This window comes from Balaenoptera ricei, chromosome 7 (assembly GCF_028023285.1).
Source record: "Balaenoptera ricei isolate mBalRic1 chromosome 7, mBalRic1.hap2, whole genome shotgun sequence".
In the NCBI taxonomy this organism is placed as follows: Eukaryota; Metazoa; Chordata; class Mammalia; order Artiodactyla; family Balaenopteridae; genus Balaenoptera; species Balaenoptera ricei.
This window is the reverse complement of record NC_082645.1, coordinates 14,276,484-14,417,978: the sequence shown is the minus strand read 5'-3', so window position 1 is coordinate 14,417,978 and position 141,495 is coordinate 14,276,484. Positions and strand designations below refer to the sequence as shown.

Here is a 141,495-nt window from a genome sequence, read left to right as displayed (position 1 = left end):
TATTTAACTCAATTTACCCAAACTATTACCATTTTGACGTGTAACCAATGTGAAAATTATTAATGAGATATTTCACATTTTTTCAAAATGTTCAAAATCTAGTGACTATTTTATGCTTATAGCATGTGTCAACGAGGACCAGCCCCAATTCAAGAGCTCAGTAACCTCCTGTAGCCTGTGGCTGCGTATTGGACAACACAGCTACAAGTTTACTATATGTATAGTTTATATATATTAAAATTATATATATTACATATTTATTTCTTTTCTTATACTCAGTATTTTGTAATAACTATAAGGGAAAAGAATCTGAGAAAGAATATATATATATATATAAACACATATATATAACTGAATCATTTTGCTGTGCACCTGAAATTAACAGAACATTGTAAATCAACTATACTCAATAAAAAATAAAATTATATAGATTACATATTTATCTCTTTGGTATTATATGTATGTATAAATATGATATATTTTCTTCTCTGGAGGAAAGATGCTGGGGAAAACCATCTTCAGGAGGCCTGGTGCCTACATCCTGGCTCCACTGTTTGCTGGCAAGTTATCAGCCCTCCTGAGCCACTGTTTCCTCATCTGTGGAATGGAGCTAATAACACCGGCACAGAATTGTTGGGAGGGTTAAACGAGATACTCTGTGGAATATGGTACAGAACAGGAGATTGGTTAATATATAGCTTGTTCTCTATTCTCAAAGACTTCAAGCCATGACACAGATCCAGATATTAAGTTGGCTTCTGACCCACCTTGACCAGAATTCTAATGAAGAAATCACAAGTTATGTTATGTATCCAGCCAACAAAGATCAGGTTTGTTGTGTAGCAGGTAGAATGCTAGTTCTGTGGGCTGTCAGTGAGGCCCTATTAATGTATCAAAGTTATCCATGGTCAAGCACATCAGGACTTCGCAGAGCCTTAATGTATTGACAGGATGTATTGTGAATCTCTGAAAGTGGGATGTGTCCAGATTCCTTTGACCATGTAGCTTTTTCTATAGAACCTCTCAAGGAGAGACAGGGAACACCTTGGTGGGCTCCCTGCTATTTATATCAATTATAAGAATCAACCACATGGAGCATGCCTTAAACTCACTTTATTCCCTTGACAGCACTGGTTTGGGTTTAACACGTTCAGAGCAATTTATGCTGGAATGGAAGGGCTGCCTAAGAGCATGGGCTTTTCAGACAGGTTAGATGGAGCATCCAAGAGTCGCAGAGTGATGCAGTGTTACAGCTGGAAGACTCAAGGCTGCCTGCTCCCACCGCTGCCCCTCCCAGCCCCCTCCAAGCACATGGCTTGACCGCCTCTGTCCCATAGTGCTTCTGTGAACATTGGGGTGCATGTATCTTTTTGAATTAGAGTTTTAATCTTTTCTGGATATATGCCCAGGAGTGGGATTGCTGGATCATATGGCAACTCTAGTTTTAGTTTCTTAAGGAACCTCCATACTGTTCTCCCTAGTGGCTGCACCAATTTACATTCCCACCAATGGTGTAGGAGGGTTCCCTTTTCTCCACACCCTCTCCAGCATTTATTATTTGTGGACATTTTTTTTGGACCGTACCACGTGGCTGGAGGGATCTTAGTTCCCTGACCGGGGATCGAACTCGTGCCCCCTGCAGTGGAAGCATGGAGTCTTAACCACTGGACCGCCAGGGCAGTGCCTGTATGTGGGCTTTTTAGTGATTGCTATCGCCAATGTTGAGTGGCTCTGCTGGCATTGTGTGCTTCACAACTTTGGCAACCACAGACCTTAGGTGTGTGCGATGCACTGGCAAAAACATACGTGGACAGCTGCAGGCTCCGCGCCCCGGTGGGAACAGGTCCTGCCACGTGGGGTCCCCCCTGCACTGCTCAGAGCCCCTGACTGGGCTTCGGCCCCTCCTCCCAGGCTCCCAGGTGGCCTCACTTGTGCCTGTAGACGGTTCTCAGGGTTGCTGCTTTCCTGAACCCTGTCTGGGTCGCTGGCTGCTCACAAGGCGGGGCTGTTGCTGCTGCATCCCTGCCCTGGACGCCGCCTCTTTGGAGGCTGCTGAACTTGGGGGCCCCCTCGCCAACTGCTCCGCCGCGTGGAGATCGCCCAGGTTTGGTTTAGAAATGGGGAGAAGGCCCCTCTCCCACTTTGAGCCCAATCTGTCCGCTCACCTTGAGCCTCTGCAAATAGGAGCCTCCCACCTTCCTGTCTCTTCTGCCTCGGCCCCCAGCGACCCTGCCGGCTGTCTCCTTAAATGCCTGCGGCGTCTCTGGCTGCATCTCCTTGAGGACAAGCACTTGGGATTTCCCAGGACCTTCGCAGTCCTTGGCTGTCTCAGTCCTCACCACAGCCCCCGGATGCTCGTTACCCCACTCTTCATATGAGAAAACCGAGGCTCAGAGATACGGCAGTGCTCGTTCAAAAATCATAATGATGGCGAGTCCCAGGTCTGGGTTTGAATCCACCTGGTCCATGCAGTCCACAGGGATTTATTGAGCACCTACTGTGTGCTGTCTGCATCCAAAGCCCACGCTCTTCCTACACTGCCTGCTGCCTCTCAAAGCGCTGCCCGGAAGCGGGTCAGAGCAGGAGACTTGGGGTGGGGATGGCGGGAGGTGGGTGTCAGGCCCGAGGGGAGGTGCTTGTGCCCTGTCTCACCACTAGATGGCGCTGCTGGCCCGGCCGTCCAGCCTGTGCTGGGGGAGCAGCGTCCAGCCCGACAAGCCCCTATATGGGCCCAGTTGTTCATGAAAGCAGGACAGCCCTGGCCATGCTGGGAGAGCACTTTAAAGAGGCCAGCAAGCCACCCCCGAGAAGTTCTCGTTCCTGGAAAGCTGGAGCCTGAGGGGACTCTGAGACTCCCCCGCTCCTTCCTGCATTTTGGTTTCTCAGAAGTTCCAGCTGTGGAAGGTTCAGAAGGCCCAAGAAGGTGCTGGAGGATAGACCCTAAGCCCAGCTTCTGGCAGGAGGTCGATGGGGATAATCCTGGAAGCATGGGGTTAATTTGGGGGGCTTTTTATTCCCCCCCTGTAAACTTAATTTAAAAACGTTTCAAGCCTACAGAAGAGTTGAAAAAAATAGTACAATGGGGACTTCCCTGGTGGTCCAGTGGTTAGGACTCCGTGCTTCCACTGCAGGGGGCACGGGTTCAATCCCTGGTGGGGGAACTAAGATCCCGCATGCTGCATCGCAGGGCCAAAAAAAAAAAAAAAAAAAGGTACAATGAACACCCATTTCTACCTCACCTAGATCACTGCTTAACATGTGGACACACCAGCTTGGTCTCTTTCTCACTTGTGCGTGTGTGTGAACCACGTGAAAGTCAGTTGTAGACAGGACACTCCTCCCCCTCCCCCCATCAGTTCACTTCAGCTTGCCTCTCCTACAAGCAAGGCCATTCCCTCACTTAACCATGATGCTGCTCTTTGTGGTTTTACTTTTTAAGAAAAGAAAGGAAGGGAAAATGTATCTGGCTTAAGAACTTGAAAAATCTCCAGTGAGATATTGTTGCCAAGAGTGAAAACATTAAGACGCCTAATGTTTAAAAGATTCATCCCTGGGAGTTCCCTGGTGCTCTAGTGGTTAGGATTCTGTGCGTTCACTCTGTGGCCCGGGTTAAATCACTTTGCTGTACAGCAGAAATTAAAAAAATTCTTTTAAATTGAAGTATAGTTGATTTACAATGTAGTGTTAATTTCTGCTGTACAGCAAAGTGACTCAGTTATACATATATATACATTCTTTTTAATATTTTTTTCATTATGGTTTATCCCAGGGTATTGAATATAGTTCCCTGTGTTATACAGTAGGACCTTGTTGTTTATCCATCTTATATATACTCGTTTGCATCTGCTAACCCCAAACTCCCAATCCATCCTTCCCCGCCCCCCCTTCCCCTTGGTAACCACAAGTCTGTTCTCTATGTCTGTGAGTCTGTTTCTGTCTCATAGATACGTTCATTTGTGCCATATTTTAGATTCCACATGTAAGTGATATCATATGGTATTTGTCTTTCTCTGTCTGACTTACTTCACTTAGTATGATCATCTCTAGGTCCATCCATGTTGCTGCCAATGGCATTATTTCATCCTTTTTTATGGCTGAGTAGTATCCCATTGTGTATATGCTGTACAGCAGAAGTGAACACAACATTGTAAATCGACTATATTTCAATAAAAAAAGATTCATCCCTCTTTCACTTGCTTTGAGAGAAGTTTTCAGCTTGACGGTGGGCTAGGCTTGGTGTTCCTGAGGACAGGTCTGTGTCTGACCCACCAGCAGAGGGTGAATTCACAGAAGACACAGCCCCTGGGGCCCTGGCTGGGTGGGAGCTCTGTGCTGGCTCAGCTCCAGACCAGGGTCCAGGACATTCTTAATGCAGGCCCTGCCCACGGCAGCTTCCAGGAGCAGGAAGGGGCTCAGCTGCCCCCAGGATTCCAGCAAAGGGCCTAGGAGGGTGCTTCTCAGAATGAATGGTGGCTGAATGTCCTTTTCTGTATCAGAGAGCTGGGCTGGGGGTTAAACTCTGCCCCTGCTTAAAGAGAGCAGGGAGCGGGAGCTCTGGACACGGGGGTTTGGAGCCAGATTTTCTTTGCGGAGAAGATGGGGAGAGGGTGGGGCACAGAGCTGGGCTGAGACCTACTGTTCTGGACCCCAGGCTCGAGCTGGCTGCACATGGCAGTGGGGGTGGGCGGGGCTGAGGACCTGCTGTTTGCTGGGAAGAAAAAATTCCCTTTAGCACATGTGGACCCCAGCTTGAGCGGAATCTTCTAGGCGCAACTACCCTAAGCATTTCCCTGGCCGTGGGGCTGTCTGTTACGACAGCTGGGGCCTTGATGGAGGACAGGCAGGCCCTTGGGAAGTCAGGGACCCCCTCTGTGTGGCTGCTTACACGTTCAGTGACCTCCGAAAGGAGTCTCTGAGTTTCTGTCCCTCCAACCTGTCCCGGTCAATCCCTCTCAATCACACACAAGGCCAAGCCTGGTTTCCTGACCTTATGATGTCTGAGTGACACAGACACACACAAACACACAGTTCTAAAAAAAAAAAAAAAAAAAGAACGCACAGCTACATCCAGGAATGCACCCAGGCGTTACAAAACTTCCAGGAATTCATTCACATGAATTGGGCATTGATCTGGCACTGATTGGGACGGGGTCTTGGTGGCGTCTGGTCCCACCCTGGGTGCAGGGGTCGGAGGGGCTCCTGGTCCGTGTGCTCTACCCCACAGCCTTTCGGGTGTCCCGACGGACCTTTCTTTGGTGGTCTCCTCTCCAGAGTGAGGGGAGAAGGGGCCACCGTTGCGTCCTCCTGGACAATGCTGTTAGGATGCAAGCCCGTGCCTCCTGGTGTGCCCTTTTTCAGCTCTGTGCTCCGAGGCAGGGTTATTTCTGGGGAAATAAACAGCCAGGGACATGGAGCAGCTGGTGCCTTCCCCTCCTTTGAAGCCCAGTCTTAATTTCTGTGCAAACACACCGCCACCCACTTTTGCCCACCACGTGTGAGGCCAGACCAGGAGGGAATTCAGTAACACCCTTTCCTTGGGTCCATGTCTTGGGGGGCCTGGCCATGATGGACTCCCGGGGGAGACGGATGACTCACTGCTGGACCCTGGGAACGTCAGCCCTCCCTTACACGCTCGAGGTGAAGCTGATGAGTAATCGGTGCCAAAGTGACACCTAAGGGTGCCTGGCTACTGCCACAGAGGACTGATTCTCTAACTTTTGGGTCTCAGGAGCTCATTAAGCTCTTAAAATTATATGAGACCTGGAAGAGCTTTAGAGGATGTGGATTATATCTATAGATATTTAGCATCTTAAAAATGAAAACAGAAAATTTAAAACCATTCATTCCTTTCACTGAGTGCTCAGCAACCTAAAACAATCATGTATATATATAGACCGCTATACCAAAACCTCATGGTAATGACAAACCAAAAATCTATAATAGATATACACACAAAAAAGAAAAAGGAATCCAAACACAACACTAAAGGGTCATCGAATCACAAGAGAAGAGAACAAAAGAGGAAAGGGAAAAAAAGACCTACAAAAACAAATCCAAAGCAATTAACAAAAATGGAGATAAGAACATACTGTACATATCAATAATTATCTTAAATGTAAACGGATTAAATACTCTAACCAAAAGAAATTGACTAAATGGATACAAAAACGAGACCCATATTTATGCTGTCTACAAGAGACCCACTTCAGACCTTTCACCGAGTGCTTTTATTCTCTGACCCTTGGACTCCTCAGCTGCTTTTATTTTATTTATTTATTTTTTTCAGCTGCTTTTAAGTGCGTCCACTGCCGTTGGTCACTTTTGCTCTCCTCCCAGAAGCTGCAGGCTTTAGGACCCTCCACCCCTCCAATACGCACGCACATGCAGCAAAAGGCTCACTCCTCTGGTGCAGCTGTCTTAGTGAGGAAAAGCTATGATGAGGTCACCTAAGTGTTTCTCGCAAAAGTGTGAATGACTGCCAGCCCCAGAGCTGCCAGGAAAAACCTGACTGGAAGAGGAGGCATGCTCAGACAAATACTTCTCTCCCTCTCTGGCTTTTCTAGCCATGTGACAATAGAAAGAACATTCTACCCACCTGTGAGAGTTACTGTGGAGTTTTAGACTCCAATTTCCTGGACTCTTTCTGCCCTTCAGAGCTGCTTCTCTTCTTCCACTTCTAGGCCTTTAAAAAGACTCTCCCAACCCCACTAGTGTGGTGGGAGGCCCCAGAAGTGGGGCTTGAAGACTGTCTCCAGAACCTCAAATTTTAACACCACTGTTTCCTGTCTGTGCAGTCTGAAACCTGTCATCCTCAGTTTACCTTTAAACCACTGGTCTAAACTGTACTTTGAATGGCTCTTTGACTCATGCATGTAATGTCACTCAGATTTACTGAGTTATGCAGTTTTCCCCAAGGTTGCCACTCTTCATCAGACAATATAAAAAAAAAAAATCACATTCGAGAACATTGCCACCCATCTCAACGAAACATCCTAAAATATTTGGAGGCTGTCAAGCTCAGGATGGCAGAGACGAGTTTTGCAAATTTCTAATTTTTGCTTGAATGCTCAGAGTTTTTCATTGGTGGCAAATACTGTCATTGTTTCCCTTGAAATGACAAGCTCACTTTGTTCCTTTTTGAAGCAATGTCTGTCAAATACCCAAGTCTGAATAACCACTGTGTGTTTGTCATTCTTTTAATTCAAATGAGATTTCATTCTTTCAAGGTATTGAAAATGTTATTTTCAAAATGTTACTTTCAAAAATGTTATTACATGAAAAAAAAGCATCCAGATTGGCTCACACCACAAACAGCCCCATAGGTGCTTCTCTCCAAACAACGGTGGTCTTGGGCTGCCCCTTAGAAGAGCTCTAGGCCACCTTGAATTCCATACACTTAATATTTTTTACTGCTTCGTCAGGGAGAATCTTCTTTTAAAAAATTCTTTTTCATCTTCTTTTCCATTATGGTTTATCTCAGGATATTGAATATAGTTCCCTGTGCTACACAGTAGGACCTTGTTGTTTACCCATTCCCTATATAATAGTTTGCATCTGCTAACCCCGAACTCCCACTCCATCCCTTCACCAGCTCCCTCCCCCTTGGCGACCACAAGTCTGTTCTCTATGTCTGTGAGTCTGTTTCTGTTTCATAAATTCATTTGTGTCATATTTCAGATTCCACATATAAGCGATATCATATGATGTTGTCTTCCTCTGTCTGACTTACTTCACTTAGTATGATAATGTCTAAGTCTGTCCATGTTGCTGCAAATGGCATTATTTCATTCTTTCTTATGGCTGAGTAATATTCCATTGTGTATATGCACCACATCTTCTTTATCCGCTCATCTGTTGATGGACATTTAGGTTGTTTCCATGTCTTGGCTATTGTGAATAGTGATGCTGTGAACATAGGGGTGCATGTATCTTTTCGAATTATAGTTTTGTCTGAATATATGCCCAGGAGTGGGATTGCTGGGTCGTATGGTAGTTCTATTTTTAGTTTTTTAAGAGCCTCCATACTGTTCTCCATAGTGGCTGCACCAATTTACATTCCCACCGACAGTGTAGGGGGGGTTCCATCAGGGAGAATCTTGAGAGGAACTGGCACATGTGATGGAGAATCACGTGACCACTGCTGCCTGAGCAGCGCAAAGGGCCGCAGCTCTACCCACTGCTGTGTGTGCTTCCGCAATGCAAACACCAGCAAAACTCAAGCGACAGGCTTCCCTGGTGGCGCAGTGGTTGAGAATCTGCCTGCCAATGCAGGGGACACGGGTTCGAGCCCCGGTCTAGGAAGATCCCACATGCCGCGGAGCAACTAGGCCCGTGAGCCACAACTACTGAGCCTGCGCGTCTGGAGCCTGTGCTCCGCAACAAGAGAGGCCGCGATAGTGAGAGGCCCGCGCACCGCGATGAAGAGTGGACCCCGCTTGCCGCAACTGGAGAAAGCCGTCGCACAGAAACGAAGACCCAACCCAGCCAAAAAAAAAAACAAAAACAAAAAAACTCAAGTGGCGTTTCAGTGGGACCATGAAAATCATTTTGACCTCATGGACTCCCTTAAGGGTCTCTTGGGAGTCCAGCTCGCCTGGACTGTGCTTTGAAACCCTGGGGGCGGGAGCATCTGATATGTTCCCTCAGTGTTTTCTTAGCACGGCTCCGAAGGCCCCATGGGCTGGGCTCCTGGCAGAAGCTCCGTAAATGCCCGCTGGCTGAAGGCTTGGCATCTCTGTGAGGCAAGTTTAGGGAACAGAGTCTGGATAAAGGAGAAGTTAATGGCCGGAGCCAGGGGGCTGCTCTCTGGAGACTAATAGGTTTGGGGCAGCGCCCAGGCATAGGTATTTTCTAAATATTTAAAGGATTTTAAAATCCTACCACAAGAAACCTAACTGCAGGGCTGTGAAGCCAAGAGCAGAGAGGCAGCCCAAGTGCAGGGGCAAAGCTGCCTTCCTCTGCTTCCTTGGCTTCTCCTTAGAACAGTCTAGACGGGGCACCTTGACCTTCGAACACAGGCCCTGGGCTGTGTAGCTGGGTGGCTTCCAGGGCCCTCCTGAAGAATGTGCCCTCCTGAAGAATGTGCCCTCAGGGGCCCAGGCGGGGCTGAGGGCACTGGCGCCACTCGGTGCCACTGGAATCACAGAGGAACAGGTCCTGACTCTGGAAGGGATGTGGCCACACAGCTTTGGAGCTGCACCGGTCAAGTTTAGGAGGCCAGGGAGCTGTGAGCCCTGCCCTCCAGGCCTCCATCAGGGGTCTCCCTGCAATTCTCATCCTGAGAAAGATCTGCAACCCCCCCAGAACCCTCTCTTTGGCCCTGCTTCACCCCAGGGGACCCTTAGTAAGTCACCACTGTTTCCCGGAGTGGCCGTGATTCTACTTCTGTGCCCACGTCCCACCCCGGGACAGGCTGACCAGCTCCAGCCTTCGTGCCCCCGGCCCCGGGCACTCTGTCCAGGCACAGGGGTCAAGGCCCAGAGCCCCATGGGCTCCATCATCATCCATGAGCCTCCCTCCTTGGGCCGTATCTGTGGCTTTGAGGAGGTGGCTGGTGCCGGTGAAGACAAAGCTCTTCTGGTTCTGGGAGATATTTTTGATTTCTTTTTTATAAGTGTCCTCTGCCCTCCAGAGAACAAGCCCTGGGCTGCTTGTCTGAAAAGCTTCCCCGGCGATTCTACTGCATGGCCTGGAGAGAACTCGGTTTGTTTATTTATTCCTTAAAATTGACTGTTCAGCAGGAAACGAGGGAAGATATTTTTGAGATCTAGGTGCAAAGCAGAGCTATGTAACCCCACCTGAGGTTATGCAATTAAAAAAAAAAGCAGTATGTTCCTATGTAGCTTACATATATAGATTATTCAGCCAGAACTGTATTTGAAATTTGGTTAACACTTTCATTGATTATGTTTATCTTCTTGTAATCAATTTCAAAGAGGTATTTGAAATCTTGAAGACCAAGTTTCTCAACAGCATTACAAGCTTGTAAGAAAAGTAGCATTACTTTATAATGACATGAAGGGTAGAGAAACTATTTTTGTGTTTCCACAGGCTTACGATCAGATTTTCCTGAAACTTGGAATTCTGGGTGTCTTAGTCTGCTCAGGCTGCCATAGCAAAATACCATAGGCTGGGTGATTTAAACAACAGAAATTTATATCTCACAGTTCTGGAGTCCGGAAGTCCAAGATCAAGTGCTGGCTGATTCAGCTCCTGGTGAGAGCTCTCTTCCTAGTTTGTAGTTGGCCACCTTCTTGCTGCGTCCTCACCTGGCAGAGAGAGGGAGCAAGCTCTCTGGGTGTCGCTTATTATAAGGGCACTATTCTCATCATGAACTCCCTCACCCCATGATCTCATCTAAACCTAATCACCTCCCAAAGGCCCCATCTCCAAATACCATTACATTGTGGGGATAGGACTTCAACATATGAGTTTTGGGAGGGCACAAATATTCAGTCCATAAAACTGGGCTAAAAGCAAGCCTTAAAAGTTAATTTACGATAAACATAGTGAGAGAACTCTAGAGAATTTACCTAACTCTGGAGTATGTAGTTACATACATTACAGGGAGTGTGAGGCCTAGAAACTTGGAGGCAGCCATCTCTAGGTTGTCTGGCCCCTGGAGGGGTGTACTGATACTGCAGAAAGTAAGTGTGAGAATCCAAGATCCAAGGAGCAAGTGTGTCCTCCCTCCTCTCAGGAACTGCTCTGTGCCCTGGCTCAGGAGTGCCCTGCTTGCTGGAGATTTTCCATCCACCCCCGTCATATCACCCAGGTAAGGACCAGAGCAAAGAAGGCCACATGCTTATTATTTACTACAAGGTCGTTAGTGAGAAATCTGTCTCAGATCCAGAACACCTCATACATGCATTTGCAATAAAATTAATAAAGATGAACATCAAAAGCCAAAAACGTTAAGTAAAAAAAAAAAACAGGAGGTGCTTATATGCAATGGAGTATTACTCAGCCAAAAAAAAGAATAAAATAATGCCATATGCAGCAATGTGGATGGACCTAGAGATTATTATACTAAGTGAAGTAAGTCAGACAGAGACAAATACCATTTGATATTGCTTATATGTGAAATCTAAAAAAATGATAAAAATGAACTTATTTACAAAACAGAAATAGAGTCACAGATGTAGACACAAACTTATGGTTACCAGAGGCAAAGGGAGGGAGGGATAAATTGGGAGATTGGGATTGACATACATGCATACTACTATATATAAAATAGATAACTAATAAGGACCTACTTCCTTATTAGTTATTAGTAGAGTTCCCTGTGCTATACCTACTGTATAGCACAGGGAACTCTACTCAATACACTGTAATGACCTATATGGGAAAAGAATCTAAAAAAGAGTGGATATACGTATATGTGTAACTGATTCAATTTGCTGTACAGCAGAAACTAACAGAGCATTGTAAATCAACTCTACTCCAATAAAAATATAAAAAAACAGGTGAAGAGTTATGTATGCTGAATGATTGTAACTAGGCAAAATACCCGCTAGATAGAAGAAAAAATAAAAAAGAAGTGGCTGAAATGATTAACATGATGGCAGCTGCAAGGTGACACACTTGGTAATTTTAGTCTGTCTTTCCTCCTAAAGTTTTCTTAAGGAGTATATATTAATTTGACAATTGAAAAAATTAAAAAGAAATCCTTTGCCTGAAGGTCACAATGAGTCCAACGGTGGAATGGCTGGAAGCAGGACCTCAGTCCTTGTCTTCTTTGAAGAAAGAATTCAGCAAAGAGACCAAGATTGTGAAATAGAGACGGCATTTATTAGAAGCAAAGTATGTGTGGAAGAGCACACAGGCGAACTTGGAGTGAGTTGCACGCAGTAGCGGCAGCTTAGGTTGCTCCTATGGGGGGAAATCTTCCAGGTGGTCTCTGGCCAGTCATCCTGAAGTGTCAGCAGGAGACTGGTTGCAGCTGCTCACCTGGGGCCCATCTATCTCCTGCCTCAACCATAGACAATCTCTCTGTGTTAGTTATCTATTGCTGCAGTACAGGTTATGCCAAAACACAGCAGCTTCAAACAACACCCTCGTTATCTTTCAGTTTCTGTGGTCAGGAGTCCAGGCCTGGCTGAGCTGGGTCCCCTGGCAGCAGCCCTGGGCCAGACGTCCCACCAAGGGCCCAGGGTCTGGGGAAGTAAATATTACAAATTGAACTTGTAAGTTATACTAAGCGCATGGAATACATTTGAGTGTCTTGTTTCTCTTTCTGTTTTTCTATTTGGGGTTTCATACGTGATTTCTAAAGTTTTTCTTTGTGACCGTGCTCTCCCTGTGCTTGTGTGAATCCAGATCTCACAAGCCCTGGAGGTTTGCATTGTGGACCTTGGTCTTCTTTGCAGCGTTTATGGTGTGTTTGGAGTTGGTTCCAGCAGTGGCTGGAGAAGGGGTTGCAGAATTTCTTGGCAGTCAGTGTCTTCCTTAGGGAGATGTACTATCAGGCATGATGGCCTGGGGTGGGGGGACCATGGCTTGTACTTTTCAGTAAGATGAGAATGAAATAGAAGCCCTGTTATTTGAAAACACAAATGCTAGCCATGCAGGGACATGCGCTCTTGACCTGGGGTCTTGGTGACAGCTGGGCCCTCTGGCATCTGCTGCTCACCCCTCTCTCCGGGACCACGGTCTTCCGACCTCCTCCCACAAGTGTAGCCTCTCGGGGAGGGGGGGGGGGTCCTCCAGGTTCCCAGAAAGGCCTTTAGGGACTCGCGGCTCCTGGCCTCCCTGCCCGGTCATGGCTTGGCTGACCTGCCCCTGGACTGGACCCTGGTGGGCAGGGCTGAGCAGGGCCACGAGGAGCTCACATTTCCAACGATCAGCTCCTTTCCTCTCGGGAGACTCCTATGACCAGCCCTCCAGCCCTCAGGGAGCGGCTGCGTCCTGCATCCAGGAAAGCAGCCCCGTTCCAGGCCTCTCCTTGAGGACACCCCGCCCCTGCCGGGGTCCCAGCCCCTTAGCAGCACAAGGAATGTCAAGTGGATGGATGTGGTTATGTATGCGAGGCTTTCCAGGGCAGGACTTCCAGACCTGAGCTGTGGAGGAGGCTTGTGGGGAGTAAGCACAGGCACAGACTGGTCATGCCAGCATGCGGGGCTCCTGAGAAAAGCTTTCGGAACTAGAGGATACGTGTGTCTGGAGGCCACCTTCTCCAAGGGCTCGAAAAGCCACTGCTTAAACTTCGGGTCACAAATCCTACACCAGTGGGTTCTTGAGTCCCAGTCATTAAGAAAACATACCAGACTGTTTATAACAAAAATGGGGAATGGCCAAAGGTCTGAGAGGGAGATGCAGTGCAGACGGCCATGGCTGCTGAAACACAGCAGGGGTGTGTTTGGGGAGCATCGCAGACTGCAGGGGTGCACTGGGAGGCAGCTGGGCAGGAACAAAGGGTGGCCCGATCTCCACCCAGGCCCTGTCCCAGAGCCCATCTGGAGAGGGCCCCGCCCCTGGCACCTCTGTCAGTGGACACCCACTGCTACCCTCCCTGGGTCCTCAGTTCCTCTGCTGGGAAAGATGATCTCACCAGCTTCGTGACTCTGGCAGAAACATGGAGTCAGCCAAGCCTGAGCAGAGACTGAGTCGTGTAACCTCCCTTGGCCAGCGGGGAGTGAGGAGGGAGAGGGCTTAGCTTTCTCCTGCCACATAGTGGGAGGCAAGGCCTGGCTCCCACCAGACAGATAGGGAGCGAGCTCCCTTGGCTGATAACACCAAATATCAAGTGTCTCCACGGTGGCCAAGAAACTGTGCTATTTTAACCATGCATTTGAAATGCCTGGTAAAAGAACTCTGTATGTTTATGTATGTATGTTGTTGATTATTCTATATATATCATATAGAATACATTAATCTACAGGTTACAGTTATATACAACATAGTAGATAACATATATATATACTGTTCAACAAAAGCATCAGAGCTGAACATAACAGATCATTCTTGCTCTTTTTCCAATCTTACAAAAACATGTATACAAATACTGGCGGGATTGTGGTAAGCCATTGGAGCTCACTGTTTATATTGTTCTTTTGAGCTGTTGCTATTTGAGTTCAGAAGAAAGAAGCTGTGGTAGAAATGCCTGTGGAAACAGTCATTCTCCAATCTACTTGGTTTTATTCATTTTGAAAGACATGTATCTTCTGGTGGCATCAGAGGCTACTAACGTCGGTTTTCAAGATGGTGATTCCCACCAGCAAACCTCTTAGAGCCCATGGCAGAAAACACACAGTTTGGGAACGACCAAGGTTTATGTCAGAGCTTGGAATAAGTACTGAACCCAGTCTGGTGGGGTTATGATTGGGCTATCCTGCCCAACATTGGGACAGTCAGATAAATAAGAACGCGGACCATTCATTTTGCCCCCACACTTACAATCACTCTATTTTAAGGTCCGTGCCAAGCACAGCTGACAAAAATGAAGGCTACTTGGTTCTGCACCCAGGGAGGTTACAGTCTGGTGGAAGAGACAACACATAATTAGAATGTTATAATGACCTATACTTCTTAAGAGTATGACTACTGAGCCAGTGAGCCACGACTACTGAAGCCCGCGTGCCACACCTACTGAAGCCCGCGCACCTATAGCCCATGCTCCACAACAAGAGAAGTCACCCCAATGAGAAGCTTGCGCACTGCAATGAAGAGTAACCCCCATTCGCTGCAACTAGAGAAAGCCTGTGTGCAGCAACCAAGACCCAGCGCAGCCAAAAAAAAAAAAAAAAAAGAGTATGTTGGTGGCTGTGAAGTCCCAGAATAGACTCAGGGTATCTTTCTGGAGAGTTGGTTCCGTTCTACAGGAAATAATTTAAAATCAAATACTGTTATAATAACAACAGTTGGGAACAAATCCCACTTGGATATATTGTGGAGTAGAATGTAAAATATGAAGTGGATATTGGCGAAAATTGTGGAGTAAGGACTCCTGAAATTTCTCTCTGTAAGAGAAATGAGAAAGTTATCAAAAAAGGCCAGAATCAACTTTTAGAACTCTGGAAATTAACCACAGGCTTGCAGAAATCTGGGAAATACTTATTCAAGAAAAATGGCAGAATCTTGATAAAAATGGTGGGCTTTGTGGCATTTTATTCAGTCCTAGTCCTATCCACTATGATAGTTTTGAAAAATAGCAGCCCCATTTGCAGTGAACATCAGCACTCTGGCAGCCACCTAAGGGAGCAGAACTGGCCTGGAGCTCTTTCAAAACCCTATTACCAGGCTTCCTGGGTGGTGCAGTGGTTGAGAATCTGCCTGCCAATGCAGGGGACACGGGTTCGAGCCCTGGTCTGGGAAGATCCCACATGCCGCGGAGCAACTGGGCCCGTGAGCCACAATTACTGAGCCTGCACGTCTGGAGCCTGTGCTCCGCAACAAGAGAGGCCACGATGGTGAGAGGCTCGTGCACCACGATGAAGGGTGGCCCCCGCTCGCCGCAGCTAGAGAAAGCCCTCGCACAGAAACGAAGACCCAACACAGCCATAAATAAATAAATTAAAAAAAAAAACAAAACCCTATTACCAGAGAACTGTCATTGTTTGACCTGCTGGTGGTTCCCTGGAAGACCCCTTTTACAGGGTTGTCTGTATCTGACCAGACTCTGAACACACACAGTGTGAAAAGCCTTTTTCCAGGAAACATTGGTTGAAAACAATTATAGGCAGTTGATAACATTTGGGTTAAATAACAGACTAATCAAAAAGCTTAAGAGGAAGAGCTGGGGAATGAGATGTCCAGAGGGGTGTTGGAAAGCTCTAAAATATTCCTGGGACTCTAGAAGGCCACCTTCATGTGTAGGGCTGTGAGCATGCTCAGAGCTGTATGCAGACTCAAGAAAGACCTGAGAAAGCTCGAAATTCTCACCTCTGGCTGGTCTTGAGGCTCTGTGAAAGCAGGAAGTGAGGGCTGTAGGAGTTGTAACCTGCCTGGCTGAGTGTGAAGGCACATCCAACACACACACACACACAGCCCCTCAGCACAGACTGACAGACTTACTGGTTCCAGGTGTTTAAGGAAATCTCTATCCAATCAGTAACTGATCACTAGGCTAACTGAGCAGAAACTTCAGAGACCACATATGACAAAGAATACCCTACTATGTAGAATTAGTTCAAAAAAGTAAACAAACAAAACAAAAACTCAGCTACAACAAACAGCAAAAACAGCAAACAAACCCTGGGGAGAGGGAAAGCTCGTTTTTCAGAATTGCCATAGTATATTATTTGAAATGTTCAGTTTTTCAAAAAATGTTCTCAAAAAATTATGAGACATGGGAATTCCCTGCTGATTCAGTGGTTAGGACTCAGTGCTTTCACTGCTGGGACCCGGGTTCGATCCCTGGTCAGGGAACTAAGATCCTGCAAGCTGCATGGTGTGGTCAAAAAAAAAAAATTATGAGACATGAAAAGATACAAACTACAACCCATTCACAGGAAAAAAGCAATCAATAAAAACTGTCTCTGAGGGCTTCCCTGGTGGCGCAGTGGTTGAGAATCTGCCTGCCAATGCAGGGGACACGAGTTCGAGCCCTGGTCTGGGAAGATCCCACATGCCGCAGAGCAACTAGGCCCGTGAGCCACAACTACTGAGCCTGCACGTCTGGAGCTTGTGCTCCGCAACAAGAGAGGCCATGACAGTGAGAGGCCCGTGCACCGTGATGAGGGGTGGCCCCCGCTCGCCACAACTAGAGAAAGCCCTAGCACAGAAACAAAGACCCAACACAGCCAAAAATAAATAAATAATTAAAATAAGCTCTCTGCCCTATATATTTAAAAACAAAAAACAAAAACCAAAAGAAACTGTCCCTGAGGAACCTAGATGTTGGACTTACTAGATAAAGACTTTAAATTAGCTATTTTAAATATGTTGAAAGAACTAAAGAAAACCATGTCATACTACAAGAAAACATATGTATAAGTGACATATAATTTATATGTCTTTATTGATGTTCTCTATTTGTTGTGACATCATTCTCATGCTTTCCTTTAGTATAATATGGATATATATACATATAAAATAAAAGTACAATAACTAATATGAAAACTTCACCAGAAGGGCTCAACAGTATATTTGAGCAGACAGAAGAAAAAAGTCAATGAATCTGAAGATAGAGCAATTGAGATTATCCAGTCTGAGAAGCAGATTAAGCAGAAAGAAAAAAGAATGAAGAAAAATTAACAGAGCCCCAGAGACCTGTGGACACTGTGAAATATACCAGCATATGCATAATGGGAGTCTCAGAAGGAGAGGAGAGAAAGAGGCAGAAAAATTATTTAAGATATACTGGATGAAAACTTCCAAAATTTGATGAAAGATATCATTTCATATTCTCTCTCTCTCTCTCTCTCTCTCTCTATATATATATATATATATATATATATATATATAAAACAAACTTCCAAGTGCTCAGAAAACTTCAAGTAGGGTAAATTCAAAGAGATCCACACCTAGATACATCATAATCAAATTCTCAAAAGACAAAGACAAAGAATCTTGAAAGCAGTAAGAGAGATGATTCATCATGTATAAGTGATCCTCAATAAGTTTAAAAGCTGATTTTCCATTAGAAACAATGAAGGAAGCAGTGGGATGATAAATTCAAAGTGGTGAAAACCCCTCAAACAAGAATTCTATATCTAGCAAAACTCTTTTTCAAATATGAAGAATAAATTAAGACATTTAATTTATTCATACAAGCAAACACTGAGAGAATTCATCACTAGGAGACCTGTCTTATAGGAAATATTAATGGGGGTCCTTCAGGCTAAAATAAAAGAAACACTGCACAGTAACTTGAAGCCAGTGAAGAATGAAAAGCACTGGTAAAGTAACTACATAGTTAATTATAAAAAACAGTATAAACGTATATTGTTATTAACTCTTTTTTTCCCATCTGAACTAAAAGACAACTGCATAAAACAATAATTAGAAATCTGTGTTAATGGTTACAAAATGTATAAAGATGTAATTTGTATGAAAGTAGCATCATAAAGCAGAGGGGAAGGAATGGAGTTTTATTGGAAGAAAGTTTTGTATATGATTGAAACCAAATTGGTATTAATCTGAACTAGATTGATATAAATTAAGATGTTAATTGTAATCCCAGAGTAACCATTAAGAAACAATCTTTGAAAATATATAGTGAAAGAAACACTAAGAGAATAAAAATGTTATACTAGGAAATATCTATTTAATACAAAAGAAGGCAGAGGAATAGAAAAACAAAAAACATATAAGAAATATAGAAAACAAAAAATAAAAGGGCAGATGTAATTCCAACCATATCAATGATAACATTAAATGTAAATGGATCAAGCAATCCAGTCAAAAGGCAGAGATTATCAGACTGGATTAAAAAAATAAACAAACAAAACAAAACAAAACAAAACAAAACAAAACGAGACCCAACTATATGCTGTCTACTGGAGACATGCTTTAGATTCAAAGATACAAGCTGATTTAAAATAAAAGAATGGAAAAAGATGTGATGCAAACAGTAAAGAGAAGAAAGATGGAATGGTTATACATGGAACAAAATAAACTTAAAAAATGTTACTCTAAGTGAACAGGGACATTTTATAATGATGGAAGTGTCAATTCATCAGCAAGATGTAACACTTATAAACATATATGCACCTACCAGCAGAGCCCCAAAATACATGAAGCATGACATATTTAGAGGGAGAAATAGACAATTCAATAGAAATAGCTGGAGACTTCATATGCCATATTCAATAATGGATAGAACTAGACAAAAGAAATCAACAAATAGAAGACTTGAATGTCACTATAAACCAACTAGAACTAACAGCCATCTATAGAACTTTCCACCCAACAAGAGTAGACTATACATTCTTCTCAAGTGTACCTGCAACGTTCTGAAGAATAGACCATTTACTAGGCCATAAAACAAACCTAAATAAATTTTAAAGGATTGAAATAATACGAAGTATGTCTTCTGATCATAATGGTATAAAATTGCAAATCAATAACTGATAGAATTTTTTTTTTTGAGATACAATACTCCTTATTTATTTATTTATTTATTTATTTATTTATTATTTTTGGCTGTGTTGGGTCTTCATTTCTGTGCGAGGGCTTTCTCTAGTTGCGGTGAGTGGGAGTCACTCTTCATCGTGGTGCACGGGCCTCTCACTATTGCGGCCTCTCTTGTTGAGGAGCACAGGCTCCAGATGTGCAGGCTCAGCAGTTGTGGCTCACGGGCCCAGTTGCTCCGCGGCATGTGGGATCCTCCCAGACCAGGGCTTGAACCCGTGTCCCCTGCATTGGCAGGCAGATTCTCAACCACTGTGCCACCAGGGAAACCCCCTGATAGAATTTTGAGAAACTCACAAATATGTGGAAATAAACAACATACTTCTAAATACCCAATGGATCAAAGAAGAAATCATGAAGGAAATTAAAAAATACTTTGAGATAAGTGAAATGGAAGATACAGCATATCAAACTTACAGGATACAGCTAAAGCAGAGTTTAGAAGAAGTTGATAGCTGTTAACACCTATGCTAAAAAAACAGAAAAATCTAAGATCAATAGCTTAATCTTCCACTTTAAGACACTAGAAAAAGAATAAAGTAAACCTAAAGCAAGCAAAAGGAAGAGAAATAATAAATATTAAAATGAATATAAGTGAAATAGAGAACAGAAACACAGTAGAGAAAAATCAATAAAACCAAAAGTTAGTCCTTTAAAAAGATCATCAAGATGGACAGTTATAACAACTTTGACAAAGAAAGAAGAGAGGAAACTTCAATAACTGAAATCATAAATGAAATAGGGGATATTACTACTGATTTTATACAAACAAAAAGGATTATAAAGGAGTACTACAAATAATGTATGACAATGGATAACAGATAAAATTGATAAATTTTTAGAAAGACACAAACCATCAAAATTGACTTCAAAAGAAATAGAAACTCTGAATAGACTTAAAATAAGAAAAGAGATTGAATTAGTCATCAAAAAACTACCCACAAAGAAAAGCCCAGGCCTAGATGGCTTTATTGGTAAATTTCACAAAACATCTAAAGAAAAATTAGTACCAATTCTTCACAAACTTTTTCCAAAAAATAGAAGAGGAAAGACCTCCCAAATCTTTCTATAAGGCCAATATTACTCTAATAGCAAAACAAGACAATGACATCACAATAAAACGTCAGACAATCTTTTTTTTTATGAATATGAATACAAAAATCCTTAACAAAATACTAGCAAAGCAAATCAAGCAACACATGAATAGATTTATATACTATAACCAAGTGAAATTTAGCCCCAGAATGCAAGATTGGTTTAATATCCTGAAATAATTAACGTAATACACCATATCAATAGATTAAAAACAAAAACCACATGGTTATCTCAGTAGAACAGACAATAAGAAAAACCATTAACAAAATCCAGCACCCTTTCATGATAAGACACTCAAAAAAGTAGGAATAGAAGGGAACTTCCTTGGGACTTCCCTGGCAGTCCAGTGGTTAAGACTTTGCCTTCCAGGGCAGGGGGTGTGGGTTTGATACCTGGTTGGGGAGCTAAGATCCCATATGCCTTGGGGCCCAAAAACCAAAAACCATAAAACCGAAGCAATATTGTAACAAATTCAATAAACACTTTAAAAATGGTCCACATAAAAAAAAAAAAAGTCTAAAAAAAAAAAGGGAACTTCCTCAATCTAATAAAGAGCATCTATAAAAACAAAACAAAACTAAAACAAAAACCCCAAACCTACAGTTAACATCATGCTTAATAGTGAAAGACTGGGGCTTCCCTGGTGGCGCAGTGGTTGAGAATCTGCCTGCTAATGCAGGGGACACGGGTTCGAGCCCTGGTCTGGGAAGATCCCACATGCCACGGAGCAGCTGGGCCCGTGAGCCACAACTACTGAGCCTGCGCGTCTGGAGCCTGTGCCCCGCGACGGGAGGGGCCGCGATAGTGAAAGGCCCGCGCACCGCGATGAAGAGCGGTCCCTGCACCGCGATGAAGAGTGGCCCCCACTTGCCTCAACTGGAGAAAGCCCTCGCATGAACCGAAGACCCAACACAGCCAAAAATAAAATAAAATAAATAAATAAAGTAGCTATAAAAAAAAAAAAAAAGAAAAGTGCTTTAAAAAAAAAAAAAAATAGTGAAAGACTGGATACATTTCCCCTAAGATCAGGAACAAGAAAAGAATGTCTGCTTTCACTATTTCTATTCAATATTGTACTGGAGGTTCTAGCCAGGGCAATTGGGCAAGAGGAAATAAATAGAACCCAGACTGGAAAGAAAGAAGTAAAACTTTCTCAGTTCACAGATGACATGGCCTTTTGGATAGAAAATCCTAGGGAATCCACAAAAAATTATGAGAACTAATAAATGAATTCAGCAAAGTACAAGCTCAATACACAAAAATCAGTTGCATTTCTATACCTTAGAAATGAAAAATACAAAAATGAAATTAAGAAAACAATTCCACTTATAATAAAGGGGAATAAAACACTCTAGAATAAATTTAACAAAACATGTATACAATTTGCACATGGAAAACTACAAAATACCACTGAAAAAATTAAAGAAAACTTAAATGAAAAGGCATGCCTTTTTCGGGGATCAGAAGACTTAGTATTGTTAAGATGGCAACACTCCCCAAATAGATCTACAAATTCAACACAATCTCTATGGGAATCTGAGCTGGCTTCTTTGTAGAAATTAATAAGCTGATCCTAAAGTTCATATGGAAGCCCACAGGACCCAGAATAACCAATATTTACAATAGCCAGGACATGGAAGCAACCTAAGTGTCCATCAACAGATGAATGGATAAAGAAGATGTGGCACATATATACAATGGAATATTACTCAGCCATAAAAAGAAACGAAATTGGGGCTTCCCTGGTGGCGCAGTGGTTAAGAATCCACCTGCCAGTGCAGGGGACATGGGTTCGAGCCCTGGTCTGGGAAGATCCCACATGCTGTGGAGCAACTAATCCCATGTGCCACAACTACTGAGCCCACATGCCACAACTACTGAAGTCCACGCGCCTAGAGCCTGTGCTCCTCAACAAGAGAAGCCACGGCAATGAGAAGCCTGCACACTGCAACGAAGAGTAGCCCCTGCTCGCCACAACTAGAGAAAGCCCGCGTGCAGCAACGAAGACCCAACGCAGCCAAAAATAAAACAAATAAATTTAAAAAAAAAAGAAAGAAACGAAATTGAGTTATTTGTAGTGAGGTGGATGGACCTAGAGTCTGTCATACAGAGTGAAGTAAGTCAGAAAGAGAAAAACAAACACCGTATGCTAACAGATATATATGGAATCTAAAAAAAAAAAAAAAAAAAAAAAGGTTCTGAAGAACCTAGGGGCAGGACAGGAATAAAGACGCAGATGTAGAGAACGGACTTGAGGACACTGGGAAGGGGAAGGGGAAGCTGAGACTAAGTGAGAGAGTAGCATTGACATATACATATACATATATACTACCAAATGTAAAATAGATAGCTAGTGGGAAGCAGCTGCATAGCACAGGGAGTCAGCTTGTGCTTTGTGACCACCTAGAGGGGTAGGATAGGGAGGGTGGGAGGGAGATGCAAGAGGGAGGGGATACGGGGATATATGTATATGTATAGCTGATTCACTTTGTTATACAGCACCAACTAACATAACAATGTAAAGCAATTATACTCCAATAAAGATGTTAAAAAAAAAAAGCAAAAGAGGTTACTGTGAAGAGCAGATAAATGAAGTGTAAGCAAAAAAAAAAAAAGAAAAAAAAAAAAACAATGCCAGAGTACTCACACTTCCCAATTTCAAAACTTACTACAAAGCTATGGTAATCAAGACAGTGTGGTACTGGCATAAGGATAGACATGTAGATAATGGAATAGATGAGAATTTGGAAATAAACTCTCACATTTACAGTCAATTGATTATCGACAAAGGTGTCAAACCAATTCAATGGACAAAAAAATAGTCCTTTCCACCTACTTTGGTCTTATTATAAGGATAATGGTTTCATTATTGGTATAGTTTGCATTTAGAGACATGGATTCTGGACCAGGTCATATGTGCATTCTGGACTCTGCCTCTGCCTGTGTAACTCTGTCTTCTTGATCTTTCTGGCATTTAATTTCCTCATATCCAAAATGGGGTAATAAGCTAATTTTAATTTCTTAAGAGTAAAGTGTTTCAGGGATTCCAATGATGGAATCTTGTGCCACTGGATTAGTTTTCTCAAAAAAAAATCTTTGAGATTTTATTTGTGAAAAATCCAGTCAAATAAAATTTATTTGACTATTGAAGGACCAGGCTAGTTAGCAGCTATGCTCATGCCAGGCTGACTGCTACTACTTGTTATGTCAACACCAGCCAGAATGCCAGTCAGTTTAATTTCTACAGATGGCAGCTTCAGCAATATGATATTATTTAGGAGAAAGACTTATATCATATACTTCTGCTCTCTTTTCTCCCAAACAAGAGGATGCTTTTGAGTGTGTGGTGAAGATCATCAATAATATGAATTATAGAATAAGCACCATCAATCCACATGTTGGAATTTCTCATACTATGTTTGTAATACCCTTAACTTAGTTTTAATACCCATTTCCCAGAGGTGAAAAACATCTGGTTATCACCATCATTTTACGTGAACGTCTCAAAAATTTATATATGTTTTAAAATGTAATTTTTAAAAAAATAGTTTGGCAATTTCTTTAAATTTATTTATTTATTTTTATATTTTATTTTTGGCTGTGTTGGGTCTTCGTTTCTGTGCGAGGGCTTTCTCTAGTTGTGGCAAGCGGGGGCCACTCTTCATCGCGGTGCGCGGGCCTCTCACTATTGCGGCTTCTCTTGTTGCAGAGCACAGGCTCCAGACACGGAGGCTCAGTAGTTGTGGCTCACGGGCCTAGTTGCTCCGCGGCATGTGGGATCTTCCCAGACCAGGGCTCGAACCCGTGTCCCCTGCATTGGCAGGCAGATTCTCAACCACTGCGCCACCAGGGAAGCCCCTAAAATGTAATATTTTGAAATACCATTTTGATGTATATTTTGCCTTCCTATGAGTTTGACTGTGTTAGATACCTCATATACGTGGAATCTTGCAGTATTTGTCCTTCTGTGACTGTCTTATTTCACTTAGCGTAATGTCCTCCAGGTTCATCCATGTTGTTACAAATGACAGGATTTCCTTTTTTTTAAGGCTGAATAATATTCCAGGATATTTATATACCATAGTTTCTTTATCCATTAATCTGTGTAAGCAGGAAATAGAAGGGTGGTTGCCTTGGCTGGGGGAGAGGGAAATAGGGAGTTGTTGAAATGGTATAACGTTTCATGCAAGAAGAGTAAGATCTAAAGATCTGCTGTACAACAGGGTGCTTATAAATATCAGTACAGTACTAGGCACTTGGAAATTTGTTAAGAGGGTAGATCTCATGTTAAGTGTTCTTAGCACAAAAGAAAAGGAACACAAAGATGCTTTTGGAGGTGATGGATATGACTACTACCTTGATTGTGGTGGTGGTTTCAAGTGTATATGCATATATCCAAACTCATCAAATTGTATACATTAAATATGTTCGGTTTTTGTATATCAGTTATACCTAAATAAATGTGTTTAAAAGAAAAAAAAAACAGTCCTTTCAATAAATGGTGCTGGGACAACTGGATGTCCATGGGCAAAAAAAAAAAAAAAAGTTTGATCCCTACCTCAAGCTATATATAAAACATTTAACTCATACTGGATTAAAGATTAAAGTAAGAGTTAATGCTACACAAATTTTAGGAGAAAATATAGGGGTGACCTTTATAACTTTGGATTTGGTAATGGTTTCTTAAGTATGACATCAAAAGCACAAGAAACAAAATAAAAGTAAATAAATTGAACTTCTTCACAATTAAACCCTTTTGTGCTTCAGAGGGCACTTTGAAGGTAAAGTCCAACCCACAGAATGAGAGAAAATATTTGCAAGTCGTATATCTAACAAGGGACTTGTATCTAGAATATATAAAGACTTACAACTCAATAATAAAAAGACAAATAACCCAATTAAAAATGGGCAAAGACTCTGAATAGATATTTCTCCAAAGAGGATACTCAAATAGCTAAAAAGCACATGAAAAGATACTCCACGTTATTAGTGATCAGGGAAATGCAAATCAAAACCACAGTGAGATATTACTTCATACCTACTAGGATGGTTATAATAAGAAAGACAGATAATACCAAGTGCTGTTGAGGATGTGGAGACGTTGGAATCCTTATACACTGCTGGTGGGAATGTAAGTTCAGGTGCTCCCCTCTGAACTAATTACTGGGCCTGAGAGGGGTCAGGGGAGAGGAAAATCCTTCAGAGAAGAAGGTGCCTTTCTTGGAGGAATGGGAGCAGCTCTGAGCAGAAAAACAAACAAATGATGTCCGTTCTGTGGACATTACTGGCTTCTTTGATGCTGAAGCTGCTTGCGATAATAAATCCTGGGATAGCTGACTGGATAACCATTTTACCTAGCAATTTCATTCCTAGGCATATGTCCAAGAGAAATGAAAACATATGTCCAGATAAGACTTGTACGTGAATGCTCAGAACAGCATGATGCATAATAGCTGAAAAGTAGAAACAACCCAAACATCCATCAGTGGATGAATGGATAAAGAAAGTGTGATATATTCATACAATGGAACAATATCAGCCATAAAAATGTACTGATTCATGCTATAACATGGATGAACCTTGAAAACATGCTTGGTGAAAGAAGTCAGTCACAAAAGGGAACATACTGTATAATTCCATTTGTATGAAATGTCTAGAATAGTCAAATCTATAGAAACAGAAAATAAATCAGGGCTGCAAGGGATGGGGCAGCTGGTGCGGGTAATAGCTTAAAAGGTGAGGGTTTGCTTTGGGCAGATGATGAAAATGTTCTAAAATTGATTGTGGTGATGGTTGCACAACTGTGTGACTATATAAAAACGACTGGGTAAATTGTATGGTATTAAATTGTATGGTGTTAAAAATGCATACGAATGCTTTAGGAGAAAAGTTGAGACTCCAGGAAACCGTGCCCTTGTGTAATGCTCTGTCAGTCTATATTTTCAATATAGATTCAATCTGTATCTCCTAGACCTTTCAGCAGAGACCTCTGAGAATCTTTGTGGGTCCTGCAACCCATGCCAGAAGAGAGACGAGTCCAGAATCCCAGGCAAGGTTAGTGTGATGCTGGTGTTGATGGACCCATGGGGGCAGGGGTCCCTCCAAGCTGTCAGGATGCAGGATCCCTTGGGCTTTGCGAGGCTGGTCAGCTGGACACACTTTCCAATCAGGCACCCTCAAGAGAGGCCTCGCAGAGCCCCATGGCTGTAATCCCCCTGCAATGTGAATCAAGTTCCCTCTGCTAAGCTCACAGGCTAAGTGGGCAGCACAGCTGAGGGCCAGCTCATCTTTCCCCCAGGACGTGTAGCCGCAGGGATTCTGAGCCCTTTCTGAACCATGGCAGGCTGCTAAGAATAGCGAGACTACAGTATGTGAGCCTCTGAAGATCTGGCCATGGAGTCAGGAGTATTCACAGGCCTTCCTGGAATAAGAGATCTTCAGCCTGCAGCATTGCTTTGAGAACGCCCTGTGGTCTCTCCTGTCAAAACTCAGCCTTAACTTCCCCTCCTCCAGGAAGCATATCTTGATTTACCAAACCTCTCTGATTGAATTTCTCAAACGACTGAACTTGAATTCAGCTGATGAATAGATCATGAATAGGTGATGTCTGTCGGGTTTTGAGGGAGGACTCTGGCCCTAACATCTCCTTTGGGGCCTGTTTATCCTCTTTTTGGATAAATTGACATATAACATGAATGTTAGTTATAACTCTTCTTTTTTTTTTTTTGGCCATAGGTCGAAGCTTTTGAGATCTTAGTTCCCCGACCAGGGATTGCACCGGGGCCACGGCAGTGAAAGTGCAGCGCCCTAATCACTGGACTGCCAGGGAATTCCCAGTTATAACTCTTTGATTGTAAGTGACAGAAACCCAGCCCAAACTTGGGTAGTAACTGGGGCGATGGAACCAGAAGCTCGGTGCTACTGCGGGAGGGGCAATCCTTTAACGAAGGAGGTGCCTTTTTTAGAGGAGGCAGTACTGGGCAGAAAAACACACGATGTCTATTACACGATGCTGACTGGATTCTTTGGTGCTGAAGCTGGTCCGGATGACAAGCTGCTGAGAGAGCCAACAGCGGAGGACATTTACTATTTTTTGCCTGCCCGACACCGTCTCTCCCATTCCACAAACCACTCCAGTTTCTTTTGCGGAACCACCCTTCTCCTGCTCTCAGCCCACGTGCTGGGATGAGACCCCACCCTAGCCAGGATCGGGACACGTGACCCAGACTGGCCAGTCACATTGTCCGTTCCCTGCAGCCACCCTGATGGTCCCTGTGAGTGTCTTTAGGGCCAGGGCAGTGGGCCGCTCAGTTCTGGGTCCCTGACAGCAGCGGTTCCCTGACCTGGAGGACCCTCGGAACACCTAGGGGCCCCTCCCCAGGTGTACTGAATCTGCAAATCTGGGGCTGGTCTCGGGCATCTATATTTTTAATAAGGTCCCTGCGGAATAGGGGTGATTAGGTTCGGGAATCATTGTCCCACTGTGTTTGTATACAGCAGGTGCTTTAGAGCTGCTGGTGCCATGGAAAGGGCTGGAGTCCGTTCTTCAGGTGTGCTCATTCTAGCTGGCTTTGAGTTGCTCCTAGAAATAGAGCAGCCAGGACTCTGTACACGTTGAGGTGGTCCTGTCACTTTCAGCTGGTGATCTACGTCCTCCCTGTGCGGTGAGATGGCCTTTGCTGATGGGGACAAGGCCTCCTATTCCAAGAGCTGGCAGAGCTCCAGGGGTGTGGGACACCTGAGAAGACAGCCAGGTTGAAATGGGCTCCCCCTGATCAGCTCCAATCAGGCCACTTCAGGATGACTCAGAATGTCAGGCCTTCTAAAATTAATCTGTGGCCACATCTAAAATCAGCATCTTACCTAGAGGCACTGGCCTCTCCTTGCCCCACAGAGGGTTTGGGACCACGGGGGAGCTGGGCCTGGACGTGCTCTATCTTTCTGCCCCTCAGACATTTGTCTGACTTTAGACTTGCTAACAGACGGTTTTCCTTCTGCTTTTTTTCTTTCTATTTATTTATTTATTTATTTATTTTCTTTTTAAATTCTCTCCCTTCTAACTGCAAGCAAAGGTTATTTTTATGACCAGGGGTTTCATTTCTCAAAAGGAGGATGGCAGTTGGCAGATATTTTAGTACCATGTCCTTAGTTCTTACTAATGGAATTTAGGTGCAAATTTAATCCAAAATATTCAGAGCTCTTTTTTTTTTTTTTAAGATATTTTTTTTTCTTCCTAACTAAAAGGGTTGAATACAATCATTGTAAAAATTTCAGATAATACAGAAAGTTCTAAAGAAGAAAGCAATAATTACTGGAAATGCCTCATCCAGAAAGAAACACTTATTGGGTTGTTGGTGCATTTACTTCTAATTTTTTTTAAACAAATACCTAAAGCCCACAGATTAAAACAAATTAAAAGGCATAATTTGTGCATATGGAAATAAATGTTAAGTCCAAGAAAGTCTTTGGATTCTTTGTGCAATACGGGCTCCTAGAGGGAAGAAATCAGATATTTGGGGTCTCTACATCAATGTTACTTTTAAATTGTCTGTCACTGTCATAATCTGTTGATTAAATCATAAATCAAAAAAATTCTGGAAGGCAATTTGGATTTATGTATAAAAAGCCAAAACTGCCTACCTTTTGACCCAGCAAATGCAATTATAGAAATTTGTTTTAGAGCAGAGCTCCCCAAACTTTCTCACTTCTTGGTGCTTTCAGTGTCTCAGAAACTTTTTCACAGCTCCTTCTAGGCCAGAGAAAGCACCTAATAGTTGATTAAGTAGTTAGGCCCAAATAACTTAAGTATTTTTGTGCTAAAAATTTGGTAGTCGTTTGAAAAAGTAGTACACATAATTTGAAAACATTTTTAAAATTTCAGACTTAATAACATCAGACAGCAACAGTGGTAACTAGAAGAAGGCAAAGGAACAATGTCTTCAAAATTCTGGGGGAAAATGATTTATAACCCGGAATATTGTGCCTTGTCTGGTTCATCCCTGTTTCTCCAGCACCCAGTCAGGGTTTGGCCCAGATTAGTTGCTTGATGAGTCTGAACTGAATAAATGAATGAATGAGCAAATGGATGAATGAAGGAATTTATAGGACCTGCCAGTTTCCAAGTTTTCTTCAAAGTCCTGAGAGACAAGGGTATCTATCTCTAAAGCCCAAGCCTTGGAAAGGTGAGTCTGGGGACTTCCTTGGCGGTCCAGTGGTTAAGACTCTGCCCTTCCAATGCAGGGGGTGTGGGTTCGATCCCTGGTGGGGGAACTAAGATCTCACATACTACCATGCACCAGGGCCAAAAAATAAAAAAATAGAAAAGGGTGGGTCTGCATCTGGAGGCCAGGCGGAGGGGGTGCGGAGGGAGAGGATATGCAGACACCCCAGGATGTGCCCTATGACACTAGGGGATGGGGCCTAGGGTGCTGAGGGCACAGGTATAGGAAACAAGCTGCCCTTTGCTTTCAAAGCCTGGTTTGGGAGAGTACGATTCCATAGACATAGGGGACCAAAAGACCCAGTTTCAGAGTCTCCCTCCCTGGCTCAGTTACATCATCTGCAAAATAATAATAATAATAATAATAATAATAAAAACAACAACAGTACCTATTTTCACAGTGGGCACTAAATGAGTTTAGCATCATCCTGGCATGCCATTAGCACTCCACAGATATTGGCTATTAATATAAGTGGCTGCTCTCTTAGAACCACTTTCTCGAGTCTCACGTGGAATTAACATCTGTCTAGCTCAAGGTGAGGATTAGACAAAGTCGGTGAGCGGGCACGTTCCGGGCTCACCGTGGTCCCCAGAGCAGAGTGAGCGCGTGCTTGCACATCAGCCCACAGCGGGAAGACTTGGGGCTTCCCCTTTTGCTCCTCCTCTTCCCACCCTTGTTTCCTTCTTTACTTTCTCTCCCACCCCTCCTGCTTTCCACACCAAAGAGGAACAGGAAGTGAAAGCAATAAAAGTAGAAAAAGAAAAGGACCTTTTCCTGTAAGTTAGGGATGTCTCCTGCTGCACTGGGGTCCCTCAGTCCTGATCTCGGATTTGGGCTCTTTGAGGGCAGCCATCAGGCCTTCCTGTGAGTTCCGTGTAGAATTCCCCGGATAGCAAGGCTTAAATGAGCTCTTGTAAGATTCCGGTCCTGGCCAGCCTTATTCATTCTAGAGCGACGGAGTCTGACTGTCCCTCTCCCTCGCACATCCCAGACTGCTCTCTCCTGGAGATCCCAGCGGTCCAGGTGCTCCTTAGCGATGGGCGGGCTTTTGGAGGACCTAAGGGATGGTGGCAGGGGAAAGCTAGTGACCGTGGATCCCACATAGCGTGGAGCTGTAACATCTCCTGGACACTAGGCTCAGACAAGCTAGTTCCTCCAGGGCATGCTTGAAGTGGACCAAGGGTTCCGTTTATACTAGGCAGGACTCCTAGGAGATAAAGTGGCGAATCATAATCGTCACTGTCACACAGCAACTGTTAATATAGCACCTACAATGAACCATGAACCATACCAGGCCTTCTATGTACCTTATCTTACTTAATAACAAGAAGTACCATGTGTAATATGTGTCTTTTATCTCATTTTGCAGATGAGGAAACTGAGACTTGAAGAGGTTAATGTTGGGACTTCCCTGGTGGCGCAGTGGTTAGGAGTCTGCCTGCCAATGCAGGGGACACGAGTTTGATCCCTGGTCCGGGAAGATCCCATGTGCCGTGGAGCAACTAAGCCGGTGCGCCACAACTGCTGAGCCTGTGCTCTAGAGCCTGTGAGACACAACTACTGAGCTCATGTGCCACAACTACTGAAGCCCACGCACCTAGAGCCCGTGCTCCGCAACAAGAGAAGCCACCGCAATGAGAAGCCCACGCACCGCAACAAAGAGTAGCCCCCTCTCGCCACAACTAGAGAAAACCCATGCACAGCAATGAAGACCCAATGCAGCCAAATAAGTAAGTAAATAAATAAATAGAATAAAAAAAATTAAATTAAATTAAATTTTTAAAAAAAGAGGTTAATATTTGTCCAAGGTGGCAAAACAAATATTGACCACAGTCTGTCTGATCTGAAGATTAGTATTGTGAGATATGAGAATATTAATTGAAGGGTGGTATATGATTGTGAAAAATTGGAAATCATCCTTGATTTCCAGCAATAGGGTAACAATTAAATAACATGTAATACATCTATACAATGATTAAGATTGATGTTGCAGTATTCATTAACATGGGAATATTTGCACAGAATATTCTTATTTACTTATTTATTTATTTTTAAATTTATTTATTTATTTACGGCTGCATTGGGTCTTCGTTGTTGTGTGCGGGCTTTCTCTGGTTGCAGCGAATGGGGGCTACTCCTCGTTGTGGTGTGCAGGCTTGTCACTGCGGTGGCTTCTCTTGTTGCAGAGCACGGGCTCTAGGTGTGTGGGCTTCAGTAGTTGTGGCTCGCAGGCTCAGTAGTTGTGGCACGCGAGCTCTAGAGCGCAGGCTCAGTAGTTGTGGTGCACGGGCTTAGCTGCTCCGCGGCATGTGGGATCTTCCTGGACCAGGGCTTGAACCTGTGTCCCCTGCCTTGGTAGGGGGATTCTAAACCACTGTGCCACCAGGGAAGTCCTACACAGTATATTCTTAAGGAGAAATAGTCTATATAATGTGATTTCACTTTTGTAAGCTAAAACAGATGTTGTAGGACCTTACAAATATTAAGAAGAAAATTATGTATGCATAGAAATATGTCTAGAAGGATATAGGCCAATGTGTTAATCTTGGACCTTTGCAATGTGAGGTTATGGGTGATTTCTACTTCCTTTTTCATTGTTGACTTGAATTTTCTAATTTTCCAAAACACCCATGTATTATTTATTTATTTATTTTGATGTTCCCTTTTTAAAAAAATTTTTATCGGAGTATAGTTGCTTTACAATGTTGTGTTACTTTCTACTGTACAGCAAAGTGAATCAGCTGTATGTATACATATATCCCTTCTTTTTTGGATTTCCTTCCCATTTAGGTCACCACAGAGCACTGAGTAGAGTTCCCTGTGCTATACAATAGGTTCTCATTAGCTATCTATTTTATATGTAGTATCAATAGTGTATATATGTTAATCCTAATCTCCCATTTCATCCCCCTCCCCCGTATTACTTATTTAAAAAAGATAGAAGAAAAGGGGATACTGGTCTGGGAATAAGGAAATACAGTGCTCTGATGCCAGCTCTGCCTCTGATTTTCAATCTTGGGCAAGTCCTTTTTGTTCTGGGTTTTGGCATCTTCATCTGTAACATGAGCAATTTGCGTAGTAGACAGGAAGGCCCATGAGGCCTGGGACCATGCCTATTTTGTTTTAGAAGTGTCTGTACTCAGTAAATAGCGAATTAATGAGTAAATGAATGAGTGATACAAGAGTCAAGAATTAAGAGTTGTGGTGGGTGGGAGAGTTTCAGAGACATGACCTGTAGCAGTGGTCCTCAAATGTGGTCCAGAGGCAGAAGACCCGGCGGTTGTGAACTTTTTATGGATACTGTGAATAATCATGCGACTGGTCTCTGTTACATTCAGTTCACCAGCACTGGAAGCTACTTCAGAGTGCTGGGTTTAGTGTTGAACAGACTTGGATTCCAGCCCCAGCGTTGCTGTTTGCCAGCTGCGAAGTCTTGAGCAAATTATATATATATTTTCTAAGCTTGTTTTCTCACCTGTAAAATGAGAATAATAATTAATACTGAGCTCATAGGGTTGCTCTGAGCATTTGAACAATCTGTTTAGAAATTAGTTCAAAATGGTAGACTGGGAACTTCCCTGGCAGTCTAGGGGTTAAGACTCCACGCTTCCACTGCAGGGGGCACGGGTTCTATCTCTGGTTAGGGAACTAAGATCCCGCATGCCATGTGGCACGGCCAAAAAAACAAACAGACAAAATGGTAGACTGAATTCCTATCCCAGCTACTTTTTCCTATCCCAAATCCTTAGAAACATCAGAAAAGATAAATACACATAATCCATAAGTGATCTGGCAAAGTAGTAACCTCAGTGGATTTGACATTGCAAGGAATTCCTGAAAGAAGAAAGACGGTGGAATTGGAAGAAAGAAACCATTGCCTCAACTGTGTGTAGGGCAAGACCTGCCAAAGAAGGTGGGAGTGGCTTTGAAGGTGCTTCAAGCTTGAAGACAGTGGATGGGGGTGGTGGTGACTGATAGGGTAATGGCTTCAGATGTTGCAGTAGGAACAACCAAGACAACCAGCAACCTACTCCTCCCAGCCCACCTTCCCTGGTTAGCCAAATAGCAGCAGCCTCCATCATGCAAACGTGGGCACTCAGGCTAGAGACAAGGCAACACCCAGGAAGAATGGGCATTGGGTAACGGCACACTTTTCCATCGGCATTTTTCTTACTCACTGTCATGCCTCCCACACAACGACGGGAGATATTAGCCATAGATGGGGTAAAAAGAATCTCAAATCCAAGATGAGCACACAGCCAAGAGTCATTAAACACTGAGGAAAAACACTGCCGTGAAAGAGGCACAGAGAGCAATAAACAGAGGAACTGACACCCAAAGAAACAGAACTAACAGAGCAGATAGATTAAACATCTACAATAAGCACAAACATCCTCAGAAACAGTCTGAGATCTCAGAAATAAAAAATGACTCAAGGGGCTTCCCTGGTGGCGCAGTGGTTGGGAGTCTGCCTGCCAATGCAGGGGACACGGGTTCGAGCCCTGATCTGGGGAGATCCCACATGCCGCGGAGCAACTAAGCCCGTGAGCCACAACTGCTGAGCCTGCGCGTCTGGAGCTTGTGCTCCGCAACAAGAGAGGCCGCGATAGTGAGGGGCCCGTGCACCGCGATGAAGAGTGGCCCCTGCTCGCCGCAACTAGAGAAAGCCCTCGCACAGAAACGAAGACCCAACACAGCCAGAAAGAAAGAAAGAAGCTTAAAAAAAAAAAGTTATAAGTCATAATCCTAGTTATTACTTTAAAATGTATATCTCAGAAATAACTAATTTTCTTGTCAACTGCATTATTATGAACTTTCATCAAATCTTTAACCGTGGTCATTTTTAAGTCTTTTGTCATTTACAGACAGTTCTGGGTGTCCTCTGATGCTTTTGCAAATATGTTCCTATAAAAGGGTTTCATCTTCAAGGAATTCATGGAAAAGACTCTGACAAGTACAGGTTTCTGGTAACTGACTGTACTGCTGAACTGAATAAGCATTTTCAGAACTCTAATGAAAAACTGATGAACTCATAAAAGTGCTAACAAAAGATCAAGATGAAAAAAAATTAATTACATGGGACTGCGTGAACTGATGAGGATGAGTATAATTTTCGTGACTTTCTGTTTGAATTAAAAAAAAAAAAATCCCACAAGGACTCAGAGGCAAAGAATATACAAATCAATTTTCACTGCAAAGTAAAGGAGCTGTTACAGTGGAGGATTACCGGACTGAATGTCAATATTATGACATAGTATGAGTGTGTTTTGTGTTTGGGAATTGCAATCATTGTTGCTTTTGTTGTGGTCATCCATGTACAATGCTTGGTGTCAGTCTATTTATCGTTTGTAAAAATAAAATACAGTGTGTGAGTGTGAAAAAAAAAAACAAGAACGGATATTCCAGCAGACTTGTCCAAAGAGTATTCACATCTACTGAGTAGGACACTGCTTTCTGTATGGAAGTTGGTATTGTATCATATTTGAGAGTAATGGATATAAAATTATTGAAATCTAATGTAAATTATTTTTAACTCATAGATTGACATGTTGTACTTCAGAGTATTGCTTGCATTATTGAAACAATTTGATTATATAAAGAAAAATGCTAAAACACAGGGAAGTTTTGCAGGGTAACCAATTTGAAATACTTCTAAATTTCCCTCTCTCATGTGTTAGTTTAAAAACTATTTATGGGGCTTCCCTGTTGGCGCAGTGGTTGAGAATCTGCCTGCCAATGCAGGGGACACGGGTTCGAGCCCTGGTCTGGGAAGATCCCACATGCCGCGGAGCAACTAGGCCCGTGAGCCACAATTACTGAGCCTGGGCATCTGGAGCCTGTGCTCCACAACAAAAGAGGCCGCGATAGTGAGAGGCCCGCGCACTGCGATGAAGAGTGGCCCCCGCTTGCCGCAACTGGAGAAAGCCCTTGCACAGAAACGAAGACCCAACACAGCCATAGATAAAAAATAAATAAATAAAATAAATAAATAAATAAATAAAAACTATTTATGTGTGAAAGACTCCAATGATGATTAGGTATGATTATAATTATTATAGATGAATTATTGATATATTAAAAAAAAAGACTCAAAATCATACTCAATAATGGGCTATGAACAGGTTGGATACCTATGGATAATAGCATATAAATGAGCTGGAAAATCAAGTTGAGAACTTCTAGAATGCAATGGAGAGAGAGAGAGAAGGAGAGAGGGAGAGAAATACAAGTTAGGATATATGAAGGCTAGATTTAGAAATTCAATATCCATTAAACAGAAGTTCCAGAAAGAGGGAATGAAGAGAGTGGAAATGAAGAATACTAGAATAAATACAGGAGGAAATTTCTCAAATTGATGAAACGCTAAAGTTCTCATAGTGGAAGGGGCCATCACATGACAAGCAGAATAGAAAATAAGATGATGAATAGACATGTGGGATGAAATTTAGAACATGAAGGATAGAGAAAAGCAAAGCAGATTAATATCAGATTCAACTGCAACACTGCATGCTGGAATATCTTCAGAAGTCCAAGGGAGAATTATTTGAACTAGCCAAGCTATCATTCAAGGGTGAGGGCAAAATATATAAAGACAATTTCAAGCATCCAAGGATGATAAAATAAATCATCTTCGATCTTACCTGTGAGAGGATGCATTCCAACACAATGAAAATAATTCCAAGAGAAAGCTACAGGATTTAAGAAGCATACATAAAAATTAACTCAAGCCTGTTCTCTATGTCTGTGGGTCTGTTTCTGTTTCATAGATAGGTTCATTTGTGCCATATTTTAGATTCCACATATAAGTGATATTGTATGGCATTTGTCTTTCTCTGTCTGACTTACTTCACTTAGTATGATAATCTCTAGGCCCATCCTTGTTGCTGCAAATGCATTATTTCATTCTTTTTTATGACTGAATAGTATTCCATTGTATATATGTACCACATCTTCTTTATCCATTTATCTGTCGATGGACACTTAGGTTGCTTCCATGTCCTGGCTATTGTAAACAGTGCTGCTATGAGCATAGAGGTGCATGTATCTTTTTGAATTATAGTTTAAGACAAAACTGTTCTTGTTGGCAGGTAGTACAACCTACTACCTAGGTAACCCAAGAGAGTTATTTGGCAAATGATTAAAATGAATAAGAGAATTCAGCATGCTGGCCAGGTTATAATAGCTTCAAGCTAGCATAGGCCTTTGCTATGGCCCAGCAATAATTAAGTTGAAAGTGCCACCACCAACACCACCACAAACCATCATTAGTGATCTTATTTTCTTCACCATGCTGCCCTTTTAAAAGTAAACCCTCCAGAAAAGCCATCTTTAATCCCTAACCTCTCTGGTTGAATGTCTTTCCTCCAGAGTGGAGGGAGCAGATGGGAAGAAGGGTGCAGCCAGCAAAGGGGCGAACTTGGTGCTGCCTGGAATCTCCCTCTTTCTGGAAGAACTGCTATTTCAGGCAGGACCAGAGTTGGCAGCACAGAAGAGCACTTGGCCGGCAGTGAGAGGACTGGGAGGCCAGAGAGAGAAAGTGATGAGGTTAAATAATGACCAGCAGAGGTGCAGCCACAGGACAGGTCTCACGGGACCAGCTCTCTGTGGTGGGAAGCGCCTCTCCTTCTGGGCCTCTGCCCTCCAGGGCTCAAGGTCTCCGGAAGCCACGGCCCAGCATAGGGCAAAGTCTGAGGAACAGAAGGGTTAATGCCTAAGCCAGTGGTTCTCATCCTTCGGTACCCGCAGAACCGCTGGGAGTAGAGGAACACCAAATGCAGATGCCAGGGCATCCCACTCTCCAGAGTCTACCTCAAGGAGCTCCTGAGGGGGTCCAGTGTACAGCAAAGCAGGGAAATCCTGCCCTGGAGTCATGCACAAGCGGAGTCTGGGCTTCTCTTGCTGCACTGGCCCTTAGGCAAGGGCTGGCAGCTGCCCTGACCACCGCAGGGTCTGGCTGCCTGAGCTGCAGACCAGGAAATGTGTGACATCGTCTCCCGACTCCTGGCACCCCATCATCTGCTCCCTCTGCCCATCTCCTGACTTAATTGTTTTTTCATCGTCTCATCATTTCCACCATTTATTTCAGGTTTTTAATTTTATTTTTTAAATTGAAGTATCCACCGTTAATGACAGGAACAAAGAATTAAAAAAAAAATCTGAATGCCCAGGCCAGCACCCCAGGGCAATGAAGTCAAAATCTCCGTGGTAGGGCTGCGGCCTCAGGGTTTCCTGAAGCTCCCCACCTGATCCCATGTGCAGCCCAGACAGCCATCCCCTGAGGGTGACCCATGGGCCTCGCCAGTGATTGGTTCAGGGATGGGCGTGTGACCCAGTTCTGCCCAATGAGACGTGAGAAGTCTTAGGGGTAAGGCGTTTGAAATTCTGTCAGCTCTGGAGGATTCTTCAGTCATAACAAGGAATGAAGTACTGATGATGCATGCTACAGCATGGATGAGCCCCAAAAGCATTCGGCAAAGTTTAAAAAGCCAGTCAAAAAGGCAACATATTGTATTATCCCACTCACATGAAATGTCCACAAGTGGCAAATCTACAGGAACAGAAAGCAGATGAGTGGTTACCTAAGGCTGGGGAGAGGAAGAGGATGGGAGAGTGACTACTTCAGAGTTACGGGCTCTCCTTCTGGGCTGCTGACATTGATCTGGAACTAGGGAGTGCTGCTGGTTGCACATCATTGTGAGTGTACAAAATGCCACTCGGGGTAACTTTTGTTGTGTGTCTCTCCCGCCCCGACACACACACAAAGTACAGCTGCTCTCTGAAAGAGTCCCCCGGAGAGATGGTACCTCTCTGTGTCAGGGGAAGACGAGGTGAATCCCCAGATCCTGTGAGCAGCCTGAGGAAGGAGCTAACACGGAGGAAGGCAGAGCAGAAAATGGGGCAAAGCTGGTCACAGATGGCCTGGCTGAGCCGCTGAATCTGCACGTGCCCCGGGGTCCATCCCGCTTCCAGGAGCTCTGTTATGGTTGACGGTAAACGCCCTCCGGTTTAAGGTTGTTTAGGTCAGGGTTTAAGATCACACGTTTCACTTTATTTATTTATTTTTATTGCCTGTGCCATGTGGCTTCTGGGATCTTAGTTCCCCGACCCAGGCCTTCGGCAGTGAAAGCGCCGTGTCCTAACCACTGGACCTCCAGGGAAGTCCCTAAGATCAAACGTTTCAGATTTTCCTCCTCATTTGTTGGTGCTGCTGTCTCACTGGGCTGAGCAGGCTGCTGGTGACCCAGCGTGAGCAGTGACCTATCTCCCCGCCCAAGACTTGAGTCAGACTTACGAAGAGCCTGGAAAGGGCGCAGGGGGGCCCATCTGTAAGCGTGGCTGCACCCACACGCAGCCTGTGGGGCTGAGTGGTGGCCTCTGGGAGAGGGGCCCCTGAGAACGATGCACAGGCACATGCAAGGCCTCATACCGCACACACTGCCCACAGGCGGGCAGCACAGGGGGACCCAGCTGGAGAAGGCGTGTATCACCAGAGGGGTGGTTAGAAAAGGGGGATCAGCCTGTGAGACTTGGGCTGTGGCCTCGGGGGGGGGGCCTTGGCCCACAAGCCTGCCTTCCTGGTCCTCATGGCTGGACCACACTTAAGAGGGGCATCCAGGTGATATAGTCAAGGATGAGGGCCATTGACTTTGGCCAACTGTTTCTCTTGGCACTGAGCCAGTCTCACCCAGAACTTATGAGAAGATCTTGGGCTTCCCACGGCAATGTCCCCAGTGGGCTGGGACGTGCCAGCCTCAGGGAGGGGAACCTAGGCCCTAGGCAGCTGAATTTTCACTGTCAGTTCAAGCATTGGTGTCTGAGATGAGCGCACTGGACCTGTCCCCAGAGTTGACTCAAAGAAAAACACACAACGTAAAAATTGTGAGTTTTGGGCTTCCCTGGTGGTGCAGTGGTTGAGAATCTGCCTGCCAATGCAGGGGACACGGGTTCGAGCCCCGGTCTAGGAAGATCCCACATGCCACGGAGCAACTGGGCCCGTGAGCCACAACTACTGAGCCTGCACGTCTGGAGCCTGTGCTCCGCAACAAGAGAGGCCGCGATAGTGAGAGGCCCGTGCACCGCGATGAAGAGTGGCCCCCGCTTGCCACAACTAGAGAAAGCCCTCACAGAGAAACGAAGACCCAACACAGCCAAAAATAAATAAATAAATTTATAAAAAAAAAAAAAATTGTGAGTTTTAAGTTTTATTCGCAGACCTTACTGGGGACTACAGCCTGGGAGACAGCCTCTAAGTAGCTCTGAGGAACTGCTCTAAAGAAGTAAGGAAGGAGTCAGGATATATATGAACTTTTTTGCTGGTAAAAATACGTAGTCAAGCAACAAAAGATTACTGCTAATCACTAAGAACAGACACTTCAAGTTGATGATATTAGCACTTTTCTATGTATGGAAAGATACAAGATCCAGGGTCATTTGAAATTCTTCCTTAGATATGCATCTTAACTATCTAGGGATCAATATAACCAAAGCACGGAAAGTTCCTGTTTTTCTCCATCTTGAATCCCCCGCAGGGTGTGCCGTTGGTGGGCAACTGCAGTGGCCGATGGCCTGATCCCTGTAGAACTGGAATGGCTGGCAACATTTTTTTCTTTACACCTGGAACTGGGTGACACCAGGTGGCCTCTGGGCCTGCCTGGCTGAGACCACCTCCCCGTGGTGTGTCCACCAGCTAGCTCCCAGGGCCGCTCCATTCCTTCCGGCTCCCCTGGGCTCAGGCCTCCGTTCTGCAGGGGCTCTGCAAGAGGGGTGCACTTTAGCCCTTGAGGGGCAGGTGTCTCCTCAATCTGCCTCCTGTTTTTCTGGAAGGAGAGCAGCCTCAGTCCCATTCTGCGGGAGGAGATCACTAGCGTGTCCGGGACTTCCAAGACCTAAGGGAAAATTGCCACAAGCCTCAGGACCAACTTCCACTCAAACTGGGCCTTGTGTGTGAGCCAGGCATTTGGAGAGGTGCAAGCCAGAGGCTTCCTGGCATGGCCAAGACTGGCCCGGCTTTCAGACCAGGGGGGCTTCCAGGCTCATCCTGGGAGTTAGTCACGCCCCACCCCCCCTTGCAGATCTCACTCCCCAGCCACACTGATGAGCGGCGTCCCACCCCTGCAGGGCTCCTCTCTGCCCATCCTCCCCACCTAGCCCTTCTCCCTCGCCTGGGGGCTAACGTGCAACCTCCCCACAAGCCCTGGCGTTCCTGTTCTATTGCTAAGATGTGCCTACATCATTAACCTCGGGGTCAACTTCCGTCTCCTCCTTCCCACAGTGGATGGACACGGACACTAGACCGCAAGGCTCCCCCTGAGTCCTGCGCCACCCCTCCCAGCCCCATTCCATCTGGACATCGAGACCCTCGAAGACTCCCAGCGTCCGTCAGATCCCCATCAGGCCCTTGCTCCTTCTCCCTCATTCATCCCCCTCACCTATCCTCCTCCACCGCTCCTCTCCTCCCACGGTCCTGTCCTCTCTCTGTCCCCCCCTTTCCCTAACCCCAAGCCCTTCTCTGTTCGCTGATGCCTTGGTCCCTCTATTTAAACCTGTGCCAGTGTCGGGGACTAATGGGCATCTACTCACGTGGTCTAACTCCTGCCTCACTGTCCCCCGAACTCCCCACCTTCTATAGCCGACTAGTACTGGGCACTGGGCAGGGCCAGGCACCTGCTTGCCTCATCTCACCTTGTCCTCATGACAGACCCCCAAGAAGGTGTTGTTTGCATGCTCTCACAGCCGGGTGAATGAATGAACATCTGCCTTCCTGCGGGTGTGGGCTTCTCCAGGGTCTCTGCCCTAGGCTCTGACACACAGTGAGGCTGCCACAGGGACGGCTGAAGGAGGGGCAGATCATTCTGTGGTACTGGGGACTGTTGGTGACTGGGTTTCAGGAGTGAGGGGATGAGAAACCAGGCTGACTTGTCAGGATAGACATCCTGGACTGGGGTAGGTGGCGGACAAGATGCTGGGCTGTTGCCCATAGATACTTCCTGGGCAGGCAGCTAAGAGGCACTGAGCTCTTCCCTTCTATCCGTCTATCCCTTCCTCCCTCCCCCCTCCCTCCCCCTCCCTCCCCCCCCTCCCTCCATCTATCCATGTGGCTTGGTGTAGCTGTCCACAGGACATGTGGGTACCACAGCTCAGTGGAGCAGATCAGGAGGACCAGTGGGCTTTGATGAGGACTGAGAGAAAACAGGGTTCTGATACCAAGGGGTCAGCTCGGCCAATTACTGCCAAGAGGAAATATGGGCCCAGGGGGGCCTGATATCCTGATTTTTCTAGAGAATCCAGAAATGTGAGTTTTTATGTACACTCTCCTGATTGTTAAGTGTTGACAACTAATCGCATTTAAAACACTGGACAGGCCCCAGCTGTGTGAATCAGGCAAAACATGTGCGGGCTGGAATCGGCACAGGGGCCGCCAGCGCGCAGCCTCTGACATGGGATCCAAAACGCAGGCTTTGGAGTCAGAAGTAGAGTCGGCTCGTCCACTGGCTACCTGAAAGATGTGGGGCAAAGCGCTCAGCCACTCTGAGCCTCAGTCTCTGTAAACTGGGGTGAGATCTACCCACCTCGCAGGGATGGTATGAGGGTTAAACAGGTAACGCAAGACTAGCGCCACACACAGCGCCTCCTTGGAGCGACCCCGCCCCCCGCAATGATGGCTGTGGTCGCTGTTTCCATCACAGTGGTGAACGTCGGCCCTGGGTCAGGCCCGGGGGCAGCGCGGCAGCGAGGACCCTCCCCCTCCCAGGCAGCACCTGCAGGCTTGCTAGTGCCGGCTCCTTGCGGGTGGCCCCCCGCGGGCCCCAGGACCACGAGGAGGACGAGGGGCTCCCCGCCAGGACCGAGACTTCCCCTTCCCCTCTCCTTCCTCCTTCCCCTTCCCTCCTTTCCTAGTCCTCTTCCCTTACTTCTGCTGAAAGCGAAAAGGGGAAAAGAGAATTTTAAAAAAGCAGAACAAAGGTTTTGGTTATATTTTTTTTAACTTTTTTTTTGGCCGCGCTGTGCCGCACGTGGGATCTTAGTTCCCCGATCCACGGCGGGGGGCGGGGTGGGGGGGGGAGGACCCGAGCCCTCTGCAGTGGAAGCGCGGAGTCTTAACCACTGGACCGCCAGGGAAGCCCTTGGTTGTATTTTTTGTTTGTTTGCTTTTGTTTGTTTGCCTATTTGAAGTCTCAGTTTTCGGAAAAGTCAGCATAGGTCACGGGGTAAGTGCAGGGAGTAAAAGTTGTCTTCGTGGGGATCAGAGCCCAGGGCACTGGGTCCTGGAGACCCCTACTCTCAGAAGCGTTCCTCCCCCAAGCCTCTGCTCAGTGAGTGTTCTGGGGGCTGCGGGGCTGCGGGGAGGAGGCAGGGGGGCGGCTGGGGTGAGCGCAGGGGCAGGGGGACCCCTTGATTCCCAGCTGTATGTTTCACAGAGTCTCCTGATTGCTTGAGTTGCCCTCAGTTCCTTTCTGTTATGTGACTCCTAGATGGAGTTGTTTGGGTTTCAAGGAGCAGTGCCTGGTCCACATTCACTGTGGGTCCCCAGTGGCTCTGCTCTGGGTCTGGGTGCCCCAGGTCTCTTCTTGCCTCCTATGGTGTCACTACAGCTTCTGCCTCTCCTGTGACTGCTGTCTGTCCAGCTGCCCCTCGCTGGGGCCAGTGGGCAAGGGTGGGGGCCTGGGTCCTTGGCGCTGCTCCGGCTCTTGCCCCTGTGCTCTTCCCCTCCCCTCCCCCTCCCCCTTCCCCTTCCCCTTCCCCCTCCCCCTCCCTCTCCCCTCCCCCTCCCTCTCCCCTCCCCCTCCCCTCCTTTCCTCTCAATCTTTTTCTCAGTGTCTCAGTATCTTAGTCTCTCTTTCTCTCTGCTTCCACATGTGTTATCTCACTGCTGGAGGGTTTCCGCCTCACAACTTCTCACTTCAGCATCCCTTGCTGACCAGCTGATCTTCCCTGGGTTTCTCAATTCAAAGAAAAAAGAACCCTGGGGGAGGGGTCTCAGAACACTTCTGGTCGCTTGGGTTCACCATCACTGCCCATCAGGTCTTTGGTTGCTGGCCTGCCCATGGATTGATTGCCTTGTATGGGCCAGGTGTCAGTTCCAAGTACTGTGTGACCTTGAGCAAATTCCTGCAACCTCTCTGAGGCTCTGTTTTTCCCACCTGCCAAATGGGGACATTCATATTTATCTTACAGAACAAAAATATAATCCTGGGGCTGTGAATTCCTTGAGGTCAGGAACAATGTCTTATTCACCTCTAGATCCTCAGATTCAGATTCATGATAAGCGCTCAGTAAATATCTGTTGAATTAAGTCGTTTGTAAGTGGTTTATGTATGTATGAATTAAGAATGCTTTTTGCTATGAAAAACAGAAAATCCTCTTTATAGAGGCCTAGTCATATAGCAAGATTCTTCAGATCAGGTAACTGCTTGCATTGGTTTAGCAACTCCTGATGTCAGTGCAAGCTTATCTGCAAGTCACTTGCTTATTGCCTTGTGACCACAAAATAGCTGCTGTGGCTCCAGACATTTTATTTGCATTCAAGGCAGCATGAAGGAGGAAAAGCTGCATGTTTCCCTTTAATTAAACAAAGCAGAGCCTTCCGAATCCCAGAAAATTTTCACTTAAGTCTCATTTCTATGTCAAATATCCACTCAGTTCCAATGGAGGCTGGTAAAGTAAGTATTTAACTCTCCCAGGCTCTTTAAAGGAGGCAGCAAGGAACAGGGGAGAGAAATCTTATCGGTTTAGCTAACTGCACTCTGCCCCAGTCCTTTTCCTCCTGATCTCCTCCCTCTGTTGGGATTGTGGGATAGAGGTATTTTGTGAAGATTGTGCCTGGAGTACAAGAGAGAGAAAGTCAGGAACAGGATTCAAGCCTGGGGGCAGGAAGTTTGTGTTACTGGAAGTGTGGCCATTGGCTAGACCATGGCCCTCTCTGGACTGGGGCTTCCAGGCTCCTTAGTGAGGTGGCTGGACAAGATGGTGTCTGAGGGTCTTCCAGCTCTCATGGTCCAGCTTCGTGACAGCACCGTGTGAAGGCCAGAGAGGAAGGGAGAACGGAGTGGGAAGCAAAGAGTTAGAAACAAATATGTGTGTATATGTGTGCAGAGCTGTAGACATGTTTGTAGGCAATGGGAACTGAAATGCAGGATTGAAGCATCCCCAGCACTGGGCTAGCCAAGACAGAAGTGAGAGAGCTGTAGGCTATTGTGTGTGACAGTATCCCCAGGCTGGCAGTACCCATGGGGGCAGTACCCCGTGGGGGCAGTACCCCCAGGGAGGCAGTAACCCCAGGTGAGCAGTACCCCCAGGTGGACAGGACCCCCAGGTGGGCAGTACCTGGGCCTCAGAGACGGTTCCAGCTCCCTGGCTGGACCAGATTGTGAAGCAGAGAAAGCCTCATGGACCAGCCCTTCATTTTCTGTCGGGAAAGAATGAGTCAGGGCATCTTGGACTCCTCCCTCCCACCCCTTCTTTCTAGGGAGGCACTTATTTATCATTAGCTCTAAAGCAATAAGAATATATTCTCTTTATTGAGCTCATTTGTGTTTTCTGCTTTTTCTAAAAGCCAACTCTGGGCCTATATCAGTGTTTGCCATCTCTTAAAGAAAGAAATTCTCCCTTACCCCGGGCGTGGTCCTAAATTATATTTTAAAAATAGCTTTGTTTTTTAATTATTATTTTTGGTTTGTGAGAATGAAATAGGCTTATAAAGAAGTGACTCATTATGGAAAAATACAAAAACAGAATTTGTGAATTTTTGCTGTTTTCCACTAACTTTGTACATTTTCTTGCTATCCAAGAAAGAAGAAACTACAACTGACTTCATTGTGAGCTCTTTACTTAAAACTGTGGACTAGATTGTTTTGATTATAATGTTTTTTAACTATATAGAAATATAAAATTAAGCATAAACTTCTTATGCTAATAGCTCTTATACTTTTGGGTACTATAAAACCAAAACAAATTTAGAAATCATATATAAACATTACAAAACCAGTAAAATTCAAAACAACATTAATTTAACATGAGGGATAATGATGTTTTCCTGAAAATTAATAAAAATTTACAGTAGGACTGGGAGGCATAAGGCTTTATTTTGTTTTTCCTTTTGTTTTTGTCTTATTCAGCATGGCTATACTTCTAAGGGCAAAGAAATTAAAAATAAATCTTAAACTTTAAGAGTTTTAGTCCTCCAAGTAATACTAGTAATGTAATTTTGAAATTGTTTGATTCATGTTGTAGGAGACAGTAAATAAGTAATTACACTAATTGAAACAAAAATGATCAGGTTAAGGGGGAAAAGATACAAATATAAAAACAAAGAAGGAGGAAAAACCCTCATATTAAATTTGAATTGGGACTATCAATAAGAACATATGGTTTTTATTTATTTATTTATAAATATTTATTTATTTATTATTTATTTGGTTGTGTTGGGTCTTAGTTGCAGCAGGTGGGCTCCTTAGTTGTGGCTCACTGGCTCCTAAGTTGTGGCATGTGAACTCTTAGTTGCAGCATGCATGTGGGAGCTAGTTCCCAGGCGAGGGATCAAACCTGGGCCCCTTGCTTTGGGAGTGCAGTGTCTTAACCACTGTGCCACCAAGGAAGTCCCTGGTTTTTTTTTTTTAATGTGAATTTTCTAGCTCTGCCCATTGAGAGGGCCCAGGAGCATTCATATCTCAGTAGCTCTAAAGCTACTAGCACCCAGATTTTGGATTCTAATACCATTTTCCACTGAAAGAATTTAGAACTCTCAGAGAAATGGCTGACTCCAGGGATGGAGAGACAAAATACAAGGTGAGCTTGCCAGAAAGAAAGGAAGCCTTTTGTGATGGTAAATTTTATATGTGAACTCAGCTAGACTATGGTGCCCAGTTGCTTGGTCAAATATTAATCTAGATGTTGCTGTGAAGTTGTCTTGTAGATGTAATTACATCTACAATCAGTTCACTTTAAGTAAACGAGTTTATCCTGGATAATGTGGGCGAGCCTCGTCCTATCAGTTGAAGGCCTTAAGAACAAGAAATGGATCAGAAGGCATTCCACCTCCCTGACTATAACATGAAAGTCCCGCCCGAGTTTCCAGCCTGCTGGCCTACCCTACAGATTGCAAACTTGTTTGTCCCTATCACTGTGTGAACTTATTCCTTAAAATAAATCAAATATATATATTATTGGTTCTGTTTCTCAGGACAACCCTGACCTTGAAAAACTAATAAGGACATATCAAAAAGACAAGGAACCAGCTAAATGGGGCTCCCACCGGCCAAATTTGGAACAATTTGAGCATCAAAAAAGAACAAAGAATGAACTGATTAAAAACATTGAATAAATAAAGACCCATGAGTCCATAGCAATGTTTAAAAAGAAAGAGAAGGACGAAAAAACCCACCTGATTTACTACCTCATTTACTATTATGACTATTATACCAATTCCTTATTCTGGAAATAAAGAAAAAAAAATTAAGCATTTATACTATCTTTTTAGCAGGGAATGTACAATTATTTTTCAATCCCCAATGAAAGAATTGATTTGAGAATGGGTCATCAATTGATGCTAAACCTCCCTTAATTGAGAGTGTGCTAGGGATCGGGGACTTGCATGGGGCCAAACTACCATCCTGCCTCTCATCTGCTAATTGCAAGATAAAAACATGCTTTCGCAGTGGGAAGAGCAGGCTGTCACCAGCTTAGCCAAACTGAACATCACTACCAATGGGATCGGCTGACATCAGGCCCCTCCTGTAGTGATGTGGTGTGAAGTGCACAGCATCACGGGTCAGGTGAACCTGCAAAACAGTGTTTAGACTCAGCTTCCAGTTTATAAGAAGTCCAGGGAAGCAAGTCAAACCAAAACCCAAGGAAACACGATTCAGAATATGGGGCATTCTATAAGACAACTGACCTGGTTTCTTCAAACAGGCAATAGCATATTCCCCCCAAAAGGTGGGGCCTCTTCAAAGTGGACTAAAATGTCTCAGCAACAAATGCAAGGTGTGAACATTACTTGAATCCTGTTAACAAAACCCCCCCATATATATATATATATATATATATATACACACATATATATACACACATACATATATATACTTTTATACATACATATATGTCTTTGTGACAGCTGGTAAAATTAAACTTAATTTAATATGGATTGGATATTAGATGATATTAGACATATTATTGTTAAAATTTTTAGGTGTGACAGTGGTGGTGTAATTTATGAGAATTCCGTATTCTTTGGAGATGCACTGAAGTCTCTAGGAGTGACGTGTCATGATATCTGCAGCTAAATTTCGAATGGTTCGTATATACTTTGTATATATTGAAATTATATATCATATATAAAAATATATATACATTATATATAATATCATATACATGGTTTATATATAAAATTTATATATAATATATGATGCATACACTATATGTATACAATGTACGTATAATTTTTTAACCACATATATGTGGCAAAGTGTTTACAACTCTTGCATCGAGGTGATAGGTATATGAGGGTTTGTGGTATTATTCTTTCCATTTTTCTTTGTTTGTGAGGTTTTCCATTAAGAAAAGTTGGAAAAAACTGTAGAAGCAAAATAACAACGTAAATGTAATGTGATGGAAGATGTTCATACCTTGTAGGCTAGCACTTGGATGCCAGCTCTTGCTGCTGTTTTAATTTTCAGGTGCCCATAGGACTCGGTGTCATGAGAAGACTCAATTCTCCAAGTACTTTCTCTACTAAAACTATGGTCAAACCTTTTTACCGGGCATTATGTAGTTGTTTGGCCTTCTCTTGATGCCGACAGTGATGTATAAAATCTTTTATATTTACCATGAGATACAGTACTTGGTGACAGTATGACCCTAAATGGAAACATAAATTCCAGCCTGCTGTGGCTGACAGGTCTCAGGTATAAGGTGTCATGCAGATAATGCAGGTACCAACATGGGTAGCTGCCCAGTGAGCCTCCATTCTATCAGGGCACTGATTATGGCTCTGTGTCAGTTTTAATACTCACTTTCCCAAATTCCCTGTTGCTAAGCATGACATGTGACTCAGTTCTGGCCAATGGGATGAAAGTAAAAATGATTCATTGGGTGGGGCTTCTGGGTAACCTCTGTACAAGGGACACACTTGGGGGGCATGTGGCTTCAATCCTTTACTCTTTGACTCTCCTGTTGTCCCCCACCAAAACTGGAGGTGTAACAGACATCTTGCAGCTGTGAGGATAAATGTCCCACAAACTGTTACTAGAGTAACAGAGTCAGAAGATGGAAGGAAACTGTGTCCTTGACGACATCCTGGAACAGTTGCATTTGCCCTGCACTGCTTTTCCTCAGATTTCTTAACATCTAGGAGAAACAAACTTATATGTGTTTAAGCCAGTGTCTGTTAACTTAACTTGCATATATATACATCCTTGAATGATTCATTTAAAATATACTAATGTTAGATGTTTAGATTATCATATGTGCCATGAATGTTGATATAAAAATTCTTAACAAAATATTAGCAAATAGAATTCAGCAATATATAAAAAGAATTATATACCATGACCAAGTGGACTTTATTCCAGGGGTGCAAAGCTGGCTCAGTGTTAGAAAAATCAATGTAATCCATCATATTAACAGTCTAAAGAAGAAAAATTATATGATTGTATTAATGGATGCAGAAAAAGTGTTTGACAAAATTCAACACCAATTCACAATAAAAAAAAAAAAACTCTTAGAAAACTAGGAAAGAGGAAACTTCCTTAATTTGATAAAGAACATCTAAAAGAAAGCTACAACTAACATCATACTTAATGGTAAAAGACTAATGCTTCCCCCCTAACATTAGGGACAAGTCAAGTATGTCCACACTTACCACTGCTACTCAACAGTACTGGAAGAAACAGCCAGGGCAATATGTAAAAAAAAAACCAAAACAACCAAACCAAATCAAAACAAAACAAAAACAATAAAACCCAAACAAACAAAAAAAGGAAATTAAAGGCATATAGATTGAGGAAGGTAGAAATAAAACTATCGCTATTTGCAAGTGACATATTGTCTACATAGGAAATCCTGAAGAAACAAGACAAAGAAAACCTAAATAAATGGAGAGACATATAGTGTTCATGGGTTGTAAGACCTAATGTGAAAAGATGTCAATTCTCCCCCAAATTGACATACAATGCAATTCCTCTCAAAATCCCAGCAAGAAATTTTGTGGGTATAAACAAGATTATCTTGAAATCTATATGGAAATGCGAAGGAACTAGAATGGCTTTTTCATTTCAGCCCCAACTATTCTGACACCAGTGGATGTACTGCCATACAGTTCTGACACTACCCACCCAGAGTAGCCCAGACCCCACAAATCAAAGGTCACAGTCACCAGCAAGACTACTCCCACTCCGGATTCCAGCCATAAGCAGGGTCCCAGGACACATGCACTTCTGATGAACTGGCTACAAATCCAGGGGTTCCTACCACCTCCTCAGATTAGATGATTCACTAGAACATCTCACAGAACTCAGGAAAACACTATACTTATGATTATAATTTAATTATAAAGAATACAAATCAGGAACAGTCAAATGAAGAGACACATAGGACAAGGTCTGGGGGGATGGCAGATTTTTTGTGCCCTCTTCCTGTGGAATCAAGGCACATCAAACAGGAAGCTCCACTGAGCTTCAGTGTCAGAGTTTTTGTTGGGGCTTTATTATGTGTTGAATCATTGGCCATGTGATTGAACTCAATCTCCAGTTCCCCTCTGCTTCCCCTGAGGTCAGAGGTTGGGCTGATACGACACGGCTCAAAGCCCCAACCCTCTAATCACGTGCTTAGTCTTTCTGGTGACCAGCCCCATCAGGAATCATTTCATCTTTTAGCGTAAAATCAGGTGGGATTCGAAGGGGCTCATGAATAATAAACATTTCTCTTACTCTGAAAATTCTAAGGATGTCTTCTCTCTTCCAGGAACCCAGGACAGATGCCAGTCAATTCTTTATTATATGATAATAGCTAAAACAACTTTGAGGAAGAAGAAAGTGTGAGGAGACCCTCTATCTGTTGTCATGACTTGTTATATAGCTAGTGTTATTCACACTGTGGTATGAGCAAAGGAATAGACACATAGGTCAATGAACAAAACAGAGGACCTAGAAATAGACCATACAAGTATGGCCAACTAATTTTTGACAAAGGTAGTAGGAAAATTCAATGGAGGAAGGAAAGTCTTTTCAATGCACAGTGCTGGGGCATTGGATATCAATAGGCAACCCAACACCTCACATCTTTTACAAAAATTAACTCAAAATGGATTGTAGATTTAAATATAAAACATAAAGCTATCAACCTTTTAGAAGATGAGATAGGAGGAAATCTTTGGGACCAAGGGTTTTGTGAAGATTTCTTTTTCTTGTTTTTTTTTCTCGGCCATGCCATGCGTCTTTAAGGATCTTAGTTCCCCGACCAGGGATTGAACCCAGGCTCTCAGCAGTGAAAATGTGGAGTCCTAACCACTGGACTGTCAGGGAATTCCCAAGAGTTCTTAAATATGACACCAAAAATGCAATTTCTGAAAGAAAAGAAAAGGATACATTGGATTTCAAAATTAAAAGCCTTTGTTAAAAAAAATCCTGTTAAATGGATGAAAAGAATTAGCTTCAGACTGTGGGAATATATTTGCAGACCACATAGCCAACAAAGGACAATGATCTAGAATATATAAAGAGCTCTCAAAATTCAACAGTGAAAAAACAAGCAATCTGATTAGAAAATAGATAGAAGACATGAAGAGACATTTCACTGAGAGGATGTACAGATGGCAAATAAGCACTGAAAAGGTGTTCAACCTCATTAGCCATCAGGCAAATGCAAATGCAGACTATGATGAGTGATTACTATACACCTATCAGAATGGCTAAAATGAAAAATAATGACAACATCAAATGCTGGCAAGGATGCAGAAAGCCTGGATCTCTCATACTTTGCTGGTGGGAAGGTACAATGGTACAGCCACTCTGGAAAACAGTTTGGCAGTTTTTAAAAAAATGAAACATATGCTTATCATATGACCTGTCAATTGCACTCCTGGCTATAAACACTCTGGGATAAATACCAGAGAAATAAAAATTATGTTCACACAAAAACATGTACACGATTGTTCATAGCAGCTTTATTTGTGGTTGTCAAAAACTGGAGTCAACCCAAATGTCCCTTAATAAGTGAAGGGCTAAGCAAGGTGAGGTACGTCCATCCATATCATGGAATACTACTCAGTAACACTGAGAAATGAACTATGGATGGACGAAAAAAGCCCATCTCAACACATTGCATTCTCTATGAATTCCATTTATATGACGTTCTTGAAATGACAACATCATGGAATTGGAGAATGAATTAGTGGTTGCCAGAGTGGGAGGAGGGTTGGGGGAGGGTGTGACCGTGATGCGACAGCACCAGGGAGGGCTTTGTGGGCTGGGGTAATTCTGCATCTTGACCGTGGTGATAGTTACTATGAATCTACACGTGTAATGAAGTGACAGAGAGCTATACACATATATTGGACTAGCGGCACATTCCTGGTTTTATATTGGATCATAGTTATGTAAGATATTACCACTGGGGGAAATGGGGTGGAGGGTACATGGGATCTCAACTACGTTGTCACTTCCTGTGAAACTGTCATTATTTCAAAATTAAAAGTAAAGAGTAATGGCCTATATGGAAAAGAACCTAAAAAAGAGTGAATATATGTATATGTATAACTGATTCACTTTGCTGTACACCTGAAGCTAACACAACATTGTAAATCAACTATACTCCAATAAAAATTAAAAAAAAATAAAGTTAAGGAAAAAAATGAAAAGTAAAGAAAAAAATGATGGCAAAATAAAAACTTCTTCAGAAAAAAAAAAATTATTAGGATGGAGTGTATCAGGGCCCACAACCCCAGTTGGAGAATCACGAAGTGGGGGCAGAGGGGCTGGGATCGAGCCCTACTGGGTGCAGATACAGTCCGGTTTCCCGGCAGGTGCACTGATGAAGTCAGCTGTACTTGCCCCAGGGGAGAGCGCCGTCTAGTCAAAAGGGTCCAGGTAACGTAGCATCCCGTGCTCTCTGCTTCCCACTCTCCTCTGCTTTTTCCAAGCACTCAGTGCATCAGTGCTGTTGGACACCGGCAACACGGTGATGAATAAAGGTGGAGGTCTCCTCCTTGGAGGGACAAGTAACACAGTGGAAGAAGAGGTATCGGGTCCCAGAGCAAAGGCGCTGGCCCAGCTGGCGGACTTGGGGAGGTTTCCTGGGTGGCAGGAGTCTTGGATTAGAAAGACGAGCTGGAAGCAGTGAGGCAAAGAAGGAGATGCTGGGTATATAGAGAGGACAGCTGGGGCCGAGCCCTGGAGGTGAGGGTCGGCGGAAAGGGCTGGGCGTGCAGGGAGAAGAAGGTGCGTAGGCAGGCGGGGGCTGGGCCTCCAGGGTGCTGTGCATTAATCTAAGGTATTTGTCATTTATTCTACAATCTCTGGGGAGGCAGTGAAGGGCAGGAGAATGGCATGATCCGATGAACATTTAAGAAAAATCTCCATGGGCAGTGGAGAGGGCAAGTGGGTGGGGGGAAGGCCAGGGTCCAACCCAGAGGACAATGCCGGGGGGAGGTCGGGGCCCTGGAGGAGGGCAGACTCTGGGCACGTGGAGGAGGGTTCAGATGGAGGTGGACCTGGGGGCTGAGTTAACCAGGGCTTTGTAGATGCAACATAGATACAGTAGTTCCAGAGCCCCGGCCAGGCCCCCTCCAAGAATGCCTGGAACTCAGCTTCCTCTTGGCTGCCAAACTGTCCCCTCCTGGACCCTGGGGCAGGGTGGACCCAGCCCTGGGCTACCTCATATCCTTCACTGAGCTGCCAGACCAGGAGTCTGCGCACTGCTTGGGAATGTCTTAGTTTCTGCAGATGACTTGCACGGGGTCAGGCTTTTTGAGTGATGCTTGCTGCCGGGACCCGCACCTCCCCATCCCCCCAGGAGCTGCAGCACCTCCAAGGGTGTCTACGTTGGTGTGGATGCAAAAGTCATTCAAAGTGTGTATGCTTGTTCGGGTTTCTCTCCCACTTGTAGAAATTTTGGCAACAGCACTTTATAATGTTATGGATGATCGTCTACTATTGGGTGCTTCATAGGGTGTTGTTAGTCTCCTTCCAGACTGAGGACTCCTTGTGGGCAGGCACCTTGTGGGCAGGATTCTCCTGTGTGTGTCCCCAGCTCCCAGGGCCGGCTGGCTCAGTGCTGGCTGAACACTGACCGGAGATGTCACTGCTTGGTAGGCTGAACTACTCTCCCCAGCCTTTGTCCCTGCACTTAGAGGCAGGCTGTGCTGGGGCCTTACTAGGCTGTTAAAAAACACCTCCCTGCTTCATGTTTACAGTGGGGTTCACGTAAACTATATATATATGTATGTGTAAATATACACACACACAGGATAGTATTTGGAAAGCTAACCACTGCTACTCTTATCAGCAATTTCTGTTACCCTCTACCCTCCCTGGTTCAAACAAATGAGCTCTCTGCTTTCATTGCCTCAAGGAATGGATCAAATTCTTGGCTTTTGACTTTTATTTTATTTTTTTTAAATCTTTAAATTTTTAAATTTTATTGAAGTGTAGTTGATTTACAATGTTGTGTTAATTTCTGCTGTACAGAAATTATACATATAAATACATTCTTTTTCATATTCTTTCCCATTATGGTTTATCTCAGGATATTGAGTAGAGTTCCCTGTGCTATACAGTAGGACCTTGTTGTTTATCCATTCTCTATATAATAGTTTGCATCTGTTAATCCCAAACTCCCAATCCATCCACCCCCCACTCCTTGGCAACCACAAGTTTATTCTCTATGTCTGTGAGTCTGTTTCTGTTTCATAGATAAGTTCATTTGTGTCACATTTTAGATTCCATGTATGAGTGATATCATATGGTGTTTTTCTTTTTCTGACTTATTTCACTTCATGTGATAATCTCTAGGTCCATCCATGTTGCTGCAAATGGCATTATTTTGTTCTTTTTATGGCTGAGTAGTATTCCACTGTACATATATATACTACATCTTCTGTATTCATTCCTCTGTCAATGGACATTCAGGTTGTTGGCTTTTGATTTTTAAAAGTCTGGACCTGTTTATAAGCCAGTAGGCTGGGGATGGTACCTGACAAGTTAGTCGAGAGCAAGCGTGCCTCCTGTCAGATCAGAAAGCTATTCTGAAGGTGGGATTGTGGAGAATCAGAGAAGAGAACGTGGCTTCTTCTAGGTTCAGAAAGAGACCCCGACCCTGCCGCCAGGACCAATCCCCGGGGACAGGGAGAGGGATGGAAATCTGGGTTTGGGAGAATCTGTGAGCAGAGTACACCTTGCCCAGAGTCCCCAGCTATCACGTGTAAGGCAGGAGAAACCCGCCCATCCTGTCTGGGCAGTGGGCCCTAGGGAAGCTTCAGAAGGTTCCCTGCGGCCCCAACATGGAGGGAGAAACAAAGTGATTCCTTAGGTCTGTTCTGAGAGGCTGCCAGAGCTAGGTGTCCTAAAACCCAGTCATGAGGGAAGGGGGCTATTTCTCCCATGCCCTGGAACAGACCCACGACGCAGCTGGGTGTCTGACACAAGGATCCCAGACTGGAGAGAAGGGCGGAAGCACGATGCTATGGTGTGTGGAAGTGGCCAGGAGACACACGTGAGGCCAGAGCTTTCTATGTCTGGAGACATGGGAGCAGGGGCCAGGAGGGACCTGCCAGGGAAAGAAGGGTTTAAAAGGGAAGAGTAAAGGGAGTCAAGTTTTTCCTGCACAGCCAGGACTGTGGCTTGAGATCTGTCCCCACTACCTTTGAATGCACATCTTTTCAGCCATTTTTTATTTAAGGAAGCATTGTTGTGTTTGGGGTGGAGGGGGGCAGGACCCATTGAATTGGACATTGTCAGATGTTTACTTAGAATGAACAAAAACTATTATTATGTTTTCTGTCCCACTCTGTAAAATATAAAATGCGAGAAACATGATTTCATTGCAAGAGTGGTGCTGGCCACCTGCGCCCTGTGAATGCGCATCACTGTCTGCCCGTCACACCCCTACCCCCAGAGGTCCACCAGTGAGAGCGCGGCTGAATCCTTGGTGCTGCCACCAGCTCCTGGGGGCCAGGAACTAGGCTGGGGTGGTAGAAAGTGGCTTTAGAAGCAATACAGGTCTGCAGGAAATAAGTGAATTATGCACGGTCAAAGACGTGTAACCATAAGCAAATGCAGCATATTTAATGCAGCAAATGTCAGAGAGAGAGGAGGTGACAAGGGTGGGGCGTATATGAAGAGACAAAAAGGCAGGTGCCTTGGGATGAACGCAGCCTGCCCACTGATAAGCCATCAGCTCCAGCGAGTCTCCAGGTAGGTCTCTGTCCTCTGGTGCTGCGTGCCTTCCCTGAACGTGGGGGTGGAGGGGATCATGCCCAGGGCCAAGTGCAGTGGCCACATCTCGGTTACATACGCTGAGTGACTGATCTGTGCTGATGGAGGGCACTGGGGGTCAGAACTCCTCAGACCCAGTCCCTGCCCCTCAGGAACTTCAGCTGGAGGCTGTGGTTCTCCAACTGAGCATCAGGTCCACTCAAAGGCAACCACAATTCCATGCAGGGGTCGTCACTTCTCAACGAGGAGCAAGAACTGATTCTTCCCCCCAAAGGATCATAAACTCCTCTCCCAGCTCCGGTTACCCCCATGGCCAGGAGGAACATAGTGGACGCTAACTGAGTTAGTGAAGAATTGGGTCCCAGAGTGCCTTCTCTTCACTATTACAGAATGATATTTTGCGGGGTGGGTGCTAGGTGTGTGAGAAAGGCAAGCACAGGATTCTGGGTGGTAAACAGAGGTACAGAAAAGCAAATAGCCCTTTGCCCAGCAATCCTTCAAAAAATCATGGCTGAGTTCCTTTAGAAGTAAGATGCCAGCCTTTGGAAATGCTCACTGGAAATTTATTATAATTGTCTTTGTATTATCTAGGGGAAAAAATGGTTTACTAAACAAAGTGTCACGACAAGATTGCACATGTATGTTTTTAAGCATTTCTAAAGTTTCATTTATCTGTGAACAAACTAGCAAGCTATGGGAAGGAATACTAAGAGGACTGGCCAGTTCCTTGAAACTGGACTTCATTTACAGTGTATGAGGAACCCTTTAGGAAAGCATTTTCAGAGTACAAACCCTTGCACAAACCCTTGCACCCTAAGATGCGTCTGAGACTATCCTTGAAACAGTTATAAGTACAGTGACATTCCTTACAAGAAACCTGCCTGAATTCAATGGGTGGAAGAAGGCTCTCTGGAGGAGGAGACACGTGAGCTGGGTCTGAAGGGTGAGGAGGGGTTGTCAGGTAGCCAGGTGAGGAAACTAGGGTAGGAAAGTTCAGTATGTGTGTACATGTCCTCAGGAAGGACACATTCAAAGCTCCAGTGCATGTCGGAGCCTGTACGGGCATGGGTGGGATGAGCTGGGCAGCTCCTCTCCATTCAGGTGTTTGTCTGCATCCAGGACGCTCAGGAGGTGAAACATGCAGCTGCGCCCACAATTAGCTTTTAGGCACATACGATGAACCTGAGTAGAAGAAGAGGTAGGAGGAAAAGACAGAAAGAAAAAGAAAAATTTGCCATGAAGAAAGGAGGAGGAATCTGATGCAAGGGAAGAGGTGGTTCTGGGCAGAGTTCCGGTTGTTCCACATCCTCACCAAAGACTGGTGTTGTCAGTCTTTTTAGTTTTAGCCATTTTGGGGAGTGTCGTGTTAGCTCATTGTGGTTTTAATTTGCATTTGCCTAAAGACTAATGAAGTTTAGCATCTTCTCACGTGCCTATTACCACCTCCTTTGGCCAAGGGTTTCTTTAAATCATTTGTCTTTCTTTTTCCTGTTTTTTTTTTAATGTTTTTTTAAAAAAATGGATTGTTTGCCTTCTTCTTACTGAGTTACAATAATTATTTATATATTCTGGATCCAAGTCCTTTAGTAGATCTACGTATCACGAGTAGTTTTTATCTGAGGGGATTACTTCTTCATTTTCATACAGTGTAATGGTGTCTTTAGAAGAGCAGAGTTTTTAAATTTCAAAGAAGTTCTATTTATCAATTTTTAATGGTAGCTTAATATTAAAACATACCAAAATTTAGAAATTAACTCATTTAACCAACCCATGCTTGGACATTTAGGCTGTTTCCAACTTTTCACTATTTTTCTTGTAAGGAATGTCATTGTACTTATAACTGTTTCAAGGATAGTCTCAGACGCATCTTAGGGTGCAAGGGTTTGTAAGCCTTTTGTTATACACTCTGAAAATGCTTTCCTAAAGGGTTCCTCATACACTGTAAATGAAGTCCAGTTTCAAGGAACTGGCCAGTCCTCTTAGTATTCCTTCCCATAGTTTGCTAGTTTGTTCACAGATAAATGAAACTTTAGAAATGCTTAAAAACATACATGTGCAATCTTGTCATGACACTTTGTTTAGTAAACCATTTTTTCCCCTAGATAATACAAAGACAATTATAATAAATTTCGAGTGAGCATTTCCAAAGGCTGGCATCTTACTTCTAAAGGAACTCAGCCATGATTTTTCGAAGGATTGCTGGGCAAAGGGCTATTTGCTTTTCTGTACCTCTGTTTACCCACCTGTAAAGCTGGCAAAGGTCAGCCTACTCTGTCTCACTAGCAAAGAGGGCCATAAACCAGAGACACTGTTCCTGACCCTCAGGACAGGATGTCATGATAGTAACCATTTGCTGAGGCCACTAAGCCCCAGGCAAGGACTGCTAGGTTACCTCTAATCCTCAGCAACAGCCTTGCCTGGTGCTATTATTGCTTCATTTAAAAGGAGCAGGCAGTGACTGGCCCAATTTCACACCACTAACAATCACAGAGCTGGGGCCTTTTGGCTCTGAAGCCTATGCTGTTGTTGCCATCTTTTTTGGTCTATTACCTTTCAGCCACACCATAGACCACACACAGGTCAGCAAATGTTTAAAGACATAGGGGAGGAACACAGGGAAGTCTATTATCTTAAAAATTTTTTTGCTCTTGGAGATTTCATTTGCCGGTGGCCAAAGGGAGTTACTGGTTTTTGCTGGAAGCCTTGGAAATATCCTGGGGCTGGTTGGTGGCCCGGTGACTGGCCTGTTCCCCAGCACCTCCTGCATGTCCTGCTTAAAATGGATGAAAACTGGAGCTTACCATCTGGGTTCAGTAGGTTTGGAAGCAAGTAGGTGGAGCCTGGAGACAGGTCCCCTTTCAGAAGGTCCCCTGGAGGGCTGTCCTCCTATCTCTGCAAAGGTCCCCTCCAGGATAGTGGACATGCCCGGGAGAACAGATGGGTATCAGCACTGAGGACCAGCTCGAGCACAGGCTGTGAACGGCATGTCCTTAGCCTCTTTCCACCTGTATTCTGAACGCCTACTCCTTAACTAGGTACTTGGACGTCCCAATTTGCCCAGGACAGTCCTGGTTTAGGTCTAATAGCCCAGTGGCATTGTTTTTTCCCACTTTCCCTCAAAACTATCCAAGTTTGGACATTTCATCTTAATTCAGATGGGCGAGGTAGAGGCACTCAAGAGAAACTCTAACTTGAGGATACTTGTAGCATTAGGGGTTCACCAGGGTTGTCTCTAAGAAGGACATTATTTTGATAACAATATATCAGTCATGACAACTGCAGGTGACCTCACATTGGCTTTAGCAAGAAAACAAACGTATTGGTTGGTTTAGTTGGATAGTGGGAGGTGGGGAGTGGGCAGGATTCAAGCATGATTGAAACCACGTTCTCAAACAATATTGTTATGTCTGTCTCTCTGTCTCTGTTTCTCTCTCTGTCTCCATCTCTCCAACTCTCAACTCTTGTTGACTTCATTTTCTAAGCAGGATCTTTCACATGGTGAGCAAGCTGACTTCTGGAGGCTCCACGCTTACATCTCGTGTATTAGCAACCCCAGCAGAAAGAGGAACTTCTGTGTCCTACGGGAATATATTCCTACAAGGCCAGGGAAGACTCTTATTGGCTCTGCTGGGGTCATGTGCTCATCCCTGAGCCAATGGTTATGGCCTGGGTGAATGGCTCACCTGGGGTATGTATGCATCATGGTGCAAGGGGCAAGGCAGCATCAAAAAAGAAGGACAATTAGCTGGGCAGAGTAAATTTATAGCATCTGCTACTCACTGTATAGAGCTACCATTTACAGAGTCACTTCTAATATTCCAGGAGCTTTATATATATTGTTCTTTATTTCCACAATAATCTAAAGAGTGTAATATACTCCCATATTGCAGATGACGCTTGCACAGTTTAAATGACATACCCAAGGATGGGCAAGTGGTAAACTGAGGAGCTGACTTCTGACTCCAGGTCTGACTGGCCCTCCCACAATATCATGGTGACATTTTACACTTGGAGGGAGTGAGGATAATTTGAGCCAGGGGCCCTTCTTGGACACCATATCACACATATGCTGCCTGAAATAATGCTTCTGGAAAGACATATCCCCTTTTGGTTCTGCCTGTAGATTCTTCTGCATCCTCCCTGCCTCTCTAAAAGATGAAGTCTGCTGTCCCAGGAGGAAGGTATGAAGATGGTCTGTTCCCCATTCTGGAGATGGCCAGGTGCTAGGTAATCCCAGCACAGGACCTAGCAGCCATGGGCCTTCGGGTAAACCTGTCTTCTTCAAGTCTCCACCCGTAAGAGAATGGCACAAAGTTCTACTGCTACTGAACACAGGATTACTCTGACTGTCAAAAGAGTATAAAGCAAAAATCTTGCTTTGTAAGACAGAATGATGCTGGTGATACTAAGAGTCATAGTGCCATCTCAGAGCGTCTTACTCAATTCTTGAAGGATAGAGGGAAGACATCGCGCGCTGCTCTTCTTTCTCCAAGGGACAGGAGGACTGCCCTTTGCCCACCTGAGTCCTTCATGGTTTAAAAAATCATCTCCCCAGACCTCACTGTTCAGACATGCAGACCAGCAGGTACGGCACACACTCTTTCACAGTATGGTTTCCCAACCAGTGTCCCAGGGAACAGTTTCCTCATTTCAATTTGTGTTTTTAATAGCATTTCTTTCTGATTATGAAAATAGTATACGAAAAAAATTTGCAAAATAGAAAAGGAAGAAGAGATCAAACCCATGCCGAACTGCTCCACCCAGAGATAGCAACCACATTTGTTTTTTTAAAATCAAAAAAAATTTTTAATTGAAGTATGGTTGATTTACAATGTTGTGCCCATCTCTGCTGTACAGCAAAGTGACTCAGTTATCCACATACATTTTTTAATATTCTTTTCCAGTATGGTTTATAACAGGGCACTGAATAGAGTTCCCTGTGCTCTACAGTAGGACCTTGTTGTTTATCCATTCTCTGTATAATAGTTTGCATCTACTAACTCCAAACTCCCAGTTCATCCCTCACTCCCCCTCCCCCTTGGTAACCACAAGTCTGTTCTCTATGTCTGTGAGTCTGTTTCTGTTTTGTAGATAAGTTCATTTGTGTCATATTTTAGATTCCACATGTAAGTGATATCATATGGCATTTGTCTTTCTCTTTCTGACTTACTTCACTTAGTGTGATAATATCTAGGTCCATCCTTGTTGCTGCAAATGGCATTATTTGGTTCCTTTTTATGGCTGAGTAATATTCCATTGTATATATGTACCACATCTTCTTTATCCATTCATCTGTCGATGGACATTTAGGCTGTTTCCATGTTTTGGCTATTGTGAATAGTGCTGCTCTGAGCATAGGGGGTGCATGTATCTTTTTGAATTATAGTTTTGTCTGGGTATATTCCCAGGAGTGGGATTGCTGGCTCATATGGTAATTCTAGTTTTAGTCTTCTGAGGAAACTCCATACTGTTTTCCATAGTGGCTGTACAGACTTACATTCCCACCAATAGTGTAGGAGGGTTCCCTTTTCTCCACACCCTCTCCAGCATTTGTTATCTGTAGACTTTTTAATGATGGCCATTCTGACTGGTGTGAGGAGGTACCTCACTGCAGTTTTGATTTGCATTTCTCTAATCACTAGTGATGCTGAGCATCTTTTCACGTGCTTACTGGCCATCTGTATGTCTTCTTTGGAGAAATTTCTATTAAGGTCTTCTGCCCATTTTTCAATTGGGTTGTTTGTTTTTTTGTTCTTGAGTTGTATGAGCTGTTTGTATATTTTGAAGATTAAGCCTTTGTCTGTCGCATCATTTGCAACTATTTTCTCCCATTCCGTAGGATGTATTTTAGTTTAGTTTTTTTTTTTTTTATGGTTTCCTTTACTGTGCAAAACTTGTCAGTTTGATTAGGTACAATCTGTTTATTTTCATTTTTATTTCTATTGCCTTGGGAGACTGATCTAAGAAAATGTTGGTACAATTATGTCAGAGAATGTTTTGCCTGTGCTCTCTTCTAGGAGTTTTATGGTGTCATGTCTTATGTTTAAGTCTTTAAGCCATTTTGAGTTTATTTTTGTGCATGGTGTGAGGGTGTGTACCAACCACATTTGAATATCAGTTGGGACTATACTGTTGTAGAATTTAATATACTGTATTATTCTATTAACACATTATAGCATTTCCCCATCACGAAAAAGTAAAAGTGTTATTGTTTTGGTAAACATTTCACGTTTGGCTATACTGTAGTTTAATCACAGCTGGTGATAGGCCTTTGTGCAGAGGCCTGGGGTTGGGCTTTGGAGAGCTGGAGGGATGCAGGGGCTGGGAGGCCTGCGCTAAAAGGACGGAAGGAAATGTATACCAATAATCCGTCAGATATTTGCTTGTCTGCTCGTTTATTCCTGCCTCGATATTTGAGGGCTCTGCTGGGCACCAGGCTCCCCTCCCTGTTCTCCTGTCAATGTCTGCTTCAGGTTGTTAACACCACTCCCTCAAAGAGCCTTCCACCACCCCCAGACCCCATCAAGCCCCTGCAACAGTGAACTTTCCAGGGAGGGGCTTCACTGCATGCACCACTGGCAGAGCTGAGCCCAGACTGGTACTTAGTAGGTGCTCAGAAACATCTGGAGACTGAAGGAGTGAGTGAACATGAAGAGTAACAAGAATAATAATAATAGCCAACGTATTGTCAATTTTGTACTATTATAATGGGATGAACATCTTTGTGATTAAAGCTTTGCTAAAATTTTATATTTCCTATACTTGGGATTCTAGGGTTGAAGAATATGGGTATTTTGATGATTCTTAATATATACTGCAAGATTGCTTTCCAGAAACTCTGTATCTGTTATACTCTCAGAAGCAGTATGTGAGAGTATCTGTCTCTCTGGTTTGAAGTAACATAACTTAAAAAACAATTTGCTGATTTGATGAAAGTGAGGGCAGGAACGGTATCTCATTGATTTAACGGACAGTTTTTTTTGTTTTCTTCTGGTAAGACTGAACTTTTAAAAAAATTTATTTATTTATTTATTTATTGGCTGTGTTGGGTCTTCGTTGCTGCGCATGGGCTTTCTCTAGTTGCGGCGAGTGGGGCTACTCTTCGTTGCGGTGTGTGGGCTCTAGGCACCCAGGTTTCGGTAGTTGTGGCTTGCGGGGTCTAGAGCGCAGGCTCAGTAGCTGTGGTGCACAGGCTTAGTTGCTCCGTGGCATGTGGGATCTTCCCGGACCAGGGCTACGAACCTATGTCCCCTGTACTGGGAGGCGGATTCTTAACCACTGCGCCACCAGGGAAGCCCAACACTGAACTTTTAATACCTATGTACTGATCATTTGAATTTCCAATTTTGTGAACTGTCCATTTGCCCATTTATTTGTAGAAGTCTTAATGTTTTTCTTATGAATTGTGAGTTCTGTTTTATTTTCAAAGATATTTCTTTAGTTTCTTACACTTCAATTTTTTATGTCAACTTTCTTTTCAAAACGGAAATAATTTTTTCCTGATGGTGAAAACAATGGACTATCCGGGTAAAAAGTAAGACACTAGAGAAAACCATAAAGAAGAAAGTAAAAATCGCCTACCTTCCTACCCTTTGGCCTTATACTAACATTTTTTGAGCATTTCCTTCCAAACTTTTATCCTGTGTGTTGACGGTATTTTTTGAGGTTTAAAAAAATTGAATTTTTGCGTACCCTCAAACAAGCGTTTTTTTTATGTCAATACTTCCTCCAATGGTTTTGTGCTTTAAAAAGTCTTTCCAATCTAGAGATCAGATAAAGAATTATCTTTTTTAACGATAAGAGCTGTGTGTATTTTTTAGTTATGAAGGCAACATAGCATATTACAGAATATTTAGGAAATTAAGGGGAAAAAATCAGCCATAATGCCTTGATCGTAACACATCTATTTCCTTGTGCCTGGTTCCTTCGAGTCTTTGATCATGAGCACTTACTTTCATGTTGTTGCAAGGATAGGGCATGCACGATTTCCTGTCTTCTCCTTTTCACTCATAATTATACTTAAGCATTATTTTCATGTTGCTACACAATCTCTGTAATAGTTTAAAATGATCCTCTAATGGTTTCTCTGGTCGCTGTGCTGTCTAGCTAACCCTATCCTGCTGATGACCACTTAAGTTGCCTTCAATTTTTCTGTCAAGTGATATTTTGAAACACCAAAGTCCAGTGAAGCAGAATCTCCCACTGTTCCCTGGAGGCTGACTGTAATATGATTTGACTTCTGCTCATTCTCTCCTTTCCTCAGAGGAGGACTGGAAGAAATCGCTCTTAGAGAATGGTTAGAAAAATGCCAAACATAAAATTAGGAGGAGATGGACCATGAGGTGAAAGCTTGATGAGCTTTTAGGAGAAAGCTGCCTTAGAAACTGCACTGTTTAGGTTTTGTTCTCGTAACTCGGGAATCGGGCATGAGTTTATAATTAATAATGATTTTGACAAAATGCTTTCCCCTCGTGCAGCGCTTGGTGCTTTTCCTGGTATGCAGTTCCGTGTATCAGCTGAGGGCCTTAGTGCTGGAGGGCCTGGGTCTGAATCTCAGCTTATCTCTTTGACTTCCAGCAGCTGCAAAGCCTCAGTCTGTCTTTCTGCAAAAAGGAATAATAATAGGCCCGGAGGACTGAAGTCCTGAGCGCTCTTGGGGAAATACCAGAGAAGTAGCCAGAGAGGTTGCAGAGGAGGCTTCCCGGGGAGCGCAGGCCAAACCTTTTTTTCCTGGGCCTCGGTTTCTCCATGAGTACGGCAGGCTTGGTGTATGGCCTGCAAGAGCCTTTCCTGCTCCTCCCAGAAGCGTCCAGGGGACCCCTGCCCTGGCTCCTGCCTGGGCGCTGGACACGTCCAGGCCTCCTCAACAGGGCCTCCAGGACTCCGCTCAGCCCTCAACTCAGCCCACATCCCCGGGACCCGCCCTGACTTCCAGGGCAGCAAAGTGCTGTGGCATCCTTCCAAGCCCCTGACATGATTTTGGGGAGGGGTGTGGGTGGGATCAGTAAACCCAATGCATATTTATTAATTTTGAACAAGTGTCATTGGTCTGTTGGCAAAGTTGTCACCGGTCGGTTAGCAATAACCTTATCTTCTCTTTGAATAATGACAATTACCCATTTTTCTTCCAGCAGGGCATAGGAGACCACCCAGTGTATAGTGGTTGGAGAGCCTGGGAGGTGGAGTCAGAGGTCTGGCTCCAGGCCTCTCTCTGCCTCGTTTGCAAAACGGGAGAGATACTAGCACCTACTTTCTCGGGCTGTCCTGGACACTGACCGAGATAATGCCTGTCGACGAGGCACTTAGCAGAGTTCCAGGCACACAGGAAGGCTCAGTACTGTTAGGCTGCTGTTATTATAATAATCATCCGCAAATTAGAAAACCGAGCGCCTGGCTGGCAAGGGACTAGGCAAGGGGGACAGTTCACAGGTGGCGCCCTGAGAACCCAGGTCGAGAAGGGTGAACTTAGAGGCCAGGAGGAGGCCGAGCGTCGAGAGAGGGGGCCAGAGGTGAGCCCCCGGGAAGGAGAGGCGGCTCCGGCTGGGTTGCGCGCTCCAGCCCGGGCTCCCTGATCGCCACACACTTTATCTTTGATTTTTGAAAGCACCCTTCTCCTCCATCTGGCCTCCTTTCCGGGGCTGCGGAAAGGCAAGACGGCCCGCGGCGGCGCCGGACCCAGGCCTGTCGTGTTCGTCCCAGCCCCGGGGCGGTGTCATCGGAGGGTCCCGGGAGTCCCGCTCGCCACCTCAGCCGCGGCGATGGTGGGCGCCGCTCCCTCCTCGCCGGCCGAGCGGTTCCGGCGCCCGGGTGGCCCTTTAAAAGGCTGTGTCTTGTCCGGAGGGGGCGGGCGGGGGGCGCTGACCGCCGCCAGAGGCCCGGCCCCTCCTCCCTCCCCCTCCCTCCCCCTCCCTCGGCCCGTCCGTCCGTCCCTCCCACGGTCCCCGCGTCGCTCGCTAGCTCGCTTGCCGGGCGCACGCTCCGCCTCCGCCAGTCGGCTCGGCGATCTAGTGCGCGGCGTGGAGCGGGAGCCCGGGCCGGACGCGCGGCCGGGGGCCGGGGCTGGGGGCTGGGTAGATCGGCGCCAGCCACCGGGCAAGCCTGAGCCGCAATGGCTGAGATGGGCAGCAAGGGGGTGACGGCGGGGAAGATCGCCAGCAACGTGCAGAAGAAGCTCACTCGCGCGCAGGAGAAGGTGAGCGAGCCCGAGCCCCTGCAGCCGCGCCGTCCGGACACCTGTCCCCCACCCCCGCGCCGGGGGCTGGTCCTGACCCCGGGCCGGGCGCTGTCACCTCCAGACGAGCGCTGCCGAGGGCCTTCGGGGGTCCACAGGCTGCGCCCCCCGGCGCTCTGGGTGCCCTCTGCCGTCCGCGTCCTCCGTCTCCTCTCACCCCCGGCGTGGGGCAGGAGAGGGCGCAGCTGTCCCTTCACCCCCCCACCCCCACCCCCGCCGCTTTGTATCTTCGCGGCACCTCTGCAGAGGAGCGGCGGCCCCGCTCTTCTCCGGGCGCGAGGGCCAGGCTAACCCCGCCCTGGAGGCCGAGGCCGGGAGGCTGGGAGGCGAGGTGGCGCCCCTAGCCCTCCGGGACCACTTGGGCCTTGCGGGCGGGGCCGGCGCTGGGGCGAGGGGGGTCTGCCCCTTGTCCCCAGGGTCGCTTAGTTCCGGGAATCCCGAGGCTGCCCCTCCGCTCGCGGGTGCCTGCGCGCCGACTCCAGGCCTCTGAGCGCTTCCTGCGCCCGCCGTTCCCTCCTCTCCACCCGCCGCTCCACCTTCTGTCCCCGTGGGCCGAGGGAGGGGTCAGGTTTCCTTTCCCGAGAGGTGCCTGCGGCCTGGAAGCTCCGGCCCGGCTCCCGGGGAGCAGAGAGCTGCGCACCCCTCCGGAGGTGCCCTCGCCGGAGCAGGGGCTTCGTGTTTCCGGCCGCGGGGGGGAGAGGGTGGCGGCTCTGGCTTTGGGAGCCCGCGGCCGGGGTGGGGAGCCGGCCCGGAGGAGGGACGGCAAGCCGCCGGGGGTGTGGAGGGCCCCGCAGGAAACCCGACCCCTCGGCGCGGAGAGCCACTGTTTGCAGCCGGGGCTTCCCGTGGCCCTCGGACTGTGCAGGAAACGCAGGATTGGGGGGCAGGGGTCCGCGCCCGCCCGGCTTGCTATCCCTAGCCGCCTCTGGTTTATTGAATTGGATCACGCCAGCTGCTGACGCCACTTCCCCTGCCGACTCCAACTCTGAAACCTGAGATTGCAGAATCAGTGCTGCTGCCAGGGTGGACCCCCAGTGCTCCCTTAGCCGGGTCTGTCCCCTCTGCCGCCCGATCCCGGAGACCGGCCGGCCTTCCCCCGCCAGGCTTGTGGCTGTTTATAAACAATGACTTGTGCAGCTGAGACCTGCGGGCTCCCTAAGGATGCAGCCACGTGACAGTGGGGGAGGGGGTGGGGGTCGGGGTGAGAGCGGCGGCGGCCTCTGGAGCTTCCCCCGCGCTTCCCTCCGAGTCCTGCCGCTCATCCTCCTGGTCCCGGGCTCAGGAGGTGGGTGGGTTGCGTAGAGGGAAGGGCCCTCAGCCAGACTCCAGATCTGGCCTGTCCCAGCTGTCCTCCTCCCCTCCCCAGGGCGGGACGAGGGATTAGAGTACCACAGATAGCTGGCTGGGGGCTGGGAAGGCTTCAGTCGCCCAGGTTGGGGGGAGGGGAGGGGCAGATGCCTCAGCACTTGCTCCCCGCACCTCCCCTCCCACGGCTGGGTAATCCATTTAGGTGCCTGGAGCAGGCAGCTCTGGGTCTAAGCCTGCTTCCTGCCCCTGAGGGGCTGAGGAAGATGAATGGGAAGCCTAGGAAAGGCTGAGGCAGTTTCCCTGCCCCCAATCCAGTGACGTTCCCTAGTTCTCCCCGGCTCCCCTTTGCTCTGGCTGTGTCCCCTTTGCCCTACTTGCCTTGTTTCTGCAGCAGCATCTTTCAGTAATTTCAGGGGCAGTAGGCATGGGCTGTATCCCCTCCGTGTACGTGGCGAGAGGTCATCATTGACCCCACTGAGCTGCCCCCCTCCCTCCTTAGCCTCTGTTCTGTGGCCATGGGCAGTTGGTTGACAGCTGGTCAGCTGTGGATGCTGCCCGAGCCTGGGCCTCGTGGGACTGGAGTTGCTTAGCGCTGTTGCTGCCCTCCGCCCCGTGGGCTCTGGTTGGGAGGTCCTCCCCAGCGGAAGCCAGCACAGCACCACGGGCGTCCTGGCCGAGTCTGGGGAAGCAGCCTCCCCTGTTGGCCCCGCTGCAGCCCCCTCCCAGGAAGCCCGATGACTTGACCCACACCAGTCTCTCCCCTCTGCCCTCCGGAGGCTCAGAGTCTGCGTTGCAGCCTGGGTGCCGCTGACCTGGCTATCTCCTCGGCATCTTCAGGTGGCCCTCAGGACCACGTCTAGCTCGCAGTGGTCTCATAGGTACCCAGCCCCTGGCCCCACCTCGCCTTGGTCAAATCTATGAGTAAAGGGGCAATTCCAGTGGTCCTATTGCCACGGCAGGGTACTTCCTGAGCAGGGACAAGCGGGAGCTTGGGTGGAGGGCCTAGGTTGTATCTGCATAGGAAGAAGGGCCCCCATCTCTCCTCTTCTCTTCCTCACCCTCGATTTCCCCCCATGTCCTGTCTGCCCAGACGTCCACCAGGATTCAGAGGGGGACGGTGAGGTGTGGGAAAGCTTGCCCGCTGGTCCCTGTGGGGCCAGCTCTCCTGTCCCCCAGCTCAGTGACTCCCCCCGGGCCCTGGCATTGCCCATTGACCCGGCAGCATCCACCACTGGTCTGGGTGCTCCCTGGGGGTTGGGCAGATCCGTGTGGGCACCCAGCATTCACCTGGCCCCAGCAGGTGCAGAGTGACTGTTATGAAAAAACAAGGGCGTTTGGGGGCTTGGCTTGGGAGCCCTGACGCAGGCTCTGGGTGGGCTGATTTGTCCCGTGTGTGCTCCTTGGCCTTCCCTCATTCAGTGAATCCCGCCTGGACCTGTGCTGTGTGCCTGGGCCTGGGCTGAGCCCGGGGTGCTGTGGGGAGTGGGGTGCTGCGGGGAGCAGGGTACACGTGGCTCTGGCCGGCGTGGAGCTTACTGTCGTAAGGTCCTGAGGCCTCTGGCCCTGGTGTGAGAAGGGCGTGAGACCACAGCGGAGGGCTCCCCGGGGTCCGTCAGCCCAGCATGGCACTGTCACCGCTCACCTCCCAGCCCCCAGCTGCCCCCAGGGTGCTCGGGTGCAGAGCATGTGCCTGGAGTTCGGACCCGGGTACCATGAGGTCATCTTCCCGTCGCGTTTGGCTTGTCGGATCCTCTATAAATGACTCTGTCCATTTTTGGGCCTCAGTAGGTGGCTGGGCAGAGCCAAGTTGGGGTGGAGCCTGGGTCAGATGACAGAGAAGATTAGGGCTTGGTGGGCTGGGTCCCTGGGGTGATGGGACTGTTGGGGAGAAGGGACAGGTGAGGTGGGGGTGTGCTCTGGCCTGCTTGCCCCGAGGTCCACTGCCCAGAAGTCCTCGTGGGGCGTGCGTGAGAGAGGCCGGCCTGTGCTGGTGGAGCCGGGCCCACGGAGGGCGCAGGGGAGGAGGCTTTGCCCCCTGTCTGCCCCTCCCCACCCCCCCACCCCCCCCCCCCCCCGCACTGGCCCGGCGCTGCTGGGAGTGGGGAGGCCTGGCTCTGAGGGGCAGGGCCTGGGGCTGTCCGTGGACGGAATAGCGCTGGCGTGTCACAGCAGATGCTCCCTAGAGGGAAGGTGCGGTGGCAGTTATTTATGGGACCCTGGCACATGGCCGTGATGGGGCCACGCTCATCTGGGTGGTCAGGGTCTCCCGTGCCGTAGCCACGGAGGCCTCCTCAGTGGAAGCCAGGCCTTTGCAACCAGTTCTTATGCTCACAGCGGCCTTGAGAGTAGCCACGCCACACAGAGGGCAGGGGGCAGGGAGCCCGCCGGGTCTGCTGGACGGCCTCTGAGGCCCCGGGCCCCGGTCAGCAGTGGCTCTCCTCCGCCCCGACTTTCCACTGTCCTCCCCATCGGGGTGTCTCTCTCGCCCCTGAGTGTCCTCTCTCTCGTCCCCTCCCATGTTGGCTTTGCCTCCGTCACTCTGCGCTGTGTCTCTTTCCTCTGATCTTACACAAGCGTTTCTGCACCTCTCCAGGCTCGGATCAGCTTCTCCCTGAACCCGAGTTATTTATGTAGATGGTTCATCTTGCCAGCGCTGGAGAGAAGGCCCCAGAGCTAGGCGTCATCTCTGGGTGGGGTGCTTCTGGGGGCTCCGTGGACGTTTGGCTGAGGCCTGTGGGTGTGGGGAAGTTGCAAGCGTGACCTCCAGACTTCCTGGGCCCCGGCGGGCCGGGAGGGGGCTGGGCCCCAGGCGTGAGCTGAGGTCCCGCTCCATCGAGTCTGCTGGCTCGTGGCAGGGCCCAGGCAGGGGCTGTTTTGCCCAGGTCGGCTCACTGGGCTGTCTGGGGCCTGGAGGAGGTGTTCCCGGGGTGTGGGGGGGACAGCTGTGGGTCAGGGTGCGCGTGGAGTGGGGGAGTGAGCCGCTGGTCACCCAGGGAAAGGGTGGGGTGTGTCGGGAGTGGAGAGGGCTGGCTGGGCCATAGATTTGGGTTGGATGTGATCAAGTCTTGAACGCCGGTGGGATCTGTGGATCCTGTGGACGCTCAGAGCAGCTGAGGCCTCAACTCTTCACCCTCCTTCTTCGCAGATGACCTCGCCGTGTCCCCTTCTCACCTTCGCTCTCTGGCATTGCCCAGGCCCTTGCCCCTGGATGAGGCGATCTCCGCCCAGCTCGCCCCTCTCCAAGTTGTGCTTCTGTCCCCCCTTCTGCCTTAGCCCGGCCTTGCCTGGGCTTTTTCCATGAGGTTCTAGAATCCCTGGGTCCTACCCAGGGGCGTGTCAGAGACAGAGCCTGGGCATGGGCTCGGCAGGCAACAGGTGGGGATCCTGGGTTCCCCTGACCAGCCAGGACCTTGGGCAGATGGCAGGACCCTCCTGAGCCCAGTTTCTTCATTTGTGAAGTGGGGGTATACTCGTTCCCCTTCACACGCCCGTTGTGGAGAGTAGGGCCTCGGACAGTTGCCTGTCACACAGCAAGTGCTTAGTGGGCAGAGCTGCATGATGACCCAGAGACCTCCCTCCCCGCCAGGCCCTTGTCCCAGCCCTTCTCCCTGGAGTGTCCATTACAGGCCTCTGCAGACAGCTAATCCCTGCTGAGCCCTTGACGGATCAGGGTTTGTAATGTTGTCCCAGCCCAGGGTGGTATGTGTGCATGTGTGTGTGTGTGCGTGTCTGTGTGTGTGTGTGCAGAGGAGCGGCGTGTGGCAGGGGGAGGGAATTGCACAGTTCCGGGGTTGGGGCGGGAACTGGACTCATCTGCACGTAAATCCGGTGGCCCTGGGTAAGTGTTCTCCCCTCTCTGGGCTTCACTCTGGCCATCCGTAAAGTGATCACGGGGTTTACTTCTTCATTTACTTGAAAAACTCACTGTGTGCTGGGCACCATCTTGGTTCTGTAGGGCTGAGCAAAACCAAGCCCCCGCCTGCCTGGAACTGACGTCTCGCTGGGGGAGACACTCAAGAAGCGAAAAGTCTGGTGGCAGGTAGATACAAGAGCAGGGCAGCTTTTCCTCAGTGGAACGTGATGGCTCAGATCAGCCTTTCCTGAGCATTCCAGGGCCGGGTGCTCACATGGTGCAAGGGATTGGTTTGGGCAGAGGCTGAGCCGAAGCTTCTGGCTCCAGGTGAGAGGGCGTCTGGGGGATGATGCCTTCCCGTTTGATGTCACCCTGCTATGTGGTTTTCTAAAGCTCCTTTTTTTTTTTTTTTGACGTGGCATGCGGGATCTTAGCTCCCTGACCAGGGGTTGAACCCGTGCCCCCTGCATTGGAAGCATGGAGTCTTAACCACTGGACCGCCAGGGAAGTCACTAAAGCTCCTTTTTTGGCAAGTCTCCTTTTGGGATTAAAAATGCAAAGAAAAGGACACCAGAGCTGAAGGGCACTGACAGTGCAGGCCAGGGCTGCTTTGTGGGTGGGGGTTCTCACCCAGGATGTAAGGGGAGGTGAGAGGGGCCAATAAAAGAGGAGGAGGGAGACACCAAAGATGGCCCAGCCCGGGGAGGACCACTTACAAGATTTTCACATCAAGCAGCAACTCAGGGCAGTGGCAACCACTCTCTAGGGAGCTGGGTTTGAATCCCTTCCCACACGTTACTACCCTTGGGCAGGTCACACTGACCTCTCTGAGCCTCAGTTTCCTCACCTGAAGTCAGTGGTGAGAGCCACAGAGAATGCTGTGTGGATTAAATGGACACAAGTGAAGGGCAGGGCTGGTGGTTCTTGTGCCGGGGATGGGGCATGCCTCGTGGGACCTGGCTGGCATCTGGGGCTCCTGGGGCCTCCCCAAAGAGGATGCCACCTCCCAAAGAGGCCACATGGTTCTGGACCGGGCAGCGAAGCTGGCTTAGTGCCAAGGGCTGGCAGGGGTCAGGGCTGGGGAATTGAGAAGAGAAAGGCAGGCTCTTCCTGTCCCAAGGGAAGCCTTTGTCAAATATTAACTTAAAAATAACCTGGTTTGTTGCACACCTGCTGAGTGCCAGGTGCTTGGTGAAAATTCTCATCCTCACTGCAAGCAGGGAAGGTCATTATGATACCCATTCAGCAGACGAAGAAACTGAGGCTCAGAGCAGTGCTGTGACTTGCCCATGGGCTGTCCTGGTCCACTGTCTGGGGTGCTATCTCTCCCTTGGTGACTAGGCCCTCAGGCCAGGGGGAAGGCCCAGATCATGCAAATAAGATGCGGATCTCTATCCAGGAGGGAAGGCCTGTCTGAGGGAGCGGGGTGTCATTTGACAGATCTTGGTCCCAAGACCTTCCCCACCATTAAATTAGATCTGGGGCTGCTTGTCTGCCCCTGGGTCCCCACATGGGGTCTAAGCTTATACTTTGGGATGTGGCCTTTCTGTTTTGGGGGTGCTTGGTGGGCCCTGGGGTGAGGGGACAGCCTGAGGTTTCCTGAGGCAAGTCTAGGGACAGGAGTTCCTACCTGCAAGTGAGGACAAATGAGGTGATGTGTGTGTGTTTTCCCAAATATGAAAGCTGCATCCGCTTTACTCAATATAAAGGAACACCCTTTATCCTGAGATTGTATCTACTTTTGTTCAGATTGTTGCAACAGTGTTTCTTTTATGAAATGATGGTAATTCTGGTAGTTTCTTAATGTTTTTGGGGAGGAAATAGTCATAATGCTGACCGCACCCCCCCGCCCCGCAAAACACACACACACACACACACATGCATGCACACACTGGGAAGATTTTCCTGGTGTGGGATCTAAAAGTCTGGGGCCCAGTGCCCTGGGGCAGTTCGCTGCCCACCCTGTGGACTGGCCGCCTGGAGCTGGGGTGTTGTTGGCTGCTCTCCTGGGCCCAGGCTTGAAGCAGGCCCGTGGTGGCCTGGGGCAAGCCCCCTAGAATATCTGCTCCACAAGGGTGGGTCCTGCCTGCTGCAGTCGCTGTGGTGCCCCCAGCTCTGCACACTGTAGCTGCTCAGTGCTTCCTTGCTGACTGGATGCTTGGATTCTTCAGGCAGGTAGAGGCAGGCTGACGGCCGGCAGAGGCCCGGGAGGCCCTGGGTTCAGGGTGTAGGGTGGGAGGGGGAAGGGCGATGTGGCTGCAGGATTTCAGGCCCCCGGAGAGCACAGGAGGCATCAGAGCCCAGGTCTTGGGGTCAGGTGCAGGGGGCGCATCCGGCCCTGGCACAGGCCATCCCGAGGGACCCCTGGGCATCGCTGCTTAGAACCTTCTCCGGCAGTAAAATGTCTCAGGGCTGTGATGGTGCTACCCTGAGCCTGGGGCTGCAGTGCCTGGGCCCAGACACTCGAGTTCTCAGGAGTGGGCTGGGGCCCTGCTGCGGAGCCCTCCTTGGCTTCAGGCCAGATGCCAAAGACGGGTTGGCCTGGGCCGTCTGCAGGGGTCCTCTTCCGACCTGAGAAAGCTTTGAGGTGACCGGGGTGCCGGGGATCCCTGACCTGTGGGTCTGTGTGATTTGCTAGGCCTGAGACTCACTGCTGCCCTCAGACCCACTTGGGCTTGCTCTCGGCTGGGCCGCTTCCCTCTGCCTCCTGGACCTCACCTTCAGCCCCAGTCCCTGACCCCAGGTCCCAGTGCCGCGGCAGATGGGGTGGGACTGGGGCCACAGCACTGGTGGAGGGTGGGTTTGGAGCCTCGGGGTGGGCATCGGTGCTGAGACCTGTCCATGGTGCCCCTGGGAGTGGGCATTTGTGCCCCGTCCCCCCCATGCTGTGCCTGGGGTGACCGGCTGGGTCTCTGCTGCTGTCCCTGCTCTGTGGACAGGGGGCGAGCTTGCAGACATCTCTGCCTCTGCAGTGCAAGGGCCGCAGTAAGGCGGGGGCTGAGCCCCAGGGGCTGGGAGTGAGTGGGCGGCAGCTGGCAGCAGCCACCGCAGTGCTGGGGGGAGGGACTTGTCACTGTCGTCACTGCTGGTGGAGCTGGGGCTCTCAGGCCCTCAGAGCCCCTGCAAGACCCCCCATCCTGGAGCCCCCGGGGCACCTTTGTAGGGACATTCGAGCTGGCTCCTCGCTTTAGATGCCTGGATTTCTGGCGCTGAGTTAGCTCCTCTTCCCCTCGTCATTCTCTCCTTCATGGCCTGCCCATTGTGGGCCAGAGGGCTGAGGTGTGAGGGCACTGGGAGGAGAAGAACTGGCCCCTGCCCTCCAGGAGCTCCCAGCCCCACACCCAGTGCCCATCACAGCACTGGGGGGAGGTGAGGGGAAGGACACTGGGGTCCTGAGGAGCCTCCCCATCAGGCCTGAGCAGTCAGGGAAGACTGCTTGGAGGAAGTGGCATCCCCTCTTGAGGGAGTGACCTGGGTCAGGTTAGAATCCAGCTGTGCCCAGGAAGGCACGGGGGGGTCTGGGGCAGGGCTGCCATCCTGGAGTCCTCTCCGTCAGGGCTGGGGTCACAGCCTTCCTGGAAAGGCCCTCAGAGGACGAGGGGTCATGCCAGCTGGTGGGAACGCTGGCTCGGAGTGCAGACTGCAGGGTGAGGAGTGGACGACGGTAAGGTAACGTTTTGTGGATGAGGCTCAGGGCCAGCGGCTGGCTGGTGAGGGGTCCGGGTCTCCACCCAGGCCTGTGCTTGAGGAGCTTTGCAGAGGCCGTGGGGCCGGAAGGCGGCTGGGGTGACGGGAGCGCCTTGCCAGCCCTTTTTCCGACAGCTGCTGCTACTTTCTTTGGACCTTTTGGTCACCTCGGCCTCTCCCCAGCACTGCGACCGCCATGCTGGAGCCCTGGCGAGCCGGGTCCCATCGCTGGGCCCTGAGGACAGACCTGGCCTGGGGAAAGCTGGGCCGAGGGGTCTCCCTGCTGCTCCCACGCCGGCCCCCTGTGGCCGCCCCTACTTCTCTGCTCTGAGACGGCATCACCTCTCTGAAGACGTGTCCTCCAGCCTGTCAACACCTATCTCGGGGCCAGATGTGGGTGATGGAGCAGACGAGGGTGCTGAGCTGGGCCCCGGACCCCTGGCAGGTGGGCAAGAGTCAAAGAGAGATTGAACAAAGGAAGGGGAAGAAGGAGGTTGGGGTGAGTGCGGGAGAAAGACAGACCTGGACAGAGAGAAGGGAGCATGACCCCAGTGACCACTCACCCGCTCTGGGGTCCTGGGCAAGTCGTGCCCTCTCTGAGCCCCTAGTTCCTCCTCTGTAAACGGGAATGGGCTTGTGGAGAAGGTCCAGGAGGAAGTGAAGATGACCAGTGCCCAGTGCCTGGTGGTGCTGGAGGAAGTGATGCGATCAGTGCCTGGGGAGGGAGGACACACAGCTTCTGTTGCAGGGAGCGTCTTGGGGAACCCCTGGGAACCCACAGGTAGGAACCATTCTGGCTTTTGTGTTCTGATGATCAGATTCTTGAAATTGAACTGCAGTGCATTTTTGTTTCCTTTTTTTCCTGTATAGGCTGAAAACACTAAATCCGGGGGGCGGGGTGATGTCGCCTCCCCCAGGAGGGAAGCCAGAGCCCCCCTGAGCCGGAGCTTGATTGAATGGGTGGGGGGAGGGCAAATGGTTCCAGGTGGGCTGGGTTGAGGGGCCTAATGAGGGGAGGGCCCTGGGGCCATAGGTGAGGGGTCTCCCATCATTCATTCATTCATTCATTCATTCGAGGAACCCAATGCATAGCAGAAAGAGCTGGGGCTTGAGAGATGTGGGTTGAACTGGCTCGGCCGCCGAGCCTCAGTTGCCCACCTAGGAACTGGGAAGCATGAGATGCCCTTCCCAGTGAGGGAAGGTGAACTCCAGGACTCCTGTAAGTGATAATGGTGGAGCTGAGTTCTGCTGGGTCCAGCTGGGTCTGGATGATTCTGGAGGGGAGGTCAGGGTTGGCATCTCCGTGGCATTTTGTGGTTTACTGAGAACCCTCCCACCTGCTGTTTTTCATTTGTTCCTCTCAGTGACCTATGAGGTTGGCGGGACTGGATTATGGTTCCACTTGGCAGATGAGAACACTGGAGCTCAGGGAAGCCCTGGGATTTCCTCCCTCCCAGTCTTGGACTTGGCCCCAGGTTGGCCTTTCCTGGGAGCTGCCACCCCCATCCCTGAGCGGGGAGAGGGTGGTTGGAGGGTGCTTGGAAGAGATTATTGTAGTGCAAATGTGAATGCTGAAATGTTTTCCATTAAAAATCAGTGGGTGGGGGCTGCCTCTGTGGGGCGAACACCTGGGGAGGGGTGTGTGTGTGGTATGTATGGGGGAGGGCGGCTGGCCTGCTAGAGGAGAAGGTGACCCTGCAGAGCCACCTTGGGACTTTCCACATGGCCCCTAGGATCCGCCATGACTCCACCAGGCAGGTGGGGGAACCTGGCTTCATGCAGGAATCACGGGACCCCCGAAGGTCAGGGTTGGATGTGGAAGGAACTGTCCTGACCTGACTCCCAGGGGGAGCCTCAGGGAGAGACAGACCTGGGTGCAGATTGAAAACAGAGTTGGGGAGGGAGGGGAATCCCATATCGGGGGAGGGGAGGGGAGACTTGAGGAGGAGTTAATGGCCAGGAATACAAGTGGAGTCTTGATCTAAATGGAGAAATAGAATCCACAATTAATTGGGTGCATTTGCTGAACCTGGCACAGGATGAAAATACTGTTGTTTGAAATGTAAACTAAGCCAGGAGCTAGTTTATAAGCTTAGTGTGTGTGTGTGTGTGTGTGTGTGTGTGTGTGTCCCCGCCAAAGACTCAGCGGAGCAGTCTGTTCTGGAAGTGGGTCTGCCTGGGCTGGAATGTCACCACCTTCCCCAAGTTGACCAGCCCAGGCCTCCTGGTGGAGGGGACCATGGGCCTGGCAGGGGCCACAGCCAAGGGGGGGTCCTGGGCCCTTCCTGCGGGCCTCGGGGGCGGTGCTGTCCTGGGTCTGGTGGACCAGGTAGGGGCCGTCCTGGGACTGCACTGAGGAAGCTGCCGCGAGGCGTGGGTGCAGGGCTGCAGGGCCGCCTGGGAGAGCTGAGTCAGCACCGTGGGAAACCCATGGTCAGCAGCAGGACAGAACCTGATGCCTGCGTCCCAGCTCTGAGTCGGTGACCCTGTCCCACTGTGTGCGCTGTGGGCGGAGGTGAGAGACCAGGAGAGGCCACACCCACATCCTGCAGCCAGCTAGTGCTCTCCGGAGCCACGTGGTGGGGATGGGGGAGCCAAGGGCTGTCAGCACACCGGAGACCCAGGATCCGCGCTCCTGCTCCCCTCCCCTCCACTGGGGACTTGGGCCAGTTACTCAACCCTTCTTATTTCGATTTGCTCCGCCACACAATGGGGTGACCGTCCTCCCTGCTAGACCCAAGTCTTCAGTGGTGGAGGCTGGTCCCGCTGTGAATGTGTGATCCTGACACCCGCACATAGTAGGCACTTAACGCTGAGTTGGGGTGTGAGGCTCCCGTGCACGAGGGATGGAAAAGGCTTCTCGGAGCATCTTATACAGTGTGGCAGGTGGAAGGCCCATGTTCAAATCCCAGCCCTGCTCCTCTCAAGCCCTTGACCTTGGACAAGTTACCTGTCCCCTCTGAACCTCGGTTTCCCCGTGTGTGAGGATTTAATGGGGGAAGAGGTGTCTCCATTTCACACCCGAGGACACTGAAGGTTGGGGTTCCAGCTCTCGGGTGGGGTGGGGGTACTGAGGCGCCTTGGCGGGCGTGGGGTGTTCAGCTGTGCCCATGCCCTCCCTGTGCGTCCAGTTGGGCCATCCTGCCCAAGTCCGGGCCAGCCTTGGCCCAGCAGTGGTGGAGCCATTCAGGCTCAGCTTGGGATCCAGATGGTGAGGCCTCGGGGGAGGAAGGAAGGGGAAGGTGTTGCCCAGCGAGGGCCCGGCAGGGGCCAGGTGACACCGCGGACCCCCTTCTCACCACTTTTAGGCCTCCCCCCACCCCTACTCCCTCTCCCTGTCAGCAGCAGGAATCCCTTCCAGCTTTTAGGTGCTCCAGAAGTGTCCAGAGCTGTAGCGTGGGCTGGCCAGGAGCCGACCTCCCGGGGTCTGGGGCTGGACGTCCACCCCAGGCCATGCCCTGCACTGCTTTTTTCTGCTCTCCTCCTTTGGCACATTGCTGTGATTTTGTGTTTTTTTTTTAAAAAAGAAATGGGTAACTCTGGCAGCTCAGCTGTCCCTTGCTGTTGGACTGTGTTTCTCCTGGGAAAGCGGGCCCTGGGGCAGGAAAGGGACAGGTGGGTGTGAGCAAGCTCCGCAGTGGGCCCAGACGGTGAGCTGGCACTGGCTGTGATTCCTGGGGGCCAGGGCCCTCTGCTGTGGGTGGGTGTGGGGAGTCTCTGCTACCCCTCCGTGTCCACACTGCCTCAGCTCTTCTCGGGGAGGGATGTGGGTCAGACCCTGAAGACCTCCTTAGCAAGGTAGACTCCAGGGCTGATGCTCTGCCCCAACCCTGGGAAGCCAGAGATGGAGGGGCCTTTTGCGCTCACCTGGTCCTTACCTTTGAGGGTAGAGGTGGGACCCTGGGGGGTGACCTGCCCAGAGCTCTGGCGGCCCCTGCATCGTCCCCTGTGGTCTCCGGGCTGGGAGGGGGAGGCCCCACCTCCTGTCCACCGTGTGCTCATTTCCTGCATCTGCTGGGCTGGGAGGACCAGTGCCTCCCCCTCAGGCCCCTCCCTGCCCACCGTACTTCTCTACCCCGCCCCAGCCCAAGACCGGTGGTGCACGGTTAGCAGGAGGGAGTCTGGGAAAGCCCCTCTTGTCCCCTGACAGCGCCTCTGCCAGGGGCGGGGCCACCACCGGACTCCCACTCTGGGCCCCTCTTGTTTCCCGCACCCTGGTCTTCGCCCTTGCTCTGACTATGCTCCCTTCCAGCCCCTCCCAGCCCCCTCGCAGCCTTCCCCCAGCCCCTGCTCTAGTGGAAAGCAGTGGCCCTGGCCCTGGGCCCTGTTCTGCTCTGGGGCCCTGTACCAGTGAGTCCCCAGCCTTTGATTCTGCATCTGCAAAGTGGGGTGTCCTCACAGGTAGTGGCAACTTGGAATCAGACCAGGGCTGAGTTAGGGGAGCCCTTAGGACAGCTCCCGGGCAGCCGAGGGCCTGGGAGGGACCACAGGGCCAGGGTGGGGAGAGGTGGGGGGAAGGGGGAGGGGGCCGGCCCTCCCCCGTGCTGTGTCGTGGGCAGGGCGTGTGTCTGCACTTGGCAGGCCTGGGTGGAGCTATTTAAAGCTGACTCTGGGCATCAACTCCTTTGAGTGACAAAAATAACAACAATAATCAAAATAAAAGCACTAACATGTTGGGAAAAAATACCACATGTCTTATGTCCTTTAGGTACTCTTTTAATAGTTCCAGGTTCACAGATGTGGCCATGGAGGATTCCGAGTGGTAAAATGAATGAATAGCCTGGTTGCACATTTAGGCCAAACAGGCATAGGCAAAGGGCCGAGGGCATTCAGGGGAATAAGTGAGGCCTTGTGCCTGGGGTGGGGGTCAGGGAAGGCTGCCTGGAGGAGGTGATGTGAAGGGCCGGCTTAGCCTGGCGTCAGTAGGGAAGTGGTTTCCTGATGAATATCGTGGAGGTGGCCGTGGTCCTGCCCCGGTCAGACCTTTGCTTGGCCCAGGCAGGTGGGTGGAGGCGAGACCTTCACCTCCCCTGGCCTGGCTCTGGCTCTGTGCTCTGCTGAGTTGGGGACTGGGCTCACGCTTTGCTACTTCTCCGCACAGGCTGTTCCCCCAGGGAGCCCAGCAAGCAGCTGATGAGGGGCTGGTGGGAGGGGGCTGGGCTGGAGGGGCAGATTCCACCCCTCTGCTGATGGCCGGCGTTGTGGCGCCTGGGGCTGAGAATAGCACCCACACTCGCATGGAGGGGACAGGTGGGCCGGCGGCGGCTGGGGGCGGGTGGTGCTGACGTCTCTGAACAGGTGGTGTGGAGGGCTGGACGCAGGGCGCAGGGCGGGGCTGTGTGCGGCCTCCGCTGGCCCCACCCAGCACGGACGCAAGTGGCCGGTGGGTGACCTTGTGGCTGGGAGCCCTCCCTGACCCCTCTGTAGAGTGGGCGGCATCCTGGGCTCAGCGCTGGGATGTCAGATAGCAAGGCCCATCGGGGCTGCTTGTGGGTCGTCAGAGGCCAGTACTTTGAGCCGCTGTTTGGGCGCCAGGGGGCCTTTACCAGGGGTCAGGGTAATGGTGGTGGGGCTGGCTGGGTCCCTGCAGAGCCAGGGGGAGGAGGCTGCTGAGGGAGGTGGGCTGGCTGCTGTGCCATGCTGTGTGTAAGCCCGAGTGAGTCACGGGGAGCAGGTGCTTGGGGCGCCAGGCACCAGGCTCAGGAAAGGGATGTGTGGGCCGGGGTGGGGTGGAGGTGAGGGAACGAGGTGGGAGCGGCTGCTAGAGCTTTCTGGCTTGGGTGTGAGGCATCCCAGGTCAACACAGGGGTAAAGGGACAGGGGGAAGCCAGCCACTGCTCTGTGCTGGGCCCTCTCAGCTACACAGCCCCACTTCATCCTTATACCCCCTTGAGGTCTTGGCTGGGTTTGTTGATGGGGCTCAGGGCTCAGGAAGGTGAGCCCTGGCCCCCTGGCTTCCCCCCATCAGAAGGCGTCCAGAGCCGGAAGCGCTCCTCCTTCCCTTCCCTTCTCTCAGCTGCTGTCCAGACCAGACACGGAGCTGGTCGCCACCCTGAGCTGTTGGCCAGGGGTGGGAACCACTGAGGGGGCAGGTGGGTGGGTAGGGGGAGCAACGGGAACCCAAGGATGGGGCCTGTCCCGGCTGCACCAGGGGTCCTGGCTGTCCCTACCTGCCTTCCCGACACCGCTGGGGACCTCAGACTCACTGTGACCCCCAGGTGTCCCCACCTCGGGTGATTCAGGCTCCTTCCCTCTTGTTGCTCAAACCTGGCGTCCCCCTCAGGTGTCTCCCTGTCGCCCCATCCTTGACCACTTCTCGCCATTTTCTGTCTTGGCCCTAAACCATCATTGCCTCTCACCTGGGTCACTGTAGTCACGCAAGTGGGCTCCCTGCTCCAACCTGCTCTGCAGTCTGTTCCCACACAGCAGCCTGGGGCTTTTAAAACTGTGGGTCAGGTCACAGCTCTCCAGAGCCTCCCGCTCCCCGCTGGAGTTTCAAAGCCCTGTGGCCTGGCCCTGGCTGCCAAGGCAGTTTGTGCAGTGGTGGGAGTGTCTAGCCTCTGGAGCTAGGCTCGGGGTTTGGATCCTGAGCACCCTGCTGGCTGGCTGTGTGACCCTGAGGCAGTGCCTCAGTTTCCACGTCTGCAAAGTGGGGATAATAATAGTACTTCCTTCCATGTGAAGGGCTCGGCACCTGTGTTGCAGGGCATCTTCCTCCTACGCCTGCCCTCTTGCCCTCTTTCACACTCTGGCCTGCTCTTCCCACCCCAGGGCCTTTGCACTTGCTGTGCCCTCTGCCTGGTGTGGTCTCGCTCCTTCATCAGGTCACAGAGGTCATGTCCCTGAGCCCCGCCCTCTCCATGCCCTGCTGTGTGTTTGTTCAGAGACTTCCATCGCCATCGGACATGCCTCCCCCTTGGAGCACCGGCCCTTCCAGGGCGGGGGGCCTTGCTCTGCTCCCTGTAGAACACAGCCTTCCAGGCTGGGGGAGGGCATCCCAGATGAGCCAAGCCTCAGCTCCAGTCCCAGCCCATACAACCCAGGGGCCAAATCCCCGAGTCCAGGGGCGGTGACTCCTCCATTGCATCCGAGCTGTGAGGGCCAAAAACACGTGGGGGTCCCTGAGGAGGGAGCAACTTGGGCCCACCCCGAGAAGCTGGTGAAAAGTCCCTTTCTTCCACTGGAGGGGGCGCTGGGTGGGGTGAGGGCTAGAGGGGGAGATCTGGACAGTTGGGTGATGCTTGATTGTGGAAGGGAGTGGCCTTCCCCTCTGGGTGGTCCTGGCCCTTCCAGAAGCCCTCCTACCCACATGGAGGCCTGCTTCTGGTTCTGGTTCTGTGGACACCCAGGAATGGGCTCAGACTGGCGGGTGGTTCCTGAGGGGAGGGGAGCCAGTCACAACCAAGCCTAGGCCCCCTCCTGTGCCCCCTTGGGGCTCCAGGGCACCCCATGTGGGCTGACCCCCTCCCAATTCCTCCCATATGGAAAGGGGCTCCTTTAGAGCCATTTTGTTTGGGAACCAATGGCCAGGTTCAGATTCTAGCTCCTGTTTACTTAGCCCTGAGACCAGAGGCATTAGGCCTCAAGTTTTTGTGTTTTTTTTTTTTTTTTTCTTTCTACAACATATTTTTATATTACTGCCTGATAGTTATGTAAAATACCTTTCTTTTTTTTTTTTTTTTTTTTTTGGCCACGCCGCATGGCATGAGGGATCTTAGTTCCCTGACCAGGGATGGAACCCGGGCCCCCTGCATTGGAGCCCTAACCACTGGACCGCCAGGGAAGTCCCAGACCTCAAGTTTCCTCATCTGAATACCTCCCTCTCATGGGATTTAGCGAATGCTTGTAAGGCTCTTGGGACGCCTTTGGATTAGCGGCTGCATCTGATCTGTGGCTGCCTCCCCCGCATCGGTCCAGCCCAGCCCCTCCCAGCACCCCCCAACCCCTTCCCCATCCCAGCTTCGGCCCCAGCTGCCTCTGCTCCCCGGTGCTCTGTTCTGGGCTGTTCCAGCCTCCTCCACCCACCGCAGCCCACCCTAGCTTCCTCGGGGGTCTGGGTGGCCCTGCTCTGGCTTCTGGCCACTGGCTTATCTGCTGAACAGGCTGGAATTTCAGGCTTCCTGGGAGGGGAGGGGAGAAAGGAGAGGAGGGCAGGGTTTCTTGGCTGGAGTCATCTGGAAACTCCTTACCTGGGAGTAAGTAAGTAAGTAAGCTGGTTTCGATCAGACTGTCGTATTTCAAGGCGCTGTTGTGGGTCTGACATACATGGCGGCCAAGTGTTTGTGTACCAGTTAAGGATGTAAAAAAAAAGAAAACCAAACATCACTTTTCACTCTCGCCAGTATTTCTAAAGGAAAGGAAGAATCACTAAAAGAGGAAGGAGATAATTTTAGAGTGACAGTTTCCCAAGAAAGGCCCGTTGGCTTCCTTAGTCGGTCAGCTGTTCTTACCAGGGCCCACAGGAAAGGATGTTGAGTCTCTGTGGACTGGTGTCAGGGGATAGCGACTTCCAGAACATGAGGGCTTGTGAAAAAAAATAGATCACCAAGTGGGGTGAGGCCCTGGAGCTTCAGGGAGGGTTGGGAGGGGAACCTGGAAATGTTTTTTAGTTTCGTATTTCATTGCAAAAATGTTTGCAAACTTTGCATTCTAATACACAATCTGTGCCGCTTATGTCATAAAAGTGGTTTCTTTACCAGTTAAATCTTTGGAACGCAGCAAGGTGGAGCAGGAATCTTTTGCAGTAAACAGATACGCTTCCTGTTACCCCCAGGCGGCTCTGTACCCCTGTTTAAGGATCACAAGTTGAGGGATTTCCCTGGCGGTGCAGTGGTTAGGACTCCGAGCTTTCACTGCCCTGAGGGCCCGGGGTTCAATCACTGGTTGGGGAACTAAGATCCTGCCAGCCCAGCGGTGCGGCCGAAAGAAAAAAAAAAAAAAAGAATCACAAGTTGGGTTTGGGTTTTGAAATCCATCAGGTTCGGGGTCCTGGCTCTGCCACTCATTAGCTGAGTGACCTCTCTGAGACTGTTTCTTCATCTGTAACATGGGACCAACAGTCACACCTTGGGATGTCCTGGTGGTATGAGCCCACCTGTAAGGCAGTGTCAGGGGTGGGGGGGTGGGGGGCCCCCCCTGAAGGTGGGTCCTTGGCCCGGGCTCCCTGGGGTCATGCCTTGCACTATGATGTCTGTGGAGCTTCGAAGGAGGGGCAGATGCAGTCCATGGGGAGCTTGGCTGGGCGGGTGCATGGCTGAGAGATGACATCCGATGGTGAGGGGTACCCCCCCGGAGTGTGAGCTGAGCTCACAGACTTCCCCTGAAAGGAAGGCGGGTGGCAGCCTCTCCTGTCACCTCCTCCAGCCAGCCTGGGGAGACGGAGGTGCCGAGCAAGGATGGGGCACAGAGGAACCAGGGAAGGAGGCTGTCTCTTGGGGGCAGCCCTGCGTGTGTGCTGGGCTGGGGAGAGGGAGCTGGAGTTGGGACCCCCTCTCGAGCTGCCTGAGACCCGCCGGCCCAGAGATGGCCCTTCCCGGGCCTGGAGCCTGGCTTGCCCCCCCTGGGAGACTGTTGCTTTCCCTTTCTCTGGTTTTCTCCCCAGCTCCCTTCTGCATTCCGGATTCTTCTTTCACACTGTCTCCTGGCCTCCGCTCCGCTTCTTGCATGGCTCTGTGGCCTCCGTGTGGTTCCTGCCACCTTCCTGCTGTGTCTGGAGGCGACTGAAGGGCCGGGGCAGGAGCCGTGTCAGGGAGCGTGTGTGGGGCTGTGTGCAGACACGTGGGCGAGCACCAGCACGCAGACACGCGAGTGTGCACACGAGCCTGCGTTGGGGGGCATTCTTGCCTGCTGGGGTTGGAATGCCGTTCCTGGCTCTTGCCCAAGGCCGGCGTTTTAACATTTATCTTTCTTAAAAAGTCATCTCCCTTTGGGGAAGTCGTCAGGCTGAGCCTGATGTGTGGCCAGCCCGGCACCGCAGGAGGGCTGAGGAGTGCTGTTGGAGGGCCCCTTGCCATGCGTTCTGGAAGCCCTGCGTTCTGGACTGGCTTTCCGGGCCCTGGGCTCTGCTCTCAGGCAGGAGCCTGAGCTGCTCCCCACCACGGCCGGCCACAGCCGGGCCAGGGACGCCAGACCCCTCATTCTAGCCGCTCTCTGCCTGGTGCCCACCCGACGCCAGGGTGCAGCGGCCTCTCTGGGGCTGTAGCCGTGTCACACTGGCCAGCAGATCGCCAGCCTTGGGCGTGAGCGCTGTGGTTCTGGAGGCAGAGGTGCCTGATGCGTCTGCGTGAGTGAGTTCACGGGCCCTCGGAGGGAGAGGCAGCCCCGGTGTAGTCACCAGCCAGCCGGGGGGCGGGGGCCGCAGCCCAGGAGCGGCAGCGGGGAAAAGGACCCAGGAGTTAGGATCCCTGGGTCCAGTCCTGGCCGGCCCACAGTCTCCTTGATACCGGCCGGGGTTCTCGGCCTTCCACAAGCAATAGAAACTGACTAGGGGCCAGACAAGAAATTCAGGCAAGGCTTTACGGGCCCCCCCCCCGCTGCAGCTGGTGGGAGCGAGAACACACAACAGGTTCCCTTGCTCGCTTGCTTCCTGAGGGGGGGCGAGCTTGTTCCTAATATGGGGTGAGGGTAGGGGTGTGTCCAGGGGTCGGAGGGAGGGGTGGCTGAGGTGGTCTGCCCACCCGTCTGGTGGTGCTGAGTGCAGGGGGCATGCGCAGGACCCTGCTTTTGCTCCCGACCCCCTGCTTTTGCTCCGGGCTCTTCAAAAGTGGCAGCTGGGCTTTTTGGTCTCTTTGTATCTTTTGTCCATAATTTTTCCCCAACTGTGCATGCACGCAGTTATTTTTAGTCCCATATAGTTTCTTCATATTTTGTTCCTTGTGGAGAGGTGTGTCCAGGTGCAAGCATTGCAGCAAAGGGTCCCGGGTCCCAGGCTGTCTCATTCTCATTCATGAAATGGGGGTGCCAAGGCCCACTGGAAGAAGAGGCCCAAGGGGCCCAGACGGCCGCACAGTGCCAAGAAGGGTTCGGCCAGGCCAGCAGGGCATCCCTGGGCTAGGGTCGACTGTCGGAGGAGCCCATCGCCTCTGCATCCCCAGGGCTCAGTCACCGGGTGGTGTGGCCTCGGCCTCGGCAGGCACGGACCCAGTGGGCAGCTGCAGGGCCTTGAGTCTAGCTCACTTTCCACAGCAGACGAGATCTGGGCCACACTTGCTCAGCCACGGAGTCCTGGCTCTGCTCCTTCTCTGCCCTGCGGCCAAATTCCTTCCTTTTCTCATCTCTAAAGTGGCAGTGAGAATAATATAGCTCTAAGCCTGGCATAAAGATGAAAAGAAAGACCTAGGAACAGGACACCCAGGAGCAGTGAGCACACCTCCCCCCTAAAGGGAACCTGGGCTTCTTGGAGGAATGGCTGATTCTAGGGCCGGGGCAGGGACCCGCTAAGCCTGGAGCATCTCTAGGGTCAGGAAGCAAGGAAGTGCTCAAAGGCTAGTGGAGGCGTGTCCACAGGCTCCCACTGGCCGAATTTAGGACAGTTTGAGCATCAAAAAGAATAATGATGGTAATAGACTATAGCACACTGAATGCAAAACGGAGGCAAGAGTCCATAACAATATCCCCATAAAGGCACGACCAGGGGAAGGACTTCTTTATAGCACGCCAGGTAATATAGAGGAGGTGATAGAAGCCCGCGATAACAGTTGTTGGTTCAGGCAAAGATGAGAGGCACAGAGCTTCTCAGACTTTAATGTGCACACAGGGCACTAGGGGACTTGTTAAAATGCATCGTCAAATCCAGCAGGTCTGGGGTGGAGCCTGAAATTCTGTATTTCTGCCAGGCTCCCAAAGGGCTGTGATGCGGCTGGTCTGTGGACCCCACTTTGAGTAGTAAAGTATTAAATGGATATAAAGGCATCGGGTAAAAAGTTATTGGCCGTGGACCGTCACACAGTGGCGATGTATCGCCTTTCAGATGACTAGTTAATTATCTAGAGACAAGTCATGACTAGTTAATTATCTAGAGACAAGTCATCTCTACAGCAGAGGTCTGGCAAACACTGCCCGACCAAGTGGTCAAGCTCAGCACCGGAAGCGGGGGGCATCCTGAGGTGATGCTGTTGAAGGACACGTTACCTCTGTGGTATGCTTGCCAAAACAATGTTTAACCTGGACTTAATCATGAGGAAATGAGTCTGGGGTGTAGGGCATGCTCCATGGGACTGGTTTGTACTCTTAAAAAATGTGTGGCACAGGGAACCATACTCAGTATTTTGTAATAACCTATAAGGGAAAATGATCTGAAGAAGAATAGGTATATATATATATATATAACTGAATCACTTTGCTGTACACCTGAAACTAACACAACATTGTAAATCAACTGTACGCCAATAAAAAAAATGTCAATATCATGAAAGAGAAACAAATATGTACAGTGAATAGGTATGTGGGGGAATATTTTAGACTAAAGGAGACAGGAGACATGACAATAAAAAGCAAAGTGTGTACTAAGTGAAGGAAGTCAGAAAGAGATATCACTTATACGTGGAATCTAAATATGACACAAATGAGCATATCTACGAAACAGAAACAGACTCACAGACACAGAGAACAGACTTGTGGTTGCCAGGGTGGAGAGGGGGAGGGATGGATTGGGAGTTTGGGATTAGCAGATGCAAACTGTTATATAAAGGAGGGATAAACAAGGTCCTACTGTATAGCACAGGGAACTATATTCAATCGTCTGCGATAAACCATAATGGAAAAGAATATGAAAAAATATACATATGTATAACTGAATCACTTTGCTGTAGGGCAGAAATTAACACAACACTGTAAATCAACTATACTTCAATTAAAAAAAAAAAGCAATGTGTGAACTATGAACTGTGTTTGGATCCCAGATCAAAAAACAAATAACCCAGACCTAAGGGAGATTTGGGGGACAACTAGGCATGTTTGTATATGGACGTATATTGGGTAATAGTAATAAGTAAAGAGTTAACATCGGGGGTGCCATGGTACCATGGAGATTTAGGAGAACATTCTTATTCTTGGAAATGTGCCGACGTCCTTAGGGGTGAAGGACTGAGGGTACAGGGTCATGATGTTTGCAGCCTACTTTCCAGTGGTTGGGCTAACATACAAACAAACGAACTAAACTGTTTCAATAGAGAGAGAGAAAAATTGTGGCCTGTGGTAACAATTGGTGAGTTGGGGGAAGGGCAGATGGCAGTCTGTTGTACTCTTCTTTCAACTTGTTTTGCCGTTTAAGTGGTTTATATTTCAAACTAGAAGTCAGGAGGGGGCCTATGCAATGTGGCCGTGCCTGGTGGGCTGGGGCTTACCTCTCCCCCCTCCCTCCTTGCTCTGCTGAGGCCCTGCCCACCTGGCTCCTAGGTTACTAGAGGGTTGGGAGGAGTGTGGGGACAGGCGCCCATCCCAGGGGGCCAGGGGGGCCCGGGCAGCATCCGGGCTCGAGGACCATGAAGCCGGCCCATCCCGCTGTTTGGGACAGAGGATGGAGCAGGCCGGCAGGAGTCGGGGTCACCCCAGGGTGTCGGGGAATGAGCCAGAGACCCTGAGGCCGTGGAAAGCTGGGGCAGAATATCCTGGGAGGGGGCAGCTCCAGCCGCCAGGTGGCCTTTGGCCCAATTCTGATGGCCACCTCTTCGTTTTTGCCTCTTGGCTTGTCTCCATCCGAATGGGTCCCTGCTGTGTGACCCCTGGGAAAGCCTGGCCTTCCACCTGCCCATCTGCCCGGCTGTCTGTGTGCCCCTGCCTGCCCGGGAGCCTCTGTGAGGCTGCAAGGACGTACATCCTGTCGCTGTGGTCCCCTGACTGCAGGCCCTGCCCGGAGGAGGAAGTGCAGTGGTGATGCCCAGCCCCCCGGACGCAGCTCATTCCGTGACCGACCTCAATCGAGGCCGTGGCCGCGGAGGCGCCCGAGGAGATGATGAGGAAGGTGAAGGCCCGCTGGGGTCTCAGCGGCTGGGTGGTGGGTGCCCGGGGGAGCTGAACGCCCCTCTGTGTGTGTGAGCCTGAGGGCTCCGGGTGCTGGGGGAGGCGGGAGGAGGTCTCCATCTCTGCTGGTCTCTAGAAGGGCTTTTCTAGCCTGGTCCAGAGCCTGGGGACCAGGGCTTCCGTCCTGGGCCCCTGGGCTGGGCTTTTCTCGCCAGCCCTATGCTACATGTTCAGATGTGGGTGTATGTCCCACACATGCAGGGGGCGGGCCAGGCTCTGGGAGGAGAGAGGGGTCCAAGCGGGGCCCCTGGGGTCAGCCGAGGGGTGAGTGCCAGCACGCTTGTTCCCCGCCCTGTGTTGGCTGGGCTGGGGTGGCTTGCCGGGGCCAGGTCTTCTGGGTGCCCCTCCTCCGGTCTGGAGCTTGGGAGCAGCCCTGGGCTCACTCCTGACTGTGAGGCCCTAGGCTGTGCGTCCTGCTTTGCCTGCCATCTGTCACGTGGAGCCAAGGACGCTTACCTGTGAGGAGGGGGCGCGTGGTGTCTGTAAAGTGCTGTGCTCGGTGGGCAGGGAGCGATAATTGGTCCCTAGTTCGAACGAGACTGGCCCCGGGGGCCCTTTCGTTCTTCTGGGTTTGGTGGCCGGGTGTGTGGCGCAGCTGGCCTGTCCCCTGGGGCCACTGGCCATCCAGGAGGAGAGGAGGGGGCCTGGCAAGATGGCCCGGACGAGACCTCTGGGCCGTGAGAGAGGCTGGGGAAGGGGCACCCCCCTCCCATGCAGCACCCCGGCCACAGGAAGCTGTCGCTGAGCCCTGGTACTTAGAGGCACTCAGCCGTGTCCTGTGAGCCTCTTGCCCCACCCAGGGAGGGACCACTGGCCCTGGGTCACAGCCCAGCCCGGACAGGCTGACCCATGGACGCTGTCGGGGAGGTTCGTTCTGCCACCAGCTCCCCTCTTTCTGCCCTGCCCGGGGTTGGGCCTTCCGAAGCTCTCCACACCCTCTGCTATCTAGCTGCACTGAGGATGTGGTGAGAGCAGTTAGGGTGGCACCGATATGGCTTCCTGGACCACTGGGCTTGGGCTGAGCAACTGCGACCTTGGTGTCGTCTGTCGCACCGTCGAAAAGGCTCCCCTTTGTTTATTACAAGGGAGACGTGCGTGACGAGTGTGCGATGGGTGTGACACAGGCGAGTCTGGGGCTCCCCGAGCCACTCCGTAGCCCTGGACAGGGGGCAGCCGCCAGCCCCCTGCTCACCTAGCTCATTCTCCAGACCCGGCCCAGTGGTCCTGTATCCCCTGAGCCCCTGTGGCCCTGCACCTCCTGACACCCAGAGCCCCCCTGCTGCCCGCAGTGGTTGTCTGAGCGTAGCGTGGCCTGCTACCCGGGCGTTGAACGGGTGGAGCATCTCTGTCCCCAGGGCCCATGGCTGGGGCTCCCCTCTCGGCGAGGAGAGGGCTCTGAGCTTGTGTGTGTCCCAGGTGAGGGCTGGACAGAGCCACCCTGGGGCGTCTGTGGGGGTGGGGACAGATCGGGCATGGCCCAGCGGCTCTTAGGTGGCAGGGTGATCGGGTGCGGTCTGGGCACCCCAGAGGCTGGTCAGAAAGGCCTCTTCCCCAGTGTCTGGGGCGTGGCAGGAGCCCTAGCTATGGAGGGTGGCACACAGGTAGCCATCGGTGCTGTGGAACTTTGCTGCACCAAATTTTGTCCTGGTCCCTGTCCTGGGGCAGGTGGTGCCCAGCTTGCTTTTCCCCCAGTAGCCGCACTGGGAGCTCCCCCTGAGGACGAGGACCCAGGCTGTGTGCCCTCCTCCCCTTGTCTGTAAAGTGGGATGGGTACAGTGAGCAATAAACAAGGCCGAGGCCAGCACACACTCGCTGGGCGATGCCCTGAGCCTCGACGGTGCCGTGGGTACAGTGACTCCCGTGTCAGAGGCAGGCACTGAGGTGTAGCGAGTTAAGCCGTTCGCCTGAGGTCACATGGAGCTGTGCTGGTCACCGCCTTCCACACTGACTTTGCAGGGCTGGGACCCACTGGAGCCAACACACGTTACCCAAGACCAGGGCTCAAATTCGTGTGAATGCCAGATCTAACCCTGATCCTAACAGCCACCTTCATGGCGAGCTCTCTGCGTGTCAGGCTGAGGACTTTCCATACACAACCCTCTCATTTTGCATAACAGGAAACTGAGAGATGGGCTCTTTTGTTCAAGGTCAAGACTCTGACCTCAAAGTTCACAGCTCAGATGAGAACATGCTGTGTGTCGACCCTGTGCCCAGCCCTGTAATGGAGCTGGGGACACAGAGAGGGCTGGACACTGTCCTCGATCTCAGGCTGTGCAGGCTTGGGCAAGGCCAGAGGCAGACACTCAGGCAATGAGGAGAGTTGGTACAGGCCCTAAGTGGTACAGAGTGGGGTGGAGGAGGGAAAGGGCAGGGGCAGCTTCACAGAGGAGGTGTCGCCTGAGCAAGGTTTTGGAGGATGAATAGGAGTCTGCTGTGTGCACATGCATGCCCGTGCATTCAAGTACAGAGTGTGTGCACGTGACTTCTGTCTGGCATCTTGGGATGCCATCTGTCTGGACTGGGAGGGTGGGTTTGTGTCAGGTCCAGCCGTCAACTGTGTGAAGGCTGTTCTGAAAGTCTTTTAGGGGATCCCCTGTAATTGGGTACCTACTATGGACCAGGTACAGAGATGTTTTACAGACATGAGCCTTAAGGTGGGCACTAATGTCCTTTTTTTTTTTTTAAATTAAATTAATTAATTAATTAATTACTTGGTTGCGTTGGGTCTTCATTGCTGTGCATGGGCTTTCTCTAGCTGCGGCGAGCGGGGACTACTCTTCGTTGTGGTGCGCGGGCCTCTCATTGCAGTGGTTTCTCTTGTTGCGGAGCAGGGGCTCTAGGCACGTGGGCTTCATTAGTAGTGGCACGCGGGCTTAGTGGCTCAGCGGCATGTGGGATCTTCCCGGACCAGGGCTCGAACCCGTGTCCCCTGCATTGTCAGGTGGATTCTTAACCACCGCGCCACCAGGGAAGCCCGCTAATGTCCTTTCTATTTTCCGACAAGGCACTTGAGGTTGAGAGAGACGGTCAGAGTCCCTTTTCTCAGGGTTCTTCTCACCGCCTGGTGTAGTCTCACCATGGCTGCCCTCTTCTCGAGGCCTGAAGCTCTCTCTGGTGGCTTCCGCTGGCTGGGGGAAGCACACAGCTGTGTTTGATGCCTGGGGCCAGGTGTGCACGTCTGTGCGTACTTCGGGGCCTTGGCGTTCTCAGGAGCCCTGATAGCCGGCCGGGCACTGGTGACTCCACTGATGGAGGGCATCTCCTCAGGGAGAAGGAGAGGCAGGGGGTGCACAGGCTCACTTCGCAGTCCTCCTGCCCGACGGTTCGCTCCAGTGGCCCCTGCTGACTCCTGCAGGTTCTTTCCCACCTGCAGGTTCTTCCTCTCTCTGGAGGTGGCGGGGCTGTGGGGTGGGCGTTGACGGCTGAGTCACCTACTTGTGCTCAGTGTCCAGTGGGCTGGGTATCCCCGCAGCTCCGCCCTGTTCCCATGGGGCCAGCCGGATGTGGCTGCCAGGGGAATGGGGAGCCTGTGGATTGAGGGAAGTGCCCGTTCTCTTTCCTTTACTTTCTTCTTCTTTTTTAAAATCTTTTCTTGGCCACGTTGTGCGGCATGTGGGATCTTAGTTCCCTGACCGGGGATCGAACCTGCGCCCCCCCCCCCCCCCCCCCCCATGCATTGGAAGTGTGGAGTCTTAACCACGGGACTGCCAGGGAAGTCCCAAAGTGCCCGTTTTCCTGCTCGTGGTTTTGCTTTTCTCCTCTCAGTTCGGTGTCAGCCCTTGGCATCCAGCTGCACTTCGCCCATGGAGTGTCCTGACTGTTGTAGCACAAAGCTGTTGGCGGCTGCTCCCCAGTGCGCCGCTGCCCCCGCACCCGCCACTCTCACCTTTCCTCTCCATCCTTTGCGACCTCTAGTCATCTTGAGCGACTTGAAATTCCCTGGTAACGGACCTCATCTTTCTGGTCCTCCTCGCCTTTGCTGCAAGCTCTCCCCTCTGTCTGAGCTGCCACTTCCCCCGGGAAGTCTTCCTTGATTGCCCGGCCTGGATAGGATATCCATCCTGGGCTCCCGCAGGCTCGTGTACCTCCCTCTCTCTTGGGACTGGACACACGTCTGATTGATTTGCTGCCCCAGCGGAGATGAACAGGGCTGGGCACAGAGCGGGCGTTTGGCAAGAGATGGCCGAATGCATTACATGATGAGAGAGAGCGTCTGAGAGCTGACGGGCCTCGCCCTGGCTCCTGGGCAGCTGGCGGAGGGGGGAGTGGGGCAGCACAGGCCATCCTAGGGTCAGTCAGGGGTGGGAAGGGTCCAGGCTCTGTTCTGGGGCATTCCAGCCCCATCTGGTACTCATCCCTGCCAGGGGCCCACCTGTTTGTCTCCTCCACCTGCCACCCTCACCCACTACCACCTGCTTACTTGTTATTCTTGTTGGGTTTTGGCCGCCGTCTCTGCCGACCATCTCAGTGTTGTCCTTTTTGCTTGCCTGCCCAGGCCTGTGGAGGGGAGTCTTTGCCTCCCTCTCCCCCTGCACACCCCACCTCCTGTCTGCCTCAGTATCCCCTTTCTGTACCCCCATCTCATGTTTTTCTCTGCTGTCTTCCCATTGCCCTCACCCTTCCTTGCTCCTCTATTTTCTCTCTCTCTCTCTGCCCATAGAGAACTCTGGGATTGGAGGGAGCAGGGGCTGGGAGAGGGGAGTCCGGGAGAACCTGGTGGGCCAGCCTTTCTGGCCAGGGCTTCCTCTCAGGCTCCTGGTCCAGCTCCCTCTTTTTCTAGATCTTTCCCCCTCTCCTGGCCTTGGGTCTCTCTCTCTCTCTCTGCCTTTACCCACCCATCTCCCCATCTGTGTCCTCAATGTCCTCTCTGCTGACACAGCTGAGAAGGGACAGCTGTGACTCGCAGAGGGGCGAGTCTGCCTCTGGGATTTGGGGAGTAGAGTGTGTGGCTGTGAGCCCACGTGTGTGTGCCCTTGTGTGCCTGTGTGTGTGAAGGCACGTGTGCCGGTGTCAGTGCCAGGGGTGGGAGGGAGTCTAGATATGGGCTAGAATGGGTCACAACTGAAACTCTAGTCAGATTGGGAGCTGACTCCTAGGGATGGCAAGAGCCTGACGCCCAGCCAGCCCTCCCTGCCCTCCTGGTCCTGGGGTGGTCACTTCCCTGCCCCTCCCTCTGGTATTTATGAGCCTTGGGCCCAGGAAAAGGAGTCATGTGGGGAGGTGGGGCTGCCCCTACTGGCCCCCTCATGTTCAGCTGCCAGGGTGGGGATGGAGCACCCAGGGGTGCAGTGTAAGGTCAGCTAGGAGGGGCGCCCGACCCCTCATACTGCTGTTTCGGTTACTACAGCAAGTCTGTCCTAAGTTCCTCCTCTTGACGGATGGGTGAGCCCTGTGTAGAGGATGAAGAGGGTCTCAGTCCTGCGCTTGGGGGTCACAGCAGCCACAAGACCTCTGATGGTCCCGGTGCCCTGGGCTGGGTGATATTGGCCATGGGCCTCCCAGACCCTGGCTGGGGTGGGGAGGGGTCTGCGGTATTGGTGACGGGGCCTTCTTGGTTTGGCTACTTCCCTTCTCAGAGTAACACACTTTCTTTCTCCCTCTGCCTTGGCAGGTCCTCCAGAAGCTGGGGAAGGCGGATGAGACCAAGGATGAGCAGTTTGAACAGTGTGTCCAGAATTTCAACAAGCAGCTGGTGAGTGTGGGTGGCCCTTGGCCTTAGGGAGCTTGTGAAAATGGAACTGTGGCTGCCAGGTGGAAAATGTCAAGAGTTGAATTTGTGGGCTAGGGGAACTTGAGAAGAGGATCAGTGTGGGCTGGCGAGGTCATGGAAGACTTCTTGGAAGAGGAAGCACCGGCACTGGGTGTGGACCGTGGCGGGGGAGAGGAAGGAGGGGCAGGGGTATACCTTAGGTCCTTGGTAACACTTAAGGTTGGGGTGGGAGCTGGCATTAGATTGTGCCCAGGCTCTGGGAGACCTTGAATGTCAAGGCAAGTGGGATCTCTAGAAGCTTCTTGTGAGGAGAGTGGTATCTGCAGGGTTTAATGCGGGAGCAGAGCAGACTGGCTTTGACTTGGGCACCGGCTGAGTGTCGACCGTGCCTGGTTGAGTGGCAAGCTCCAGGCCCGGCCATTTGTAGATGGCTTGTGGGTGCCTGTAGCAACCCTGTAAGGCAGCTGGTGTCACTGTGCCCCTTTCACAGATGAAGCAGTTGAGGCTCAGAGAAGTTGGGTGATTTGCCCAAGGCCATCCAGCTTTGGGAGTGGATTCAGACCCATACTTGTCTGATTCCAAAAACTGCAAGGGACTTGAAGGGCATCCTTAGCAATTCCTTTTACAGGCCAGGGGCCGGTGACAGGAGGGCCTTAATTATGTTGGCAGCCTGGGGGCAGTGGTTAGATCCCAGGGAGGACTTCCTGACCAAAGGTCTCTGAATACCCTGATGGGTTGTACCTGAGACCTTCCCCGCTCAGGTCTGCTAAGTCTAGAAGAAGCTACTTTGGTGGCTGTGTCTGAGCGTAGTAGAAGAGGGGAATGAAGTGACCCTGGCAAGTCTCCCCTCACTGGGCAGGGCCAAGGAAGCAGAGGGAGAGAGCTGGGCCATGGCTCCGTGCTTCTGCGGACTAGCCCCAGTGAGTGACAGATGGGGATGGGGGCCAGAGGAGGCCACAGGAATGGGCATGGCTGTGGGGAGTGAGGTCAGGGTCTAAGCTCTGCTGGGAAAGGGGCCAGGTGGGCCTAGACTGGGGGCTGGGAGGGCCCAGGCCTCTTCCTACTCCTTGTCCACATCTGATGCCTCAGAAAGCACGGAAGGTACCCCCCAGAGCCTCTGCGGCTGGAATGGAACCTCTGGGGGAAGGGGCCTCCTTTGGAAAACTCTGACAGCCCACTGGCCAGGGGCTGGGAGCAGCTGGGAGAGGGCTGAAGAGCATGCTGGGAGAGGGCAGGGGTGCATGCTGGGAGAGGGCAGGGGAGCAGCTGGGAGAGGGCAAGGGAGCAGCTGGGAGAGGGCCAAAGAGCATGCTGGGAGAGGGCCAAAGAGCATGCTGGGAGAGGGCAAGGGAGCATGCTGGGAGAGGGCAGGGGTGCATGCTGGGAGAGGGCAGGGGTGCATGCTGGGAGAGGGCAGGGGAGCAGCTGGGAGAGGGCAAGGGAGCAGCTGGGAGAGGGCCAAAGAGCATGCTGGGAGAGGGCAGGGGAGCAGCTGGGAGAGGGCAGGGGTGCATGCTGGGAGAGGGCAGGGGAGCAGCTGGGAGAGGGCAAGGGAGCAGCTGGGAGAGGGCCAAAGAGCATGCTGGGAGAGGGCCAAAGAGCATGCTGGGAGAGGGCAAGGGAGCATGCTGGGAGAGGGCAGGGGAGCAGCTGGGAGAGGGCAGGGGTGCATGCTGGGAGAGGGCAGGGGTGCATGCTGGGAGAGGGCAGGGGAGCAGCTGGGAGAGGGCAGGGGAGCAGCTGGGAGAGGGCAGGGGTGCATGCTGGGAGAGGGCAGGGGTGCATGCTGGGAGAGGGCAGGGGAGCAGCTGGGAGAGGGCAGGGGAGCAGCTGGGAGAGGGCTGAAGAGCATGCTGGGAGAGGGCAGGGGTGCATGCTGGGAGAGGGCAGGGGAGCAGCTGGGAGAGGGCAAGGGAGCAGCTGGGAGAGGGCCAAAGAGCATGCTGGGAGAGGGCAAGGGAGCATGCTGGGAGAGGGCAGGGGAGCAGCTGGGAGAGGGCAGGGGTGCATGCTGGGAGAGGGCAGGGGAGCAGCTGGGAGAGGGCAGGGTTGCAGCTGGGAGAGGGCAAGGGTGCATGCTGGGAGAGGGCCAAAGAGCATGCTGGGAGAGGGCAGGGGTGCATGCTGGGAGAGGGCAGGGGTGCATGCTGGGAGAGGGCAGGGGAGCAGCTGGGAGAGGGCAGGGGAGCAGCTGGGAGAGGGCCAAAGAGCATGCTGGGAGAGGGCCAAAGAGCATGCTGGGAGAGGGCAGGGGAGCAGCTGGGAGAGGGCAGGGGAGCAGCTGGGAGAGGGCTGAAGAGCATGCTGGGAGAGGGCAGGGGTGCATGCTGGGAGAGGGCAGGGGAGCAGCTGGGAGAGGGCAAGGGAGCAGCTGGGAGAGGGCCAAAGAGCATGCTGGGAGAGGGCAAGGGAGCATGCTGGGAGAGGGCAGGGGAGCAGCTGGGAGAGGGCAGGGGTGCATGCTGGGAGAGGGCAGGGGAGCAGCTGGGAGAGGGCAGGGTTGCAGCTGGGAGAGGGCAAGGGTGCATGCTGGGAGAGGGCCAAAGAGCATGCTGGGAGAGGGCAGGGGTGCATGCTGGGAGAGGGCAGGGGTGCATGCTGGGAGAGGGCAGGGGAGCAGCTGGGAGAGGGCAGGGGAGCAGCTGGGAGAGGGCCAAAGAGCATGCTGGGAGAGGGCCAAAGAGCATGCTGGGAGAGGGCAGGGGAGCAGCTGGGAGAGGGCAGGGGAGCAGCTGGGAGAGGGCTGAAGAGCATGCTGGGAGAGGGCAGGGGTGCATGCTGGGAGAGGGCAGGGGAGCAGCTGGGAGAGGGCAAGGGAGCAGCTGGGAGAGGGCCAAAGAGCATGCTGGGAGAGGGCAAGGGAGCATGCTGGGAGAGGGCAGGGGAGCAGCTGGGAGAGGGCAGGGGTGCATGCTGGGAGAGGGCCAAAGAGCATGCTGGGAGAGGGCAGGGGTGCATGCTGGGAGAGGGCAGGGGAGCAGCTGGGAGAGGGTCGAAGAGCATGCTGGGAGAGGGCAGGGGTGCATGCTGGGAGAGGGCAGGGGTGCAGCTGGGAGAGAGCAAGGGAGCAGCTGGGAGAGGGCCAAAGAGCATGCTGGGAGAGGGCCGGGAGCAGGCTGGGAAAGAGCTGGGAGCAGGCTGGGAGAGGGAAGGGGAACAGCTGGGAGGGGGCTGGGAGCATGCTGGGAGAGAAGGCTGTGGAGCAAATAGTGGGCCGGGGAGCCTGCTGGGGGAGGGCTGGGGTGCATGCTGGGAGAGGGCAGGGGAGCAGCTGGGAGAGGGCAGGGGAGCAGCTGAAAGAGGGTAGGGGTGCATGCTGGGAAAGAGCCGGGAGCAGGCTGGGAGAAGGAAGGGAACAGCTGGGAGGGGGCTGGGAGCATGCTGGGAGAGAAGGCTGCGGAGCAAATAGTGGGCCGGGGAGCCTGCTGGGGGAGGGCCGGGGTGCCAGCTGGGTAAGGGCCCAGGACCAAGTCTACCCTCACCTGCCAGAGAAGCTGAACTGAGGGGTTTCCCAGAGCAGGGTTGGGAGCCCCCATGGCTGCTTGTCCCCCAGGCCAATAATGTTTCAAGGCCCAGAACAGAGACATCTACTGGCTGTGTGGCTCTGTGTGAGCCCTTGCCCCTTGGGCCTCAGATTTCTCACTTGCAAAATAGAGGTTTGAACAAGAACTCTGAAGTTCCCTCTGGGTCCCTGGCTCTGGGCAAGGAGTCACTCACTGATCTTTGCCCAGAGGGGCTGGGGAGTGAGGCCAGGGCTAAAGATAGCCAGTGCTGGTGGCTCCCTGGCTGTGGACATGGGCGGTCATTTGAGCTGGTGCTCTGCCTTCAGGCTGGGTGGGGTGGTCGGCTTCTCAGGGGCCAAGGGTGGAAGTAGGGTGGGCAAATTTGAGGTCTCGTTTGAGGCTTGGGGTAACCCTCCCTTAGGAGTTAGGGCAGCTGGGCAGTTCTGGATTTGATTGGTGTGTGGAGATGACTAGGACGTGGGGGTGGGGTTCAGGATTTACAAAGGTGTGAGGGTCACTATTCTCAGGGGAGTGAATTCAGGGAGCTGCAGGGCTTGGCGGGGGGCCGGGGGGCTTGGGAAAGGCCAGGTGAAGCTTGAGCACAGGGAGCTCTGCTCTTCACCTGGGAACACCAGGCCTAGTGGGCCAGCCCTAGTTGAGTTCAGGATGGCAGGGAGTTTGGGCTTCAAGGAAGTGACTCTCCCACCCCTTCCTATGGGGGTGGGTCCTAGGAGAGGGTGCCGGTCGCCTTGCTGTCACCTGCTCTCACAGGGACCCAGTTGACACAGCTCCTCTGGGCCTGCTCAGTGTTAGTTGCGGCGTCCCTGCCCCCGCGACCCGTCCCTGCACTGTGGAACCCTGGAGGGCCCGCTCACACTCCCGCCCACCTGAGTCCTTCAGACCCAGCTCAGGCCCTCCCGGAAGCCATCCTGGGTCCTCCAGGTGGCCCAAGCTCTTCCTCCTAGGAGCCACCTGGACCTTGCACCCCAGGGCTCATCGTTGCTGTTTATCTGTCACTGAGGTGGGGCAGGTCTGATTCCTTCTCATCCCCCAGGATGCACCCAGGGCTCTGCTCCAAGGGGGCATCGCTGGCTATCTGTCGTTTGAAGATCCTCTGGCATTGATTGCAGAGGGGCAAGAGTCAGCTGGAGCCAGAGAGGTCCATGCAGGGGAGGACTTCCCTGCCCCCTGGATTCCCTGGGAAGATGGGGGCTGATGTCAGGGAGGCAGGGATAGCCTTTGGAGGGAGGTTCGGGGGAACATGGGCTGCCTGCTGGCCGCCGCATGGAGCTGCACCTGCCGTTGGTCCCAGGCTGTGGTGCCCTTCCTACACTGCCAAGTCCGGAGCCAGGAGAGCAGGCTGAGGGGCAGTGGTTCCAGAACGTTATCCTTCCCCCGGCTGCTCTGCAAGGCGTTTGTCAGAGCCCAGGAGCCTCCGGAGAGTTGTTTCTCAGAGCCAGTGTGGAGGGGAGCTGGCTTGGGCGCCCGCCTGAGGAGGCAGCTGGCTGGGGGCCCCGGGGTGGGGGGCGTCGACCCTGGGACCAGCTGCAGTTGGCACAGGGCGGTCCTTGCACATCTGTACCCAGCGTGCCTGCTCACAGCGTGGCCTTGTTTGGGAAGCACAAGGGGCCCTGGTACGGCCTGAAGCCTGGGCCTGAAGCCTGGGCAAGCGTGGCAACCCACCCCACGGGCGACCCCTTTCTCAGGGGCCATTGGAGACAGACGCTGGGGGACGGTGGGGAGGGGAGCGAGATGATGGAGGCTAAGCTGGGTCTGGAAGATTGTGTGACATCAGATGAACACAATGACATCACATCACAAACATACTTAAATCTTCATCTCTACCACCAAAGCACTGAATTGTGAAGACTGGGAAGGCTACATCAGGAATGGGGTGGACCCTTCCTTGTCCCCCAGTCCCGTGGGGTCCACATGCGATCCCTGAGGGAATTCCAGAGAGGTTTGAATGCTTGTGGATTGGCTTTTTGTTTCGTACTTTAATCTTTTATCAGCACACCTCAAACTTGGATGTTCCTAAGAATTATGTGAGGCCAGGGTTTTATACTCCAAAACTCCACTGAAGGAGTTTTGGAGAGGGTTTCCTTTTTTTAAATGTGATGTGCTGAAACCCTCCTTGCACGGTGTCTCTGCTGTCCCATGGAGGCATTCGTCATAACGAGTAGGCAGCTGCCTGTTCCGGCCCCTTCGTGACCCATTCAGCAAACTGGGGCCTGAGTGGCCAGGTCTTGGAGGTTCTTGCCGGCACTGGGAGAGCCTGTGTGACCCTGGGCAAGTCATGCAACCTCTCAGTTTTCTCTTCATTAGGTGGAAACAGTGGTGTTGAGAGCTGGTGTGTGGAAAGTGCCGGTCCCACTGAGCAGCTGCTGCCCGGAGCTCTGAGGACACCAGGGCAGGAGGAAAGGGCTCTGGCTGTAAAGAGGGGGGCCTGTTTGCAGGGGGACAGGAGAGGTTTGAGGGTGCTGGGGGTGAGCCTGTGCAGGGGGGCTGGGTCCCTGCCTGCCCTCGGCTGGAGGCTTGACCTGCAGGGGTGGACCACCACCTTCCGTCTCCTGCGGGAGCTCCAGGTTGGCCGGGTGGAGCTCTGGAGGGGCGCAGGTCTCCTGGGACTGTGGCTCGATGCTGTCATCTATCTAACCCTCCACCAGGGGGAGGGACTTCAAAACAAGGTGTCACTGAGGCGGAGGCTGGTGTCAGGGTAGGGAGAGCCCAGGAGTTCAGCCTCGTGCTCTGCCGTTCACGGCCCTCCAGAGGCCCCGGTCTCCTGTGTCCCCCTGGGTCCCCCGTCATCGTCCTCAGTGTACAGCCCACTTCCTGAGGCTGGCTGGCCTTCACGACCTCGGGCCCGGCCCAGCTCGCTTAAGCCATTTCCCTGAAGGCCTGTGATGTGCCAGGCGCCCCTGCAGGCACTCGACGCACATTTGCTTGTGGTCTCCCAGGCTGGGGTCATTCGACCCAGCTGACAGGCAAGGAGACCGAGGCTGAGAGAGGCTACGTGTCTGGTAAGGGACAGAGCTGGGTCTTCACGGCCCCAAAGCCTATGTGTGCTTTCTCCCCCTTTCCACACGGCTTCTGAAAACTTCAGCATCTCCCTGGCGGTGGTCTCAGGCCTTCCCCGCTGGCCTCAGCCTGCTCACCCCTCCTCGCACCTGGAGCTCAGCTTTCCTGCCCCTGCCCTCTGTGGTGCTGATGGCCAGAGGGAGTTGACGCTGTGCCTGGGGTTCCACCCTCTCTGCTGGCCCTGCCTGCTGTGCCAGGAAGCCCCGGGCACTGCCCTCCCAGCTCAGGGTGCTTCACTCCCTGGCGCATTCTCCCTCATCACCCTTTCCTCCTGCATCTTCCCTCTCAGCTGGGCCAGTGTCCCGAGAGGCCTGGACATGACCCCCACACTTCTCTGCACTCCTTCCAAAGGCCTCCCCTTCCGGACCTCTCCTCTCCCCATCAGAACCCTCCTGACCCTGGCGGGATGCAGTGGGAGTCCGCTGGCCTCAGGCACCAACCACCTAAGCTTTCAGGACAAGGTGCTGGGTGGTTCCTGTACCCCCAGTCGTGTTCCTCGGCTTGTTGGTCGCCTGGTTCGTGGTTACCCGAGGGCAGGCCTGCCACATGCTGGTCCCATCCTACACCTGGGCTGTGCGTGTGTGTGGCCTTCGGCCGTGCTCCAGTGTCTCGTCCAGGGTGGAGGGGTCTCTGTCTTCTTGCCTTCCTCACAGGGCTGAGAATAGTGTCTGAGAGAGAAGGTGCGGACACCCTTGGGTGACTGTTCCTTCGGGCACAGGGCTCCTGAGAGGGAGCTCAGTGTGTCAGTGGCCAGAGAGGTGATAGCTGCCATGCCCTGGCGTGGGGCGTTTTCCTATCTGGTATCCTGTAGGCCCCCAGTGCCTTGCCGTGGACAGCCCATCCGTGGCGGGTGTCCATGAGGTGCAGGAGGCAGAGGGCAGGTGTGGGCTGTGCCCCAGGCCCTCACCTTCTTCTCGTCTGCCTCTTTGCAGACGGAGGGCACCCGGCTGCAGAAGGATCTCCGGACCTACCTGGCCTCGGTCAAAGGTAAGGGGCAGACCTGGCCTGGATGGGCGGGCCTCCTGGGACGCAGAGAGGGGTCCCTCCCGCTGTGGAGCTGATGGGCGCAGAGCTGGGAGGGGGCAGCAGTCAGGGATGTCCACCTACCTCCTGGGACTTCAGGGGTGGGGCAAGGGTAACCCCCCCCCCAGCCCCCCAATCAGGGCTCCCCATGGCCCTGGCTGCAGCATGGCCCTTCTGCCCCACAGCCATGCATGAGGCCTCCAAGAAGCTGAACGAGTGCCTGCAGGAGGTGTACGAGCCTGACTGGCCTGGCAGGGATGAGGCGAACAAGATTGCTGAGGTGAGTGTGGGACCGGTGGCCTCGGCCCTTCCCCAAGGGCCCTTCTGACCTCAGCTGGCCGCCTGTTGCACCCTGCTGCTGGTCCCCACGTGCTGTGTGCTCTTGGGCCAGTCCACCTCCCTCTCTCAGGGTCCATTTTCTCCTCTGACAGCCCTCGTGCTGAGACGGGTTTCCTGATGAGATCCTGAGGCACCTCTCCTCTCTGTGTTGTGTCTCCTGGCTCAGGAAGCCTCCCTCCCTGGCCCCACCAGCCCCGGGCTTATCTGATCCTCGTGGTCACCTTGTGAAAAGGCAGGAGGTGTGACCCCATTTTACAGATGAGGAGGCTGAGGCTCTGAGGAGCTGCCCAGCCGGGAAGCGACGGGCCGAGCTGGCCCCCGGGCCCCTGGGAGGTGAGAGCCGGGCCGGCTGTGGGCCAGCTAGCTCCCCCGGTGCACACTGCTGTGCTCTTGCCTCCTGCAGAACAATGACCTGCTCTGGGTGGATTACCACCAGAAGCTGGTGGACCAGGCGCTGCTGACCATGGACACGTACCTGGGCCAGTTCCCTGACATCAAGGTGAGAGGCGCTTGGCCTGTCCACCCTGCTGCGGCCTGGCAGCCTGTGTCGGGGAGCTGGGGAGGGAGAGAGGGACGGGGGTGCCGGGGCGGGGGAGAGGGCAGCCTGGGGCTGAAGGCAGGCCTCCCGCTTCGCCTGACACAGGGCTGCGCCCTCTGAGACCAGCCTGCCAGCCCCCAGAGCTGGGCCTTTCTGAGCTGGAAGCCCTGTACCTTTGGGTCTCCAGACTATGGAAAGAGACCTCATGGGGCATGTAAGTGTGTGGCCGTGTCCCTGTGGAGTGCCTGTAGGGTTGATGAGGTGTATTAAGGGGCTGGAAGGCCTGGGTATGTGTGCCCTGTGCTAGGCTCTGTGTGCTTGGAAGGGAAGGTGGGTATAGTTGTGCGTGTCGCCTCTTACCTGGGTGTATTTGTACGACTTCGCGTGTTCAAAAAGCCAGCTGCCTTTGCTGGGCCCGGGTGAGTTAGGACCCGTCAGTGGGCCAGGATCTCCGCCGAGGTGACTGGGACCCCAGGTACTCCGGACATGCAAGCAGAGTTGTGTGGAGCTCAGGTGGTGACCGTAGTGCTGGACCCGATCCCCTGGGTGGTTGGGTGCAGGAGTCCCACTCCACGCTGGCCCCCTCGGCCACCCAGTGCAGATGCCTCAGGCTCCCAAAGGTGCCTTACGGGGAGAGTAGGAGGGAGGCAGGTGGTGGTGGCCCAGGGGGAGAGAAGCCCAAGGCCCAGGAGGCCTCTTTAAGGAGCTGAGGGCCAAGGGAGGAGAGGCTTATCGGACACGGCTGGCAGGAACTGACAAAAACGGTTCACTGTTGCGAGGACCTCCATATGAGAAAGGACCGCAGAGGGCACGGACTGTCTCGAAGGGTGAGCTCTTGGCCACCAGAAACGTCCGAGAGACAGTCTCAGGCACGTGTTAGACGGACTTGAGCCTGGAGTCGGCCGCCCTGAGCCCTCCGGGTGCATCTGGGTCACCGTGCCCGTGACCCAGTTCCCCCGGGTCAGCATGTCAGCGTGGGCGCCAGGCCCTGTTCAGCCCCCTCCTCCTTCCGTCCCCCAGTCACGCATCGCCAAGCGCGGGCGGAAGCTGGTGGACTTCGACAGTGCCCGGCACCATTACGAGTCCCTCCAAACGGCCAAAAAGAAGGATGAAGCCAAAATTGCTAAGGTGAGGCCGGGGGTGTTGGGTGCTGCCGGGAAGTCTCCAGGGAGGGGCAGCAGGGCCGCAGGGGTCCCAGGTCCCCCCACCCCCACCCCGGGGAGCCTTCTTCCTGTGCTGCGTTCACCGCACCCTTTGCAGTCTTGTTTGTCACTGAGCCCTGGCCTGCGGGCATCCTCAACGCCCTTGCCAGATGGCTTCACGGCTGGGGACTAGTCGTTCTGGCCGAAGGGCTGGGGTGGGGACGGCGCTGGGCCCAGGGCCTGAGTGAGAGGCTCTTGTGGGCCCCTGGGTGAGGCCCCCCTCCTGGCCCATCCCGTAGTGCCGCCCTGGCCCCTGGCCCCTCCGCCTGCTCTGAGGCTGCTTTCCAGGATGAGAACAGGCCTGGCTTGGGTTTCACTGGCCCGGCCCCTCCCGGCCTGGCGTGCTCTGGCTGGAATTCCTTCACCAGATCCCAGGCGACCCTGACACAGCTGGAACAAGCCGGGGGTGGGGGGTGGGGTGAAGGTTGCACACACACTCTCCAGGTGAGGGTCTGAGGGCGGAGCCCCCCGCCCAGCCCGGGGCAGGACTGCGCTTGCTGAGCCCCTCTGCCCCTGCTAACGATTCTCACATTTTGCTTTGCAGTTGGAGTTCACCCCCTTCTCCGCCCCGCTCGGGGCACCCCTTAATTCTCAGCCTCGGGGCCTTTACCTGCTCTGGGGGGCCGGCCCTTTGGAGGGTGGCAGGTGTCTGTCACTGCACTGGAGACTGTTTGGACGTGGTGTTTAATGTCTGTGTCTCTGTTTCTTTCTCCCCACCTCCCTCCTGTTTCTCTATGCTCCTTGGCCTTGACCTTGACCTCCCCTCCCCCCCCCCAGCCTGTCTCGCTGCTTGAGAAAGCCGCCCCCCAGTGGTGCCAAGGCAAACTGCAGGCTCATCTCGTAGCTCAAACTAACCTGCTCCGAAATCAGGTGACACTGGCTTCTAACCTTGCACGTGCTGGCACTTTCTGGTTTGTCGTCCTGTCCTTGGTGCTGGGTGGTGCTGGGCGCCCATCTGCCCAGACGCCCTGGGTGGGGGGGGGGGGGCGGGGGAGGGCTCCTCCAGGGTTGGGAGGCAGGGCTGTTTTCATATGTCTCTGCTGCGAGAGCTCCTGCTTCTGAGATCTGAGGTCCAATGCAGGAAGCGGACAGAAGCTGGGGGCTCTGGGTGACCTGGGATGGGCCCACCTCTGTTGCGTGGTGCCCGGGGCTCTGGTTGTTCTGGGACCGACACTGAAATCCTAGCCTCCAGGAGCCCAGAAAAACCTCGGAACCTTTGTCCTCTGTGAGGGCTCTTGCGGGGAGGGCTGTGGTGTCTTTAATGCATTGTCCTTCAAGCTTCATAAGAACTGTGAGGTTGCCCTGAATTTACAGAGGAGACAAACCTGCCCAGAGAGGCAGAATCTCCTGCTCAAGGTCTCAGAGTCGCTTAGTGCCTGAGTTGGGGCTCACCCGACTCAAGCCCTGGGTCATTATCCTGGCTCCCTGGCCCGGGGCTCCCTGTGGGTGGTCCTGCCACAGCTGGCCAGAGTCATGGTGACCCTTGTAAGTGGACCTGTAGGCCCCATGGTGCCCCTGGAGGGGACGCTGGGAAGGCTCTTCGGTCTGGCTGGGATGCTGAGGCCTGGGGCCGAGAGGATTGGCTCTTTGGGAATTTCATGGAGGGCAAACAGTCCACATCTCAGTGGTCCCTGAGGGCTTCCTGGAGGAGGCTCTTTGTACGAAAGTCGTCGTGAGTGATAACTACTATCCTGGCAACACCTCGGAATGGGCCGGGTCCTGGGTGAGCACAGTGTGGCCGAGGACCACGATGCAGTGCCCTGGGAGAGGTGGCCTCGTGGTTCTCAGTCCGGTGAAACTGACCAGGCTGTAGCACCCCTTCGTGGTCCTGGGGTGGGGGCAGGCGACAGAGGCCCCACCCAGGAGGTGGGGTTTCGCTCTGGGCAGCTGCCCCCTTTTATCTGGGCCACGCTCTGATTTCCTCACCTTCAACCCACACGTATTGAATGCCTGTGATATGGAGAACTCTGGGCTCCGCGTGGGCTTGTGGCTACTGCTGCCTGATGTCTTTTAGGCCAAAGCTGTGGGCCGACTTTGGAGGCACTGAGCTGTTCACAGCCTCACCTCTCCAGGGTCTGCGGGAAATGGCCGGGGGAGTCTTGGACAGGCCCGTGTCCTCCCCTGCTGCAGGAGGTGGAGGAGGGCCGAGGGGCTGGAGTGACCTGTCCTGCCTGTAGAGTTCAGGACTTCTGGCTGGAGGGGGAATGGGGCCACTCACCCAGAGCCAAGATTTCTGCATAATTTTCCCTGAGACGGGTTTGGCACGGTTGCCAGGTGAACATTTTTGTCCTGTGGGAGAAGCCCCTGGGAGACTGTGGGGCTTGGGGTGGTGGCCGTGGCCGCTTTGGGGCTCCCGGGATGGGTGTGGCTGGGGATCCTGCTGGAGGGCCCCCAGGCCCCCGCCCTGGAGGATCGGCCCCGGAGGATCGCTGGGGGAGGCCAAGGCACGGGATCTCATCTTTGCATGTTGGACTGCAGATGTTTCGCCTTTCGGCCAAATTGACATTCCCATTTGGATCCAGTTTTCTTCTGAGCCTCTCCTCCTTCTGCCCCACCCTGCCTCACGCCTGGCTGGAGGCTGGGGAGCCTTCAGGCCTTTGGCTGGCAGTGAGCTGGGGCACTTGGGGTCCCGGGGCTGCCCTGCTGGCTGACTTGACTTTGGGGAGACAGTGCCACCTCCTGAGTCTGTGCTCTCCTGAGCCGGCCAGCTCCGGACATCCCCTGGGCTGGTTCCGAGCTGCTCTCCATGTGTGCTGGGGTCTCCCCAAACCTGCCTGCAGGGCCCCGGGGCCCTGCTGCATGGCGAGCTTTCCCACCGCTCTCCATGTCCGCCGGCGTGTAGTGGAGCCACCAGGGCTGCGGGGCCCCCCCCAGCAATGGACAGCTCTCCCCCCACCTCCTGCCACCCCTGGTGTTTCTGAAAGAGCCACGATATGAGGAATGTGACTCAAAGGGAATAAAAGACACAGGCCCTGACTTCTAGGAACTCTAAAACGGAGCCACCCTGCCCTTTGCCGCGTTGCTCGGTGTGTGAACAGCGCTTGCTGCACAGCTACGAGCTGCTGTGCTGTCCGCCACCGTCTTGGCTACGCTTGTCCATTTGGGGAGTTAGGACCAGCATCGTGGGGACCAGAGCGGTGGTCTCTGTGGCTGCAGGAGCCGGGGCGGTCAAGGTGGTCCTGGAGGATGTGGGACTTGAGCTGGCCTGTGGGTACTTGGGTGGGAGGCCCACGTGACAGTGCGAGGTGCTGGAGGCTGGAAGTGTGGGTAGTAGCCCCCCATCAGGCACTGGCATTCTCAGAGGACTGAGGCAGGGATGATGTGGCCCATGGCCTGGAGGGCACTGCAGATCTGGCCCATTCCAGGAGGGGCCCGAGGCATGCATGCTTAGAGACATTTCTTTTATTTCCTATTCTCCCTTTAATTTTTTTTTTTGGATAATATTTGTTTTTATTAGTCTTCTGTGGACTCCCTTTAATTTTTAAATGAGATTTAAAAAAGTGAGGCGAGGTGCTCTTGCTCACTCTAGCAAGTTCCAGCAACCTGAAGGTCATGTAGTCAGGAGCATGGTGGCCTTTCTTCCCTCCAAATCCCACGCCCAAATTCACCATGGCTCGGCCCCGGCACAGCGGGGTGTAGGCCCTGACTCGGGCTGATGCTGGTGCCTGAAGCTGGATGGGACAGCTGGGGGGCTCAAGTTGGATGGGGCAGCTTGGGTGTGCTCAGTGGCAGTGTGGCGGTTCCGGCCAGTTGGCCTGCGAACGTGAGGCTGCTGGAGGGGAGTTTTCTCCTGGGCGGGGCCTCCACGTTCGTTCCTGGGCTGTGACTCAGAGCCTGAATCCAAGTCAACCCCCCTGAGTCACTGTTTCCTGCATCGCCCTCCGGAATGTGCTAGCCGAGCCCTTTCTGGGGCCGGGGTCTGTGACTCACCCCTACCCTGGGCTCAGCCCTCGCCAAGCTGCTTTCTTGGGCTCTGTGATGGGGTCTTAGCGCCACCGCCTGGTGGGCGTGGGCAGGCCTGGAGGGCGCCCGGCCGGTCGCCCGGTCCCCAGGCCTTGGGAGCGGGTGCAGGCCCCCTGCCCAGCAGCCCGGCTCCCTCCTCCCTTGCCTCTCCCCTGCCTCTCGTGAACGCGTCCGATCTGCTGCCTCTGGCCTCAGTCTGGTGGGGCAGGGTCACAGGGGAGAGAGGGGTCGGGAGAGGGTAGGAAAGACTCTCCCAGGGAGGCCAAGTCAGGCTGGTGGTTGAGGCTGAGTAGGGACAGACCTGGGAGCGGAGGGAAGGAACAGTCAGAGGGGCCGGCGCGGGCTGGGGCCAGAGAGCTGGGCAGCATGCGGACTCCTCGCCTGAGAGAGGTTCCCCTGGAAGTGAGCAGGGTCCCAGCTGGCTGGGTCTGGGGCCTCTGCCCCTTCCTGTGCCCCAGCCCCCTCTGTCCCTTGTCTCATGCCTTCTTGGCTGTGCTGCCCCCTCACCTCCTTCTTGGCGCACCTGGGCCAGATGCGGGGGGGCGGGGAGGGGGTTCTCCCTTTGGCCATGGCTACTCTGCCCGCCCCTGCCCGGAATGCCCCCGACGGGCCTGGCTGCAGGGGCCCGAGGGGCTGCATGGGGAGGTCTGCCCGGGCGTCCACATCCACTTCAACCTCCGTCTTGCCCGAGCCCTGGTCCCGTGCACTGCGGGGGGAGGGGGGCAGGGTCTTGGGGTGGGCCTGGCCTAGCCTGGGTGGGCTGGGACAGAGGCCCGGCAGAGGGGAATGACCCGTCCCGCCCCCCAGGCCGAGGAGGAGCTCATCAAAGCCCAGAAGGTGTTTGAGGAGATGAATGTGGATCTGCAGGAGGAGCTGCCGTCCCTGTGGAACAGGTGAGGGGCGGGAGGTGGCGGGCTGAGCCTCGGCCGCCCTCCCCTCCTGAGGCGGCATGGCCATTCTGCCTGCCCTGCTCCGTGCCCTCCCAGGGCTGGGTCCGGTGAGGGTGGAGGCGAAGCAGCCCGTGTGGCTCTCCTGGGCTGCCCACCCTGACCTGCAGTTCACCTGGCCCTTCTTCCCTCCCCGCTGCAGCCGTGTGGGTTTCTATGTCAACACGTTTCAGAGCATCGCAGGCCTGGAGGAGAACTTCCACAAGGAGATGAGTAAGGTAGTGCCCCTGGGCTGTGCTCCACCTGCCAAGGGCCAGGGTCAGAGGCATGGGTGGGCCGAGCTTCCTCTTCCCTGCTGGGGTTGGACACATGCTGGTGACCACAGAGGGACCCTCCGGGCCCCTGAGAAACAGTGTCAGGGCCCAGTCCTCAAGGAACAGAGTGTCAGGGCCCAGTGGGAGCTGCTGGGTGCCCCAGGGGTCCAGCCCCGGCCCCCTCCCTGCTCCCAGTTCTATTCTCCTTGCCTGGGCGGAGCCCGCCACCCTCAAACTGGAAACGTGCTCTCAGGCAGCCTTGGCCCAGGGAGCTCAGTGTCAGAAAATGGTGGCAGTTTTCCAATTTGTAGACAGATAATAAATAAATTACTAAAATTTTCCCAATTAAAAAAATGTGTTTTCATGTTTCTTAAGACACTGAAACAAGTCTGCTCTATCTATAGAATCTGGCGTAAGAAGGGGTCGGATTAGCTGAAATTCCTATGTTGTGTTGTCTTCATTTTGATTAAACTGGCAGTTAAGCTGCAAAGCCGAGGTGGAGAAACCTGGCGTTGGCAGCTCCCTCCCTCCCTGTGCCGTGGGTGGACCTGACTTTGTCTCCTGGGCCCAGAGGAATGAAGTGACTGGGGGGCATTCCAGGCCCAGGGCAGGAGGAGGGCTTTTGCCAGCTTGGGGCCTGTCCTGAGTGACCACCCTCAGTATGGTTTCCTGCCTGGTAGGCCTTCCCTTTCCTTCCTACTTTTTCTTCTTCCCTTCAAAGATTTGAGACAACTTGTAAAAAAATTTAAAAAAACAGAGAGAGGTGTTTTGGGAAGAAAACATTTATGTAAAGTGGGAGGAAAATTCAGCTCTGGGCTTCCTAGTGGCTAAAGCAGAGGGAAGTATACTCAGTAAAGAGAATCACGAGGTGCATGGGGTAAGCCCCTCGTCTTGCCTGGGCTTTTGGTGAGACCTCTGGCAGTTGTAACGTGGCCTGAAAGCATCTTGGCAAGTGATTTAACAATTAGGATCAACAGTTAATTTGCAAAAACAATTGAAAAAAAATAAAACCAGTACAAGCTCTATGGGGCATTTTTGGGAAACGCCTGTAAGTAGGAAGAAGAAAAAGGTGGTCCCAGAAACAGTAGCTGTTCGCAGGGCAGCCCACTGCCTCCTCCTTTTTTTCCTGTGGGTTTTCTGGGACAGGTGTGCTGGTTCCCTGCCCCCAGTGATGGGGAGAGAAGAGCTTGCTCCTGGCTGGGGCAGGGGCACAGGGGCGGGGCTGGTCGGGAGGAAGAGAAGCAGGGATGTCACTAGGGAGAGAGGGGGCTGCTCGGTGGCCCCCACCCAGCCGGCTTGCCGTCCCTCCTGCAGCTCAACCAGAACCTCAACGATGTGCTGGTCAGCCTGGAGAAGCAGCACGGGAGCAACACCTTCACGATCAAGGCCCAGCCCAGGTGAGTGACGCGCCCCCGTCCCCCGCAGAGGGCTGCTGGGGGCTGAGGGAGGTGTGGTCCGGGGCCGGGCTCTTTGCCGAGGTCCTTTCTGGCTTGGCCTCGCTGTGCTCAGGGGAGCAGGTGAGGGCGCCCCTGCTCCTCCACGCCGTGTCCCACCTGGGAAGGAGCTATCCCGGGCAGCCTGCAGCTCCCCTGCCTGGGCCTGGCTTCCCTATCTGCGGGGCAGCAGTCAGGGTGCCTGTGCAGCTTTGCAGCTGGGCCCGGGGAATAAATGATTCAGCCCAACGGGAAGGGAGCCTCCTCGTAGAGCGGGGGCGTGGCCCCAACCTTATCCAAGGCCCCAGTGGCGGTGGCGGGGGTGGGGGTGCTTGTTCCTGCCCTCTGCCCGGAGGGGAGCCCTGCTTCCTGAGGGGAGAGCTCCAGGGAGGAGGGGAAACACCCGGCCCTCGGCCGTGGCCCGTGGGAAACCACAGCAAGTCCGAGGTCTCCCTTCCTTTCTGTCCGTGAGCTGCTGTGCATCGCAGCACAGCGTGGAGGGCAGCGGGGCACCGCGCCCTCCTCGTCTACAAGGCGGGGTGATTGCGTCTGGTTCTTGGGGTAATTGGGGTGTCCCCTAGGAGGAGGAGGGCAGTCAACATTCTGTGAAATGTCACTGTCCCTTTTCTCCCCTGAAAGCACAGTACGTGTGAGGGAGGGAGCGGCCCACAGGGTGCCCTGGGGGCAATAAAGGCCAAAACGCGTTTCCCAGGTCACCGCCTGGCCTGGAGGTCATGGTGGTGCGTCCAGGGTGGGTGAGGAGGGTGGAGGGCGCCGCCCCCCCGGGCGGTGCAGGCAGCGGGGACCAGGCCGCCTTGGGAAGGGGCTGGTCTGAGGGGAGAGGAAGGGCCGTGGGGGCTTGTGAGCCTCCTTTGCAGCAAAGTGGGCAGCCAGGACGCCACCTCTCCCAGGGTCCCCCCCGCTGATCCCGGTCCTTGGGCCCCACAGCTCCTGTGGCTGGACCCCGGGCAGGGCGGGTGGCAGAGCTCCTGTGGCTGGACCCCGGGCAGGGCGGGCGGGCGGGTGGCAGAGCTCCTGTGGCTGGACCCTGGGCAGGGCAGGGCGGGCGGGTGGCAGAGCTCCTGTGGCTGGACCCCGGGCAGGGCGGGCGGGTGGCAGAGCTCCTGTGGCTGGACACCGGGCAGGGCAGGGCGGGCAGGTGGCAGAGCTCCTGTGGCTGGACTCCGGGCAGGGCGGGCGGGCGGGTGGCAGAGCTCCTGTGGCTGGACCCCGGGCAGGGCGGGCGGGTGGCAGAGCTCCTGTGGCTGGACCCCGGGCAGCGCGGGCGGGTGGCAGAGCTCCTGTGGCTGGACCCCGGGCAGGGCGGGCGGGCGGGTGGCAGAGCTCCTGTGGCTGGACCCCGGGCAGGGCAGCGCGGGCGGGTGGCAGAGCTCCTGTGGCTGGACCCCGGGCAGGGCGGGCGGGCGGGTGGCCAGCGCTGTCCCGGCCTGAGCCTCTTGCTGCTCGCCGGGTCCTGCTTCAGGGCAGCGTCCTCTTCTACTTGCTCTGTGGGCACCACCTCAGGGTGCCCGGCAGGACGCGGAGGCCAGCGGGGGCCGTGGGCAGGACTGGGCCCTCTTCCCCGCCTCTGGGAGTTAGGAGGGCTTCTGCCCTTAGCCCTCCTCTGAGCAGAGGGGCTGCCAATGAGGGAAGAGACCAGGCCGGGCCCACATCTGCATTTCCCCCAAATGAAGGCCTCCGCGTCCCGCCCGTCCCCACAGAAAGAAAACTAAACTGTTCTCCCGGCTGCGCAGAAAGAAGAACAGGTACCGGCAGTGAGTGCTGTGTGGGGGGGCCCTCGGAGGCCAGCACCCCGGTCCCTGTGCATGCGCCTGGCCCTGCCGAGGGCGCCACTAACCCCTAACTCGCCTTCCTGTGTGCGGTGTGCGTATTGGGGGGCAGAGGGCAGAGGGGTGTCGGTGGGAACGGGGGGCGGGCAGACCGCCTTCGCACGTTCCTCCTGGGCTGCGGCCTGACCAGGAGTGGAGGCTGCAGCCAGAAGGGAGGCCCGGGAGGCTCAGGGAGAGGGCTGCTGTAGCTCCGCGGCTTGTAGGAGTTCTGTGTGTGTGTGCGTGTGTACATATACTGGATGTATGTGTATTCTTTAAGGAGGCAAAGACGTTCCCATAAAACACATTCAGTAAAGGGGAGAAGGAACCAGCGAGTCTCCCACGCCTCTGTGCCATTGTCTGGCCCCCCGTCATGCTCGGGCAGGTGATGGGGTCACTAGTTTCTGTCTGTCCTTCTAGACCTGCCCGGTCCAACACAGTGGCCGCCTGCCTCATGTGGCTGGTGGACACTGGAAATGTAGCCAGTGTGACTGAGGAGCTGAATTTTTAATTTGTTTAATTTAAACAGCCACCTGTAGCTGGTGGCTGGTCTCGGTCAGCACTGTTCTAGAGTTTCTTTAGGCAAGTACAACATAGATTTTTATTTTGCACCCAGTAGCGGGCCGTGCACACCGTTTGTCCTTGTTGGTACTGAGACTCGACTTGGGGGCCTCACCCTCTCATCCCCGCTGTGAAGACCCCCCCCCCCTTTATTTACCCCCTCTGCGCATTGCCTCTGCCAGTTGCCCAGGTTCCCCGGGAGGACCCGTGGGAGCAAAGGCTCGGGGCCCGGGGAGCGGGGCTGGCCGTGTGCTGGCGTGAGGGGTGGACGGCAGGCAAGCCGGCCCGGAGGCCCGTGGGCTCAGGCTGAGGAGCGGGGCCGCCCTGAGCGCAGAGGCTGCTGCCTGACACGTGGGGTGAGACTCGCTTTGCCTCTAGGACGTATGGCTTTCTCCTGCTGTGGGGCTCGGCGCCCCTGCACGTGGTGGAGGCCTGAGGGAGGCTGGCCGGCCCCTGGTGGCAGCTCCCGGGTCCCGCCCTGCTCCCCGTCGGGGCCCGCAGACCTCAGCTCCGGGTGTGGTTGTCACTGTGTCCAGGGCAGGCCCTGCTGCGGACACCTGCCCGTTCCCAGTGCTCACGCCTGTGTCGCCTCGTTTCCACCCGTCCTCCTGCACACGAACGTGCAGTTTCACACGTGGGTGCACGGGGACACACACTTGTGCACATGTGGGCGTCATGTTTTTCCAGTGAGTCTGGACACACACATGCACCCTCAGTTTCCCAGGATCTACGTGGACACACAACGTGCAAGCACATTTTCACACACGGGTCCCCAGGGCATTGGCACGTGCACACACCCTGTCACACGCACACTCCTTCCTGGACACCGCGGCCTCCCTCCATCCGGGCCCCTCTCTTGTCTCGCCTCTGCAGTGACAACGCCCCTGCGAAAGGGAACAAGAGCCCCTCTCCGCCTGATGGCTCCCCTGCCGCCACCCCCGAGATCAGAGTCAACCACGAGCCCGAGCCGGCTGGTGCGGCCACCCCCGGGGCCGCCCTCCCCAAATCCCCGTCTCAGGTAGGCACATGTCTCGGTGGCCTGTCCCCTCCCTTCCTTCCTCTGCCTCTTGCTCTGCCGCCGTTCCCCTCCTTCCCCGTCCCCTGTCCCTGCCGGCCCTGGCTCCCCTCCGTGGCCCCGGCCCCTGCCAGGGTCACAGGGGCATCTGTGACCGTCTGTCTCCTCCTTAAGTGTCCCCCCCCACCCCCACCTGCTGTAGCGTCCCCGTCTCTCCTCTCCCCTGGCCTTTGGGCTGCTTGACCTTCTCCGTCTCCCTTTCCTCCCGAGACACAGTCTCCAGGGCCCTCAGCCCCCGGAGCATCCAGATCTGCGCAGGTGGCTGCCTTCCCCTCTTCCTTGCCTTCTTGCTTGCGGGGGGCCATGCGGGACCCTGAAAGGGGCATCGAGAGGAGGGGCTCAGTGAGGGGAGACGGAGGGGAAAGCCCACTCCCCCCGCCAGTTCTCTCCAGGTTTCTGCAGCGTCCCCGGGGGCTGCCAAGGGAGAAAGGAGGGGTGGGGTCCACCAGGCAGGACCATCTGAGCCCTGCTAGGCTGTCCCCTGGCCCTTCGGCTCCTGGCCGAAGCTCTCCCGGTTGTGGGCCCGCTCGACAGCTGATTAGGAGAGCGACGCTAAGAGGGTGTTGAGAGTCTGCACTTGACTCGAGCGCTTGCTCTGGGCCGGACCCTGCACCAGCCTTTCTGTATTTTCATTCATCGTCCTCACAACCAGCCTGTAAGGCAGATGCTGTTATCACCCCAACTCGACAAGCGATGAAACCCAGGCTTGGGCCGGGGGGGTGACTTGCTGAGGTCCCCGAGTGGGCAGGTGTGTGGCCCTCTGCGGGGCCCTGGCAGGGTGATGGCCAGAGGCTGGGCTGCAGCTCCTCCAGGGGTTGGGGTGGGCAGAGGGCTTGGGCGTGCAGGAGCGGAGGCAGGGGGCTGGACGCCCGGCTCTCTCTCAGCTCCTGTTTCTCTCCCCCCAGGGCGGTGAGAGCCAGACCCTCCGATGGCAGCCCCTGGCGGCCCCGCAGGCCCTTCTTTCCTTCTTTTCTGTCCTGTTCTCTCCTCTTCTCTCTTCTTTCGCTCCCTCGCCCTCTGCCCTTCCCTCTCTCTGTACAGGGTTTCCGACCGCCTGCTTCGGCCCCTCCCGGGGGCCCCTGTGGTCTCGGTGTCCGTATCTTGGGGAGCAGTGGCTCTCCTTGTTGTGTCCTCCTCAGTGGCCGGGTGGGACCGTGGCCGGGGGTGTGACTAACGTGGCTTTGTCTCTGTCTGTCTCCCCGACCCCCGTGCTCTGCTGTGCGGCCCCCTGCCTGCTGCTGACCCCCAGCTCCGGAAAGGCCCACCAGTCCCTCCGCCTCCCAAACACACCCCGTCCAAGGAGGTCAAGCAGGAGCAGATCCTCAGCCTGTTTGAGGACACGTTTGTCCCTGAGATCAGCGTGACCACCCCCTCCCAGGTCAGCCGCGGCCGCCGCGGCCCAGCTCTCTCTCCCTTCTCTCGCTCTTTCAGGGTGTGCATGGCCTTCCCCCCTCTCCCACCCCCCGGTGCCTCTGCCTCAGGAGCAGGAGTCTGGCTGCAGGGGTCGGCTCTGGGCCTCTCTCTCGCACATCCCTCCCTCCCTCCCTCCACCCGTCATCCCTCATCTCTGAGCACGTGGCCAGACGTAGGGACACGGGCAAATAGTCCTAGTAGAGACTGTCGGCTCCACAGTGGCCTCTCCGTTCCATTGATGTTGTGGCCAAAAGGGGCAGGGAGCACGGAGGACCTGGGCCAATCAGGGAAGGCTTCCTGGAGCAGGTGACGTTTGCCTACGAGCAGACACAGTGCGTTAGCCAGAGGTGGCAGCGTGCGTGTAGGTCAGGACGGGTGAGGGACAGGCTCAGGAACTGCCGCGAGTTCCGTGCGCGTCAGGAGAGCGCTGCTTGGGCGGCGGCGAGGAGGTGACTCGCAGGGTTGGGAACACCTGCGAGGCGCTGAGACTTTAGCTCCCAGAGCTGCTGACCCCACTTGGAGCCGGGGCTGTGCTGGGCCGCAGAGCCCGGCTCCTGCTGTCCATGCCCTAGGAGGCACGTAATGCCCATCCCCAGGGGGACGGAGGGAGGGCGGAGCAGGGGAGGTCACTGTGGTGGCGGGGGGTGGGCCGCACATGGTCGGGTCGGCTCACAGAGGCCGCAGTGCGCCGACCACTCCAAGCCTGGCCTCCGGGCCTCACAGACGGGCTGCCCTGTCCCCGCCGGGCCTCGCCATTCGTGCAGGCTGGCTAGTCCCAGGCTGTGCTGGGCCCACGTTGCCGCGCTGCTGTGGGCTTGTCCTGTCCGGGCCTCTGGGTTCTGCCTTGTGCAGGCTCCTTTGCACAAGCTCAGAGGCCTGGAGGGAGGGGCAGGGCTGGGGGGTGGCACGTCAGGGGAGAGGCAGTTAGGAGCGGACCGTGCTCTCCGCGATGAGGGACCGTGGGGTGAGTGGGCTTCAAGCCCCCATGGGAGGACTTTGGGTCGGAACTAGGGACTTTCAGTGCAGGGCGGCTGGGGGAGGGCAGGGGTTGCCCTGCTTCGGGGGACCCGGGAGGGAGCCTTTGTGGAGAGCCGGCTGAGGCTGGCCCCGGGCACTCCCGGGGCCTCGGGGAACCGCGGCCTCAGGGCGGCTTGTGGCTGGGACGCTTGCTTGCCGCCTGGAGCCTGCCTCCGCCTCGGGGTGCACGCGAGGGCTAGCAGACACTGCGCAGGGAGTGGGGCCAGCCGCTGACCTACCGGGCCTGGTTCGGTTTTCAGCCGCCTCTGGGAGGGGTTGCCCCCACTTCACAGGCGAGGAATTGAGGGCCTCACCTGCAGCCAGCCGCCCGCTGAGCGTGGCCCTCGCCGTGCTCCCCACGCCTCCCCTCCGTCCTTCCGCCCACCCCCCGGAGCCGGGGCCCCGCCCAGCGGGGTTGGAGAGCGCTGGCCGGGGGTGCTTTGCACGGGGCTGGGGTGGGCTGGGGTGGGCCGGCCCCCCCAGGACGCTGTGCCGCCAGCGCTGCTCTGCTGGGCTGTGGTGAGTAGCCTGCGTGCCGCCCCCAGGCCGGTTCCGGGCCTGTGCGGGGGGAGGCTGGCCCGCTGGGAGGTGAGCAGAGAGTGCGCCGTCTGCCCTTGGCCTGGTGACCCTGTCCCCTTGGAGTCTGGTGGGGCGGCGGCTGCCTGGGCCTGGCTGGCTTCTTAGAGGGGCGGGTGGTGGGGCCACGAGGGGCAGAGAAATGCTGCCCGCAGCCGGTGAGGGCACCCAGGAGCCAGCCCGCGCGGCCTCCCGGACACTCGCTCCTCTAGAGATGGCAGTGACCTTCCTCCCAGGCTCGTTGGACAGGGCTTGACCTGAAGGAGAGTCTGTGGCTGGGGATGAGCGTGGGGCGGGAGGGAGTCCCCTGAGCTTGGGCCTGGGCCCTCTGCGCTCTGCGCCTTATCCCTGAGCTGTGCGCTGGCGGCACCAGCCCTTCTCAGCACTGTGGGTCTTGGGTCTCCCCGCACAGGCCACAGCTCAGCCGGGAAGGCCCTCCCCGGGGGACCCCTGCCCACGCTTCCAGCTCTCGGGTCCTTCTAAATGGAGGACCTCAGGTGCCTCGGGCTGGAGGGCGTGTCCCGTCAGTTCTGGGCCCCATCAGGGGGTGGGGAGGAGAGCTGGCTGGCCCAGGTTTGCAGGGCTGCGGCCTTCCCAGCCCTGCCTGAGGGGAGGACCCTGGGCCGAGCCAGGGCAGGCAAAGCCGTCCCTGTCCCCGGGGAAGCCCCTTGTGTGAGATGGGGCCACAGGTGAGCAAGCCCTCCTCCTAGGAAGGCAGCGTGTCCGCTGGGCACTGGTGCCAGGCGGCTTGTCCTCCAGGGTGGCTCTGGGAAAGACCCTTTTCTTCCATGATCGTCTGGCCCAGCTTACTGAGGGGCTGACTTCTCACAGTGTGGACAGGGCCACTGCGGCCCGTCTCCTGGGGCCATTCCTGCCACATGCACATCCCTGGGCTGCACTCAGCCCCGCTGAATGGGAAACTTGGGGGGGCTGGGGGGGGACGTGCAGTGTGAACACGGGTGCTCAGGTGTTGGGGACCCCCCCCCCCGTTATGACGGGACTCCTGGGCTCTGTGTGCTGGCTCGGCCCTGAGCTGGCTGGGGGTGGGTGTCACCACAGGACTGCCTGTCAGTCTGCTGCAGCAAGGGGTGGCCTGTACCCGTCCAGGGGCCCTCCGAGCCGGGGGACTGAGTGTGGTCTTGTCCAGCCCGGGCCGTGGCCTGGGCTGCTGCTGGCGGGCGCAGGCACTGGGAGGCCTCCTCGGCCTGAAGGATGGGGCGGACGCGAGACAGCTGGGGGCTCGGCCTTGGTCTGGCGGGTGGCTGCCTGGGGGCCGGTGGCCGAGCCGGCCCCACGTGTGTCCTTGTGTGGGTGGAGCCTGTGCCGGGGGTGAGGTGTGGGTCGTGCCCTTGTGTTGGTGGGCGTGTCTGGGAGCGGAGCCTGCTGCGCCGCCCTGGCTGAGTGCTCGCAGCCTGTCACTAACTGCCTTCCTTCTCTGCCGCTGTTGCCAAGTTTGAGGCCCCGGGGCCTTTCTCGGAGCAGGCCAGTCTGCTGGACCTGGACTTTGACCCCCTCCCACCTGTGGCAAGCCCTGTGAAGGCGCCCACGCCCTCTGGTCAGGTTGGTGTGAGCCCACCACTGCCCACGGGCCCACCGGCCTCTGGGCACCGGGGCCTGGGTTCATGTCTGCCCACCGGCCATGTGGGCCCATCTAGGCCCAGGCCTTTGGGGGTCCTGGGGTCACCAGGCTCTCCTCCCACTCACTGGCCTTCCCCTGGAGCCCTGGCCCCCAGCTCTTGTCACCTCCCCTGGTCCTGACCATGGGGAAGGGAAGAGGGCAGACACAGGTCAGCAAGAGGACCCTCAGGAGCAGGTCAGCCGAACACTCACCTGGCAACTTACACGGTCCATCTCAGCATCCTGCTGCCCCTCTCCTGGCGGCAGCCCCGGGTTTGGGCACTCCCTGGCCTGGGGGTCTCAGTAGCCTGGCAGGTGTCTAGGACTCGGTGCTCTGGAGACTGCAGAGCCCGGCTCTGTTCCGCCCTGTGCCTGCTGGGCTCAAGGGCCCTGGGACGGGTGCGGGGTGGGGGTCCCTGGGGACTGCTTGCCTGCCGCCGTCTCTAACCTCTGTGCTAACTCTGTCCTTCTCCCCTCTGCTGTGCTCAGTCAATTCCGTGGGACCTCTGGGAGGTAAGCTATGTTTGCTCTGTGTCCACCCCGCCTCGTCCTGCACCTGGCTGGTTCACAGGTGCACACGCACACGCACGCTTGGCCGTGCCCACGCACATAGGGAGCTACCGCGCCTCCAGCTGTTCTGTTTCCCCCCCCCCCGCCGCCCCCCCCCCAATGGAGACACTGGGCCTTCAGCCAGGCCCTGTGGGAAAGGGCTCCTCAGCTTAGCCTCTGAAGAGTCCCCCGTGGTGCAGCCCAGTTGTCAGGGCCTGTGAGTGGCGTAGACAGTGACCAACTGGTCCCCGAGGGTGGGTGGGGTGTTCCCATGCTGGGCCAAGGCCTGCTGGGTAGGGGGGCCTTGGGGTGGAGGGTCCTTGCCCCCGAGGAGCATTCTGTCAGCAGGGGCCCCGCAGGGCAGTGGCACCAGGGAGCTGCTGGAACAGAGGAGGGGGGAGAGATGATTCGAGAAACAGGACAGAAAGAGTGAGGCCAGACGCCTGCCCGACAGGTGCTGTCATCACCTGGTGGCTCAGACATCCACGTCCTCAGGGAGGACACGGGACACCTCACAGCTGGTGACGCGGCTCCCGCAGGAGCAGGAGGGGCTGGCGAGAAAGTGCCCGCAGCCCAGGCTCTGGGGCTCGCAAGCTCCAGGGTATTTCACTGGAGGAGGCCAGAGAGAGCCTGGCGCAGGCAGGCAGAGCCTCCCCCCAGCCACGTGCTGAGCTGCGTGTGGCACATTCGCACTTTCCTGTCCCCTGGGCAGTGGGAGGAGGTGTCCCCCCGGGGAGTCTCTGTCTGTGCCCCGTGGGGCTCCGGCCAGGCTGCAGGCGCCCATCTGCTCCTGTGGGCCCACGCTGGGCTGCTCACGACCTTCTTCTCTTGTCTCCCCGCCCCCGTCCCCCACCCCTCCCACCCTGTTCTCCCTGGTGGCCCATCACTAGCCCACAGAGAGTCCAGCTGGCAGCCTGCCTTCCAGGGAGCCCAGCGCTGCCGAGGGCACCTTTGCCGTGACCTGGCCCAGCCAGACGGCCGAGCCGGGGCCTGCCCAAGTAAGTGCCCCCGCCAACCCCTCACCCGCCCCTGGCCTCTGGGGGTGTAGCATGGAGGAAGAGCCCGGAGGAGGGGGCACAGGACGGACAAGGCCACCGTGGGACTGAGGGTGAGGCTAGGGCCCTGAGCCAGGAGGCCCCGGGGCAGGGCTTGTCTGTCACTCGTGCTGGGGTGGCTCAGGTCAGGTCAGCCCCTCACCCGCTCACCAACCCCCCACCCCAGCTTCCCAGCTCAGGCCTCCCACGGTCGGAGGGAGGCATGTCTCGAGCACCTCCAGGTCCATGGTGGGCACTCTCCAGAATTCTCCTTTAACCTTCAGCCTGACCTAGACATTTCCTCCTCCTACAGATGAGGAGGTGGGGGCCGGGAGGGCTGAGTGATTGCTCCCAGAGCTCAGAAGTGGCTGAGTTTCAGTGCGGGCCCAGCGCAGCCTGACTGCGGCCGGGCAGCGTCCGAGGTGCCCTGCCTGGGCCCTGGCCATGGGAGCCACCTGTGAGGGGCCAGCGGGGCCAGGCGGGTGGGAGGAAGCCGAGGCTTGGCCTAGGGCTTGGGCTTAGAGGGCAGGGCCTGTAAGGGAGGCTCAGGGGTGGCACCCAGGGGCCTGCGCTGGGCTTCTCAGCAGTATGTCACTCGGGGTCCGTGTGTCTGCCAGCACCTTCTCCAGCTGCTTCCGTGCCCGGAGCCTTTCTTTGAGGGGCTCCCTGTACCAGGCAGAGGCACTGGCTCTCCGTGGCCCCTCTCCTTGTCCTGGTCTCAGCGCCCCATCCTGTGTCTGACCCCATGCCCGCATTTATGTTGCAGCCAGCAGAGGCCTCGGAGGTGGCGTGTGGGACCCACCCTGCGGCTGGAGCCCAGGAGCCCGGGGAGACAGCAGCAAGTGAAGCAGCCTCCGTAAGATGACAGGGACCAAGGCCCTGGCTTTTCTCCCCGCCGCCCGCGGCTCCCTAGCCCTATGTCTTGTTCTGTGCTGGTCCAGGTCATGGTTCTTGGTGAGGAACCTGGAAGCAGGCTGGTCTGGCACTGGGCACAGACACCCCCTTCTCTGCCCGCGCGGCCCCGCCCTCCGGGACCCACTCCCCGCCCTCGCTAACCTGCGCCCCCTCCCCCCAGAGCTCTCTCCCCGCGGTGGTGGTGGAGACCTTCTCGGCAACTGTGAACGGCACGGTGGAGGGCGGCAGCGGGGCAGGGCGCCTGGACCTGCCCCCGGGGTTCATGTTCAAGGTGAGCCTGGCCTGCTGACCCGCAGCCTCCGGCTGCCTCCATGGGGTGGGGAGGACACTGGGCCCGAGGCTACGTGGGGGGCCCAAAGCCGTCCCTCCCCGACTACTCGTCCTCTGTTCCCCGATCCGCGAGGTGGCGTCCGAGTCCCGCTCCTGCTGCTTTCACCTTCTCCCGGCGCCCACGGGGCTGCAGGTGGGACAAAGGCTGCCGAGGAAAGGGGTGTCAGCTCTCCCCACCCTCTGCAGGTGCAGGCCCAGCACGACTACACGGCCACGGACACGGACGAGCTGCAGCTCAAAGCTGGGGACGTGGTGCTCGTCATCCCCTTCCAGAACCCGGAGGAGCAGGTGAGGCCCGGTGCAGGGAGGCGGCGCGGCCAGCAGGGGGCAGCAGAGCCACGCCAGCCGACCCGCCGCCTCTCCCCACGGCCGCGCCCTTGCTTCCGCCTCCCTTCCCAGCAGCCGGCACAGTTCCCCTTTGCTGCTCTCACCCTGTCTGCCCCCCCTCAGTCTCTCACTTCCTGCTTCTTGCTTCCTCCTTTCCTCAGCCTCTGTCTGCCTTTCTCTCGATTCTCTGCATCCTAGTTCCTTCGGCCCCTTCTCCCTTCCAGGCCCCCCCAACCCGGGCCCCCCTCCTCCAGGACCGCATCCCAGGCTGCCCCTCCACGGACCACACCCCCCCACCCGCCGCTCTGCAGCCTTCTGTTGGCCCCAGGTGCCACCCTCCAGGCTGGCCCCGCCCTGTCCACAAGGGCACGCGCCTCCCTGCCCACGTGACGGACCCCGGAGTCCACAGCCCTGCCCCGAGCTGGCCCTCACCCTGATGCCTCGCAGACCCTTCTCCTGCTGTGGCCTCTCCTTGTTGTGAAGGTCCTCAGAGTGGGCTTTGCTGAGCCCTGCGGGGCGCAGAGTGGGGCAGAACTGCCTCCTCCCCCCGCCCCAGGTCCGGACGGGCTGCTTTATTCAGGTCGCTGTGGCCCCTCAGCAGGAGCCCCTGTTTGTGGGGTGCTGGTGGTCCAGTGGGGCTGCCCACATGGGTATCCAGGTGGCAGCCACAGTGCAGACGGGACCTAGTGGGACTCCAGTCCGTTCAGTCACCAACATGTCCCTGTGGTGTAATTGTCAGAGTGGCCGAGGGTGGGAGGGGGCTGGATTTGGGGTGAGGCCAACCTGGCTGGGGCGTCCTGGGCTGGGACTTGAGGACACTAGGTACTTACTGAGGCCACCGTGGGCTGGGAGGTTTGAGTAACAAGGATTTCCTGGGCCTGGCGCTGAATCAGCCCATTTTCCTAAAGCCCCAGATCCCCACCGATCTCCCCGGTGGGCCAGCACTGGGCTAGGTGGGGTTTTCAGGAGCAGACCCCTGGCCTCCCAGCCCACAGTGGGAGCCATCTGGGGTGGGTGGAAGTGGCTCAGGTAGGACACACACAGGGTCTAGGACAAGGCAGGTAATCCTGCAGGTGGGTCCCAGGCATAGCGCCGCTGCAGGGGCAGCAATGGCAGGGGGTGTGTGGTCACTGCAGGCCCAGGGGTCAGGGCTTGTCACGGCCTGGGTAGATGATCCCTGTGAGGGGTCAGTATTAAAGCAAAGGTCAGGTTCGACCCGGAGGGCTTGGTGGGATGGCCTCAGGTCCCTCTAGAAGCTTTCAAGTGGTCAGTGCTCAGCAGAACTTTCTGGCATTGTTTGTGGAAGGCCGGAAGAACAGTTGATGTCCTCCTCGGTGATGTGGCCTCTGTGGGCACCAGCTGGTGGGAAGCTCTTTGGTGGGGGACTGAAGGAGTCGTTTAGAGGCGTTTGGACCAGTGCGGCAGTCAGGCTGCCTTCCCGCGGTGAGGAGCACTCACCAAACAATAAAGAGTTAAATGCACCTCCTGCAGGGAGGGATGGCTCCTGGGGTGCGGGGCCCGGTTTGTGTCCAAAGAGAAGAGCAGGGAATGCTGCCTGGAGGAGGCGTCCTTTAAGGCGGGTGTGCCGGTCTAGAGGAAATGAGCGGCCAGAAGGAGGGCTCGCCCTGTCGGGAGGGACGCCGTCCTCCCCCAGCCGCATGCAACGCGCTGGCTTTCCCCCAGGATGAAGGCTGGCTCATGGGCGTGAAGGAGAGCGACTGGATCCTGTACAAGGAACTGGAGAAGTGCCGGGGCGTCTTCCCCGAGAACTTCACCGCGAGGGTGCAGTGAGAGCAGAGCGCCTGGCGGTGCTGCGGACGCGTGAACGGCAGCACCTTTTCCCGAAAAATGTGTGTTTCTTTTTTTTTTTTTTCCGTTTTTGTTTTTAAACTTTTGAAAAGCAAAGGGAAATTGAGGGGAGAGACCTAAGCCAGGAGGTGTCTTCCCAAAGATGAGGTGGTTTTCCAAAGAGCCTGGTTTCGGCGAGTCCGGCGGAATCGCCAGCGTTCCTGAAGCTGCTGTATCCCCTAGTTGAGCTCCCGGCCGCCTCCCCGCCGGCGCCCGCTGGGTGGCGCCGCTGCCGCCGCCTGGGGGCCGGGCCGCGGGGCGGGGCCTGGGGGCCGCCGCGCACCACGCTTGCCTGAAGCTTGGGCCGGCCGCCCGGGCCGGGGCCCTCCTTTCCTGGCAGCTGCCGCGGGTGGCGTCCAGCGTCCCCTGAGACCTCGGGCCCAGACACCAGCCTGGCCTGGCCCTGCCCCGCAGACGTCTGTGTGCTGTTTGAAAATAAATCTTAGTGTTCAAAACAAAGTGAAACAAACAAAAATGACAAAAGTACTCAGAGTGTGTGTGTGTGTGTGTCCCTCCATTTCTGTCTGCTACGCAGCGCAGCCGCGATTATCTGTGCTTTGGTCCTGAGACAGCGCCCCCGCAGGCCCTCTGCCCTGGCCAGCACCCCTGCCCGTGCGTGACCTGCACGTCCTCTGGGGCTCATCTGGGCCCGGACCCGGCAGGGGCTTCAGCCCTGTCCCGTGATGTTTTCACTGGCTGTTGGTGGGGATGCAGGAGATGGGGGCCAGGTGACGGGAAGGGCAGACAAGGGGCTCGAAGAGCCAGCTCTGTGCCCAGGAGTCTGCTGGGTGCCGCCCTCAGTGACTCTATTTAGTGCGTGTGAGAACCCCGGGGGCGGTACCAGGGCTGCATTGCACAGATGAAGAGTCAGGCTCAAGGGATTTGGGGGGTTTACTGGTGAGTGCTGGGACAGGGGCGGGAGTAGGGGCAGGGGCTGAACCGGGGCAGTTGGCCCCCAGGCGCGGGAAGACCTGATGGGCCGGCTCCGCCCCGCTCCCCACCTGCCTCTCTTTCCGGCATCAAGGCCCCCACTACACGCAGCTCGGGTCTCCAGCTCCATCAGTAGACACGGGCTGCTCTGAGTGGCATGTGGCACATGCAGCAGTGGCCTGGGTCCTTCCTGGGGGCCGCTGGAGTTGTGCACTTGGGCGCAGGGACCAGCCTGGACTTCCAGGTGGCAGGGATTAAATCTCTTCTGCAGAAAAAGCAGGTGAAAGGGATGGACATTGGAGTCTTAGCTTTACTTTTGGATGCAAGTCCTGAGCTTTGTTTCAGGTGGCAGGATTGTCACTGCCGTGGTTCTGCCTTGTCCTGTGGCTGACAGTGTCTGCTCTGTCAACCAAACTTTCTATGGGCAAGGAAATTATGAGAGTGGGGCACCGGAAGCTGATTTCTATTGCCCCTGCTTCGAAAGCTTTAGCATTTCCGCCCTTTTTCTTCTCCCTCCCTCCCTCCCTCCCTTCCAGGTTGACAGGTTAATTCTCTTGCCCAAGGCCACTCAGCTCCTTGTTGGTGGAGCCAAGCTTGAAGCCCAGACCAGGCGAGCTCCACTGAGCTTCCAAACCTGGGGTGTGTGTGCCCTGGGGTGTGTGTGCCCTGGGGTGTGTGTGCCCTGGGGGGTGTGGAGGTCTGCAGCCACGGTGCCAACACGAGAGGCTTCACTTTTATTTCACGATGAGAAATTTAAAGACGTTATTCAGGAGATAGTATTTGCGTTAGGTTTCTCACAAGGTGAGACTCAGAGATGTATCAGCTGGTGGCTGAACCTCAAGGGGGTCCTGCCCCTTGCAGCTGGGGTGCTTTGGCAGGAAGAGCCCTGCTTTGTGTCGGGTGGGGCCTGCAGGGAGCTCCTCGTGGGAGTGGGGAGGGAGCCGGCCCTGCAGGGACAGCTCCAGCCGTAGGACCCGTGTGGTGCTCCGCCCAAGTGAATAAGTAGCTAGCTCGAGGCCTGAGCTACTCGAGTGTCTGGGAGCTGGGACACGTCCAGGTGTGTGTCAGTCCAAGAGAGCTCAGAGCCAGGCAGCTCACACCTTGTCGGCCTCCCCTCCCCATCCTCGAGGCCACAGCCGCCCCTGGCCCATCTCATGGACTCCCCTGGCCTCCCCTCCTTCCGGCCGGCTCCCCAGGAGGCCTTCCGCAGTGACTCGGACATCGTCCAGCCTGCCGGCTGGCCTCCCGCTCCTATGCCTCGGTTGGATTTGGTAACCAGGCTGGCATTGCTCCTCCTGGTTCCACTGGCCTGCAGACCCTCGGCTCTGCCTCTGGGAATTCAAGTATTCACACCTCTAGCCTCACCACCCCAAACACCAGGCTCTATGCAGGGACTCTGTGACCGAACATTGGGTTTGTTGGCTCAGCAAACCTCAGCTGGTTGTCTTCAGTGCCTGAGGTGGGTTGGCAGTCGGACTGCAGCTCAGGGCCTCCGAGAGGCCCCTGCTCCCCTGTGCCCTGAGTGTCAGCTTCATCTTTGGGCTGCGTCCTCGACGGTTTCAGGTTTGATGTCTGCACACCCCACCCAGAGCGGCAGGGAACTTCCTTCCCAGAAGTCCCCCAGCAAAGCTCCTTTGTCTCATTGGCCTGAACTGGGTCAGGTCCCCAATGCTGAATCAGCCATGTGGCCAGGGGTGGGACCTCAGGATTGGCCCCAAACTTACAAGGCCTTGAGATGGAGGCGGGGTTGGGCTGGGGGGAGAGGACACCTGGACAAAAATTTGGATATAGCTTCCAAGGAGAAGAGGGATGGGTTCTAGGAGCTGGAACCAGTGACTGTGCACACCATGGTGGCTTCCAGAAAGGGCCAAGAGACCAGGGAACGTACCTGATGGAGACCATAAGTGTCTGTGTGAGTGTGTGTGTGTGTGTGTGTGTGACACTTGGGAGACCCTGGCTTTATTCACCACATCCGATCTATCTCGGGCCGACCTCGAGGTCCGTGTGTGACCGGTGAACAGGACGCATGCAGGGCTGTTCCCCCATGTTCCAGGAGTAATGTTCACCGACCGTCCCCCCTCTCCCGCTGGAGATAGGACCTGTCGCCCACTGGAGACCGTGTAGACTGTGACCTTCCCCAGCCGCTTGGAGACGTGTGGCTGGGGTTGCGCCTGTGTCTGCATAGATCCAGTCTCCTGACCGTTCATTCACTGTTCATCCGTTCATTGATTCATTCCTCACATCTCCCACAGGAGATTACAGAGATCATTCAGTGCAGCTCCTACCCCTCTGTGCTCACAGTCTGGGGAAAAGCAGACGGGAACAGTTAAGACCAGAACAGGTGCTGTCGTGGTGGTGAGTCCAAGGTTGTGGAGACCGAAAGGCGCCACCACCTGGCTTCACACGGGAGGGGGTGTCTCCGCTGAGCCTTTAGAGTTAACGGGGGTCCCCAGGAGCTGACGTCCGGGAGGCCCATCTCAGGCAGAGAGAAACAGGCGGAAGCGTAGGCGAGTCTGAGGGTGAGGTCAGTGGAGTTGGAGGGGCCTGTGAGGGCTCGGGCTCTCACAGGGGGCCTGGAGCTCAGGAGAGAGGTCTGGGCTGAGGGGCAGCGAGGTGGAGATGGCCCGGGGGAGAAACGAGGGCACCTGGGAGGGGGAGGGCCCTGGGGGTGCGGCCTGACCACAGCATCCAGAGGAGGGAGGAAGAAGAGGTTTTGCGGGCACAGAACGCTACGGAGTTGCGAAATGCCTTCCTTTAAGAAGAGTTCCCTGGTCCAGAAGCCACTGTGGCCGATGAGGCCAGAGAGGACGTGAAGGGCAGTCAAGATAGCCTTGCCTGGGCTGCTCTTGGGTCCCCGGGGCTCCCGGGAGAGGCTGCCGTGGGCCGGCCAGAGAACACGGGCAGGCCACTGCCCACGACGTTCCAGGCCTGGCTCTGGTTGTGCAGACGAGCAAATCACTGAGGAAGACGCTTCTCGGTATAATGAAGAAGGATAACTAACAATGAGGCAGGAAGCTGCCTTCCTGACAGCCCCTGATTACAGATGGGCATCCCGACTGCTGATGGGGGAGGGGGGAAGAGACCTCCCTGGCCTCCCAGCCCGCCAAGGTCAACGCACAGTGGGCAGAGATGGACGCCACGTCTTGGAATCCCAGGGTGGGCAGCGGCTCGTCTCACATCCCCAGAGTGCCCTGCCTTGTGTGAACTGCCGGGGTGACCAGGAAGGAGGCCCAGCTCTTCCCCCAAGGAGGCGATGAGCTTGTGGTGGGCCAAGGTTCGCACATAGGGACCGTCCCAGCGTGGAGGCAGTGGGATTCCTCCTTTGGAAGCCTGATATGACGCCCCATTCTTACTTTGGGCGGTCTATGGGGCAGAGGCACAGAATGGGCTGGGAAGTTTGTAGAAGGTCATCCTTCATTATGAGCTGGCAACCCTGAATTCATGGCTTCAGGCCAGTGTCCTCACCCAAGCTTCGGGTGGAGGTGTCTAAGTGCCCATCTTCCCCGATGGCCACGGCACCTCTAAGATGGGCTTGGCAAATGCGGGGCATCCTCCTGACGCCACTTCGTGCTCCCCCGATACTCACCTGCCTCTCCTCCCTGACTGAACTCTGATTTTGTCCAGGGTACCAATCAACTCCACTGAAATCACTCAGACTTCCTTGCAGCTATGGGTGACCTTTCCACACAATCCTGGCCAACGAGATGAGGGAGGGCATCCTCTCCCCCCAGAGTCAAAGCCTTCTTAAGACAAGGGCCCTGGGAATTCCCTGGTGGTCCAGTGGTTAGGACTTGGCGCTCTCACTGGACTCCATCCCTGGTTGGGAATTAGCATCCTGCAAGCCGTGCGACTCGGCCAACCGGAAAAAAAAAAAAAAAGAGCAGGGCCCTTGCCTCCTTCCTTGCCTGGAATGAAACAAGCCCGTCACGTTGGAGGGGTGTCTGTTACCAGAAGGGTCCTGGTTGTTCCATGCTCTGGTGTCTGTCACCAAGTCCTCTGACCGGCCTCTTAAAGAGCTCTGAATCCTTTTTCCTCCCCCTCCTCCCCCTCCTCCCAGGTCAGGCCTGTCACCGCTTCCCGCAGGAATGTGACAGTGTCCTGGCCTGTCTGTGGTGTCTCCCTCTAGTCAATGCCTGGAGTGGACCAGGGCTGCAGGGCAATTTTTCAGAAACTCATTTCTTTCTTTCCTTTCTTCCTTCCCTCCCTCCCTCCCTCCCTCCCTCCCTTCCTTCCTTTTTAAAATCAGTTTATTGATTATAGTGGTAAGTCTCATTATTTCAAGGACCCATTTTATTTATTTATTTATTTTTATTTTTAATTTTTTTATTATTTTTTGGCTGCATTGGTCTTCATTGCTGCACGTGGGCTTTCTCTAGTTGCGGCGAGCGAGGGCTACTCTTTGCTGCCGTGCGCGGGCTTCTCATTGCGGTGGCTTCTCTTACTGCGGAGCACGGGCTCTCTGGCGCTCGGGCTTCAGTAGCTGTGGCGCACGGGCTTAGTCGCTCCGCGGCACGTGGGATCTTCCCGGACCGGGGCTTGAACCCATGCCCCCTGCAGTGGACGCGCAGAGTCCTGCCCACTGGACCTCCAGGGAAGCCCCCCGAAACTCATTTCTGATGAAATCGCTCTCTTGTTTAAAGCCCCCGTCCTGACCGTCTCTCTAGCCCATCTTCTTCCACTCCCTGCCTTGAATCTACTGTCCCTGGAACTCAGCCGAGCTGCCTGACCTCTCCGGCTGTGACTTTCCTGTGCCCCGCTGTGGCCCAGCGCCCTGCAGGGATGAGCGCTCCCCTCCGCTGACCCCGCTCCCTGTAGGACCCGCGTGCTCAGCCCTAGGCGCTGGCTGCCTCCTCCGCCTCTCCGCCACGCCCTGTCCGTCTGTCCGTCAGGGGTGCTTGGTGCTTGCGCTGCGTGTAGGGACGGAGCTGCCCGCTCCTCCGCCCTGGCTCCCGCTCGGGGTCCAGGCGGGGTGGGGGGTGGGGGGGCTCCTCCACACTCTGCACGGTCCCTGCCAAAGCGACTCCCACTTCTGCCTGTTGCAGAAGCCAGAGGGCATTGTTTAGTGAAACTGGAATACATGAGTCACACTCCTATCACCACAGCCTGGTCACCTGTTTCATTTTTGCCTGTTTTCCTGTTTTGATCTGCAGTTTTTAACACTCCAGGGCAGACTGGCGACTCTCTTGGCCACATTTCCCCTGGTGGTGCTGTAAGCGTGCAACTCAGGTTGGGACTTAAACCCACGGTCTTCCAACTGAGATCACACAGCTGGTCTCAGGACTTAATGAAGCTCAGGTTCTTGATGTCTCATAGCAGAAAGAATTCAGTGAGAGACAAAGTGATAGGTAAGAAGTGGATTTATTTAGAGAGATACATGCTCCACAGACAGAGTGTGGGCCATCTCAGAAGGTGAGAAAGGCACCAGGGTATGTCAGTTTTTATAGGGGTGAGTGATTTTACAGGCTAATGAGTGGGAGGAGTATTCCAGCTATTTTGGGGAAGGGGTGGGGATTTCCAGAAGTTGGGCCACCTCCCACTTTTTGACCTTTATGGTCAGCCTTGGAACTGTCACGGCACCTGTGGGTGTGTCATTTAGCTAATGTATGACAGTGAGCGTATAATGAGGCTCAAGGGCTACTGGAAGTCGACTCGTCCGCCATCTTGGACCTATTTGGTTCTAATCAGCCTATATGTCATGTCCGCAGGCTGTGCCATGCTTTTAAAGGTTGTGCCCTGTTCCCTTCCCTCCTGTTTCAACATTGGTCACCATGGCTGAGACGTGTCGGCCCTCGGTGGGCTTCGATCCCGCCATGGCTGGCTTCCGTCCGTGTCAGCCTGTGTCCTAAAGCAGGCAATGCCTGGATCTGAGGGTGGTGGACAGACCGAAGGACAGGAGCAAGTCCCAATCTGTTCAGAGCCCTCAGGGGACCTCCCCCAGTCCGCGTAGAGGCCTTGAACCCAGCTTCCCCATGTTTAAGTCAGGAGGTTGTGATAAAATTGCTGAACCCTACACCACCAGCCCCCCCTGCAGAGCCCCACTCTCCTCAGATGGTCTCTTCTGGAACACCGGTTTCCCCAGTTAGACACCCCCTCCCGACCCCCATCGTCCTGCCAGCTGCTACTCTTTCCCTATTTTGTTCACAAGAATTTCTTGAAAGCCCATGAGATCCTAAGGCAAGAATTGCATTTTAAGATGTGTGTCCATAATGTTTTCAGCCAACAGTTTATCCAAATGAACATTTATCTTTCAAAATAGTGTGTTTGATGGAAAAGACTCTGACAAGTACAGGTTTCTGGTAACTGACTATACTGCTGAACTGAATGAATAAGCATTTTCAGAACTCTAATGGAAAACTGATGAACTCATAAAAGATCAAGACGAAAAAAAAATTAATTACATGGGACTGAGTGAACTGATGAGAATGATTATAATTTTTGTGACTTTCTGTTTGAATAAAAAAATAAAAAATAGTGTGTTTGGTGTATGTGTCCTTATTTCAACAAAAGACTACGGTTGTCCAGCATGTTCTAGGATTTCTCTGGGAGCATCTTCAGGCCAGGGCAGCTGTGTGTGGAAGCTTTCTGTGCTGGAAGATTATCCTCTTCTGTTGGGGAATTCCTTTTTTTGTGTAATAAGAAGAAAGCAATTTCTATCAGAAACGTTTTCTACAGTTTGAAGTTGGAATGGATTAAACTGAGAGGAAGCAAAAAATTCCTTTAAATGAGGAAAAAGGTCATTTGTTGGAAAAATAATGTCTTTAGATCACGTTTGGTTTTTTTGGTCCTAATTATGATTCCTTCCCCAATCATGGCCTGGATGGGAGGAGACAAAGAGGTGAATTGTTTTGCAGAAGGAAGTATTGAATACCTTCCCTCTGCCTGTGGGGGAGGAGAGGGGGGGAAGGGTGGAAAGAGAGGGGGAGGAGGAATCTGGAGGGAAAGGGGCCTGAGAATGGGGGGAAGCCAGGCCCAAGGACCCAGAGGCCAGAACATCCCTGGCGGTGAACCCTTAAGTCTGTAGGACACTGAAGACTAATATTCAAGTTGTTTCTAATTGTGTGCTGGGCTGAAAAATCCCACCTTCGATCCTGAGCCTTTTATGCATCAAATCTGCTTTGAGGAAATCAAGGAGCAGGAAGTCCCTAGAGCGGAGTGTGGAGAAAGGCACCATCTCCCGCCAGCCCTCAGCCCCGCAGAGGCCCTAGGAGATGGTGGGGCAGGGTCTGAAATGTTCAAAATATGTAGGAAAGGACAGAGGGCCATTCCACTTGGGAGCAAAGGAAAGGGTGGTTCCCAAAGGGGCAGGGGCCCCGGGCAATGAGAGGGCAGATGTTTGGGTTGCATTCAGGCCCCCCGAAGCTGGTGATGGGCCGGTTTGCAGCCTGCCTCTGGGCTCCAAGCATGTGGCCTTGATGGTGGGACATTGCCTTGGACCTCAGATTGTTTTCTACGAAACACTGGTGACAACACTTAATTCGCTGGGTTGTTGCATGAACTAAGAAGTATTAAAGAATATTTTTAAAAAAGTAAAATCATACATACATATATACATACATATCATACAAATAAAAAAGCAACACATTTTATGTAATCAATTAATGAGGAACCAGTGAGATGCTACAAGGTAGTTTCAATGGGCACTAGATTCACAGAGATTCATGGTCTCTCCTGGACAAAATTCATGTGCCCTGTGACCAGGAATCACATGTATTCTGTCAGTCCTGCGTGAACTAACTCAGTCTCCCCAGAACGGCAACCCCAGGTTGGTTGCAGGCACACACCTCTTACAATCAGACAAACCTCTCCCTGGGTGACACTCAGAATGTCATGAAGGGACACTCAGTAATTTTTTTTTTTTCTGCGCAATAAAGTTTCTCACAATTTTTAGGGCCATAATCTTCACCCCCCAATTCCTCTTGGTCACAAAACTACGGTCTCATTAGGTCTGGCCTGATTATTTACTTAGATGCAGTAAGAATGTTCATTAATTTACGGGCCTCCTTAAATTTGCTGTGAGCCATCGAGTAACTGCCAAGGCCCTGGAATTAGCCTCTGTGGGAAGTTTTCATAATGAGTCTCAGCCTGGACTTTTTTTTTTATTGAAGTATAGTTGATTTCCAATGCTGTGTTAATTTCTGTTGTACAGCAAAGTGATTCAGTTATACATACATATACTTGCTTTTTTATATTATTTTCCATTATAGTTTATCACAGGATATTAAATATAGTTCCCTGTGCTATACAGTAGGACCTTGTTGTTTAACCATGCTACATTCTATATCTAATAGTTTGCTTCTGCTAATCCCAAACTCCCAAACCATCCCTCCCCCACCCCCCTCCCCCTTGGCAACCACAAGTCTGTTCTCTAAGCCTGTGAGTCTGTTTCTGTTTCATAGATAAGTTCATTTGTGTCATATTTTAGTTTCCACCCATAAGTAATATCACATGGTATTTGTCTTTCTCTGTCTGACTTACTTCGCTTATTATGATAACCTCTAGGTCCATCCATGTTCCTACAAATTGCATTATTGCATTTTTTTTATGGCTGAGTAATATTCCATTGTATATATAGACCACATCTTCTTTATCCATTCATCTGTCGATGGACATTTAGGATGCTTCCATGTCTTGGCTATTGTGAATAGTGCTGCTATGAACATAGTGGTGTATGTATCTTTTTGAATTACAGTTTTGTCTGGCTATATTGCTGGATCATATTGGAATATGATCCAGGCTGGGTTTTTCAAAGCCTCTATTATTTGCTGGGAAACAGACCCCAAGGAACTGTTGCCACTGGATGATTGGATATATTTCCTCTTTTCTCAAAGCTCCTCCGATTGGGGAATGCTCCTGAACTGCAGGGAGTGACCTTCCTCACCACCTGTGAGGCTGGGATGGGCTTTGTGGCATTGATTCTGTCTATAAAGTGGCTCATCACACCTGATTAAATGAGAATCGTCCCCAAGTATGACATCCCCAATGCGCAGTCCAATTATATTCCAGGAAAAAGGAGGACAGTTTCTCATTGAACATATGACAATAACTACATTTCCATGAAAAGTTCAGGGAACTAAGCAAGAGTCTCTGAATCCTGGAGTTGAGGGGGTCAGTGATAATTGGATGAAAATGTTTCTTTTCATGCCCAGCTATGAACTGTTTAGCAGCTAAAAACAATGCCCGTTTTCCATCTGAGGTGGTTCTACTCAGTACATAGGTCATCAGACCTGTACAAGATGTTTAGTGTACCATATATGGGTAAAAACTGGAAACAGCCTAAATGTCTACCAACAAAAAATGATTAAAGTGTAGTCACACGATGGAATATACAGGCAGGAAAAAGAATAAGCAAGAACTATATAGACCAATACGGAGTCATCTCAAAAACAGTGTCCACCACCCTCTCCCCAAAAAAGTAAACTGCAAGAGAAGAGTTACGATTCCAATTTTAGGAAGATTGAAAGCTTGCAAAAATCTATGCCATATATCACTAATGGATATCCATATATAACAAGGTGTTTAAAAATGCATGGGAGTAACATATATCAAATTCAGATGAATAAGTACCGCTGAGGAGGGAGGAATGTGGGGAGGGGTTATCCAGGGACTTAAGTCATCTTTGGAAAAAAAAATGTCTCTTTTCCATTTACAAAAGCAAAGTGAATTAGATTGTAGGTTAAGGAGGAAGAGAAAGGGCCTCGTCACAGATCTATAAATGAAAAAGGCAAAAGCAATATCAGGAATATTCCAAAAAACCCCCCCAAAAAACCCACAATAAAATGGCCTCATTCAATCCTAAGTAATTAATTCTTGTTCCTTGCACCCTGGGTCAACAGTCTGCTTTCAAGAAGGGTCTCCTCTGAACATAGAGACCTAGAAATCCTGATCTACGGGTTGGTGTGGTCTGATGGCTGTGCAGGGAAGGTCAGCTCACCAGTCTGTCCCCAGGAGGTGGTTCCATGAGGCGTCAGTGGTCTTTTCACGGGACCCTCAGGCTGCTCTTCACTGCCAAAGACAAAGCATCCGGTCTGTAGCTGATAGCAGAACTTCCAGACCAACAGCAGAGTACACTAAAGACTAATTTTGTCGATGACAAAAGCTGTGGTTCATTTATGACAGCAACTAGCAATGCAAAAATGGAGGAGAGTAAAAATCTCTATTGGGAAACAACTATTTCATAAGAGTTTTGATCAGTGTTTCCCTGAAGGTAAAATGAATTATGAAAAGCAAGGTCACTGACAAACTTTCAGGGCCTTCCCATAAGGCATGCAATGTCGGGAATATTTATATTGATGACATTTACCAACTTAACCTACAGAAGGCTGAGGGGCTCCTCTGATGTTTCAGCTCCTGCAGTGCAGATCTGATGAAGGAATGTGGAACCCATTAAACAAACAATTCCTTCTAGCATCTCACTCTCTTGTTTCATAAGGTGAGAGAACAAATCTTTGTGAGTTTCCAGGGCCCCTCTGAGAAGTTTCAAAGAATGTTTTAAAGATATCTGAAAGTTTTATTGTACTGTTTCTGTATTTAGGATCTGATCTTGGGATGGAGAAATCAAAAGAGTTGTCAGAGAGGATCTGGGCATGTGATTAAGAGAATATCAGGCACTGAGAAACAATTCTTGCTCTCCTACTTGGGAATAATAAAAAAATTGTGAAGCCAACATAGAAGGTGGGATGATTCTGAAGAGCTGCATCTCTTTCCCAAGTGAGGCTTTGTGTGTATTTTGTTTGTTCATAATCAAGGACATCATAAAGTCAACATTAAAGCACAGTAATTTTTATGGTAAGATCCAGACTATCTGTTATCTGGGCAGGTTACATGCAAGGTAAAGAGTCACCTTTCATATTGTAGACAAAGGCGCTAGTCAGTAAACAAAGGCAGCAAGCTCGTCAATTGTGAGTGAACTTGGCCAATTTTTTAAAATTTAATTTTCATTTTATATTGGAGTATAGTTGATTTACAATATTGTGTTAGTTTCAGGTGTACAGCAAAGTGATTCAGTTATACATATACATATATCCATTCTTTTTCAGATTCTTTTCCCATATAGGTTACTACAGAGTATTGAGCAGAGTTCCCTGTGCTATACAGTAGGTCCTTGCTGATTATCTATTTTATATATAGCAGTAAGTACATGTTAATCCCAGACTCCTAATTTATCCCTCCCCACCACCTTTCCCCTTTGGTAACCATAAGTTTGTTTCCTATGTCTGTGAGTCTGTTTCTGTTTTGTAAATAAGTTCATTTGTATCATTTTTTTAAAATTCCACATATGTGATATTATATGATATTTGTCTTTGTCTGACTTGCTTCACTTAGTATGATTATCTCTAGGTCTATCCGTGTTGCTGCAAATGGCACGATTTAATTCTTTTTTATGGCTGAGTAATGTTCCATTGTATATATGTATCACATCTTTATCCATTCCTCTGTCAACGGACATTTAGGTTGCTTCCACATCCTGGCTATTGTAAATAGTGCTGCTGTGAACATTGGGGTGCATGTATCTTTTCAAATTATGGTTTTCTCTGGATATATGTCCAGGGGTGGGGTTGTTGGATCATATGGTAGTTCTATTTTAAACATGTTTCATGATTTCTTTTCAGAATCAGGTACTCTAAACCAAGACAAATAAAATTTACTTGTTCAGTTTTGTCCCTCACTGTGCTCTTTCACATTCTGGAAGAAAACTGCCCTTTGCTGCCTCACAAAACAAAAGCACATCTACAGTTGTATTTCTTTGTTACAATTGCTTTGTGTATAACATCAACCACCCATATTAGTGATAACTTTTATCCAAAGTAACTAACTTGTATTTTACAGAAAAAACTGGGGAGGTGGGTGGAAAACTGAGAACTTTCCTGCACAAACCTGTGAGCTGACCAGCAGGGCACATAAGTCCATGGGCACACACCTCCCTTACTCCTTCTCCTTTTTTTTTTTTTTTTTTAATTTTTTTACTGGGGTATAGTTGATTTACAATGTTGTGTTAGTTTCAGGTGTACAGCAAAGTGACTCTGTTATACAAATACATATACCCACTCTTTTTTAGATTCTTTTCCCATATAGGTTATTACAGAGTATTGAGTAGAGTTACCTGTGCTGTACAGTAGGTCCTTATTAGTTATCTATTTTATATACAGTAGTGTGCATATGTCAGTCCCAATCTTCCAATTTATCCCTCCCCTCCCTTACCCCCCCAGTAACCATAAGTTTATTTTCTACATCTGTAACTATTTTGGTTTCGTAGATAAGTTTGTTTGTGTCATATTTTAGATTCCACTTATAAGCGATATCATATTATATTTGTCTTTCTCTGCCTGACTTACTTCACTAATTATGAGAATCTCTAGGTCCACTGATGTTACTGCAAATGGCATTATTTTGTTCTTTTTTATGGCTGCCTTACTCCTTCTTCAAGTGGAAAATGTGAATACATTTGTTAACATGACTCCCACACAGAGCCTTTCTGTAGCATATAAAAATAAGAAGCAAAAGTACATAGAGTTAAAATTATGCTTAGTAATTTTTTTTCAGTATTCTATCTTAGAAATTACCTATGTAGCCAATGATTATCCATTTTCCCTCCATTCAATATCAGTTTAAAATTTCCAGGATCTGAAGATCTTGGAACTTGACCTCATCTGATACACTACAAAACATGTAAGTTTGTCTGAATAATGATTCAATTTCGAGTAACAGCAATTTACAGTTTTCATAATTGGAATATTACATAAGAGTAATGTTAGCCTTTTGGTCAGTAAGCTATTTAAGAAGTTCAGTGAATTATTCTTTCCATGAGAAATCAAACCAAATAAAATGTACACTTGCATTATACTGAACACTGACAAATCAAGGAAAAGACCTACCTGTTTTTTAAAACGAAAATTATTAAGCTAACCTGATTTACCTTACTTATGTGAACTTGGATTTATAAAATATTTCTAGGATAGCAATATCTTTATGAAGGATATTTTATTCAAATACATTGAAAGTATCACCACTTAGGAATATTAGATTTATATATTGCTTAATTTTTTTCTGTAAACAAATCAGAACAGAGTTTCTTTAAGATATAATAATCTAATATAATATATTAACATTTTATGCTCGTACACCAAGAGGTCAAGGTCTTTTTCCATAATAGACCCACAGACACATGAATACATAGATCCATAGAGAGATTTGTCTTCAGTTTTACAAGTTCAGTCACAGGCCAAAAGTAAAGACAAAATCTGACCAATCCCAGATCTCAAAGAGCTGGTCTTCCCAGTGGGCACTAAATTCTTAATTGACTTGAGCTCAAAACAGACAAACAAACAAACAAAAAAGGACCAAAAATGTATTAAAGATACATGCACCCCAATGTTCATAGCAGCATTATTTACAATTGCCAAGGTGTGGAAGCAACAGAAGAATGGATGGGGAAGATGTGGTATATATACACAATGGAATACTCCTCAGCCATAAAAAAGAATAACATTTTGCCATTTGCAGCAACATGGATGGGCTTGGAGGCCATTATGCTAAATGAAATACTTAAATCAGAGAAAGACAAATGCTGTCTGATATCACTTATATGTGGAATCTAAAAAATACAACAAAGTAGTGAATAAAACAAAAAGAAGCAGACTCATAGAGAATGAACTAGTGGGTTACCAATGGGGAGGGGCAATATAGGAGTGGAGGGAAAAAAGGGTTATTATGGGAGTATACAAAATCATACGTGTGAAACTTTTGAAAATTGTAAAGCACTATAGAATTTAAACTATTGTTCATTCAATTAAAAAAAAGTTAAATAAAAAAGCACTAACAAGGTGGATTTTCTGTTGTCTCTCACCAGAAGGGACTAGATCTCTATCATCCATCTACAGAGATCACCAAATGCTCAGACCATAAAACCAAATTCCCAACCACTGTTGCCAAGAATGGAGGATAACTTATCAGTCATGCATGAACCAGAAACAAAAACATAAACACAGATTCAGTAAAGATTATAAAAATAGAAGTAGAGAAACAAAGAATGGATCAAGTCAAAGTTCTGTTGCTGATTGGGACTCATCCTGGGGCTAGAATAACCGTGTCTTAGCTCAGCAGCCCAGGAAGTGCCCCTCTCCAGCATACAGTTTACCTGACTCTGTTTGGTGAATCCACCATGTATCTCAGTGCGACCTCTGAGACTGCTAAAGGATAATTTTCCAAGAGGTGAAATCATGACTCTCACACAAATATAAAATGAATACCTGTCAAAGATTTTATTTAACTACAAATTAATGAGCGCCAGTTCAAATGATAAATGGATTTACAGAGATTTATATTCTCCATTGGATAAAACCCATTTGTGTGGCTGTGAACATCTTTGGCATTACTAGGACAGAAAACACCCGCATCACCATCAACGCTCTGCAAGTTAATTTCTGTCTCTTCAGAGTTGCCAAATGGACCCCCCTCCCCGCAAAAAAAAAAAAAAAAAAAAAAGACAGCCCAAGGCGTGCATCACCATAGAATCAGACAGCTCCTGGAGGGTCCGCTAGCCACCAGCCAGAATTCCATGGTAAGGATACCTTGGAATCTTTTTTTCCCATTCCAGAGTCTTTTGCGTGACAGAAGGATGCAGGAAGTGCACCTGCCACAGAGGAGAGGCCAGCTAAATGGCAACTACTGGTCAGTCCAGTCATCAGGAGTCACCAGGGGCTTAGAGATATTTTCAAGCCAGGAAAGAGCTATGGCCCCAGGATGTCGTACATACTTGGCTTCTGCCTTGGCTCCTCTGAGTTGACTTCTTTCTTCCTGGGGAAAGAGATTGAGGGTGGGTCTAGGAGAGGGTGAAAGTGGAGGCAGTGGAATTAATTAAACAAACCTCAGTTAAAAATCAAAGTCTGGACAGGCCTGAAGGGGGAACTCTCACACCTTGCCTTGCATCCTCAGTTGCTTCCAAACAGGACGAGACCTATGCCTTACACCTTGGGCAGGAAGGTGTTGCCTACTTTACTATCCAGCAGGAAGAAGAAAACTTCTGTCCACCCTACAACAGCTCAGCCAATCAGAGACTGTAGCATTCCAAACAGTGAGAAGCCTTCATCCTTTGGACTCTCAGCTTCCTCCAGTGGACTTTGTATCAAACCAAACTTGGGTCCCCTTGCCTGTGCGCAGTAAAGCCAATATACTGACACTGGGCTGTGGTGAAGGAAAGTGCAGTGTTTATTGCAGGGCGTCCAGCAAGGAGTCCAGGGAGCTAGTGCTCAAAACACCTGGACTCCCTGATGGCTTTCAGGGAAACGTTTTTAAAGACAGGGTGAGGGACGGGGGTTGTGGGGTGTGTGATCAGCTCGTGGACCTTCTTCTGATTGGTTGGTGGTGAGGTAATTGGGAGTCAACATCATCAACTTTCTGGTTCCAACTTTCTGGGGTCTACATGCTTGTAGGCGTCAATCATAAAATTAACTTCTTCCACCTGATGAGGGTTTCAGTATCTGCAAAACAGCTCAAAGGACATGGCTCAGAATATTATCTATAGCCCTTGAGGAGGAACTAAAGGTCTTTGACTTTGTTTAATGGCTAAAGTATTATTGTTTTGTCTTGCTTGACTGTTTTCCTTTCTGCATTTTCTCACTTCTCTGATTAAATTTAGTCTTTGGAACTTGGGGAAGGCTTAGGAGGCTAACTTTTTTTACACACAAGAGGCAGGCAGAGGACATGGGTGAGAGGGGTCTGATCCAGGAAGGCCCCTGGGTCCTGCTCAGTTACAGACTCTGGTTATTTCAGCCCCTCCCAACTCCCCTCTTTTCCTTATAAAAGCAAGATCTCCTTCCTTGTTCTCTGGATTTGCCTATTGGCCGTCATAGTTGGCATGTCCTTCATTGCAATTCCTCTGGCTATTCTTGAATAAACTCGCCTTTTCTGGTGAGATAACTGACTATTGTATTATTAAAGTTGACTAGGGGGACACCAGCTAAGGACCTGGGCTTGCTGGCTTCCTGCAGGGATGTGTAGCTACCGCCTCTATTCCCCCAGTTTTTCTGGAAAGTTGCACAGAATATTAACGAATAAAATTTTATCTTAAATGTGTTGGAGGAGTCTGCACAGGACTGAATACTGTAATAATTTTAAAAAAATGCATATACTACTTTTCTTCTTACAGAATTGAGCTGAAAAGTTTTTAACAACCAAAATGGCACAACAGTGACCAATGAGCCCCTGTGCCGACCAATGAGAATGGATGTGAGCTGCAAAAGCAATAGTTCGGTTTGGTCAGACCAGTTCCTTCCTGTGAATTTCAGCCTGTTCATGACAGAAAAGTCAGAAAATGCCCCAAAGGAACCCAGCCTCAGTTAATATTTTGTGTCTATAATTTGAGGTCTTTCTATTTGTCAACTGAAAAAAATATGTACAGCCTAAAATTTGAGAATTATGTTTTATTCAGCAGACATTCTGAGGACTTCAAGCCAGGGACACAGCCTCTCAGATGCTCTGAGGGACTGCTCTGAAGAGGTAAGGGGGGGAGCCAGGATCTATAGGAGTTTTTGCAACAAAGACCAGGTAGTCAGAACATCAAAAGATTACTGTTAAT

General features: G+C 52.0%; 1 protein-coding gene across 9 annotated transcripts; it reads left to right on the top strand.

Annotated features, from left to right (window-relative positions):
* Window positions 1-65,782: 65,782 nt before the first annotated feature.
* On the top strand, window positions 65,783-124,478 carry BIN1 (bridging integrator 1). 9 transcript variants are annotated; one of them, XM_059927679.1, is made up of 17 exons: window positions 65,783-66,005; window positions 94,523-94,603; window positions 102,135-102,189; window positions 102,411-102,505; window positions 102,968-103,063; window positions 104,123-104,230; window positions 109,075-109,160; window positions 109,357-109,432; window positions 110,783-110,865; window positions 112,596-112,667; window positions 114,165-114,309; window positions 115,616-115,744; window positions 120,429-120,536; window positions 121,339-121,428; window positions 121,648-121,758; window positions 122,004-122,105; window positions 123,828-124,478. In XM_059927679.1, the coding sequence occupies exons 1-17, from the start codon at window positions 65,922-65,924 to the stop codon at window positions 123,933-123,935; spliced, it is 1,629 nt and encodes a 542-aa protein (XP_059783662.1). In that variant the 5' UTR covers window positions 65,783-65,921; the 3' UTR covers window positions 123,936-124,478. The 9 variants fall into 9 exon arrangements, with proteins under 9 accessions (XP_059783662.1, XP_059783666.1, XP_059783664.1 ...); XM_059927681.1 differs by having other exon boundaries at window positions 65,784-66,005; window positions 112,623-112,667; XM_059927682.1 differs by lacking the exon at window positions 65,783-66,005 and adding an exon at window positions 75,278-75,337.
* Window positions 124,479-141,495: the final 17,017 nt, after the last annotated feature.

Excerpts from the sequence above, each read along its gene's own strand:
- BIN1 (XM_059927679.1), top strand. The coding sequence starts at position 65,922 with ATGGCTGAGATGGGCAGCAAGGGGGTGACGGCGGGGAAGATCGCCAGC. Across the intron at positions 109,161-109,356 it reads CTGCCGTCCCTGTGGAACAG|CCGTGTGGGTTTCTATGTCA; the intron begins GTGAGGGGCGGG and ends TCCCCGCTGCAG. Across the intron at positions 114,310-115,615 it reads TCCCCAAATCCCCGTCTCAG|CTCCGGAAAGGCCCACCAGT; the intron begins GTAGGCACATGT and ends GCTGACCCCCAG.